The following is a 133,637-nucleotide window of genomic DNA, read 5'->3' on the forward strand; positions in this document are numbered from 1 at the left end:
AGGCAGTAGAATTATAACAGACTGAGTTCTGTCTTCTCCTGCCACCATTGTAGATTTTAAAAAATGCTTGCGATGCTTCTCAATGAAACAAAATGCAGCCGACTGTAAATGTGAAAAGCCCAAATTTGGGGGGAAAAGCAAGGCAATCTTTAACCAAAAGCCATCCCTCCATGACATGGGATAAAAGACAAATGCGCTGTTAAAAGTACATTGCGTGGATCAATATCGCCATCTAGTGGCCATTTTTGAGATTGCACCAGATTTCCCGTAACGTCAACGTTCTAGTCATACTGTTTCAATATTATGCTGCATCCCTCGCATATCATTGTTAGACGGTATCCTAGGTAACTAGATGACTCCAGATGCTTCAACAGAAATACATGAGTTGTTGTTTGTTTTGATGTGGTTTAAGTGTGTTTTCCACCTCGACAGCCATCGCCCTGACCCGTCCGCGATTCAGTGGGCGGGACAAGTTCGGGTACATGTCCTACATGGTGTATGCACCCATCCCATCCCCAGCATGTACCACTCCTACGAGTTCTGTCTGAAGTTGATGTTCACCGGTGACGCTTCCGCACTGAAGGACAAACTTATTCTCTTCTCTGGCCAGAAAGGTCAAGGTGAGATGAGATGGGAGTGAGACCACATTGAGTGGACCGGGGTGGGGAGGTTATTAAAGCGACCCAAGGGAAATATCTTGGTAACGTCAAAGGGCGTTTCGAAATCGCTTCCTGTCATGTATGTGATGTGCACGGGGACTGTTCCACATGATCCCATGCTGAAATTTAGACAAAGGGCAACATGACTGAAGATTTTTCTTTCAAAACTAATCGAGATTTTTTTTTTATCTTCTTTCTTTTTTCTTTTACGTAAAAATGACTTTCTCTGAGACCAACACCTGGCAAAGTCCACTGCAAGCCTTGCATCAATACGAAGCCCGCGCCTCCGTTTCCACTAATTAGGCCGGTCCACATTCGTGGGGATGCGACAGGGTCCGTCACGCAACCATCATTCCATTTCCTATGATTGCCCCCCCGGGGGGGGGGGGGGGGGTTGCTGAGTGACATGTCACCTCGCGGGGGCCATTTAATCAACGACAGACAGGCGCGTAAGAGCGCGAGGGGCTCGTGAATCTTGCGCAGTTCGGCAGGCCTCTCCTGGGATTACAGTTTAGGGTGATTCATCGAGGGAACAGGAGAGGAAGACAGGGGTATGAATAATGAAGCAATTGTCAGGGGAATGGCACACTACAGTAGAGGATGGAGGGGTGGAATCCCCAGAAGTGAGAGGTGGAGAGAGATCAGGGATGAGTATGCCATGGTTCACATGGTCTGATGAATTGACACATTTGATTTGTCACTTGCACACAATGTTTAGACTTGAAAGGGCTTTCTGATGTGTGAGAATTCATGAAAGAAGTGACTGTGTGTGTGTGTGTGTGTGTGTGAGTGTGTGTGTGTGTGTGTATGTGTGGTTGCGCGCGCATCTCTTGCATGTCCATAGGCACCGACAGAGATGACTTCTTTGCCTTGGGGGTGAGGAACGGACGGATCATCCATAAGTACAACCTCGGCTCCGGGGTTGCTACCATCATCAGCGAGCAGCTGAACCAAAGGATCAGAATACACACCGTGCACTTTGGACGGTACCTCAGGAATGGGTGGCTGAAGGTACAATCTGCCTCAAACCGGCAACGTGCTGCATGCCTCAGACCACGCCACTGTCCCACTGAGCCAGATCACAGCAATGCAGCCCTTGGTAATCATGCTATTGTTTCAAATCATCTCTGTCATTAAAATAGTCCAGCAAGTGTAGCACCAGAAGCTTTGCTTTTTAATAATTGATTCAGATTTAAAATTCTTTAGGGGTCCTCGCTTTTGCTGTATAGAATTTTAAAACACACACACACACACACACAAAGAGAACCTGTTTTCAAGGATCACCACCTGTTCCTGTCAGATTGGAAGTACTGTGCCGTAACACTGCACTGGAACCGGAGTCCATGCCATCTCTGCTTGACAGGCCTTTTTTGAGTTGCTCTCCATCTGCTTTAAGCCAGTGCAACTGAGCCCAGCGGCAGGCTTTAAATGTTTGAAGTCCATACGACTGATTCAACAAATGACTCAGCCCAGGAACACCTCTCACATAGCACTGTCTGGATAGTGGGGCTTTTGCCTCAAATGAAAATGGGTCATGGCTGGATTGGGTCTTCAAAACCGGCACAGGGTAGTTTCAAGTGAGCCAGACTGATGCACGCACGCACACACATACACAAACGCACCCTGCCACCATGGATATCGACATCCAATGTCACTGAAGCACCTGATAACCTATTAGCTGTCTCTGCTCACGTTGACAGCCAGAGGAACAAGACAGGCGTGAGCCCCGGCCGCCTGTCGGGCCTGAACGCCTTCAGCCAGCTCTACGTGGGTGGCTGTGGCCTCAAGGCTCCGCCCGCTGGCTCCGGGTTTGACGACGGCTTTTAAGGTGAGATAATAAGCTCAGTGGCCTCTGCCTTGTCTACCTAATTGAATTCCTGCCATCTGTTTGCTTAGCTTATGTGCGCGTGTCACGTCGTGACGCCGCCTTTAATGCTGTTTGCCGCCACGGCGAAGGATTCCATTTGGGGTTACACATAGCAGCTCAAGGGGCTGAATTCAATTCATGGCACCTAAATAAAATCGTTGTGGAAACCTAATGACATGGCATCATTAGCGGCTTTGCGTCTCTTTCTGTCTTTAATTGGAGCCCCCTTTCTTAATATATTCATCTAGGGAGACTTTGACACTTCTACCACATCAGGGATGAACTGTTGAAAGCAGATGAAATAAAAGTTATTTCTAGCTGTTATTATAAATAGTGCTCAACGTGTTAGATAAATAAGAGGCCTGTTCATGTTGTTCCAGTAATGATTGTGATGTCTTTTTTGCCCCAGTGCGAGGTTGTTGCAGCAATATCTACTGTTATCATTTATTGTCATAACCCCCCCCCACCCGTAACCATCAAACCTAATTTCTAGCAATCATTAGTTGTTTACTGTGACACACTGCTGCGTGTAAAGTCTGACCGTTCCTCCCCGTAAAATGGCTTTCATTTGCTTGCTTCTACATGTTTCACTACAGTGCCAGCCTGTGCATTCAGCTCTACTAGCTTAATGGTACATGGGTGGGTACGGAAGAGGGACATCTCAAGTTCTCCTCGACAACTAGTGCCCTGTCTCCAGACGAGGTAGCCTGCACCCGCCTGTCTCCCACACCTCTTAATTGCGATTGCTGGTGGTCAATACAAGGCTAATGTACTCTATGGGCTGTTACCAGTGAGCTGTGGTCTCAGAGGAGCCGTGTCAACAAACCCGACGCCACAGCGATTTCTCTGCACCGCGTCTCCGTCTGTTGCCTTGGCGCGTTTTGCCTCATCCTGGTTGGAATTCGCACACACAATTACCTGCTTTAGACCCGGCAACTGGTGAGCCGAACGCAGCAGGATCCGTAAGGAAGATGAAGTGAAAATGATCATCAGGGTCTCCTGCATTACGTGTCTGATCAGGAGGCTGTTTATGTGGACAGTACCGGTAACTACAGCAAACCTCTCTGTCAAAGTGGCACATAAACCAAATCACATCACTGGTAAATAAACCAAATTTTACAGTCAGTGTTTTTCTTAGTTGAGAGGGGAAAAAAGAATACTTTCAGGTTCCAAGCCTAGTGTGCTCTCTCTCTCTCTCTCTCTCTCTCTCTCTCTCCATATCCTATTCTATTGTCTCTCCCCAGCTGACACTAAAACAATCACCCACTTAAACCATCTGCCTCTCTTTGTCAACAGAAAATATATTTGCTGGTTTGCCACAGTCACTGGAGAGAGCTGAGCTCAGGGTGTAGACGGCATCCATCCATGAATATTCATGAATGAACCCGGCGTTTTCTCCACTTCCTGAGCAGGGGAATGACTAATTCAGCAGGCGGGGGAGGGGCTCTGACTGGAGGCACTTCTAATAAGCTTACTAATGACCAAGAGCTTCTGAGATCCCTGAGCATATATTCACTACTTTCCTAAATAGAACTTTTTTTTTTTTCCCTTCCAGAGAGCATATTTCCTGTCTCCAATTAATTTGGGCTTAGAATATCTTTTGGTCATAGAGTTGTAAAATCACAATAAGACAAGTGTAGAGTTGCAGAGTTAAAGTTTAAAAAGTTTGCTGTTGATGAATAGCGCTCAGGCTCCAATTTCACATGATGAAAGATGGACTTCTGAATTTTTTTTTTTTTTTTTTGACTTTACGTTCTGTTCGTATACTAAAAATGCAAATCAAATAACAGACCTGTAGTAAACATATAAACATATAAGTGCAATATTACTGCAAGGCAGTTCATGCACCATAATACACCTCTGTAGTGGAGAACCTTTCTGTGCCAAGTAGGCATTAATATAACAATATGATGCACTGTATGGATAATGGATGGATAGCCCAATCTTTGTAGTGTTAATTGTAGTCTTTATTCAATCTTTGTAGTGTTAATTGTAGTCTTTTTGGTCAGCAGCTTAACCAAAAAGATTGACCTATGTAGTTCTAGTGGTCTGTGTGGCGTAATAGTTTTATAATGGGGTTAACGTAATATTTGACGATGAACACAAATACAGTAAGTCATCTCGACAGGCATAGTGTAACTCAAGTGTAACCTTTTGCATCACAGTATCTTTCACCCAAGTGTGAAGAATACAGTGCCTGACATGCTTGGAAATCTCAGAAGGTAACTGAACCGAATTTGAGTGGTCTTCAGAGCGTTCTTCTGAGGAAAATGCCTCACTCCCAGGAGCACAGTCTTGACAGCTATCCCGTTGTGTGGAGTGTCAAATATTAGTCCATTTTACATGTCACAATTATCCCCACGGCTATCAGTTATGATTAAAAATCATTTCAGCAACAGGGAGCTCATATAACATCCGATGACATAAAAAGACCCTCACATTAAGCTTGAGAAAATAAGATGACTAATAGCTAATTATACCATAGGCTATAAGTTCAGATGCCTAACCACACCCATTGCTACCATGGCCAGTCTCCATGAACACTGGCAGAAGAACGGGTGTTACTGAAGAGCTTGGTAGTCAATAGTCTGCTTTTGTGGAGTCAGTTTTTTACAATTCTGCCCTGCTGGATCTACCCTGGTCAATTGTAAGTGCTTTTTTAAGCACTAGAAACAGAAGCATCTAGAAACAACAGCAGCTCAGACACAAAGTGGTAGACCATGCAGACTCACAGAGGGGGCAACTGGGTGGCACTGTGAAAAATTTGCCTGTGCTCTGTTGCCTCACTCAGTGAAGGGTTCCAAACTGCCTCTGGAAGAAACATCAGTACAAGAACAGTGTGTCACAAGCTTAATGGAATGAGTTTCATGATTGAGCAGCTGCAAACAAGCCTGAGGTCACCGTGCAACACCTGTTGTCCACTGGAGAAACGTAAAGCACACTGCTACTGGACTCTAGTGGAAACATTCTCTGGAGTGATGTATCACACATCACTATCTGGGAGTCTGATGGTATTCATGCCACTCCCAGAGTCGCCCAATAGTGACGTTTGGTAGGGGAGACATAATGGTATACAAATTATATGCTTCCAAATTTGATGTCAAAGTATGGGCCTTTCCTGAATTAGAATTGTAGATTACAAGACGAAGTGGAATCGTAAATTACGATCCAAATTGGAGTTGTTGATTACAAGACAGATTACGTCCAACATCAATGGACATATACGCCCCCAATGTTCTGGAAAGCCTTCTCAGAAGAGCGGAGGCTGTTGCCTCCGGAGCGTCAGGGGGTGAGGGAATATTAATGCACATGGTTATGGAATGGGCTGTCCAACAAGCTCATATAGCTGCTGTGGTCAAGTCTCCACATACATTTGGCCAAGTATATATATATATATATATATATATATATATATATATATATATATATATATATATATATATATATATAACTAAATGCAGAACACACATTTATGTGTTCACATTCAAGTAAACAACAAAAACCATCGAGGTAACTATGGCCAGTACAATTATTACAATAACGTTTCAAAATAAGGAAACACATTGCTTAACCTGCCTTTTGTCTCAGCATCTATTCCAAATTGAAGTGGAGGTGGGGAGGTTGGTCCGTCGGTGAAAATGCTTTTTCTAGTCTAGCGAGCAGTTCAGCACAAAGTGTTTGATTTCGCATATATCATCAATGCATAATAATTCAAATATTAATGCTTTGTGCATGTGTGTGTGGACGGACATGTGCATTCACGGGGGTGAAAAAAAAAAAAGGTTGCATCTTCGACGTGCAGTTCCAGACCACCCCCTATGGGAGGTTCTGCGTTCCGGGGGATCCAGAGGGTCCACCCCCTGACGGGCCGCAGCGTGGCCGGTGTAGAGTCAGCCCCTGCGCGCTGCTGCACTGCCAGAACGGAGGCACCTGTGTGGAATCGAGCTCCTCTGTCTAGTAAGTCCTCACTGACCCCACATCAAAGCACGTTCCCACAGAGCTTTGCCAAGGTGCGCTTGTTTGCGTGTGTGCGCCATTTGCCATGATGCATCACAGAGTGCAGGTCGTATCATGTCTTGTTTGTGGGAGTCTGAGTACGTTTGACTTGTATTGGATTCACTGCCTCTCAGGTTCTGTTGCATAACATGGGGATATGGGACTATCGAGTCAGTTACACCTGAAGCCTATAAAATGCACTCTCCCCTTCCACATGCTGTCCCCCCCCCCCCCGTCTGTCTAGCTGCCAGTGCGTATCCGGATGGAAAGGTACCCTCTGCTCTGAGAGGGTGTCTTTCTGCAATGAGGGGCATGTCCCTCCTCTCTCCTGCACCCGCGGTGCCACGTGTGTTCCACTCCCAGAAAGCTGCAGCTGCCAGTGCCCCCTGGGCACCTCTGGGCTGTTCTGCCAACAAGGTTAGACTGCTGCTAACCTCTATCCTGTGTTTAAAGTGCTTTGAGCAGCATTGTTGTGCATGAAAGGTGCTATATAAATAAATGTTGTTGTCGTTGTTATTGTTGTTATTAATCATAATACTGACCAAATACTGGTGGTTCTGCAAGAGCTTTAGCACTATTCTCCATACTATTTTTTGTTTGTGTCAATTATTATTATTATTATTATTATTATTATTATTATTGAATATTACTACATAAAAAGGTAAACTATGCTAAATATGACTGAAAGGACATTTGCAGTCCTGATAGTCCATTAGCCTCCATTCCCTGTTAGCTGCCTTCCAGTGAAAAAAATGTCCCTTGAATTTGTAATGATGCACTTTGGTGCTTTTGGTTTCAAATGTAACGCTGTTCAGGAAAGCAATGAGACACTAATGATAAATAACTTGAAATGATGCAGCCCTCTCCACCCACCCGCAGTTCTGTCCATCATCGACGTCGTCTTCAGCGCCAACCAGTCCTCCTGGACGGCCTGTCCCCCAATCTGCATGAGACACAGAACACATTTTCAGCTGCAGTTCCAGACGTTGTCACCAGAGGGAGACAACTAGCCGAGTGGCCATGTCGGTATGGCACATGGCGCCTGATCCAGCTCTTAATGTGTCCGATTTCTCTCTTCTCTTAAAATAAAAATTAATGCACTACATTCTGCTTATTTATTTTTGACGAATTTACAGTAGGGCTCTCCCACTCCAGTCCTACACTGTCACGCAGCCTACCCTTAAGAAACGTGGCCTCAATCGGGATCGTTTTAAACCTGCCTTTTATCTCAGAAATTCTTCAGAAAGTGGTTCCAAACAGCTCTTCCGCTCTGGTTTTGACAGAAACAGCACTTCTGAGAATGTTAATTGAGCAAACGAATGCTGATCCTGTTGAGGTGTGTATTTCGGTCATACTTGATATCAGTGCAGCTTTTGATACTAGTGATCATGGTGTTTTGTTGAATCAGGTGATTCAGTGGGTTGGCATATCGGGGACAACCTTAAAATGGTGTTCATCATATTTATCATAGTTTTTAGTGTCTGTTGGGGATGGGATGTCTCATGTCGTCCATGTTTTGTTTTCATTATACATGCTTCCTCTGGACAATTTGATTTGTTGTTTTAATATATCTTATCATTTTTATGCTGCTGATCCTCATCTTTGTCTCTGTCGAGCAAAATGATTTCAGTAGAAAATCTAACTGAAAGTATTGTAGTATGCGTGGATGTAATTTCCTTAATCTGAATGAAGAGAAAATAGATGTGCCTATTACTTCGAACTGAGAAACATAGCTAAAGTCAGACAACAACCTTAATTCCAAAAAAAGAGAGAATTATGCACATTTGTGTTATTTGACTATATAGGCATATTTATTTATGTGCCATAGTCAAAGAGCTTAATCCAAAATGCAGTGACTTGTATACTTACAAGGACCAGAAAAAGGGAACATATTACTCCACACTGCTTTTAAATTTTAAAATCTTGGCTCTGATGTATCAGGCATTGCATGATGCAGCACCAAAATGCATCTCGGATTTGTTAGTCCCAAACGCTAGGACTCCGAGGTCCTCTGGGGATGGACATCCGGGCAGTCCCAAGGACTAAGCAGAAGGTAGACTGCTTTTGCAGGGAGACTTTTCCTTTACGTGCTCCTACACTCCAGAACAGCCTGCCCTTGGAAACTAGACTCACTGAACCCAAAGATTTGTTCCAAAAAAGACTGAAAACTCTTGTTTGCCTTAGCCATTGAGGCTAGGAAATAGACAATGTTGTGTTATGATGTGTGTCTTTGGTATGGCTTTGTTTTATTGTGTTTTTTAATGTATTTTATTTATTTTTGTCAATTGTTTAGCGCCTTGTTGCTTCAGAAGCTTCTATTAAAATAAATGTTTACTTCCTTAATTACTTACACAGCATTGTTATACCCAGGAAATAGGCCAGAGAAAAAAAATATTCAAATGCACAGCGCTGTGACTCTCCAGCCCTGGAGGGAAAATATCCAGGAAAACATTTGCATGGAAGGTGCCTGTCCATAAAACCACTTATTTTAAAGAGAAAAATGGGACGATGAGGGAAGAAACGACAAATGTAAAATATTGTTCATTTTGTTTTTGAACATCAGTATGCAAAGATTTTATATTAAGTTACAAACACAAAAGTCTCTAATATGATTAGACATATAGAATAAATGGCCTCTGATATGTGTGTCTTACCTCAAGATGACTTCATCAGCTCTGTCTGGTGGATTCATGCAATTTCGTTACAGTCTTAGAACAGAGTGGACCAGACAGGTAGGACATGGTGCAGGCGGGCCGAGAGGGGAACCAAGGCTACCTGGTTCTGGACAGCCAGAGGGTGATGCAGAACGCTTCAGGGGGCATGACCGCTCTTGACACAGCTGCGGATATTTACGTCGGCGGGGTGTTACTCCTGGAGTAACAGGTGGGCTTCCGTGGCGGCATTCTCGAAGTCGTCGTCAATGGCCACGACCTAGAGCTCACGGAAGCAGGGGCGCTGGGTGGCGCCAACGTGGCCGACTGGGACGACACAACATGCGGGTACAAGGTGTGTAGGAACGGCGGATCGTGCCACCCTGTCAGCCTCATGTCCTTCACGTGCGTTTGCCGCACAGCCTGGACAGGCGCCCGCTGCGACCAGCCCGTTCAACCTGTGTCAACACGGTGCGGTCTGCATTCCTCACGTTGCAATGGCCACATACTCCTGTGCATGCTTCCTCGGGTGGGATGGGGTGTATTGTGACCTGCAGGTGTCCATCAAGATTGCTTGCTTTGTTGGGAACTATTATTTCAAGTATCAGGATTCCAAGTACAACTTGGGAAATCTGATGTACACACAAGTATCGTTCAATCTCTCTGCGAGCTCAGGAGATGGACTGATTCTGTGGATGGAGCCAATGGAGAGCAAGAATGATGATTATCTTGCTGTGGGGCTTCAGGGTGGCTATCTCAAAATTGTTATCAACCTTGGAGAAAAGATAGCGCTTCCTGTCATCTCCCGAAATGCAACCCTGTGCTGTGAAGTGGAATTACATATCCATCATCCACAACTGCACACTCATCCAGGCTTTTGTGAATGGCCAAAGAGTTCTTTTTGAAGATGTTGACCCTTTTGAGTGCTACATTGCCATTAATCATAGGGGTGTATATTATTTTGGAGGTTTTGAGTTGAACAGAGATGTGGCTTCTGTGACATCTGGCCTCTTCACGGCAGGGTTAGTAGGAAGTATCAAAGATATTCTTCTGGCTCAGGATGCAGGAACACTGCCGTTTCTTCCAGTGTATAAGGGCTTTAATGATTATCCAGGAGAGCATTAGTACATATGGATTTATTGGATAAACATCAGAAATAAATTTTATTGAAGATAGCCAGAAATGTCTGGCTCATTAGATGGGCTTAAGCATTTTTCCAGCTAGTATAATACCTTTTCTTGATATTTGTTTTAATATAAAGTAGAATCTACTTATTTGTTCTTCAATTACTTTTACTTCTTTAGTTCAGGCTATATGTGTGTATAATGGCTAGAACAGTCAGGAATGGTATCTTCCATATGAAATAGCGGTTATTTTTTGATCCATGCATGCCAAGCTTTGATAGGTTTGCTCTCTAAATCTAAACTGCTAAACATCTGTGCTCTGACCTCCCTGTACTTTGGACAGATTTCAAAACACTAGGCCATGAGTAAAGCTGAAGAACACCCCCATCCCCCTCAAACCATTCCACTCCACCAAACATCCAACACATGGCAAAGTGGTTCACTGAAGTTGGAGGCAGATCTAGGGAAAGCAAAATGTGATCTTCATGGGGCCCCTAGTCCTGGGGGAGAAACACACAGCTGTACTTACTGTGCCGTCAATACTGACTTGTCATTCAAATCTTTATATCCGGTTACCCCCATTATAAATGAAACTGCAATGTTTGTTTAACTTGGTCCTTTTGAGAATAATCTCACAGATGTCTCAACACCATGAAAACATATGAAGACAGAGTCACTTGAGTTTGCAATTTAATTTTAAACAATCAGAATTAGTGCAGAGTAACACTAACCAACAACCAGCAGTCCTGAAAGCGGTTTAGTGTCGGACATTACCAAATTTGTATCAACAAAAAAAGAAAGTAAAAAGGTCTCCTTACACCAGTCAGATCCCTTCATAAATTGTGAAAACATTACATTCTAAATACAGTGCCTACCTCTTGTAATAAAGCTATGTAAATGAAACTGCAAGGGGAAATTTTGCCAGCCTTTCTTTAACATTTGGATTGGCTGTGCTTAAAATCTCAGGATTTTGAGACATTGTTTACACAATGGTCATTTTAGTGAACGTTCTGCAGATGATCTGTCACTAAACAAATCATTGTAGCAGACTTTACAAATTAAATGCTTTGTCAATTCTGGATGCTACCGGCATGTTAAATTTATACATTCATTGGCTGTTCTTTTTTTTCCCCTTCTATAGTCCTACATTTGTAATACATAACCTATACATGTAAAAATAAAACAGATCCTCTTCATTTAACTCATGTCTGATTAATTTGTGCAGAATTCTTTTTGTCCCCATGCTTAGTTAATTAATATTGTACCACTGTCTTTCATTAACAAAGTTTATTATCTTTTTCTCAACAATAAAAAGATTTTATGAACTGTACATAAACAAATGTGCAGACCGCACACTTTCTCTCTAATGTATGACAAACAAAAATGTACAAAGACCATATCTGTCATTTCACACAAATAGAAAATATTTAAGAAGCTATTTAAAAACAGATGAGAAGGCAGAGGACAAGTATTTTCAAGACATACATTTCGCTGTTACTTTTGTCCTTTCAAAAAACAGTAGTTGAAAGTCAAAATGTCTTGTAATCAATAATAATATAGGAAAACCTGCTTCTGTCTATGACCTTGGGTTGCAATTTATTCTTTAACACAAGGAAAATGATCTTGCATTCTGAATTCAGAACAACCAACTAAAACCTAAAATTATTTAAAAAAAAAAAAAGCTGCTTTTGAATGTTATAAATAACGTTCTTCTACAATGTACTAAAATATTAAAAAAAAAAATTAAAAAAAGGCTGGACAGCGTTGAACAAATGTAGCCAGGCCAAGTACAGAGATCACGAGTGTCTGTCCCTTGAGTCTCTCCTGTGTTTCTCCTGATCTCGTGATCTGCGTTTGTCTTTGTGATGACTACTGTGATGCCGTTCTTTTCTCCTCTCGCTGTGCCTCTCCTCTCGCGAGTGTCTGCTCTTGTGGCTATGCCTGCTCCTGCTCCTGCTCCTGCTCCTGCTCCGGCTCCGGCTCCGGCTCCGGCTGTGGCTCTTGCTCCGGCTCTTGCTTCGGCTCCTGCTTTTGGTCCAGCTCCGGCTGCGGGCACGGTGCTTCTCCACCTCTTGGTGCCGACTCTTGTGCCGGTGTCTCCCGTAGTGGTCCCGCTCATCCTTCTTGAAGGGTTCCTCCGACCGTTTGGGCTGTCTATCCCACAGCTCCTCGTAGTTCAGCTCTGGGCCCTTCTCACCCTTGCTCGAGGGCGGCGGGGTCGGCAAAGTGGAATCTGGGAACCTCCGTGTCGTGTAGGACAGCGGAGGTCCAGCAACCACCTCTGGGACAGGTTGGGGAAAGCAACCCTGGGAAGGGGCTGGCTGAGTCCAAGGTGGAGCATGCAATTGATTTTGAGGGTCAGGCTGGGGGAAAATCATTGGAGGAGGTGGACCAGGATGGTAACTGAACGGTGGAGGAGCCAGGGGTCTAAAAGGTCCTGGGCCGGACTGGGGTGCGTAGGTGGGCAATGGTCCAGGTGAGTACACATGGTCAGGTGCCCCAGTATGATATGGAGGAATTGGGGATGGTGGAGGTCCATGGCCCCCAGTATTGAATGGAGTGGGGCTTACAAGACGTGGCCTTGACTGCTTTTGGCCTTCGTTTTTTCCAGTATAGGAGATTGTGCTGATGGTCTGAATATCTTCCACAGCCTTAAACTCTGATAGTGGCTTTGCAGGTGCTGACGGCGTCACTGGTGATGACGGTACAGGTGAACACAGTGCTAATGGCTGTGAAGTTGCTGGTTGGCTGACTTTTAGCTGGGGTACATCTGTCTCTGATGCCAGCTGCGTGCTGTCGCCAGCTTCTGATAAACTGGTCTTTTTCAAAATGCCAGATGCAAGTGGTTTTTGAGTCTTGGTAGGGCTTGCCATAGTTTCAATCTTAGCATCAGCCCTAGTGCTGCTATTAGCAGAGTCTTCTGATAAAGCTGAACTAGCTCCAGGAAGTACATTTGTTTCTTGACTGGGGTGCGCATTGGCGTCACCTTTTGTTTCGTCATTGATGGACTCGGTCTTTGGCTGAGTGGTGGAAAGACTGGAGAGGAACATCTCGGTTGAGACGTCTCCTGGCTTATTCTTCAGCGAGAACACAACTCCACTCTCTTTCTCCTTCCCTTGCAAGCCCGTTTCTTTACTTGAGCCGGTTGGCTCATGCTCCGTTTTGACAGGTTTGGACTCTTTCTTCTTGATGATGAAACGATCCAGTCTGGGGGCGGTGGGCGTTCTGGCGGTGACGCTTCCCAAGGTGGAACCGTCTGCAGTAGACGAATGACTGACTGCACTGCTGCTTGTGCTCTTTCCATCATCACCTGCAAGTGGATTTTTCCCAGCTGTGGGCTGTGTTAGTACGCCAGGGAGGAAACGCAGGGAGACATTTTCATCATCCTCCATCTCCAACAGAGTTTCATCAGTGGTCGACTTGATTACGGCCACGGCGTCCTTTTTGTGTATCCGTCCAAGAGTGCTGATAAAGTTTCTTTCTTCATCTCGACCCACCACAGTTTTCTGGGCAGGGTCTACCTGAGGTTTGTTCTCTGGCAAGAAACTTGGAGCTTCACTAACATCACTTGATAGGATGACCCCAAAGTCCCTTTTGGGTCTCTGGCGAATTATTAGTCCCAGGAGAAGGTTTGGACGGTTTGTCTCCAACCCTGTTTTCAGGTAAAATATTAAAAACTAGTTTACATTTATGGCATTTACTTACAAAAGTACTTTGTCATTTACTTATAGAATACAATCTAGCCAGTAGAGTAGGTTAGAGTCCAATATACCAATGAACTAGAATACTGTAGAAATACAGGGATCAATGCTGATGCAAAAACATAAAACAGTAATAAAGAGTTTTAGTCAACATCAGTGCAATAACCAATACCTCACAATAGGTATTAGTATCAGTTAGTCAACATAGGAGCAGGGTCAGTGGTCATTTAAATATTCCATGGATAGATGGGTTTCTGCTTTTGAACTCATAACTAACATAGAGGCCAAACACAAACATAGGTGCAATCCAAGCCAGACTTCCCTCTATAAAAACACCCATGTAGGCAATGTTTTACCATAATTTACATTAAAGAATATTAATTTGGTAACAAACAAAGCCAGGACTAGACTATCAAGCTTTTCTGACCTAGAGTCCCTCATACTACATGACCACAGAATGTTAATGCTTACTATAAAAGCAGATGAAAACATATCGGTATTCATGGAAGTTTGACACACCATTACAAAAACAATGACTCTTACCTGGACCATCAAATGGAACAATCTGGTGTGGGATTTTTTCAGTGGTGCTGAGGGGGATGAGATACATGTCTTTAACTTGTTTGCGGTTGTTGGCAACAACCCCGTATCGCCTGCGGCTACTAAAATAGGCATACAGCAAGGTGTATGATATTTCATCTTCTTCTGTGTCAGGGGTGAAGCGGACGACACATATTTCCTGAGAAATGAAAGGGACAATTGCTTTTTAAAAAAATGCAGAACATGGTGACACTTGGATGGAACATGGATTGACATGAGCAATAAATCAGTAATCAATCATCACCTTTGTACCAGAGGCACGTATTTTCTCTACGTAGTCCCAGACAATTTGGGGTGAGATTCTTCCACCAACCTGGATGCTATCTGGCAGATCCTGCAACACAGCCATGTAGAAAATTAAATGCTTTTCATTCAATGTCAAAGTAATACTAGGGATGGGTTAAAATGTTTGAAGTTTTTAAAGTCATTTTTTAACTGAATAGTAAATTAATTCTGAATAAGTACATTTTCATAAGAGAACTGTGCAACATACGAATATCGATGTGCTACCAGAAGGCAGTGTGGAGCCAGCACATTACATTTTAATCTAGTGAAAAAAAAAACAAACAAAAAAAAACACAGCCACCTTAAAATGGGTGGGAAAACTGAAAACAGCACAGTTTGGTGCTACAATGCACTAAAGAGACCAAGCAACGAAGTGATGAGTTATATCCAGTGTTTTTGAGCAGGAAAGTCACCAAACTGTGCAGGACTTCACCCCCAGAAATAGACTTCCCCCACTGCCAACTAAAGGTTACCTTACACTGGCTGAGAAGCCCCACTCCATGTAGCACAGCTGGGCTTTTGCACATGGCGTTGCAGAAACGTGGAGATAAAACATCAAGCTTGTTTTATACTCCAATCCATTTAATGAAACAAATGTGATCATTTCATCAAAATATCACGTTTGGTAACTAACTCTAAACTCACTAACATGCATTTAACCGTTTATCTTAAAGATTTTTGATTGACTCACCTCTCAGTGCAAATTTCACACAACCTACTCTAGATTGTTGTAGACTGTATCTCCATTTAATATAGCAATATTTTGAGTGATACTTTTTTGGATGTTGCAATTTGTCTTTTTGGAGGGATCCTTAGTGGTGATATGTAAGAAACTCACTGGGGGGGGGGGGGATATTTAAATACTGGCTTACAAATTCAAGTGTAACAAGTGAAACACCCATCCCTAAGTGACACCTTTAAGGAATCAGAGATACTTGCCTCAGTGAGATGATCCAGTATTCCAGAGACTGGGTAAGCCTTTGTAAGGAACCGGGCTACAGCTGGCATGACTACATATCCATTCCATAAGCTCTCTAAATTGGCTAGGAATGTAACAGTATCTTCTTTATTACTTGCACTTTCTGACCTGTAAGAAAATGGCACATTTTACATTTGCAAAATTCCTAACAGGGAAGATGATTACCCTAGTGTTCTGTGCCAATGATAAATGCTTCATCATACCTCAATAGACATTCCTTTGTGAAAAACAAGTTTGCTTGAACAAGATTAGCACAACTAGCAATAATTTTAATCTTCAACCCCAAATATCAACAAAACCTAGTCATTCAATTCAGTTCCTGTTTCAACTAGTCTTGGAGGTTGACAATTTACTTAATTGGTTAAGTCATTTGACTCCTATGTATGGTGGGAACAAAAGCTAGAACCTTTAGCTTACATATTTAGTTACAAGTACATTCATAAGATGAACTGGTTATACCAGAGCACTCTTCTGTTTTACCTTGACTCATAAGCTGGAAAAATGCTGGAGTTGAGAAGACCTTCTTCCATGGCTCTCAGAGACAAGTCATCCACCAATGCTGCTGAAGCTGCAGGTGAAGATATAGGTGTGGTCTGCTGGTTGTCTCCTTCTGTGGCCATGGACTGCCTCCTAAGTACTGTCGTTGCAACTTTCACAACTTTAGTAGTGGCCTCCTCCACTGGTGGAGCCATTCGACCTGGTTTAAAAAAAAAAAAAAAAAAGTAAGTTCAAATTAAAATATATAATCAACATGTTTTATGGTTAGGTCCAAGATCGGTAGTAAAAATTCATTTTGGAGACATGCGTTACCTGTGCATATCTTGCAGTGGAGGTCAAAGAGATGAGACTTGTGCAAACTTGTAGTATCTTTAACTTTCTTGGGGCTCTCTGCCTTCAAGTCTGGTGGTTTTTCTTCTGATACCTCAACAGTTTTAGGAACCGGATCAGACTGGGGATAGATCAGACAAGTCTAATTTAATTAGAGTTGCAAAGCTTTTTCTTGGGTTATTTGACACAGGACAAGAACCAAATGGCTTCCATCTTACCATGGCCTCTATGGCTTCAGGGGCTTTTGCAGGTTCCTCATTCTCAATTTCAATTTCCCCTTTGTGTGTGATTTTGGTAACTGGCCGTCTCTCAGCTTCTCTCTGTTCTTTCTCTATCATTTCAATTGTCTGAAAATAGAATGGTTAGTGAGCTGCATGACAGCAACATTCACTTTTAATGTCTTTGAAATATCAGGCCATGGTCCATATATCTGTGCGAGACCGAGCTTTTCAGCGAGTTTCTTACATGTCTGTTTTCCCTTTGCCTCCAAGCAGCCAGTTCTTTGGAGGCTAGTTCTTCTGCACTCATACGAACTAAATCTCTAGGTGAAATTTCACCCTTGAGAACACGCTTGAATAACACCTGAAAGATTTCATGCATTTTTGTTTATTTTTTGTGTAGCGTTTGGTAAAAAAGTTTCAATAATATTTAGTTCATACACAAGCAGGTAAAACTGTTTAAGTGCCTTCTAACTATTCTTTACTATTCCAATAAATTATTGCAGAATACTTACATTATTCTTTGTATCTTTGAGATTGAATGTTAAGCTTCGGTATTTGTTCTTGTACTTGCTATCGACACCTTGGAAGAGGGCAAAAAGCTCTTTTTCTGTCCTCTTTGCCAGCTCAGCTGGTTTCTCTGATGAAACCTTCATGTCTGATTCCTTCAGCCTTTAAGCAAGTGGTTAATGAAATGAGAGTCAACAATGAAATATACCTCAAGTACTTAGTAGCCAAAACAACCTTAACAGAAAATGTTTAAACTTTGATTAAAGCTACCGACCAATGTAATGTAAAGTTCTAATATTTCAGAGCAGTATTTGTAGGAGATAAACATTTCACCAATTACAATAACAGTGCTATATTTGCAACTAAGATCACAATTTCTCTTCATCTACTATGCAGCAGGTCCATAAACATTTGATATGACTCACCCATAGCCTAGTAGCACATTCAACATTAATGACGGTTTCGAAGCTGTCTGCACCATCAGCAATATTGCAGTTAGTGTCTATACAGATGGACATCTCCTACTTTTGCAAATCACTGTTCACCAAAGTGCCATTTGTCATTGCTTATTGTAGGGTTTCAAAAACATCTGATTTTATACAATTTTTCACCTACCCCAAAATTAATAGATCAATCCAGACATGTTTGATGTAGTGTTTTGGACTGGAGCTACAATATTAATGTAGCGAGCAAGTACAAGTATATTCCATCCAAACCTCTTAAATGCATGCCCAAAGCTTCTCTTACTTTGAATGACATCTTTAAGCTACATTTAAAGTTTTGGAAAATAAATTTGTACATTCAGACTACAGTTTAAAGTGGAACTGTTATCATCTGTATAACTTCTAAAATTCCAATATTTCAGTTTTGATTTTAAACCATGAAAATTTGTCCAGTTATGTAAGACAGCTTCCAGGATGGTAACATTGTGGGGGTGCTTATTTTTATAGAGGGCAGCAAGTCATACTGTGTAATAACCCACATCATGAAGTGTGTGACATTACATCTGAAGTGAATGAAAGTATAAGGCCAACATTAACATTTTGCCATGTATTTACAGAAGCCTCACACACCAACCATATCTTGGTATAACTGGAAGATTGGTTAAATTAGTTTTTTTTTTTTTTTTGTTTTTTTTTTTTGCTAAACCACTGCGTTAAGTTCACGTACATCAAAGCGTTTTCCTCTGATGTCAGTTTTTACTCCAACTCTCAATAGGCAGTCTGGACTACTACCACCACCTCCATTTGCACTTCAAAATCCTACAACAGTGAATAGCAAATGTGTTCCGCTTGCATTCCATACCGTTTCACAAGAATCTCCTCTAGCGAATCCCGAACGCTCCTTCTGATTTGTCCAGTGGACGGTTTCTTCAGGCTTGCAGGAGACACTTTTGCCTTTTTGACCTCTTGTTTTACATTTATGCCTGGGAAAAACATAATTGGCCAGTATTCAATGAACTTCAGAGCCCATAAGGCTTTATTATATGAAAACCAAATAAGATTCGTACCACTTTTCGTCACCGAATCCACTGATGGTCTTCTATCCCCCGAGTCCTGGATCAAATTGAGAGAACAATTACACTGTTGCCTGCCACAACACATAAAAGCTCATATTGCACTAACCAACAGAGTGAAAACCTGTGGCATGCATACAAATGTGGTCAATACAAAAACATTTTCTAATGAACAAGTGACCTTTAATGAACAAGAACACATGAATGCTTCAACACCCACATGGATCTGTGATGGAGATTTTGTGTTTGTACATGTGTACTTAGAAATATACAAGAAAACAGGTGGCTACCAGAAGCGGAGAGCAAAACTGGTAAAATTCAGTAAAAACAGATGCAGGCTAGATCTAGTTGGACCAAACTGGATGTCCCCATAATTTTATTTAATTTTTTTCTACTGAGGCTAGACAGCACCCATCAATGCCCTTTTCAAACAGTTGGCAAATCACTTTTACAGACAAGTATTCTGGGTGACAACCTGCAAGCAACGGGTTGTCAAGGGACACTAGAGACTTGCTTACTTTCCGAAAGGGACGTATTCCACCTGACGTGACGGACGGTTCAGCCCCATGTTTTGGTCGGGCAGGGGACTTGCTGTCTGAGTGGGCCGTAGTCTGCGCCTCCGCTTTCCCGCCTTCATTGGCGCAGCACTTCAGACATACATACTCTTGGTCATCCTTCTCCATCTGTTGCACTTTAGCAAGGTCCAGCCCCACACAGTCACCATGGAACCAGTCATCACAGCGTCCGCAGCCCACCATGAACCTGGAATGTACCCATCGTTATATTCAATCTGTTGTGTCCTTCTGGCGAATGATTCAACGTACATGGCACTGATGTTGACTAAATGGAAGCAGTATTAAAAGGGTAAAGGCCCTGATACGCAGTTCTTACTCCTTCCCAATAAAGGGTCACTGAATTAGAGGGTGCAATTTTCGGAGCAAAATTCAAAGAAATGACTTTTTAAAAATAGCCACAAAATGCTTTTCGAATCTTGGGGAGGGGGTGGTCATTATAACCTTTTAAAATTTTCATTACAAACCATAACTGAAACATAACATACCTATTACTATGAGGCTTCATGCATAATCCACATTGTTTGCTGGAATCCCATGCGGTCTCATTTTCGGGGGCTGGTGGGGGCTCCCCCTCTGCAGGTCCCTTCTTTGCCACAGGGGCATTGTCAGGGATGAACAGCTCGGGCTCGTCCAGAGAAACGCTCCTGGAGTTCCGGCTCTTCTGCCTCTGCAAGATCTTCTCTGGCTTCTTGATCTTGGCCTTCTCTGGCTCCTCCTGTGTTGGGCCATCCTTGGCGGATTGATTCGGTTTGAGCACTGCCGTAGGCAGATTTTGTGGCTTCTTCAGAGCATGAGCAGGTTTATTCAAGCCCGCCTTAGCACCAAGACTGGAGTCGGAAGACGCCTTTCTGCTGGTCGGGGCAGAGTGCCCGATGGAAGAGTTGGCATTTGATTTCTCAGGATGACCAACTTGCACCTGTGGTGATTTTGAGGCTGGTTTTGGTGTGAGCAACGCAGCATGTCGCTTCAGGCCCCCACCAACCAGTTTGCCTTTGACATGTTGGAGATTTTCTGCTGTAGCTTTACAGACCTTTTTGTCTTGCAGTTTGAGATGTTTGGACCCTTTCAACAGAACGCCCGGTCTGGTGAGGTGTGCACGCTTATTTTTGGTTATAGACAGTGGCTGCTTAGGTTTCAGTAGCTTTTTGGTGACGGGCTTTTCCACCGGGCCATTTTTGTTCTGCGACTTGTAGAGACCTACCTTAGTGGTGGCGTTTTGGTCACTGACTTTGGTGTCCGCAGTTGCCTCTGTCGTGCTGGCCTTGAGGGACAATGCACCGTTGGCATCTTGCACGTCGTTCGGATTCACATACGGTCCAAATTCCATAGGCACGTTGTTGGCTCCGTGCTGGCCGGCATTGAGCTCTCCCATAGCCCCCGGTGCTTGCTCCTCAGTGAAAGCCTGGTCAAACCTAATGCTGTCAGTGGTCACTGAATTGTTCTGAAAACTCAGAGCCTGGAGAGTTCCTGTATTAAATGATCCAGAGGTTTGAGAAGGCCCGGGCAACAGTTCGATTTTGTAACCCCCGACAGTGACGGTCAGTCGTCTCAATACAACCACAGGATTCATCGAAGGGTCAACCTCATGAACGTTAAAGCGACGGCTGAGCAAGGCCTCCCTTTTCTCTGCACAACTGTCAGCCAATGACTTGCTGCTCGACGGTAGCTCTTGACTAGGCTTTGCCACAATTCTCCTGCCAAGGGTTCTCCCAGGTGTCTCTGCAGATACTCCTCTCAACGGACCTGGACACCTGGTGTGTCCACCTCTCCCCCTGCCCCTACCTCTGCCCACTGAGAAAAGAAAATAGAAAAGACACTTCACCACTGAAGCCAAAATTTGGGGTGTATACAGTCAGTTTTACCAGATGCATGGTCTAGTCTCTGATGCTTCAGTGGTATACACTGGGAAGAGGGGATAATACACCCACCACACCCCAGTTTTGAGCTTATGCCAAACCCCCACTCCCAAAGAGCCTATATGTTACCATACAGCTAGTCAAACTTACACACAAGCTGTCATGCTCATGTACCTGTGGGTTTCTTCTGCAGTGGAGCGGCACCTTTCCTCCTACCCCGGGGAAACCTGGACTGACTCGCGTCCGCGGGAGCTGAAGTCTGGCTAATGCCTGGAGTGTTCATGTCATTGCCAGGAACTGAAAAACACAGAAAAAAAATTCAAGAAAGTCAGAAGATTTTGCTTATTTTCTTCCTGTGTTAAAGCCAGGCTTAATTCATGACTAATGAAACAAAGGGCAATAATTTAATGGAGAAGTGTACCAACAGTGATAATGCTAATTATGTGTTAACTGGTGTTGGGGGTGGAGGCATGGGGACCAGGCAAATCATGGTGGTGATAGTCTGTTACTTGTAACTGTGGTTAGATGAGAAATGTATAGTCCACATATTAACTGTTGTGCCTCAGTAAAATGTTTCTTCCCACCTGTTGAGTTGGGCATCTGATAATTTGCATCATCATTTTCCAAGAGATGAAACTGGGCGCTAGCAGATCCGAACATAGGATCCTTGTCGCTGAGCATGTTCTTGAGTGAGTCTTCTAGTATGTTGTGACCAGACGCAAACTCATCACTTGCTTCACACTCCAAGTTCTGTCCAAGGAGTAGGGAGTCTTCCAACTGGTCACTGGGAATCAAATGGTTAAAAGTGCCAACTATATCCATGAATGCTTCTGCTGTTATGGTTGCTCTGGAAGAAGAGATGTGGGAAAATATGCTTTAATTGAATTAATTTACATTAGCCAAAGTCTTGCCAGATAACCTGACCAACTTATCAAGCTTTCTACTATATAGGATTCTTCATTTTGTCATGCAGTGTAAGATAATTAGCAACATACGGGTCCTTCAAACGCTGTCATACTTAATTTGGGTCAGTTAGGACCTAAACAACACAAATGGCAAAGTATATACTCACTATAAGGGAAAATGCTGATACAAATCAACAATTATGCTGTTTATTACATTGATCACAATGCTGAAACTTGCAGGTTTTAATTTTTTCTTTGTTTTTAAACACTCATTGATTTGGCAGCTACCTGCGCTACTTAGAACCCTACTACTGGACTACCCATAACTCTTGCAACACTGGACAAATGTTTCTTCCAAAACATGCTAAATAAGAAACCAGAGTCATGATGAAGCAGCACATTATTCGACTGAGTTACACACCTGTGGAGGAATTCAAAAACACCCCAGGCAAATCCCCAAATGTTAAGATAAAACTAACTTATTGGGTCAGATTCTCAATTATTTACAGTGTATTTTAAAAGACTGGTAAACAGACACTTGTCAAACTACAACAGGAAACACTATCAATGCCACTGGCCTACATATGGTGTGTTTACAGTATGTATATCCTACTTTGCTCCACATGGTGATCTGCTTCACTCAGTCCCCTCTGGTTTCCTACAGCGATTTTCTTAACCGTTGCAAATCTATACAGGGATAAAGAACTGAAACAAAAGCCTCCCAAACCAAGTTACAGAACATTAAATCATTACACCAAATCAAAGCACTCCTGACTTCATATGGATTAAATCACTTTTAGACTGGAGAATTAAGGATAATTCACAGATGATAAGTTGAGTAGTATTAAAAGAAGCAGCAGCATACGCCGCACGGAACCTCATTTTAACTTGTTTGTAAACACAGCATAATCAATAAAGTTAATGCTAACTAGCGAGCTGAGTAGGAGGTTATAACGTTTATGGAAATCGTGTATTAACATGTTTGCCATTAGATCAGAGAGTTTACATACTCTACTCCTGTTATCTTGTCAACTCACAGCATCACATGTCGGTCGGTTTGAGTTAAAAGTGTAAAGTTAGCTAGTTACTTTTTAAGGCACGGTAGCTACCTAGCGTTAGCAGGCTCGCTAAGGTTTTAAAGAAAAATCAATATAGCTAGCTACCAAAGCAGATTAAAGCATTCTATAGACGTTAATGACCGTTATTACCTATGAAACAAGCATGTGGGTTTGGCGATAAATGCTATTTTGGCTAGGTTAACGAGGATGGCCGCCCTTACTAACTGGATCACAACACACCATTGACTACAGCTAGCATGTTATTGCAGGCCTGGCTAACCAAGTGGTAACTTAAAAAAACAAACACTCACATTACTTAGTAAAAACTACCTTGCTATGAAACCACTAAGTCTAGTTAAGTGTCAAAGTCCTGCAAGATAACAGGGACTTACTTAAAAGTTTATAAATACCTAGCTAGTTAACGAACCAGATATAGGCCATATTTGTAGCTAGCTAGTAATGTGCTCAGAAGTCAAGTCCGGTTTATAATCGCAACCGCTCGTTTTAACTGTTTAAATCAGTTGTGAGTATATAACCGATCAAATCAAACTCGCTTTAAGGACACGAGTCTGAATTCGTACGAGATGTGATGCTGTTGCCCATTACTTTGCAAACAGACAGTAAAACTACGTTGCTAGGCAGATAGCTAGCTTAGCTAGCGTTAACTAGGCCGTGTTTGCAGCTACAGCTCAAACTAAAGCAAACATTCACGCCCACCCTACGTCCCAGGCACATCGGTATAGGAACCTAACGGTTTTTTGGTTTTTGGTTTTTTTTGCGAAATGTTTAAGAATTACCTTATCGTCGAAAAGCCAGCACATAATTTGAAGGGTCTGTAATTTCAGTCAGTGGCTCAATTATGTCCCGTGAGAAATGCTGTCCACAGCCCTCCTCCTAGGATTAGCAGTAGGCAGACTGTACTTCCCTGACCCTGTCCATCAGCGAATCATCTGCAGTGCGTGTTTTCTGACGCTAGAGGGCGCTAACAATGGCGAACGCGTAATATTTTTTAGCGCCCTGTTTGCAAACGGAGACTGCCACCTAACGTAGTGGGGAAGAAAATAATCGTTTTCATTCGCTTATGTATTAACCAATACACCTCAAAAATGACAATATTCTATATTGTTAAATATTCAGTGAATGATTAGTCAGTTTTAATAATAAATAGGCAATTTTCTCATTGAACCTTTCTGTATCAACTAGTCACTGGATATTTTATAAAATATCAAATGGAGGAAATAAGTTTTCATTGACTGTCTCTAGTAGCATTTATTTTTTTAAACATGAATTTATTACCAAGTTCTAATCTACATTTACTTAATTTCTAAGTGTAACCTACCAAAATAAATTATCAGTTAAAATATAAATACCTGATTATTTAATTAACTAACTATTGTAATGTGTAATATTGAGCAGTTGCTCAAATCACCTTGATAAAATTGTAACATAAAATAATAACTAACATAAAATATATTTGTCTTTAGAATTTTGTATCTGAAAATACACTAGGCCAGCTTTACAAAATAAGTGTCTATAGTGTTCTTATAGCACAAGGCTGGTCTTGTTCATTTTAATAGGTTTAATATGCAGGCAACAAATAAGATCCATAATAAAGGAAATGACAGTACAGACTATAGGGTACTGCAACATCTTCAGTAGAAGTAGAAGTCAGTTAGTACATCTGAAAAGAGTGTTCATAACCTAGATGAGAAAAAAAAGTGGAAAAATGGTGTAAGAGTAACAACCTCCTAGCCTTACTGCCATTTGGAAAAGAATAACCTCCTTGCATGTTTTTATCTGGAGTGTGTTGTATACATGGGAAACACATTTTAAAAAAATAGTATAAGAGACATAATCTTAATTGTCATATAATTTTTTTTTACATGTGAAAATGCTAACTGGCTACCACGAGGTACCTATTAATGACATAAGCCATAGACCATGTCTGGAACTACTAAAAGTATTGTATTGTGGGATTAATATGCCATTAACTCCATTGTATGTAATTCATAAGGATAACAGGTTAGGAAAAATATGTACTGTGCTTAGTAATACAAATAATAGAGAAACCAGTTTATTTCATATTATTTGTTTGACTGATAAATATAGGAGGAAGTAATGTGCAATTTTAGATTATACAAGTAACTGAAAAATGACCGTTTTTGTTCTGGTTTTACACTTCAGAATATGAGATTCAAAATGTAATACTAATGATGTACAAACTGACAATTTTATTTTGAGGACATTTATTTTCATGTACCTTCAGGAGAGCTTAAGGTACAAAACGTAATTAGATACTTTGTTGCTCAGCTATCTGATTAGCTGTGTGTCACTAAATTATTAGTTCATGCACAAGAGTTATCAAAAGTTAGTCTAGATGTACATTTGTCCCTGGAGTCTGTCGCTGTGGTAAGGAGATCAGAGGTTTCAATGGAGACAAAAGCAGTAAATCATGTGGCTGCAAAATCAGAATAAAGCAATCAGAGATATAACCAAAATATCAGGGACGGTGAGATCAACTTGTGCAAGAAGGCACTCACTGAACACTTTGATACGCCCATTTTGTAGCTGCATTTTATACGTATACTATCAGTGTTGCATCGCACAATTTGTCAACCATCCTCCAGTCAACCGATACACAATTCTTGAACCCAACATAAATCCAGTGATTTTTTCGCAAAACCACAAAATAACTAGTTTAACTGATCGGCCATTGTGTAAAGACTCCATGTGGTAAATGCCAGTCCTCGGTGAGAAAGGACTGAGTATCGGGCTCATCACCAGTGATGAAGACTGCAGCTGACCGGACCTTCTGTGGGTGACTATCATTCTGAATACAGTAGGGGCATTAAGAGTGGGTGTTGCTCTGGGGTCAAGCATGTTTACCCATCTCAGTCTCACTGCTGGCTTGAGAGGGATCCGCTACCCTAAAATATCCAATCAGCAAAGGTCCCATGATCAGAAGCTGACCACTGATGATGAGTTGCAGGCCAAGAACAAATGTACATAGCAACAGATGCAATAACTACATATTTATAAATGATTGTTTTCTAATTAAGTCTCTGGAGAGGATGTGTCAGTCACCCAACCTGAGCCCCACGCATTTCTTTGACATAGCAGTAAAAAATGATCCGGAAACAAGCAACAGCTAAAAACTGCTGAATTATAGGTATGGTAGCGTTTGAGCAGAGAAGTTAGCCAAAATATGCTGGTGACCATGCTTCAGCTTGAACAACATCAAAAGATTTCCAAAAACTAGACTAATTCTGACCTAGTCCACTGATCTAGGCCTGATCCACTTGACATCCCAAAGATTCTCCAACTATTGACTACTGGCAGCTGGTATTTGCATCAGAAGGCAGAGGAGAATATGGTCTTGGTGCAATGCCTGTGGTAGTTCAGTGTCATGATGTTAAGGATCTGGACAAGCTCTTATCACCTTGGAGTGGCTGATGGACAGGTGTTTGCTGAAAGACTGTATCTGGATTACCTGCCAGTGCAGGCATCTGACTCAAAATGAGCCTTCGCAAAGTTGCATGAAATGTTCATTACAGCAAGATCCAGCCAAATGTGTGTTCTTCCGAGGCTAAGCAAGCTCCTGGCCAAAGTCCCAAGTGCAACTAATTTTTTATACACTAGGAGCCCCTGTTGTAGCCTATAGTATTTATGTGCCACACAGACTCCCACGCCATGCTGTTGAACTTAGCCATGCTGTTGAACTGGACCACAAAGCCAAAGGTGCATTGCAGGCCTACCAGATTGTCATCCAGCGTCTGGTCTGGTGCCTGCATGTCAATGCTGAACAGGCCTGCACATCCCGTGACCAGCTGGAGACAAGAGACCACGAATCAGAAAAATCTGGTGACACTAAGCAGTGAGCGAAACAGTGTACAGCAGATTCCTACACTACTGACACCACATATCTGCAGAGAACACAGGAAGCAAATCTGCAGCTAGCAGTGATGGTGTCCATAGTGTTTGTCTGCTGTAACCTAGCGACCAGTTATGAATGTGTGCCACTAGCTGTGCATGACAGAATCCTCAGCCAAGTGAGACGGCAGCGCTGGTCCTTTAGGGAGTGCGGCACAGCATTCCGACCTCTGTACATGTATACAGGCCATATAGACCTGCCTGGGCAGAGCATACCACAACATCTGAGATTCTGAGGTGGCAAAGGAAGCATGTCTACTAGGCTGGGTGTTATGTTCACTGATGTGATGCCTGCATCATCAGTAAAGGACCAACTGAACTCCCAGAAACTGCTTCAACCTCTCCCATGAGCATCTACAGTGTGAGAGAGTTGATCTGAACCGCTTCCCTGACACCAATGTCCAGTAAGTTTAGTGGCCTTGGATTTTTTTTTTTTCCCCCATCACGTGGTACAAGATCAGACCAGAGTGCTAATATAAGGCCTACAGGTGGTCTGTTGGTTTACGGCACCCGGGGAGCCGCATGGCAACCACTGGTGCAACTTTGCAAATCGTGTCTTGGATGTGTAATATAACTGTGCAACATTTGGTGTTAAGGGCATTGTGTATATTAGTGGTACATCCCCAGATTTAAACATTTTAAAATCTATCGTAGGCCCTGCAATGATTCTGAATACTTCACACTCTCAGGATCTCTTGTCCAGAGGCTAGCGGAGTAAAAGCTAGTCTCGGTCTCTTTGCTTGTAAATCGCAATCATCTGTAAGCATGGTGCATTCAAATATTCGATCAGAGCCTTTTCTTCGATAGCAAAGTACGAACGTATTTGCACTACATTAGAGACAGACGTATGTTAACAGGAAATAATTTAACATATTCAAACATGTGTCGAGCTGTGTCAAAACGATGAAAATTTAGCTACCTAGAGTTAAAGTTCCAAAAGTGTCCCACGACTGCAAACATTCGTACCTTCTCATTTCCGCCGAATCGGTTCTTTTTGGTGGACGTCACTTCCTTTAATCCGGAGCTAGAGAAGATGGCGGCTATCGTAGAGAGAGTTGAGGGAGCTGGTGGAGCCGTCGATACTGAATCGGTTTCCCCAAGATTGCCCTCTCCAGCGCCGGATCAGCCTCATCAAAACAACCCACTTTTAGGACTCCCCATTGTGGCGATCGAGACCATTCTCAATTTTTTGTCTTACGATGAAATCAGTCTGCTGCGCCTGGTGAGAGAGCTGAACAAAAACAAAGCCCTAGCAAGTGCGGCAGGACTAGCTGGCTAGGATACCAGGTTTAGCTCGGAGCCAAAAATACAAGGCTTACTGTATGCAGTATTTTATTTTGAAACTCCCTCAAACGTTTTTAAGGAGTTGAAATTATATGAACGTAATTTGTCTTCGCTGAAGACGTCTTGAACTTAGTGATGCTAGCTGTCTAGCTAGCTTGCTGGCACCAGTTAAGTGCTGCTTATGCAGCGAGCCCTCGGTGTCTTAGCTATAAACACTAGGTAACCAGGTATCTAGCTTGCAACTTGCCGTTTAAAATGCTGTAACGTATGATCCTGAGCATCTGCCTTCGTCCATATATTTGCACGAGCGCGTGGACTGTTCAGATTGTGAAAAACATTTGAAATCTCTGCGTGCATTTTAAGTTCCTCAGACGGAATTTCGAGACTAGCCTGTTTGCTAGCCGCCTAGCTGTCTATGTGGTTTGGTGCATGCTGCATCAGAGCGGTAGTCACTGGAAGTATCGTTGCTGTTGTCCGTAATGTAGAAGAAATAATGGAGAACCACGGTCACTAGCTAGCTTTTTGTCATTGTCTCGTACAACGTGTAGTTGGGATGTGGTTTAGTTGGCTCTAAATGGTTTATTTGTTATCAGATAAGTCATACGGCGTTTGCATTGGACCCTGTCTTAGTAAATGATGTGAAAAAAAAAATCCTAATGTATCTAGCGCAACCCAGTGTCTCCCAAGAAATGTACATTTTTTGCTTAGTTTAACGAGCATTTGTAGAGCTTGGGCTGTAGTACTTTTTCATGAATGTTGCATGCTAATATGGTCACTTAATATTTACCTGTGCATGTCAATTGCAGCAACAAACTTTAGTGCATTTTTTTCTCTAGGTGTGCAAGCGCATGGACATGATTTGCCAGCGCATGCTCAATCAGGGCTTCCTCAGAGTGGAGCGCTATCACAGCCTCTGTCAGAAACAGGTCAAAGCCCAGCTGCCAAGGTAAGGTGTTTTGCTAAAATGCAAGTAATACTTAATAAAACCTTTCCAGCAGTGTACACCAGTAGCTGGCAGGCAAGATTATAAACTGAAATTATTGTCTTATCTGTTTCTCGAGCACAAGTAGAACGATCTTTCTCACAGTACTAAGGTACTGGTTTTTAATGGGGCATTAAAAATGTATCGAATGTCATTCTAAACTTCTAAAAGATTTAATTAATGTTGTAGAGTGCCACAGTTATGTGTAACCGAATCAGCGGCTCAGCCTCACCGTGTGGTGTGAACTGCTCTCCTGTGTCCAGCCTCCGGGGAGTTGGCTCATTTCAGTGTGTGTAATTATTTGAGAGAGGGAATGTAGCAGTGGGCTGACATGTTAGAAAAGGCATGGCTGAATTTTTAAAGAAGAGGTTGTTGTCAATACATAAATTGGTGAGGCCAGCATAAATTAATCACTGTGTTTCGTAGTGACTTTCTTAATAGCTGACTGACACGGGTTTATTTCAAATGGACTGCGATTAACACTAAATCCTGACACTATTGCATGAAACACCCTATTTCTAAACACTGGTTCAGCATTGGGAATATACTGTAGTCAGTGCCTTTCTTATTTGAAAATATTTCAATATTTAATGCAATGCAAGGTGTGTTGGTGTGCACATAGAGAAATATATCAATAACATGGGTTTGATTGATTGTAATTTTGAATATTAACAAAGTAAACACTACTCTGCTTTACGAACAGTTTACTTGTATGATTTGCACAGTAATCACAAATATTTAAGAAGCATGTAGCTAAATTTGTGTCCATGTCTATTTTGTTGTGTCAGGCGGGAGTCAGAGAGGAGGAACCACTCTCTGGCCCGACACGCAGACATCCTGGCTGCAGTGGAAACGCGCCTCTCGCTGCTCAACATGACCTTCATGAAATACGTGGACTCCAATCTCTGCTGCTTCATACCTGGAAAGGTACCTTCTACCATTTGCTTTCTGACAGGAAAGACCTGATGAATGTCTTGGATAATTTATAATGTTTGATGTGGTGTGACATGGGTTTGTAGCTTTGACTTGGACAACAATCATTTCTGCTACCAAGGATGATGCAAATACAAAAATAAGGCAGCTATAGCTCAGTGGTTAAGGTATTGCACTAGTAATCAGGAGGTTGCTGGTTTGAGCCCCACCACCAAGTTGCCACTGTTGGGCCCCTAAGCAATTGCTGAGCCCTTTAAACCGCAATTGCTTGAACATATTCAGGATAAAAACATCAGCTAAGTGCGATAAATGTAAAAATGGGTAACTGACACAAAATGCTTCTTCTATAGTTATTCTATATAAAGATTAACCAATGATCTAATGTTTGTGTGAGTAGTTTGTGTCTGCCCAGTGTTTGCACTAGTTAAAGAAATGCTGTTTACTTTGTGGTCACTGGAGGGCAGGGTTGATTAATATAGCCTCTGTCTGCCATGTATGTACTTGGCCACTGGAGGGCATGTCTATTCCAGCACTGAATAATGTATTCGCTACATATGACAGCTAACAGCTTACTATATATTGTGGTAGAAAACAGTTATATTTTTCAGAATATTTGACAAAGGCTTTGGGTTCTGTTATGTGTGAAATGATCTTGAATTAGAAAATTACTTGATAACCATAGCTTTTGATAATTTAACTATACTTTTGTTTACTTCTCTCAGGTGATAGATGAAATATACAGAGTGCTACGCTACGTAAACTCTACCCGTGCACCACAGCGGGCTCATGAGGTCCTGCAGGAGCTCAGAGACATCTCGTCCATGGCAATGGAATACTTTGACGAGAAGATTGTCCCCATTCTTAAGAAGAAGCTTCCTGGCGCTGACCTCTCTGGGCGTCTCATAGGATCTGCCCCTGGTAAGACCCATAAACTTTGCTGTTGGTTGTTAACAACTGCTGGTGCTGTTGGTTGTTAATATTCACATAAGGTGTGTGTTTGTTCTTATGATCATAGAGAAAATATTTACATAAAATTCAGTTCTGTTTTAAGAGGTCATTGTTACAGCCCTGCACACCTTTGTGATGACAAATGAATCATAAATATATAGTGTTCCCCTGTTATACCTATGATGCACATTAGGGCATACAGACCTACACCTGTTTTCTCTGTATCTGCATGGCACTGTATTTGTAGTACAGTGGGAGATATTCAAACTTTTTAAGTATTCATGAGCATTATCATGTAGTCTGCTGCTTTTCTGAAAACCCCTCGTCCCCGTCCTTACAGTGGCTGGGCCGTCGACATCGCTGACCACCATGACCCTGTTAGCCAAGAACACGCCGTCGCGCTCAGAGATGACCAAGGTGCAGCAGCAAGTGAAGGTGAATGGCGCGTCCATGACGGCGCTGCGGCGTGAGATGCAGGAGGTGCGCGTGAAGCAGCTGGAACAGCAGAAGCAGCTGCAGGACCAGGAGCAGAAGCTTCTGGAGCAGACGCAAGTGATTGGCGAGCAGAACGCCCGCCTGGCCGAGCTCGAGCACAAGCTGCGCGAGCTGATGGACCGTGCGGTGGGCGCCGCTGCCGCCCCTGCCCGAGCTGGCCCCACCTCTGCTGAGCCTGCCCCACCCACTTCCTCAACTGCCGCCATGCCGATGGCATCCACCTCGGCGGCGGCTGGGAGCTCGGCGGGTCCAGCGACGATGGCTTCGGCAGGCGAGAACAGCCTGTCTCTCAAACGGCCCCGCAAGTGTCTGGACCTGCCACGTCAGTCCAAGCGTCTGCGGAGCAAGAAGTAGAGGAACATCTTTGTCTCTCCTCCCTTTTTACTGGGCTACTCCTTTTTTTCCCCTATTTCCTTTTCTTTTGGAGGGTTACTTTTGCTTTTTCCAGTCAGTTTTTTTTTTTTTTTTGTCTGTTTGGTTTTGGTTTCCTCCTTTGCACCCATGTTCGACGATGGCTCAGGACATGGACAATACAGAAAGTGACGGGTATCTGTTGTTCGTTTTTAAAGGTTTTAGCAACCACTACGTTACCCTTCATGTCACACTAAGATGCCCCGAGGATCCTGACACATGGTTTCGGGGAGCAGCCACCTTTGGCGTTGATGTCGTTAGGTGTTGAACTTGAGGAAAGGACCTGAAGGCCGTGCTGATGGCATGAATGGAGAAGGTAGTTAAACACCCACTGTACAACCAAGTACAAGTGCATGAGCTTCCCTTCCCTACAGCCAGAGGTGGAGCACAGCACGCATACATGTGTGTCTGTGTGTGTGTGTGTGTGTGTGTGTGTGTGTGTGTGTGTGTTTATATTATATAATGACTGCAACATTAACATGTAGCTTGTTGCTCCAATAACAGCTTTGGCCATATTAAGGCTAAATCATGTTTAGCATGTGTTCGTGAATATTTCTAATAGATGGTGTGCTTAAAATGGAGAATGCCAAGAAGTTTGGTCTCCTGCCGAACAATTTATTTTGTCATATGATATGATCATAAATATCAACTTCAGTAAAGATCTTGACTTCAATGTTAATGTTTTGAATTTGGAAAGCACATCAAAACTAAAATGGAAAGAATGATCCCAGCTACTGCCACTGTGACTCTGATTATAGTGTTTGTCCAGTGATATTTACCCAGTCATGGGTGGCTGAAGGTTGTGTATTGTGCAGTAAGTTGCAGTGCCACATTGTAGCTGCCACTGGTTGTACAATTGCTTGCTAAATAGAACTGTCAGTGCAATAAGAGTTGTCTGAGATGTCAAAAGCCTCGTTATTAGAGAAGTAAATTATTAATGTTCAGTTTTCACTTTTGCTTGTGAAGAACAACTCTACCACTGAACACCTGTCTTGCTACCTTTTTGTGCATTTGCCAATCTTTCTGCTTTCATTTAGCCAAAGCAGACAAGGCACTATTTCTGTCAGTCGAGTTCTCTTAAAGGACCAGTTCAGCTAAACAGTGGTAGCAGTGAAGGGAACCAGTGTTGCCAGTTTGCGTGATGAGTGAACTGGCAACATTCGGCTCGTTCACTTCTCGCTTGGTAGTGCTGAACTGGTCCCTTTGTCCTCGTTTACACAGTTGCAGATGCTCGCACCACAATAGATAATGCAGGAAAATCTTGCTTTCACTTGCAAGATGTATTGCAAGTGTTAGATTTATCAAATTGAAGAAGACACATCAGGGGGAAAATGTTTTTAAAAATTTTAAAATCTGGGTTGAACCTAGTCTTGGTCATGTGACCCATTCACTGTGACCTGAGGCCTGGAGACAGCTTGTACAGTGCTGTGTATAACGCTAATCACATTCCCCCTCAGGTGAAAGCAGTAATGCATTACAGGGAAATGCTTGCCCTAAATGTTAATGGACGTCGCATGACTGGCTGCCTTTCAAAGGACGTAATGCAGCTAAGAGCATCTCTGGAATTTCTTCTTCAAAATTTAACTGGTAATGGTGCAAAACCTGATTGACATGCTAGCCCATACTGCTTTCACCGTGTGAAACCACCAAGGTGTTTCAGAATAAGGAAGACAGAACTATTTGAAGTCGGGCAGCCAGGGGTGTGCCTGCGTAGTTGCTACACATCTTCCTGTCATAAGATGCCAGAGAAGCCTGGCAAGAGAGCCTGATTGTGCTTTCATCAAACAGATCCCCCCCTTTGCTAAGTGTTGTTTAAATCAGGACAATGGGGTTACCGATAAATGAAAACGAGTCTTGCCTGTTCATGCATTAACTTGTTTTTTGTTTTGTTTTTTTTGTTGTTTTTTTTTCTTTACCTTTTTAAGTCAACTAACGTCCACCTTTGTGCAGACATTTCTGTGATTCCCTTTGAAACCCTGTTCTATGGTATGTGGCATTTGTTCGGGATCAGTTTTCAACAAGCTTCCCCATCTTTCCTGAAAGCTGTCATCGTAGTGCTGGCGGTGAACCTGAACTGCCGCGGGGGCCCTGGCTCAGGCTAACCCACACACGGCATGTCTGTGACGCTGCGGCCTGAATCCATTAAGAATTCATTCATGTAGCACTGGTGTTAGGATCCGATTTCCTGTCCCCTTTAGCTGATCTTAACCCTAAAACCAAGTCCTGCAGTAGCAGTCATCACCAAGCTTCTTTTGAGGGCTTGCTTCGGAATCGCATGTGCGTTGAACTTTTCAAGTAGGTCACACACAAATTTGTTAAAACTTGTGGCTTAATGCGAGACTGTGTCTCAGTTTAGAAAAGACTGTACTGTAAACATTATGTACTGAGTCAAGACTGTGGATTATTTCATGTATGTAATAGGAAAAAAGTAATCTTGTAAATTGCCCTGTATTGGGCATAGAAAAAAAAAATGGTTTGTTGCACATATTATTGTTACAAATATACAAATGAATCATATTAAACAACATTAAGGCATAGCCATGTGGTTTGTATATTTACATAGTTTAAGAGGATTTTTTTTTTTCCTCTTAAGTGCGCCTTGGTTACTACAAAGGTTTAGTAGGTGCACTGAAGCAGGGAACTCGCCACACTGCTAGATCCTGGTCCTCCAGGGCACCCTTGTGCACATGCATCACCCCAAATGGTTGCTACTTGCAGTGAAATAAAACAGTGGTAGGCCACTAGCTTTATAGCTATTTTGGAAGACATGCTTTTAAGATCATTACTAAGCTAGACTCTTGAGTTGCTCATTTCCCTTTGTCATTTCACTCACTGTCCAAATTGTACCCATTGTCACCCGTGACAAGTGTATGTTTGTTTCATAAGGCTGGTACCCTTTTCGTACAACTGAAAAGGTTTGATTGCATTGCATCAGCCACACCACTGGGATAACAAAGTGAATGCTTTGTCATCATTTTTAACATCTGTGGTGTAGCACAGGTGTTAGGTTTCACACATGCATGAAATAGAAGCATGTTGCAGAAATTACTGGTGAAAAAATAGTTATTCATATTGGAATATTTCAATTATTTGTTTCTTCACATGTATATTCTACGAGCTAACTGATGATATTTATGGAAAGTGGAAAGAAGAAAAGGATTACTGCTCCAAACATAACATAAATCACACCATTCATTATGATACTCCTTCCTGCAGGACGTTCCAATCGATAAAATGTGTTTGTTTACATCAATGGTGAGAACAATAGTGAAGGTTAATTCAGTTCTCTCATCTCCCTCTCAGAATGTCCTTAACCGTTCGAGAGGAGTTGCAGGGGTTTTGTTGATTTGTTTATTTGTTTGTGGGTAGCAAAGTTGATATCACATCTTCCACTCTCAACATTACATCTGTAACCAGAGAAGTAGGCTTGTAAAACCATTCCTTACTTGCCAATGTGCATATCTATCTCTCCATATTCGTAGTTGGTCCCCCAGTAATTCCTGCTCACACTACCCATGATGTGTTAGGTTGGGTCATGTGTGCATCTCTCATTAAGGCAGAGCAGACATCATTCATTTCACTTAATTTAAAACACCAATCCAAGGTGAGTAGGGGTGAATCTCCCTACTGGAGAACAGTTGATGGAGCGAGCAGGGAATAAAAACACTTTTACTATTATTGTTTTACATATTTTACTCGTGCTTAAGTTACTCGTGACTTGAGCGTCTTGAGTTTCACAGGAGTGTAAGACGCGAGTAGTGTGTACACTTGTACATCATTAATAACAGTCACAGGCGATAAATGAGATTTTGAGATTTCAGAGATTTTGAAAGTCGTGTAGTGCCCACTTGACATAACGCTCACTGTCATGTTCGACAAGCAAGTCTTTAGATTACACATAGATGTGTTTAAATTTCGCCTGTGTCAAGTAACTAATTTACAGGAAATTACTAATCTCTGCTGTTACATTCCCTTAGATTGTACGGTGTGTGATTTTCATAGTTCTGCGGCAGCCCTGCTGTGTACAATCTTCTGTAAAGTTATATCTTATATCTGGAGCTAGAGTTGATGCATTAAAAAACCTAGGTGCCAACTTGATCTCTTTTGGACGGATTAGATAAATAGATCTACATAAAATTTGCACATACGATGTTCTGTGAATCTCAGGTTCCTTGTTATAAATACAAAGTTGACTTATATGAGAGCGTCCTGTTTCGTGGCCCGTGGCTCCTCCCGCATCGACGTCAGCGCTGGCTTTCAGGACAAATTGATGGGGAACAGCAAGTTAACTGTTCTCACTCAAGACTGTGAGGCGGTGTTAGCTGACCTGACGAGCTAGATGAGCCGAACTATTCAGAGTCGCCTGCACTAGACGACACAGCTCTCTTCTTCTGTCGAAGAAACGGTTAAAGTCGTGTTAAGGAAACCATTACGAACAAAGTCGCGTAAAATGGGGAACAGAGTTGCCCGAGAGGATTACGAATGGGTTTATACAGACCAGCCACATGCAGACCGGAGGAAACAAATTTTGGGTGAGCGGTTTTTCCCCTGACCTGTCTTGAGGGACAAATTGTTTTTAGCCGAATGAATCTGAGACATTTCCGTTACAAAACGGTCACATTATGCAGTTAAAGCTAAACCGTGTTATTTACAGCGAAATGTTACTAGTTAGCTATAGCTATCTTAACTGCATGCTGATGACGTGCCGGCCTTTTTCTTGTACGAAAACGTTGATGGCTAGCTATCTTAGTTTACCAGCTAGTGCTAATACGCAAATTAATTTCAACAATTGAGCGTTATATAACTTATAGTGCTTATGATTTTATTAAGATAGCTAGCTAACTTTGTTGCCACTTGCACAATAAAGTGTCCGTCAGTAGTTACGAGTTTTCATTCGGTTTAGCTGAAGTCACAGCGTGATGTAATGAAACGTTACGTTTCATGACAGTTATGGCAAGATGGCTATCTAGTTAGCTAGCGAGGCTAACTCGCGTCCTGGTGTTGGCAGAAGCGCCACTCCCTGTAAATTGCGTTCACCACAGACTGACATATTTTACTCTGACTTGTCAGATGTTGGCTATTTTAGCTGTTACTGCTATAGCAATTTGTTGGCTAGTTGGCTAGCTAGCTTCCTGCTTGACGGATAGATAGCCACCCCAGTTAGTTAGCTAAGTTAGTTAATTGAATCTTCTACTGTTAGTTGTGTACCACCAATGTTGGCGAATAGCTGGCTTGAGTTGTGAGGCGTTTTTGTGCCGTATCCTTTTTTGTCACACTAAAGGTTTGAATATCTCCTTGCTTGAGACACTGATAAAACGAGCAAAGGGTATAGACTTACTGTGGCACATCTACTAGTGACACTCTGGCAAGCTGATATTGCAGTGATGCAAACGTTGAAAGATAATATGGAGGTTTTTGAGAGCAAGTAGCCGATGTGTGTAACTCGGTTTATGGGCGTGGAGGGAAGGTATCAGGAGACCAGCTGTTTAAACTTCAGATGAACACGTTCAGTGCAAGATAGCATGGATCTTCCTTGGATGGCCACCCTCTGAGTAGTGATTTTGAATAAAATCTCGTCTTGCTTCGTAAATCTCTTGTATTTGTTTAGTTTGTTTTTTTTGTTTGTTTTTTTTTTTGCTTGGTCTTTGTAACGTGTACACAGTGCTCCCAGAAGCAAAATCCAGCCCCAACTTCACTGTTTGCCGTAGTTTTGGTACGACAAACGTTTGCGTTTCGCATGATCAGCAACTCACATAGGCGTGTCTTCATAGTTTGATTAAACTTTTTGCCTCGTCTTGCATAAATGTCTCCACTAAAGTCATATTATAGCTATCAAATAGGCTAAAGGTTGGTGCAATATAACACACGGTGCACTAAGTTGGCTAGATGCACCTGATTGCCAACAGTCGTTCTGTGGAAGTAATTTGGCAAAGTTTCTCAAGCCCAGAACCTTTGCGTGAGAGAAGGGCTTACTGCACGATAACCTTCTGATGGATTAATATAGCTATATCGATAGATTTAGGACTTTAGGACCGATCAATGTTTTATGTTGTGAACTTGCACTGGATGATTCGGTTTCGATTGTGTTTATGTGAATTTATGAAAACCCCTTTATCTTGCACTAAATTATGCCAAGGTGGCGTGTCTGGGCAAATCTTTGCCCGTTCAGCAATTCTTGAAGCAGCACATTTAAGAACAGTCGACTAATCGTTTGCATGTGATGGAAAGGTCGTCTACTGACAATTGTAATCGTTTTATGACATGTTTATTGCTCTCGTATTTACTTTGGGGACTGACAAAGGAGAGAAACATCATGTCACACATTTTAGACGAAATATGATTGCTTAGTAATTTCCACTGAAAGTAATTAATTCTTGCGATAAAATATTAGTTTCAGGAGGGGGTCTGAAGTCCAGCATGGTTGGGGCAAAGCTTAAACAACAGAGAGACAGACATCTGGGTTATTTAAACTGAGTGCTGTAGCAAGCACCAGAAAAATGCATGTGCTTCATGTTCTCATTGCTACTGAATGTTTAATGCTTTGTTGGGTTTAATCAAAATCCAATATCATCAGATCCCAAGTATCATGGTATTAATTGCATAATTTCCTAAAAGAACTTGTCTGGTTGGGAACTAAAATGTCATGCTTTAATAATGTGCACTTAAGGTAATTTACGCTTAGGGGTGTGAACCTAGTTTTTCACAATGTTAAATATGGAATTGTTGTATTATTAAATCAGAAATGGATAAATCACTAGTTGTTACTATTATACAGTGATGTAATTTATACAGCTATAAAAAATGTAAATCCATTTTGTAAATGTAAACACCACCACACTCAAAATATTGCTTCTGAGTCATTCAGCAAGACATTTTAATGACTTTTGTGATGAGCAATTTGCAGACACCAAGAATGTGATTTGAAAATTTTGGTGCATTTCAAGAAAATAAGGCCCAATAGATTGAAAATGCAAAAAAATACCTTGTGGCTCAAGCTTGTGTATTTGCCTGGGCACGTGGCGACATTATGCATAGTGGGTTTTCAGTTTAAATTTGGCCCATGTCAAGCAACTAATTTACAGGAAATTACTAATCTCTGCTGCGACATGCCCTTAGATTATACAGTGTGTGCTTTTCATAGTTCTGTGGCTGGCCTGCAGTGTAAAGTCTTTTGTAAAGTCATATCTTATATCTGTAGAGTGATGTATTAAAACCTAGGTGCCAACTTGATCTTTTAGGTGGATAAAATCAATAAATCTGCATAAATTTACACATGCGCTGTTGTTTACTCTTTAAAGCCTTTTATTAGAGTATATAATACAGAAAGGACCTAGAACTTGTTTTACTTCTCCTTGACAGTTTATGTAGGCTACAGTGTATTTCTATCAACACTTACAAATGTTTAACATTCTAATATGTTGACACTGGTACTTTTAAGGTGAAAGCAGTTTCATAGGGGTAATATCAAACACCACACGCTTTCCTTTCTGAGGTATTGTATACAATTTGTTGCATAAATGTTCATGTTTACTGAAAACTCAGTTTGTATTTAATGCCCTACTAGTCCGATCAGTACTGCGTTTTATGTGGCTTGTTTCTGCTCAAATTATAACCCCTATGAAGTCATGTCTGTATCTTTACATGGCCAGCTATGCATTATAATTCAAAAACATTTGAAAAACAAACTGACCTTGAATCAGTGGAAAATGCCAATAACCACTAAAATCTTCCTGCTACCAGTGTATACAGAGGAAGGTCCAGGCTGGTATGGTCAAGAGCTTCTTGAATAGCAGCTACAGGGTTTTTTGTTTTGTTTTTTTCACTCTCTCAAATTCGTTTTTGAGATCATAGCTGAACTGAACACAGGCCAAGCCTCAGCTTGAGGCTTGGCCTGTGTTTTTGCTATCTGCAAATACAAAAGACTAATAGTATGAAGTATGTAATAAGTTTAATCTGTGTGGCTGTTTTATATTTACATACTATTTGAAACCAATAAGCCCCAAGGCCTTAAAAAGAGTAAGCTGAGAACAAGTGTTCTCAGTCCTCAGAATTTATTTATTTAATTTTTCTTCTTTAATTTAAACCGTTATCTAGTGTCCTATATTTTAAAGTTAAAAATGTGACTAATCTAATGTTCTGTTTGTCTTGTTAGCAAAATATCCAGAGATAAAGGAATTGATGGGACCAGATCCCAGGCTGAAGTGGATTGTCTGTATGATGGTCACCATCCAGATTCTGGCCTTCTACCTAGTTAAGGACATGGAATGGAAATGGCTGTTGTTTTGGACATACGTGTTTGGAAGTTGCCTAAATCACTCAATGACGCTAGCCATTCATGAGATTTCCCACAACACGGCATTTGGAAACAACCATGCCAAATTAAACCGTTGGTTCGCCATCTTTGCCAACCTTCCAGTTGGCTTGCCGTACTCTGCCTCTTTTAAGCGCTACCATCTCGACCACCACCGTTACCTGGGTGGTGATGGCGTGGACGTGGACATCCCTACCAACTTTGAGGGCTGGTTCTTCTGTACCCGCTTCCGTAAGTTCATCTGGATCATACTGCAGCCATTATTCTATGCCATACGACCTCTCTGCATCAACCCAAAACCCATCAGCCAGCTGGAGCTGGCCAACGTGGTCATCCAGTTCACATTCAACGCTCTCCTCTATTGGTTGTGGGGGGTGAAGCCTGTTGTCTACATGCTGGCAGGTTCAATGTTAGGTATGGGACTTCATCCCATCTCGGGACATTTCATAGCTGAGCATTACATGTTCCTGAAGGGCCATGAGACCTATTCATACTATGGGTCTCTTAACCTGCTCACATTCAATGTGGGCTACCACAACGAGCACCATGATTTCCCCAGCATCCCAGGAAGAAGGCTGCCTTTGGTAAGACATTTGGCCAGGAGGGTGGGTTGGGGTGATTTTTGTTTAAATGTAAAAAATTACATTTGCCCCTGTTTAATATTCAGTGCCTCTTCTGAACCTACATTTAATTTTAATTTATATATAACCTCAAATATGACATTTGCATCTAAATTTTTACCAAAACTGAACCCATCACCATAGGAAAACAGTAAACATTCTGAATAGGTGGCTTTGAAATGTTGTGTGTGGGGGGGGGGGGGGGGGGGGGGGGGTTTTAGTTTTTTTAAGTAATTATTTTTCCTTTCAGAAAACAAAAAACTTGAATGGGTTTATATAATCATAACATATAACTTTGGGGCGGATGTATATTTAATTATATAATGGAAATTTGGGGACAACATTTGAAATTAAAAATGAGTCAACCCTTCTATTAGAAATGTTGTAATGACTTACTGTAAACGTTAGACTTGGGTGTCTTTTTAAACAGTATTTTAGATTAGGTAGCAGTGAATCAAACAGTCTTAACCATTTCACTTTTAACATGAACTATTATGGCAGTGACAGTGGAGGAATGTCTTTCTCAGGTAGAGAGCAGATTAATTGAAACTGTTTAGAAAACCAAGTCACGATGACAAGGCCCCTGTCAAAGAAGTGTTTTTAAGTCAGCTCCATACTGAACTCACTTATATTTACAAACAGGTGAAAAAGATAGCTGCGGAGTACTACGACGACTTGCCCTGCTACATGTCGTGGGTGAGGGTCTTGTATGATTTTATCATGGACGATGAGCTGAGCCCTTACTCGCGCGTGAAGAGGAAGCTGAAGGGAGATGTCAAGCTGGAGTGAGCCGAGCTGCTGTCATCACAAACAGCTACGTCGACCAACACTGGAGACTGGCCCCTACACGCCCCCAGATGCCACATCGTTAACCGCTTGAGAATAGTTGTGTTGCTGCGCACCTACTTGTGTAAATGAAGCGTGCACGTGCGTGTGCGTATGAATGAGAGAGACAGAATTTTAGTCAAGAGCCAATTCATTTATTGTTTGCAGAAAGAAAATGAAATTACTAGTCCTTATACATTTGCCGGTTGAATCCTTGGCATCAGTAATATAATCCACAATTCCATTTACCTTTTTGAATTTTTAGAAAATTTTCTAAGGTATTTCAGTATTTTAATGGACATTTTAATTCTGAATTTTGAAACGGGCACCTTTTTTGTATGGTCTATTCACCTAAATAATTTTCAAGTTTTCTTAAATGGAAAAAGCCCATATAATTCTATAGAATTGCTACATGGATAAGCACCTAGCCCTGAAACACCTGTTTAATATAGCTTGTATATAGCTGCTCTAACTTGACTCATCCATCCTGAACTATCTGACTGACTTCTACCCAGCAAGTGTTATGTTCCACATACAAGTGCTCAGCAGTAGATATGTGTATTTTAGGGTGCTTTTGTTTTGTTTTTTTTTGTTTGGTCTAACACATGGTATGTATGCACAGGAGGGCTGTACACTTCAAGTTCATCGTTCTTGTTGAATAGTGTTACTCTGTTATTTTAGGCAACACATTTTGGGCCACCATTTTGCTTCAATATCAACACAGTTAATTAGTAAATGTGTAGGCATGCCTGGGAGAGCAGCCTGTAAGTTAAGACAAGTCTGTGCTTGTGTGGAAAGGCAGGGAGGGGGTTGCACCATAACACTTTGGGCCAGTTTGTTAGATTCAGATTAAGCCTAAGATGAGGCTAAATAGAGTCTACTAGGTGATTCACAATTAATTGGTAGTACAGTCTGGTAAAGTTTGGACCGGTTTTATCCATGTCTAGAAACCCATTTAAGATGTTCACTTGAAAATAGACAAGAGGCATTCCTACTTTTGTTCATCCTCCTTAGTTTGTCATGAGTAAAGTGATTGGACAAATGTTACTGCTCATGTCATGCTAGCTTGTTCCCTGGTTTAAAACTCTTGCTTATTTAAAACTTAATTCTACCAATAAATTAGATTATACATTTGCTATTGCCTGGATATAACATTTATTGCATGTTGAATTTGTGGGAGTTTTAATTCTATACCAACATGGCATGTGGATTCAGACATGTTTAGGCTTTAATGATTACAAGAAGCCATTGTTGCACAGCCAGTGGATATGACTGTTTGGTGGCAGCATATTAAATATTGTAGCATATTGTGCTACAAAATAATTTGCTGACTGGATGCAGTTTTAAGCACCTTAACATTAAGATCAGTAGCATAATCCTGTTCTGCTGTAGCAAATACAATTGTTTAGTTTTGACCAAAAGTAGCATTGAATGTCAGGTGGTCTGCATTTAAGATGGTGTCTAGAACAAGAGAAACTGATGTTTTGTATTAATATCCCCTGTAGATCTTCAGTTTGTAAACAAATATGGTTTATTAAGTTACCATATGCTATGTCCAAGCTTCCAGCTCCTGTTCCAAAAAGAAAACTTAAATGCCAAATTACCCTCCTGTTCTGTGTAACTATTGTTGATAATGGCTCGGGTTCTGAAATTTTGTCTCTTGATACGATGTGTATAAATTCCTAAGCACTGGAACTTTGTGTCCTTACCATTTGCAAAATGACCAAAACTAATCCTGATTTACCTCTAGTAACCCTTCAAAACATCAGATTAAGGTAATATCTGAAATGCATCTGACAAAAGGCTAATTGACCCAAAAAGTAAACTGTATGTAAATTCACCATCCCTGGAGTGTGAATAGGTTGTGGAACCTTTCCTTTATCAGTATTAGACCTTCAGTCCTTTTAAGCATCCTAATATTTGGCTGTTGGATTAATGTTTTGGCTATATTTAAACAGTTCCATTCCTGTTCTGTCTTTATGCATTTTATTAAACCACTTCCAACTACACTAAATGTCATTCGTGCCATCAAATGATTTAAAGGGAAGTAATATTGGTTTGGATAAAACTGAACTAATGGTGGTAGACTATTCAGTCTACAGTCTAATTGGCTGTGATGATTCCAGGATCTTGTATGTGCAGCAGAAGAAAGATGTAACATTCAAAAGGTATTTATTAAAAGTATCAGGAACTACAAAAGGCACTTCACCCCCATTTGTTATTTCAACATGGCCTCATGCCCTGAGGTCAATATATTACATCACTTGTTGCATTAAAGTACAAATAATTGAGAAAAGTTGGTATCCAAGGTCTTGCTGCAAGCAGTGAGTTTAATGTCTATCTGGTGAGCGATTCCCGCAGTTTCTCATACATTAGCTGGTCCTGCATGGAACAAAGCAAAATACAAAGAATGTCAGCTCTTCACCTTTATGTTCGACTGCCCTGAAGGCTACTAAAAACAAATGAAAGAATGGCCAGCTCTTCTCCGTCATCTGACGCACCAGAGGGCCAGGCTTAGTGGCTCTACTTTTCCAACAGAGACTCGGGAACAAAACACGATTCCTAAGAACATCACCTTAGCTCGCCGTGGAGATAAAAAGCAGAGAGAACAATAAAAATAGAAACAAAGCAGCGGTTTAAGAGAATAGCCCGAGCGGACGAGACTACGCCTTGATAAAGCAACGAATACAAAAAGCTGTTAGACATATTAACCTCTGGAGATAACTCCTCTAGGACCTAAATCAGTGTGGCAACTATGACTGAGGGGAAACTCCTAGCAACCCAAGCTCCCCAGGACTAGACAGACTGGATCACGGAACATTTAACAAGCATCAGGTTTTGCAAAACAGGTCCAAGGGTGCACCTTTGATGGCTGGTTCTCTCTCACAGGAACCTTTGGCTTTAGGGATGAGTTCTCATGATGGTATGGGAGCACAGCTAAGCAAATATAAACTTGTGCACGTAACAAAAATGCACGACCTGCCTCCACTCTAAACCTCCCCACAAATCTGAGACCTGTTTCAAAGTTCTTCTAGTTCTTTTGGACTAGTCAGTGATGACACTTCTAAACAGATGTTTTTTTGTTTTTTTTTCTTAAGCAGGACAATAGATATCATTAAGCATCCTTCAATATATTTATCCACGTGCCTCAAAATCAGCTACTTCAAAGTGAACTTTTTTCCATTATACTGTTTAAATTCCTCAATCATGTGAATGGCTCTCACCTTTTTAGACACAGATGGCCGGACCTTTTTAAATGCTTCTTCAAAGTTCTGCTTGCTAACCCTTAACTCTTCAGCAGGGCCACAGGAGAAGGTGTGCTCTATGTTAGAGATTAAAAAAAATCAAAAGTTAACCACAGTTACCCTCGTCATAATCTGACATTTGTATGGCATAAAATATTACAAAAAAAAAAAAAAAAGTTAGCGTTACCTGGATTTGCAAGAGAAGTTCGAGCACAGAGGTGGGCTCTTAAAGCATTAACGGAGGCCTCTCTTACCAGTGCAGACAGGTCAGCCCCACTACACACACATATCATGTTTATATACCTTTGTGTGCAAGTATACTGAGGTCCACTGCTCAAACAGGAATGTTAAATCAGTAAATAACCACAAAACCATAAATGCGGTCATCTTTAGCAATAAAACTTTAGTGCTTTAAAAAAAATAAATAAAAATTTTAAAATGCCACCAATATCTCTTAAGATGACAAATAAAAGTTGTACCTTACATGGTTTCAACCCAATATAGAAAGTTTTATTTATAGCAATGCATCAATTTACCATGATTCGGTCAAGCATGCTCATAGAAGTAGAGCAATTAGGTATCAAAATACTCACGTAAAATAGTCACAGCGTTCATCACTGGCAATTTCCTCCAAACTGACGTCAGATTCCAGATGAGGTTTGGTACCTCCCTGTGGCAATTCCACAATTCATTGACCATTTGCTCACCTTGCAATCAACATCAGTCAAATACCACCACGTTTCTGTATTTCCAAGGGTCTTGTTAAATGAAACATTCACCTTGGTGATTGTGAGCAGGATGGCATGTCTGTCCACTGATGGAGGCAAGCCCACATACAGGGTCTTGTCCAGGCGGCCTGGCCTGAGTACAGCAGGGTCGATAATGTCTGCGTGCAATCAAATGGGCTTTTAGTCACCCATGAGAACAAGAGAAATGCAACGTCATTAAAACATGCTCCTAAATTTCTTACCTGGCCGATTCGTGGCGGCCATGATGAAGACCTGGCGCCTGGCCTCCAGGCCGTCCATCTCCGTAAGCAGCTGGTTGACAACCCGGACGCTGGACCCGGACTGACCAGAACACAACAGTGCATGGGGTTACATGTTTACTAACTAAAGCATTTTAGCTGAGATCTTAAACCCTGACCTACTGAGTTATCACTGCACAGCCTAAGCCCACACTAAGAAAGGAATTGGCACTGGAGGTTCGATTTATTACAAGACTAGCATTGTGGGTCAGCTATGCTCTCCAAATGTTTTTATTCCTTTAAAATAAAAATAAAAAGATAATCCTAAAGCTATCTTCACGACAGGAACATTGCGATTATTCAATATCATTACACAAAACCAAACCTTGCTTAAACTAATATGTAGTAAAGGAAAGTTCTCCCACATTCACAGGTGTCCAACTCCAGTGCAGGCTGCTTGAACACCCATGTTAACTGGATGCAGTGGGATGGATAATGTTGTGAACTAAACTGCATCTGCAAGACTGGAGCACTTGAATGACAGCTTTATTTCAAAGGCAAGTGGATGAAGCACCGACTTTGCATGTTGGCAATCTGATCCCTTGTATTTGTTTAATATTTTAACACTCCCTTTACACTTGTTTTTGTAATACTCGATGTAGTTATTTAAAATGGAGACAGACCTTTAGTTATACGCTAAAGTTTAGTGCAAGATAAATTATTCCAGGAATTCAAATATTTGTTACTATTGGCATGGATGAATGCAGCAACAAGCATTTGAACAGACCACCTTCTGATACCGATCATGACGTCACTGCCAGCTCTTTTGATCTGGTTCACATGTGCTCATGTCTTGCAGCTTCAGTATCAGCTTTACAACAGCAAGTATTATCCACAAAAAACTGCAGGTGTCAATATACCCAAGACACATTTATATTTGATCATGGTTATAGAAGAAGTGTAACTGCTGTCAAGTGCAATCTGTCTACCCAAGTCACTTTTCACAACCAAAACCACCCGATGCATCGCATCGCATCACACAATATAACCATCCAGGATCTAACTTAAATGAGAATTGGTCTCATTAGGCATCTTCCTCTAAATCTTCCACACTGCAGATCTAACCTGTATATTGGGGGATGTGTTTGGGGACAGTAGAATCTTTTATCCCACACCCACTTTCTGACTCATGTATTGAACACTCCCTTTTGTTTTAATGGCTGCCAGAGGATGTTGCGATTCTGAATTGTCACCTCATGGCCAGAACGTCGTGGGCAAAGTGCGTCGATCTCGTCAAAGAAGATGACACACGGGGCTGAGTTGCGTCCTCTCTGGAAGACCTGGCGGACGGCCCGCTCGCTCTCACCGACGTACTGCGGAACAGCGGTTTATTTTGAAAATCCGGCTTGACAGCAATCGCAGACGATCAGTCCCCTCAGGCTGCTCGTTTCAATAAAGGCCTGCTAGGAAACCACACTGCATACCCACCGTAATACGGTGATGCACAATCAAAAGGTAAACAGGTCCAGATGCATTGCCAAGAGTTTGAAGCGCTTTGCAAAGGCACTAGTGCTGACATTGGATGAATTGGTGTGTACTGTGATCTGCCCTTAAAGCAGGATACTGAAATATTCCTCACAGTGTGGTAACCGAATCGCCAGGGCGCTCCACACACCAACAACAAAGTAGGATAAGGCTCGTCTTACTGCAGGCTTGCTGCCTTAGGCGGCATCTTGGAGGCATAAATGTATTTATTTGTGGAAATATACTACCTTCATCCTTCAACCATGCTTCTAAAGTTCTATTGAGATAAACTTTTTTCCAGGTCAGATGCCATAGATCTGAGACCATTAATGCCATTTCTTCCCCTAATCTCAGCATGAAACAAAAGTAGCATGTGGCAGGGAAGTTACTCACCATGTTCAGTAACTCCGGGCCCTTGACTGATATAAAGTTTAAGCCAGACTCATTCGCAACTGCCTGTAATAGCACAGAATCTTAGTAAACATATGAATGCTGCGAAACCATTCACACAACTCCACACTACCGCATATTAAAAAACAAATCCTCATTAGCATAACTAATATACACTTATTGGCTTCAACCGACTGGGGGAAAAATTTTTTGTAAAAATTAAAAAATAAATAAATAAAAAAAATCAGCAATGAAAATCTATTTAAATACACAGAGATGTTGACAGGACTAGAGAGAGCAGAGAAGATGCTAATGAATGGAGGTATACCTTAGCCAGCAGGGTCTTCCCACAGCCTGGAGGCCCAGCAAGCAGTACCCCAGCAGGCGCGCTAAGCCCCAGAGCCCTGAACTGCTCCGGGTTACGGACAGGGGCCTGAGTACACCGCATGCACAAGCGTGCACGCACACACACACAGATCATTATATTGCAGCAATATCAGTTACTAGCCAATCATGTATTGACTTATAATCTTTCAGTTTTAATTATTTGTTTGTTTTAGAACCATGTCAACGCCCAGGATGCAACAGGGCCAACAGTATGGAAATCCTACCAGGATGGCCATTGTGAGCTCCTCACGAATATCCTGCAGAGCACCTACGTCATCCCAGGTGACGTCGGGCACCGTGGCGAAACCCTCACGCTTGGCCGATGGCTGGACGCTGGTCAGCGAGGCCCTGAAGTCGTCCATGATGATGCAGAGGCTGGCCAGCTGCTCCTCGCTCAGCGACTCGCTGTTCTTCAGCAGAGCCAGCAGCTGCGGCAGCTCCCCCTGCAGGTGAGAGGAACAATCGCATCAGCGAGGGGGGGGAATACGGAGGGGAATACTGAAGCCAGCACGTTTGCTTTGATCTGTTCGATAAAGTGAACAATTCAACTGAAATCTACCAGTAATTACAATGAACCATTTAATTTTCTCCATTTGTTTTCCTCTAGAAAAATATCATTTGTGAAATCAAATCAAAATCATTTGGGCAAAAAACTGACCTAATTTTATACATCTTGACTATAAGAATTATTATCTGTATAGGGATTATTCATATAAAAATGCACCCAAGACATTTAAAATGTAATTTATTTTAGTAGTTGGTCTGAGACACTTTAGCCAGAAGTTATACTCTAAGCCACATTTGATAAAACTCCTCCCAATAGACCATCCAGAGTCCATTACAAAGCAGAACATAAGCAGATTTGTCTACAGGAAAATGAAAAACATCAAATAAACTCAATTTTCCAAGCAGCCGTCATTCCCACATAACATACATCACGAGGATACAATCCACACACAAGTTACATGAAACCTGCATTTGAATTGTGTCTGATAGGATACTATCCTATTGTATGACAATTTAAGAACACTACCGTTTCCAGGTAATAACTGGAGATCCCCCCCCCCCCCCATTTCAGAGGCCTTCCTATAATACAACGCATCACAGGATCCAGTTGCCTTTTAATGCACTGACACAAGTGCACTTACTTCTGTTGCCATGACCTCAGAAGCTGGCGCACTCGATCCCTCCTGTGCATCACTAGCGATGCCCGTGTCCTGGCAGTCCGCAGCCTGGTTCGATTCCTCCTTAGCCCCTTGTTCGGTCTCAGGCACAGGAGGACGGGTGGAGGGGCAGGCACCGGCCGCCAGCCGCAGCACCCGGTTGACAGCACTCATGGCCGCCTCACGGCACAGGGCCATCAGGTCCGCCCCCACGTAACCAGGAGTGAGCCGTGCCAGCCTGCGGAAGTCGAAGTCCGCCGGCAGCTTGAGCTTCCGGCAAAGAGTTTTAAGAATCCTGGAGAGAGAGAGAGAGAGAGAGCGAGCGCAATATAGGGCAAAGTTGGAGATGAATGAAGGATTCTAGGAAAAGATACGGGTCTGGTTTTCCTGAAAGCACTGTACTTTCGCGCAACGGAAAACCTCCCCCACTGAACTGGGCAAAAGGTCATCAATATAACCAAGCTCATAATGTGGCCAAGAGAACAGAAAAGAGAAAACTGAAGGATTTACTGAATTATCCATTTATGAGATTACTGTAACAAGGACAAATTCCGACAGCAACAAAGCAACAAACAATCCACCTGAATTCCACATATGTTCAAGTTCTGATAACTTTGTTCCATGTTAGATGACAGCCCACCAATTACATCTTCCCACAGGCCATTCGGGCCCTGAATCAGGGAAACTGATAAACTGTGGGGACCACCACCACCATGTAACATAACTGTATATCTGTACATCTGTATATATAGATTTATACTCAATTACCTTGTTACACAACAACTGTAGATAGGTTATTATACAAAATGGATCTGTACATTCTGTAGATTGTGTACATATATACCCAACCATATACATTGTGTATATAATCATAATATACATATATTGTACATACATTGTTAATATATTTCGTACATACATAAAATATATATATATGCAAGATAAATATATATATTCTTTCTCTATGCACCCGTTTTCTTTTCCTCAGTTTGGACAGAGCACTCTCCACCATTTCACTGCGAGTTATACTGTGTATGACTATGTATGTGACGAATAAACCAAACTTGAACTTGAACTACTTGAGAGGTAACCAGTGGGCAGTGTAGATGCTGGTGTGGGAGAGGCACTCACGTTAGGCGCGTGTCTTCATCAGGGATTCCCAGGCAGATCTCTCGGTCGAAGCGGCCCGCCCTTCGCAGAGCCGGATCGAGAGAGTCTGGCCGGTTGGTGGCCCCGATAACCAAGACCTGTGCTGGCACGGATAAGGAATTCAGGTCTAGAGCGAGAGCAAGTGAGCGCCAAGGGAAGAGAGCAAGAGAGAACACACGCGAGTCAGGGAGCAACCCATGAGCCAACTATTTCTTTCAGTAAGGAGGTATCTTAGAAAGCCACTCACCATCCATGCAGGTGAGCAGCTGAGCGACGATCCTTCTCTCCATGTCCTTGGACGCTACCTCCCTCTTCGGGGTGATGGCATCAATCTCGTCGATGAATAGGATGCAGGGAGCATTGCTCTGCGGTGGGACCGTGGCACAGAAAAACAAACATATGTTCCAATTATATACCAGAGATTTATAGGTACATTCTTTTGAGCTCAGTCACGTGTCTCTTCCTTGGAAGCGCTCTTACCACGGCATGCTCAAACAGCTCACGTAGCTTCTGTTCAGACTCCCCCGAGACGCCTGACACCAGCTCAGGAGCAGAGACCTTTAACATGGGTAACTCCATTTCCTACAATAACCCAGAATTCACCCCTCTGATCACAAAACAGTGGCGGCAAACTAGTCCAAACACTTAAAATGATCATATGTATTCCTGTAGTGGAATACAGATGGCATCAGTATTACTAGACAACAAATAGAGGTTCCTTTGCAAGCCAAAGAACTTTTTTCAGGAACACTGACCAAATGCATTGTCACATTAGCATACTTGGCAGAAGTGTTCCTTTAATCCTAATCCACACTATTAATCCGCTTGGGCAAAACACCAAAGCCCCCTCACCCCAGCAACCGCCTGGGCAAGAAGGGTCTTCCCACAGCCTGGCGGCCCATGGAGGAGGAACCCGCGTGGGGGCACCACCCCCAGCTGCTGGTACACTTCCGGGTGGCGCATATGGATCAGCAGTTTACACAGCTCCTAAAAAACAGAGACGCACGCCATCTGGATTTACCGCCATGACACCGACTAGCGTGCACTGTAATGCATTCGCGTGGTCGTGTGAGAGCACACAGTCGCTCATATCATACCGTCAGAGTTTCTTCGTTCCCACCAATGTCATCGAACTTCACTGTAGAGTGCTGAAGGTCAGGTCCCTTGGTCCGTGCTTAAAAGAATGCAAGCAATTGTGCATCACACCCAAGCCACTTGTTCACGATTCACTTTCTGATAACTAGAGAAACGGCCTTAATATGTATATCACATATAAGCAGTCACCCACCTTTTTTTGCCATTATGCTTGCCTCAATGTCCACATCAACATTTCTGACTTCTCGTTTCGCTTTACTTTTTCCTTTCTTCACACTCTTCTTTGGTTTATCATTCTATAACAGCATAAATGTGGTAACTCAGAGGTTCAAGTACATGACTAGTAATTGGAAGGTTACTGGTTCAAGCCCCTCCACTGCTAAGCTGCCAATGTTGGGCCCCTGAGCAAGGTTCTTAACTCTCAATTACATGATTTGTATTCAGTCATAGTTCTAAGACACTTTGGATAAAAGCATCATGCAAATAATTGTTTTGCATCGGACTAGTGCTGAAGTCAAACCTCACACAAATAAACTATGCACTCCTGTTGCAGTCTTGCACATTATCCTACTTGCTGCTAGAGTACTGTACTAAACCAGCACTGTACTCTGAACTGTTCTGGCTGCTACCAGTGACTGCTATGTTCAGGGTAGCATGTCACTGATTGCTATGCACAACTCGCTTTACATATGCCCAGTACTATGTACTGTACTAAATTGGACTGTCTACTCATTTTGTTTTTGTCCTGTCCTGTATTTATTATTGTTTATTTAATGACATTTTGCACTATATTGGACTGTTTGCACTTGTGTAGCATGTCTGTTGCACTGTTGTTTTTATGTTGCACCATGGTCCTGGAGGAACATTGTCTCGCTTTTGTTGTGTACTTGTAAATAGCTGAAATGACAATAAAATCTCTTGAACTTGAAACATAAACGCAGCATCCACAGCAGACACCATTATACTGACTACAGTATAAATTAGTTTACTGAAAACAGTAAAGTTTCATTTACAAATGCTAATTTTACAAACCGCTCTCCTCAATGTTAAACCAGTTATTTTCATTAGTGCCTCTCTGTAATGACCCCTATAAATACCCATTCAAAAATTACATTCTGGTATTGTGTGTTTAGCTCATCACTGCGATTTTGGTACGGTGCAGTTTGGTGACCCACAGGAGAGGCACGATCCAAAGCCACATTTATCGCAGGCCGGCCCGACTCCTCCTCGCACAAATCAATGAGGATGCTTTCCTCATCTCTGCTTCCAGCCTTGTCGATGAACCAGCCGCCCGCAGACACCGCGGTAGCGGGCCGACGACGGGCGGAGCCGGCTTCTGCGTGCTCGGCCATCGCAGAGCCCATCTGTGAGGCTGGATGGGGTCTGCTTGTTGACCCCTCCCTGGATGGAGTCTCATCCTCCGGGTTCCCCTTGCGGTACAGGGACATCAAGGAGTTGTTCATGTGATTGGAGTTCTGTCGAGGAGGACAAAGATCATCCATGCCGGTGTTACTCAGCAGGCTGGGAAAAGTCCCGTGCTTTGCTTTATTTGGCTCGGTTCCACCTGGTTATCTGTGCTCCAGTTAGAAAGAATTCTGCTTAATCTCCATTTAGCAGTACTTCTGAATAACCGAAATGGCTTAAAACAGATGAGGGGACGTTTGAAACTGAGTGATAAGATGTTCAGCAATTTATATATGATAATACAAGGCAGTAAATTAAATTGGGCTGAACTGGACAATAGTACGTGGCATGAACAATATGTCGTAGAGAGAGTAACAAAAAACTCAACCTCTCACCTCGGGCTCTGAGATGTCTCCGTCACTGTCTGTGGTGTTCTCTAGGATACTGCTGCCCTCACTAAAGTGTGTCACCCTGACCGGGAACAAACATCTCTTGAACATAATAACTACGCAATGGAAAATCAGTTTCAAGTGCTGCATTTAGCAAGAGTGCACTGTAAATGGCCAGACACAACTAGCAATGTCAGTTGTAAATTTATATATGTAGTCATGGAACGGAACCTAGGTGTAGAGCACAGCTTTAAGGTGCATATTATGATCTGCTCTTACCAATCATCCTCCTGGCTGTGTCTTGCTCTTTTGGCCAAATGTTTTTCTTCCAAAGCAGACAGACCAGACTCGCTGCATATTACTCCGTGCACTATAGGTAAACCACATGTATAATGCCTTGTAAACAATGGAATATGGGAAATTTGAATTGTGACTACTTTGTTAAAGGGCACCCCACCAAAAAAAAAAAGTTGTTCTGTTATCCCCAATTGCTACGCAATAGTCCTGTGATTAACTCAAAGGCTGGAGAAGTTTCACCTTTCTCTACTTGAATCCTGAAGGCGGTTCGGTTCCGTCGCCCATAATCCATCCTGTGTAATTAAACATTCACATCATAACTCGACCCCATGTAATAGGGCAAACTCACTCGGATGGGGGAAAGGATCACAGCCCACCTGTACTGCTGCTGCAACTCTGCGGCCATTCCAGCAACATCCACATACTGGCTGCGCCTGGACTTCAGGTACTAAAGTTACAACAGTTAGTACATACAATTGTCCTCATGTGTGCTCGTTAGAGAGCTGATTTGGCTGTGAAAAACACGGCGTCTCGTAAAATAAAGTGTTAACCTTTTAACCTGGATAAAATAAGTTTAACCTTATTTACACATCTTATTCCCGGAGTAGGTGTGAACAAGCTTCAGCTGACCTGTTCGACTCTCTGTCTGAGGCGTTGATCTATGTAGCCTCCACTTCGTTTCTTCATTTTTAACCGCGGCGGAAATCCCTCATTACATTCCGTCTATTTTTTTCAGCCGAACCCAGAGAAGTTAACTAAAGTGAAATAATATCTGTCAAGACGTTACGCTCCTGAGTAAATTAGCTGGTAAGCTATCTAATAAAAAAAATGTCACGACTTCATACAGATAGCAGTCAGAGAGTTAACCGAAAGAAATGAGTGGAATTAAGCCCTTTGTCACAATTATACGAAAAGCTTTGTAGTTTAAAGAGAAAGATTTAAGATCAGAGCGTAACAGATATTGACCCATGTGAGGATACCCTGCTTTACGTGTTGAAAAGCTGAGGGAAATTAATTAGACTGCCGCCTGCTGTATTGGAGCGCTAAAATGTGGCTGCGGTCAATTTGCTACTGCCACCTAGTGGCTAATACGTTGTGGAACGTCAAACAATTTTGTACAGCCACTTTTTATAATCTGATTCACATTATAAAATTCATTATTCTATATATATCAATTAAATCAAGCCGGCGACGACATGGACTTAATTCTTTCAGTTTACAAAAGTTATTAATTAATCTGCATAACAGGGTTTATGCCGTCAGAGAAAACAAAACAAAAGGGAATACTGTTTCAGAATTAGTATCGTTATTTTGATATACAAGTATCACATGCACCATGAATTTCTCTTGGTGCAGGTGTCAAACATCAAGAGACACCTTCTACATTTCTAAATTATAGTATTATAGCAGACTAAAATAGAGAATAGAATATATGAAGAGACATACAATCACGAGTATTATAATGCAGTACAAGTCAAGTCTAATTAGAATCAGATGCTATTATAGGACACAGTGTATCTGGCTTAAGTACACCCATTTAATAGTATGTTGGACCTACTTTGGCCTCCAGAACTGCAGCAATTCTTTCTGGCATAGTTTCCACTATGTGCTGAAAATACTCTGCAGGAATCTTGGTCCAATCTTGATAGGATAGCATCTCTCAACTTACATGGAGGGACTGACATGTTCTAAACTGCCTGTTATACCTTTACCCAGGGATGTTCTATAGGATTAATATCTGGGGACTGTGAAGGCCAGGGAAACATTGAAAATTTGCTGCCTTGATACTGGAACAAATCCGTGATTATACAACCCTTGCGGCAGGGTTTTTTGTCTTGCTTAAAGTGTCCTTCTGCCAGAGTTTAAGCAGCTGCCATGAAGGGATGCACTTGGTGACAATACATAGGTAAGCCCTACTGTTCAAACATCTACTGATTTCAGAGGACCCAGGGTGTGCCATGAAAACATTCCTCACTCCTTTATGCCACCTCTACCAGCTTGAACTGTTGACACCTGACAGGAAGGACTCGTTAATTCATGCTGCTTGTGCCAAATTCTTACCCTCCCGTCATCATAGTGCAACAGAATTTTGGGTTAATCTGACAAGATGATGTTCCACTGTTTAGTTTTCTGCTCTTCTGCCCACTGGAGCTTTTCCGTTCTGTTTGCCTCAGACAGCAACGACACTCGAACAGACCACTTGACTTTCCCATTCTAATGTGGATTCACACTGAAACCGACCCACAGAAAACACGATCACCTGAAATTATTCTGTTCTCCGGGGTCACGTTTTAATTTCGGTCATTAATAACTTTGAAACAATTTTATGGAGTTAACAAGTTGCTTCTTAAGAATTGTTTTTGATAATATTCATTTGTGACATGTTTATAATGGTTGTTTTGTCCTGTTATTTTCTCTTGTGTTGCTGTTGCACAGATTATGGAATGATTATGGAATTATTTATTTAGATTTTCATACAGCCTCAGTGGGATTATGCATAATCATGACTTGGATGATTTTGGACTCTTGTTTTCTGGCTTTGGATAGTGATCTTGCTATATGAACTCTACGCTTGCATCCACAACTTTGTCTCCTGGTAGTTACATTGATGAGAGAGAGTTTAAATGGCGTTTTTTTCAATTAGTCAAAACTGACCTTTCATGACCTTCATTATAAACTTTTCTAAGCAGTCATGACCTCACCCTGTCATAATATTTACTATCAGATCTTCCCTGTGTCCAAAGTGATCTCATGGCAGGAATTTTCTAGCCAACCATTTCTCAGTCAAGCCAATTCAAGCAGAAATGCCACTGAGAGCGTTTCTGATGAACTCCTGTCATTGTACTAAGTCGGTAAGAAAGGGTTAACTACATAAAAATAAAAGTGAATGACTTAAAAGTTTGATCATTTTAACTGAATCTATATTTTATGGAATTGTGTAATTAACCTTCATTATAAACTTTCCTAAGCCGTCATGGCCTGTCCCTGCCAGAATATTTACTATCAGATCTTCCCTATGTCCAAATTTGGCGTTCCGTGACAAATACAAGGTGTCCTTTAGCATCGTCCTTTCTAACGACATGGTGAAAAGGAAGCAGGATGTGAGTGCAAGCAAGTCATATATATATACATGTATATATATATAGAGAGAGCAAATTCCAGTGTTATCAAAGTTTATAATCTGGCGTTAGATATGACCAGGACATTAATGGTAAGAATGAATTTTCATCACATTTTTATCACATTTGATTCATATCCTGGAGTATCTAAAACACAACTACTGTCAAGGTATGGCCCCTCCTCCCACACCTGTGTGTGTGTGTGTGTGTGTGTGTGTTCATCTGTATGGCCACGCCCTCCCCATGTTGCACACCTGCTCCTCGTTTTGTATTGTTATTGTGCGTGTATATAAGTTTCTTGTTTAATTGGGAATGTTGTCAGTGTTTAACCTTACGTTTGCCTGAGTGCTACATTCTCTGCTTTTTTTTTTTACGCAAATAAACGTATCATTCTGTTTCCTGCGACTTGTCCCCGCATCCTGCTTAGCCTCCTCTCATCAAAACTACATAAGTGATATCTTGTAATCACTTATCAAGATGACAATTATCACTGTCTAACACAAGCTCCAAGTTAGACTAGACAATTTATTATTAGATGTACACATTTGCATATATTTGTCAGTGGCATTTAGATGAAATAACACCCTAAGATGGGAAGTAGCTAATAAAATGCCGGCCTGTACAGATTTTTTTCTAGCTAGCTGTTTAGGCACTTAATAGCACAGCCAGATAGTAAGGGATTACAGTAGTCCAATATTGAAATAATAAATGCATGGACTATCTTTTCTGCATCATGTGAAGAGAGCATGTTCCTAATCTTTGAAATGTTTCTAAGGTGGAGAAAGACGGTCCTAAAAACATTATTTATTTACGTGAGCTTCGAACGAGAGACTGGGATCCATAACTCCAAGATCTTTAACTGTTAGAGAAGATGTGATTGGGAGACCATTGAGTTTCATTGAGTAATTAGAGAGTGGGGACCTAGCTGATTCTGGGTCTAATAGAAGCACCCCGAATACCTCTGAATGTTAGAAATTAATTAAAAATACCAATGTCAATGTATTTAGGACGCATGCATTTAGGACATGTAATTTTTTCAATCACAGCAATATGTTGTTGCATTTTTTGCATTATGCTTACTACAGAATTAACAGTCAAAAGTTCAGTGACTTTGCATGCAGAGTTGTAACTCTGCATATTACTAGAACTGTGGCTAGAATCAAAATCAACACTAGTGTCGTTCCTAAATCCCCAATCAGCTAGTCGTAAAGTTAACATTCAAATAGAAAATAAAAATGCAGACTTCAGAATTAGTTAAAGAGAATAGCTGAGAGAATAGAATAAATTATCCGTTACTACCCCTGTTTTTTATCATCCCTCCATCCCATGCCATCTTCCTCTATTATTTGCTTTTCTATTTTGTTCTGGTATCTCCTTCTTTTTAAAAAAACATTGGCCAAAAGACTAACTAAAACACTGACATACTTAAGACCTTTAATATTTTTAAAAATATAACATTAGGAGAATGTTACTTATTTCACCTTGACTGTCCACTTATATATCTGTTTTGAGTATGATTTTCCTTGTTCAAGTGACAACAATAACAAATGTAGCATGTCACAAATATATACATGACTATGTATGAAAAATCAAAGACATCAACATGAAACACTGGAGCTGATTTCAGTTAAGCACCTAGTGATGGAAACCATAAAGACTAACATTGTCATAAAAATGTTGAGAAAGTTAATGGTTAGTAGATTACAAGTGGTTAAGACATACATTGTTATAGACTGTGCTTACTGTTGTACACCAGATGGACATAGTGCCAAAGCAGAGGGTCTGATGGAGCAGGTGGAACATCAACATTTAAAACAAAAATGAACTGCTTGTATTTAGTGAACTAAATAAAGCAAAAGGGTCCTATGCATGGCATACAGATCCATATAAAATCCATCCTCACGTAAAAGATATATTGTCCCAATCATAATAAGTGACAACTATGACATAAAAAACCTTCCTTACATAATACAAGCAAGCAATTATCTTTTAATTTGACCTACCCCAGTAAATCATGGTACCTAAGTTGATGAATAACAGGGTGGAATTACTTGTCAATAAACAAAGTACAGAATAGGAAAGCAAAACTATTCTGTTGCATCTTCTTTGAAATGACTCTGCAAGAAAAATGTTGATATGAATAAAAGCTTGTATCCCTTTCTGATACAAGTCAAAAAATATCTTTAAAGTGGCTCAAACATGAGAACTATGTGTATTCCTTCACAAACATTTACAAACCAATGAAAAAAATCTCCCCTAATATGTTTATATAGACAAGTGTCTGTGGGAGCCCCAAAGCTATAATGTACATTCAAATCACAAAATATATATCACAGTTCCTACAAAAAAAAAAAAAAGTAAAAAAGCAAACAAACAACAAAAAGGGGAAAATCATAAATGAAAATATCCCAAATATAATTTATTAATGTCATGTTTGTAAGCAGCCTTGCTTTCCTTCTTCCTAAAATAGTGACACATATTTTAGGTACTCAGGCCACTGGAAACAAAAATATACACAGCAGTTCTTCCACACATTTAGTGGAACCTGATTTTTTTGTTAGATAAATATGTGTCGGTTATGACAGTTAAAAAGACCCGAACGAAAAAAAAATGTTTGGATTTTTATTCGCTGTCACCCATCATCACGTATCATCAAATTCACACTACTGCAATATCGCTAACATGTTGACATTAGAACTAGCTAGATAGCTCATATTAAGACACTTCTTTGGAGAACACGTGCTAAAGTGTTTTCCACACAATCTATATGCATAATTTATTTGCCAACTGTGACCAGAGAGAGAACATAGCTAGCTACCTTACTCACAGCCTAGAATATGAATAAATTTTGATGAGGACTGCATATGCCTGGGATCAATTCAAACACGTCATGGCGATGATATAAAACCTGATGAAACAAGCTTGACAAGCAGCAGTTCCGTTTTTCCGTGAAAGTATCAAGCACAGATGAAAACGTTTCTATGGTTATCTCGATTTTATAAATATTAGCCTATAGAGTTTGGCCTAGTACGTGAATAAAAGATGGAATTAGACCTGCATAAATTACGGTGTCCTGGAACAAATCCTTACATCTGTAACTGTCCCTACTTGATAACAGAAGAGATCGTTTGGGTAAAACATAAATGTGATCTGTTGACTAAAAATGGTTCACAGAAATTGCTCATTTGAAAAATCTGTTCTTTGACTACATCATAATCGCATAATTGATGCGGCTGCATTATGACATCACACGTCACGTCTGCAATAGTTTTACATTTACACCAACTTTAAAGAGAAAAATGATTAGCAAATGTAGTTGCTAGTAATTGTCTAGTGATTGCAAGCAACGAAAACCAAGTGAAAAGCAAGTTTTTCGGTTACCACAGTTTTATCACGGGTAGATATGTGATACAGAATGAAAGCGTGAACTGTTCGTGCTCTGCATTCTTGCGTATTTATTTATGCTAGGCTGTACATAACGCAGCCTTAAAACATTGGATAAAAATCCCCATGTAGCACAATTCAGGCTCTGTCTAAATACTGGCTAGCTAGCTAGTTATTTTACAATCCCATTTAGCACATGTATCGCCGCAAATGTCCTGAACAAAACACGCTGTACCTAATCCCCATAAATGACATATCTCTCACTGAATAAAAACTTGTATGCTTCAGCAGTGTACAGTGGGAGAAATGGCGATCACCTTTAAAAGTAGTTCTTACTGTAGGCCTATTATAAACAACATGGAGGAAATTAAAATAAAAATAGACAGTGGACACAGGTTGCTAATAAATCAAGTAAATGTAACTGCATGAAATACTTATTTATGTAGAAACACAACATTTACGGCGACGAGGATGTTTCACACATATACAATCTTAAGTGGTGCTAACCTCAATATCCATATTTCACATTGTTACTGTAACACTATATATGAACCCAAACCTCACATTCTCGTCACGTTGATAAGCTTTTTGAAAGTTCCGCTCTGCACGTCTCTGAAAGGCAGGTGAGTTAATCTCCTGGAAACATAAAAGCATGACACTAAATCTTTCAGTTTGTTCTTATATGCGAGTTGTCAATAATTCAAAATTCTTGTTAAAACTCTGGAACTCTGTTGCAGCTGAATCTGTTTTGCATTGGTAGATCGCTGGACAGGAGTGTGTCCGGCATTGACACACGTCCCCTGCGCTGACCAGTACCGCCAGCAACCACAACACATGTGGAGACGTAATCCTCTTTAACTTCTTGGCCTTCCTCCACGCATATACACTAGTAACATGTAACAGGAAAAAATGCACCAAGAACAGAAGTATTTGCCACAGTCTACCCTAGCTCAATGTCAGGAAAATTTGCCAAGGCCTATCTCAGCTATAATAATAATAATAATAATAATAATAATAATAATAATAATAATAATAATAATAATAATAAATACTCTACTACTAATACTGTTAATGTCCATTAAAGAAATAACACTTAAGAAGTTTTAATTAGATTTAGTTTGGCAGCTGTGTGTCAAAGTCAAAAATGCACATATGTATGTCAGTCGTTCAATAAATAGGTGAATGGATTGTTTACTGAGGACAAAAAAGCACAGACCTCTCAACACATAAACTAGCAAGCATCTCACTGCAGTCAGAAGTAAATTACTTTTGCCTTAAAAATTTAAAATAATAAAAACATGGTTCATTGCACCTGCAAATCATATTGGGCCTAGAACTTGTTCTGTCCTAAGCAGAACTATCCTAGTTCATTATACAAATTTTCATCAAAAGATAACTTACTGTTGCCTGACTCTGTGCTTTCTATTCTGTTGCAGCCTACAGAACAGAGAAAAGCCACACTGATCAACCGCAAATGTATAAACCTCTAAGACAAAAAAGAGAAAGACATAGACATAGGGAGCACCACTTCAGCAAGGCAGTGATGGACATCTACACAAACCTTCATGTAACAGATGTTCTCGCTTCACATTTGTAAGGACAGATAAGACATGTAGATACTGAGAAGAGAAACTGTGGATAGAAGGAAACTAAGAATGTATTGCATGTTTGAATAAGTTTGCTTTCTGTGTATATATATATAAAATATTTATTTATTAAGCAGTATCAGGAACAAGGAACAGGAAAAATACTTGAGCAGTACCAAGGCCTGAAAGTAGAGCTAAGAAAAGATGTGTTAGGTGAAGGTTCTTGTGGTAATTGGAGCACTAAGTGTAGGGTCTTGTTCATTGCGTCAAATGACCAATGCAGACTCAAAATGAACCGTTGACTTAATTTAATTAACAGTCTTGAGAAATGAGTAAGTATAACCATTCTCATCTTAGCAATTCCTCTTATAACTGGACTCTTATAACTGCACTCTGATTGGTTTAGGCACAGAACACTTTCAGCTATGGTAGCGCATAGCAGACAAACGAGACAATCATTTATTGAAATGATCTACACTAGGGGCTGTGATCTCCAAACTGGGAGAGTGGCTCCAGCATCTCATTCCAGTGCAGTCCTGGGAACAGCTAAGATCCTACGCAAAAGCCTCAAGTACCCAGGTCTCTGGGAGAGGACACAAGCTTAATGGAAAAAGTCTGCCTAAATGGCGAGTGCGGGATTTTTTTTAAATATATAGTGTTTATATTTTGGTGTTAAACAATACATATAGTGAGCCCTGGCACAATACAGTTGAGTGTATTTCCAATTCTAACACACCAGGATTCACTCATGAAAGACTGAACTAAGGAGCTAAATCTAGGAACATATTCAACTTTTTGCTTTTGGCTGACAAACCTTCCACTTTTGCTGAAAAATCCTTTACTTCATTGAATAAAGTGTTATAAGATAAAAATATATTATTCATATAGATGGATAATTATTTATATTTACAGTATTTGGCAGACAGTCTTTTCCAGAGTGACATACAAACGTGCTTTGTCATTTACTCATAGAATGTATTCTAGACAGTACAGTAGGACAAAGTTCCAGATACCATTAACTTAGAATGCCGTTGAAATACAGGGATCAATGCCGATGCCTAGAAGTGCAAAACATATAAGCGCACCCACAGACAATGAAAAGTGCAATAAAAACTAATCTATGAGTAAATGACAAAGCACTTTTGTAAGTCTCTCTGGATAAGAGCGTCTGCTAAATGCCGTAAATTTAAATGTAAATGTAAACAATACCCTTCAATAAGTACTAGAGTTACTCGGCATACTTTACTCGACATAAGTGCAGGATCAGTGGTCATTTAAATATTCCACAAATAGATGGGTCTTCAGTCTGCATTTAAAGACTGCAAGGGACTCTGCTGTCCATCTGTACATCTTTTTTCTAATGTTACAATTGGAGTCTAAAGTTATATCTCTTATCAGTGGAGGATGTACTTGCTCACACCTTTCCTTTAGATTCCTTTTGTACACACTACAGACTGTGACCTTGAGATGCTTGAATGAACAGGTTAGGTGGTGTTGGCATGATAACTTCAGAATTTCAAAAGGGTGGGGATGGCATTCCATTATACATACAGACACACACACACACACACACACACACACACACACACACACACACACACACACACACACATTTATATATATATATATATATATGGCTGGATGTAACACAACAGCCTGCTGCCAATGTGATATTTTAGAAATGTTTTAGCATCTCCCACTTGTCCTGATCAGGCAGACCACCAGATAAAGTGTGCCTTTGTAATAGGATGTTGCCATCAGAGCTTAAGAGGAGAGGAAGAACATTCATTATATGCAAATTGACTGGATCTCACATGATACTTAGCATGCTTAAACACTACACTGCCAAAGGAGTTAGCTGATAAATGTGTCATCATTCCCCGTTCACTGAAGGAGTTCACTGTTGGAAAGCTCTTAACATGTCATGTCAGTTACGATGTCCTGGATTGGGGAGGATGACCAAACCAGACCATTTGGGCCTTTGTGTCGCTTGAGAAGACAGGCACACAGATACCATATCAAAACTTGAGACATATTTTTCGTGTCCTGAATCCTTCCTGAAGTAGCTAGGAAACTTTGCTTTTATCCTGAATAGCTCAGTCAGTAGATCATCAGGCTGTACCTCATGACATCTATGGAGTGCATAATTGAACACTAAGTAAAAGGATTCCCTTAAGATCTGAATACCTTTGCTTGTTGTCTGGTACATCGTCTCTGTCTCTCTCTGTGTTAAATGCAGTCTGCTCAGGTGATGGTGTTGACAGCTTCTAGGATTTTCACTAGATCCAAAGCAGTGTCAAACCTGTTTTTACATTTAAATGTTTTAACCTGGTTTTACATTTTAATGTTATCAAAATAAGAAACAATACACATTATAACTCTTAGGTAGCTACACTAAGAAAATAATAGAACACTAATTTAGTTGTGTGACATATTGACACCTGAGCAAGACATGAGTGAGGGATAAAAAGGCAGGATATTAGTCACACAAAGCACTGCCAAAAAGTTTCAAAAACACAGATGCAGGGAAGCCCATGAAGACAGGCTCAGCTTTAGTCCACAGTATGCTAAATGGGAAACACTGGAGGATGGTACGTGAGGGGTTTAAATAGGGAGAGAGTTCATTAGAAGCAGGTGATCGTGATGGTTGATAAGTGTGTGATTGTGAACCGAGCAGTGGTCGTGGTAGGTGATTTGTGCGGATATGTGTGTACGTGTCTGTGTGCGCGTTCCTGGTTGGGTGCGGACCAGAACCTGACAACTTGTTTCCACAGAGTTCTCAGTACAGGTGCTTAGCTCCAGACTGGACCACACTTACAGCTGCACCTCCAAGTCCCTGAAAACTCCTCAGATGAAGGTCGGCCCTGAGCCTGTCTCTAAGAGGCTTGTCTGGCTGCTTCAGCGGGCAGCTAAGCAAGGACGACCTCCTGGTGATCCACGGTCACAGAGAGCAGGACTACCAGAAAATTTACAACTCTGTGGTAGATCCTATACTCAGGAGTCCCTCCGGCCAGGCCAAGCCCTACAGCCTGGAACTGGGCCGCAGGATCAAGCAGCGCCTGTGGGAGGCGCTCTACTGTCCAACTCTGCGAGAGGAAGTGAAGCCTGATGGACAGTTCCACGTGACTGAGAGCTTCTCTACTCCAGTTTTCAACAGCTTTGTGCTGCACTTTGAAGTGGACATGAGTGGAGAACCCATGCCTGAACAGCCTAAGAAGAAAAGCCGAAGACACTGACTTTATTATTATTATTGTGATTGTTATTGTCATCCTTGTTTGTATTATTACTATTATTCTTGTTCTATAAATATCTATATTATTGTTGTTGTGATTATTATTATTATTGTGATTGTTGTTATTAACTTTTTTTATTCTATATGTAAAGTTTCTGTGTTGTTTTAAATTTGTTTATGCTTTTCTTAATTTTAAATTTAGTCATTCAGTCTGTCCCTTGTAAAATAATTGTGTAATAGATCATGAGGTCATTGTAATAACATTTTTAAATTATTTTGCATTATAATAAATTTATTGTAAATAACAATAACTTTAAATGTTTAAGGTGTGGCATCTTAAATAAATTGTTAGAACTGTACATCTTTTTTCTAATGTTACAATTGGAGTCTAAAGTTATATCTCTTATCAGTGGAGGATGTACTTGCTCACACCTTTCCTTTAGATTCCTTTTGTACACACTACAGACTGTGACCTTGAGATGCTTGAATGAAAGTTGAACATTCACACTTGTGTATGAGTGCCAACTGTTAGCTAATGCATCATGATGAGCCTATCATTTTTGAGTTACTTACTGAGATCATTCTCATAGCAAGTTCATTACACCTTGTGTACTCGTTGTAGTGTGGTGAGCAGTTTCAATCTTAGTTACAATCTTAGTTATCAAAGACTCACTCCACCGACCAAAGCCTGTTCTCGTAGACAACATGACAAAACCATCGCAGCTTGAGAGCAAAAATTGAGCCTCTTAAGAGGTGTTATGTTCCACAGGCAGATTGACATCTTAATGCGGTACACATGAACTCAATTTTCTTTGCATACATGTACATTGCACTTGTAATGTTTCTGATATTGCTTCTATCCTCAATAACTCAGTCAGTAGAGCATCAGACTTTTAATCTGAGGTCCCTGTTCAAGTGAAAATATTGTTCTTTGCCACTAAATTGTGCTTGAGAAGTTTCTTGAAATATCTCTAGATCAACCTAAGTCAAGGGACAGGACCCTGTGGCCTTGAGCCTTTCCGATTAAACTGACATTTCACATCCGTTTCCCTCAGCTGTGATGCTGTGCATGGGCTGTTATCCCAGGTTAGGCTAGCTAGTTCTCCTGGCAAGGTTGAAATATCAAAATCCTTCCTACTTTAAAAAAAAATCAACACTTCTGAGCCTATCCTTTTTGAGTTACTGAGATCATTCTCACAGCAAGTTCATTACACCTTGTTCACTTATTGTAGTTCGTTGAGCAGTTTCTATATTGGATGAGAGAAGGAGCAGACTTGTTCAAGTCACAGAATCCATTTACACTTAAACAACAGGAGCTTGTCAGTGGAGGGTGTACTTGCTCACACCTTTTTTGATTCCTGTTGCATAAGGGAATAAGGGATAAGGGAAGTCATTTTGGAACAAACCTGTGAGGCAACTGTCTTTCAGGCAAAGTGTCTGTATCCAGGTAAGAACATGTGCATGTTCAAGTGCTTGCCCTGTACTTCAATCTCTGCAGTTTACTGAGAAAGACCTGACAGCAGTTGAACACCTTTGGTTGTTGTCTGCTACCTTGTTTCTGTCTCTGTGTTCACATGATAGGCACCACTGCATGCCATGCACCAGGCCTCCTTTCTTGCGAGGCTGTCCCTCATGACATCTATGAAGTGCATAATTGAACACTAAGTAAAAGGATTCCCTTAAGATCTGAATACCTTTGGTTGTTGTCTGGTACATCGTATCTGTCTCTCTCTGTGTTAAATGCAGTCTGCTCAGGTGATGGTGTTGACAGCTTCTAGGATTTTCACTAGATCCAAAGCAGTGTCAAACCTGTTTTTACATTTAAATGTTTTAACCTGGTTTTACATTTTAATGTTAACAAAATAAGAAACAATACACATTATAAATCTTAGGTAGCTACATATTTGTACTTCTTGTACAAACTAAGAAAATAATAGATCACTAATTTAGTTGTGTGACATGTTGATACCTGAGCAAGACATGAGTGAGGGATAAAAAGGCAGGATATTAGTCACACAAAGCACTGCCAAAAAGTTTCAAAAACACAGATGCAGGGAAGCCCATGAAGACAGGCTCAGCTTTAGTCCACAGTATGCGAAATGGGAAACAATGGAGGATGGTACGTGAGGGGTTTTAAAAAGGGAGAGAGTTCATTAGAAGTAGGTGATCGTGATGGTTGATAAGTGTGTGATTGTGAACCGAGCAGTGGTCGTGGTAGGTGATTTGTGCGGATATGTGTGTACGTGTCTGTGTGCTCGTTCCTGGTTGGGTGCGGACCAGAATCTAACAACTTGTTTCCACTATGTGTCTTTGCTGTTATTGAAAAAGGCCAGTTGAAATAAGACCAGACAGTTATGGACTGTAATTAAAATGAAACTACATGATGATATTGGAGCTATATAACATCCTTCTTTAATATAGTATTCTCTAAAATAATGTAAATACATTGAATATATGAATAAAAGTGTAGTAAAATTATCTAGTGTTGTACTTTATTATTTTCAAAGCAGGACCTTAGTTATTTAAAGCCAATGAACTGTGTCAAATCAATTTCCCCTATTACGATTGAACGTTTACTATTACTATTACTACTAGTCTGCACAACACGTTTTCAAGCGTTCAATGCTAAGATTTAGCATTATCTAATTCAAATCTACAGCTTAGGAAGAGTGCTATATTACACACAGTGATCATTGTGAGTTTACTCTGTAGTGGATCTGATGCTTCTTTATAGTGAAGTGCCTGGTGCTTCTATGTAGAACCTGAATAAAGGAAAACATAGACAAAGACTTTATTAAGACTAAAACAATGAAACAACAGCACATTGGCCATCCAGTGCAATTCTCACTAGGCTGGACTTCTTGACATAGATGTAAAATCTAATAATACTAAGGAGAACTTAAAGGATTCATTTACATTTAAATTAAAAACTTAAAAAATTACATGCTAGTACACCTGCTTCATTATGACTAGTAGAGTTGAGAAAAGGAAAAGCACAGTTCATGCTGGGGTTAGTAAAGTTCCTGTGCCTAAAACAAAATAAATCAAAAGAAGCAGTGCAATTACTTACACAGATCTTCAGGAAAAAGAAGATTTGTAAGGGTATTTTTATGCTCATACTGCAACAACCGGCATTCAGCTTGCTGATTTTTTGATGATCTCATCTGTTTTTATGAAGGAAAACATAGGAAAATGGAGTAATCAGCAACAGAAAAACATCTGCCTAAGTGAGTTTATATCTATTCTTATAACTTCATGACAGACTGCATTTAATATTTAAATACAAATGAAAGCTACAAAGCATTGCAACCTTAAGTCTGCTTTGCTGAGAACTTACCCATCTATGGTGTCTGCTTTATAAAAACTGACCAGAACCATTTCTTGGTCTCAACATGCAAATGCAGTGATTTCCATGAAGCGTACTGCCCTGGCAAGGTCTGGTGAAGTCTTCCAGTCAATAAAGGAATATTGTAAAAGGATATTGATGAAACATGTAAATGTATTTATTTATTTGATATTTATTTTTATTAGTGAAAGACAGAAGATGCACTAACCAGTGGAGGCTGCTAAAAAATGTACTAGGTACGACTATTGTCATTTTCTGCAATCATTCCAATACAACTTAACACATACTATTAGGGGTCTGTGAAGTAGCCAGTCATTATTTAATTTGCATTAAAAATCAACAGAATAATAAATGACAATTATCTCTAGTTGCAGCTCTAATTTGTTCTGATAGAAGGAACAGTATGCATAATTACAAAAATATTTGAATCTTTCGTTTACTGTAAAAGAAGGCTTGCATTTTAAAAGTTAATGCAGTGGCCTTTTATTATCTAGCTATACATTGGGTATCAAAAATGACACATTACAACTGCTTAAACTTCATAACTGGAAAGCGAGCTCAACATAGTTCAGTTCGCCAGAACCACCACTAAAACACACAGCTAGTTAGCTAGCTAGCTAACGTTCAAAAGCTACTAGCTAAACAAGATAGCGAGCTAACAGTTAGCGAATGCTCGCCAGTTCAATTCACTAGAACCACTAAACTAAACCACCAAGTTAGCCAGAGAACCAAGTTAACGTTAGCTAAAAGTTAACTAGCACTAGCGAAACCTAGGTTTCACTATCTTAACTAATTCATTGGTACTATAAATGAAAAACTAACACAAAATACACAGTACACAACTTGACTAGCTAGCTACGCGGCCACCTCAGGAAGCTCCCCAGTAACGTGCAGTTCACCAAAGTTCTCTTGGGTATATAAATGAAGCGCCATTAGGCTTCAGATTCGAGGACGCTGATTGGCTACATTTATGTTGCTGTGTGCGTGTCTGGTGTCAGCAACTGTCAGGAAGTGAGCAATTGTAAGTAGCAAGTGAAATTGCAGTTTCACACAATGTTTAGCATGACTAACGCCTAAACATTAAAAAAATAAAATAAAATTAAAATTATATATTAGGGGTGGGACTCGATTAAAAAAATTAATCTAATTATTAGAAGCTTTGTAATTAATTAATCGAATTAATTAATCTTCACAATAACCTGTTTTACTTCCCTTTCCTCATCATACAGCTGCTGGAGCTTTTTCGACATTGCCTTTCTGGACGGCAGTTCTTAACTTGCATCAGATGACGCAATTTGCAGCGTCTCTTGTAACCCTTTATCTTCGACCAGAGAGCGGTCTACAGTCCACAGCAATCCATCTCGCCCGTGAATTGGTCAATTTGTCTGACGTGGACTTTGACATTTTGTTTCTGAATGTGAACCCCGACATGTGGTCGAGTGTTGACTGGCGACACTGTTTGTTCGTACTAGGAATACTATCACATTTAGCAGCTAAGTTAACATTACTGACCTGCGCGCTATATCCAACATGTTTTGCGTTGAGGGGGTAACGAAGTGTGGAAGTGCTCCTGTGATAAGCAAACTCCTTCCTGCCTAAAGTGCAAATAACAACATTTTTGTTTGTACTTCCATCTGGAAGTTTCTTGTATTTAAATTTCCCATCCACCAGCGTAACCTCTTCCGTCACATCCATCATGCTCATCACATTGTGCGTCAATATAATCTGTATGCCTGGAACTGGCACTGAGAAACGTTCCACGGTGCAAAAGTGTGATTAATTAATCGAAATTAACGCGTTAAAGTCCCACCCCTAATATATATATATATATATATATATATATATATATATATATATATATATATATATATATATATATATATATTAGCTGTATACGATCAATATTCAATTTTTATGTTAACTGTGTGTGTTAATATTAGGCTAGTAATATCCTGTGATTTACTCTACTATCTAGCAGGCTTTCGAATCTTCTTAAATGATCATTTAAGATGTCTGTGTACTAACAAAAACTAAAAGAAGACGTGAGCATGTATTTTGCATTTTAATTAGACAGCATCCACCAGTTATCACAGACCCCATTAAAGATTAATTTCAGTGGCTTGTGTAAAACATCATACCACCAATTATGAATATCTAATCTGCATAACCACTAAACAAAAGCTTGTAATGTGTCAGGACAGTGATCATATATATTAGTCAACATGATGATACACATTGCTGGCTTTGCCTCGGTGTAAAATGGTCATTCTTTAATTGTCATTTTCAGGTTCATGCCTCTGTGAAACACTTGTCTGAGACCATTGAGGCATACCAGTGGACTAAGTGCAGCAACTTTTATTGCCCTCTGTGTCTGTTTGTTTGTTTGTTTGTTTGTTTGTTTGTTTTCGGTGACCACGGTTTTATCACGGATAGGTATGTGATACAGAATGGAAGACCGACCTATTCATGCTCTGCATTCTTGCATATTTATTTATACATAACGCAGCCTTAAAATCGTGGGATGAAAACCCCATTTAACTTAATTTGGGCTGTTTTACAGCCAGAGTAAAATAAATAACATTCTCCTTTTAATGTTACATTTCTTTAAATGATAAAAATCTAAACTATGTTAGTGTTTTAGTTAGCTGCAAAAATGCTCCCATTTTGAAATTTGTATTTCAAATGTCACAAGAAAACTTTATTTACATATCTCTACCTATTCAGCCTATAGAAGTTTAGCACACCCACTTAAGTTGCCTTTCTCAGGCATCTCAGCTGAGTACCTTTTGATTGAAGCGCAATACAGGGCAACCAATCATAAAGGAGCTCATTTATCTTACATCCGTCTTAAAGGTGCAGTAGCAACAGGTGCCTGTTGAATTCCAAGCGATATCTATAGAGGTTGGAAATTGGTTGTGTAAAAATGAATTGTGATTGTTAAGTCACATAGATGTAAGTGGACATGAAGGGAAAAAATAGTGTGGGTGCCAAGTATGGTGATTGTATCTTAAAAGTTGTAGGAAATGTTACATTCAGAATGTTTGTGAGACAAAAAAATAAGATATAATTACTATCCATGGTTTAATTGACTGTGTTGCAGACAACATAGGCAGGGATTAGACTGAAAAATGTCAGAGTATTCTTAATGCTGTTTATTGCTGTTGTCAGAGGTTATGAAGCCATATCCTCCCTAGCAAGTACGGCTTCTGCTTCTAACAGTTTGGCTACCTGCAAACACAAGTACCGTGTTGAGCAATATTTAATTACATCTACTTGAAATGCATATTTCATTGCATTGTTATTATTTATGGAAAACAAGTTTTAGGATTGCTCTGCTCCACTGCAGACTTTCACACTCTAGCAAACATGGCTTCCACCTCCTCAATACAGTTATCCCACTCCAGTTCCACTTGTAGTTATGAGTAGAAATATTGTTGAACAGTATTTAAATACATTTAATTGAAATATGACTTTAATTACATTTTGATACATTTGTAATTTATAGTTTGTATTGGACTGGAATGGAAACAAATACAATTTTTATCGCATAGCTGTTATCACATAGCCTGCAGGCCTAATGATGTAAAAATGTGCCCCCAAACATCAAATGTTCAACAGAAATAACAGGACCTGACACACTAAGGTACCGTAGACCCATTCAAATTGTGCTATTGGAATAATAAATTCCAATGCATTCAGTCATTTTAGCTAGTGTTGATTTTGATTCTAGCCACAATTATAGTAATAATCTGTTACAACTCAGCATGCAATGTCACTGAACAGTCGACTGTTAATTCTATAGTAATGAGAATGTAAAAAAAACCAAAAAAACACCAACATTATTTTTTTCCTGTAACTGACAAAGATTGCATATGCTAAATGTATGTGTCCTAAATATTTTCTAAATACACTTACATTAGTGTTTTTAATTAATTTCTCGAACATTTGTTGAAATGCATTTATAATTTATATTCAGAGACCTTTCAGTGTACTTAAGTACAAGCATTAAATTAGCATCACTGTTCACCATAGCTGTTTTTCCCCTTTTTGTGGCTTTTGTCCCTTGCCTCAGTATGGCTTTAAATCTTTTGTCTTGGTTCTACTTTACATACTATGGCTGATTCAGTTCTCTCAGAAGTCACGTCATTCTTCATTAAATACTTTGTTCTAGTATCTGTTTAAAAAGTAACAGAAAATGTCTTATTAGCGTGGTGCGTGCGCACGCGCACACACACACACATACACACACACACACACACACACACACACATACACACACACACACACACACACACACACATACACATACACACACATACACACACATACACACACACACACACACACACACACACACACACACACACGGAGAGACAGACAGACAGACAGAGACAGTTCATCCAAGTGGTGGCTGTGGTCAGAATTTACCCTTAAAGAAGTCATCATCTGAGGTGGTGTTCCTTCTCTTAACACCCTTCTGACAACAGCAAGTGAACAATAGCACAAGCTGCGTGAATATTCTGGCAGGGATCTGGGCTCGTGTCTTTTCCGTCTTCTTTTTCCTATATTTACCAAATATCCCGTGCTTTTCCTTTTCATATTTCTCAGAAGGAACCGGTTCCTTGCGTCTTGGTTTACAACAGTAACTACTGGACTGACCCATAATAAATTTTGTTTGAAAATCCAAGTGTAACTGTCCCTACTTGATAACAGAAGAGATTGTTTGTCTAAAACAGAAATGTGATCTGTAGACTAAAAATGGTTTACAGAAATTGCTCATTTGAAGAATCTGTTGGTTGGCTACATCATAATCGCATAATTGATGTGGATGCATTATGAGGTCTCACCAACTTTAAAGAGAAAATGATTAGCAAATGTAGTTGCTAGTGATTGTCTAGTGATTGCAAGGCACAACAACCAAGTGACAAGCAAGTTTTTAGGTTATAGTTTTATCACAGGTACCTACCTGTGTGATACAGAATGAAAGACTGAACTATTCGTGCTCTGCATTCTTGCGTATTTATTTATGCTAGGCTGTATATAATGCAGCCTTAAAAACATGGAACAAAAATCCCCATGTAACACAGTTCAGTTTCTGTCTAAATACCTGGCTAGCTAGCTAGTTATTTTACAATCCCATTTAACACATGTATCGCTGCGAATGTCCTGAACACAACACGCTGTACCTAATCCCCATAAATGACCTTTAAAAGTCGTTCTTACTGTAGGCCTGTTATAAACAACATGGCGGAAATTAAAATAAAGATACTTGAGTTAGACAGTGGACACAGATTGTTAATAAATGAAGTAAATGAAACTGGATGGACTGCTTATTTATGTAACAACACAACATGTATAGTGACGAGGATGTTTCACACATATACACTCTTAAGTGATGCTAACCTCAATATCCATATTTCACATTGTTACTGTAACACTATAGATGGACAGGATTATGTCCGGCATTGACACACGTCCCCTGCGCTGACCAGTACCACCAGAAACCACAACACATGTGGAGACGTAATCCTCTTTAACTTCTTGTCCTTCCTCCACGCATACACACTCAAAACTCCAGTTTAGAGTGGTTAATGCCACTTACGCCAGCACACTACCGGTTTGTCCACCTGTAGTCGGAGATGCACAGACCTGTTGGCGCGTATGCGTAACTCGGAGCAGGTACTGCTGCTGGTTATACTGCTGCTTATTGTCACTCTCTCATGAGCACAAGCCCTCATCTACTTTAACAAGGCTAAGTCACTGATAATGTAATAACAAACATGTTTGACAAAATACTAGGTCATGGATTGCAGTCTGAAGTACTTCTGACCTGCTGAGAGTTAGCCTGATTTGATTTAGTCTGTTCCTAACCTTTTTTTTAGTATGTTATGTAAAAGCTCATGGAAATATTTCAGATGTAACATACATGTAACTGATCATTTTCACTGAGAGAGACTGGTAGCTACAGGATTACATGAAGCTACAATCAGAAATCATTTCTAGTCACTGAGCATTATTGTTGTGAATAATTAGAATTTTAATTAATTCATGTTTTTTTAATTATGTAAATAAGTTGTAATCTTGGAAGACAGTTTGTATTCTGTTTCTATATGACAGTTATATATTTGTTTGTTTGTTTTCTTAATGTAAATAACAATCGTGATCTTATAGTTTGTTTTCTAACTGTGTTTCCAAATTTCCGTTGACTGCTGTATGCCTAATTGTAGCATTTAGCCCCTCATTTCGTCTCTAATTTTTGACATGTACTCTTGACATGAGTCTTGCATAAGTGGAAAGTTGATCAGCCCCCGTTTAAAAATGGTGAGCTTTTACTGTCACGTTAATAACATCATGCACATGCACACATAATGCTTCAACTGTTCTGCACTTTAAATATCTTCTGCACATTATGGAGGGTGTACATAGTTACTAGTTCACCTTCATGCAAAAGGGTTGTCTTAGGTTTCTGCATGCTAATGCAGTAAAGACTAATGCACATTTGGAATCCTTTCTTTTGCTGAGATGTTACCAGCTCACATGATACTCAAAAATGAACACAATCATTGAAATGCGGATATCATTGGGTACAGGGGTGCCTAGCCATGTCATGAATAACTGAATATAAAAGGCTGAACAATCGACTATAAGCAATTGCATATTTCATTAGGTTTTTTTTTTTAAGAGGCTGTAGAAATTTCAGGATCTCAGGCAGGGGCACATTAATATATATGAGTGGCTATGCCACACCCACTGAAATAAAAGCTGAGGATGTCATTGCAGAGGAAGGAGGAGCCAGAGCAGAATATTACAGAATATTACATTGCTTGAATAGTGGTTCTGTCTGCCCTGGGGGTATTATTCAAACCCAAAAGCTGAAAGGATGGGGAGAGAGAGAGAGAGCGCGAGCATGTGTGAACATAGTCTTGTCACGGTATGGCCCCTTCCCCCAAACGTCTCCCCGTGTGTGTTTGTGTGTGTTCATCCGTGTGGCCACGCCCCCACGTGTTTCACACCTGCTGCTTATTGTGTTGTTAATGTGTGCATATATAAATCCTTTATGTAAACATTAACGTTGCCAGTGTTTGATCCCATGATAGCCTTAGTGCTATGTTGTCTTCCGTGTCTCTAAATAAACATCCTTGTATGTATCACAGCTCCTCTTCTGCATCTTGCCAAGCCTCCCTGCGTTACAGAAACACTGACCGCGGAAGGATGCCAGGGAAGAGGAGCAAGAAGAAGAAGAAGAAAGGGAAGAAGGCGTGTAATCGTTCCTCTCCAGCCCTAGTGGGGAAACCCCCCAAGTTCTTGAGAACTCTTCACACCGGTACAACAGCGAAGAGTGCTCCTGGAAAATTTTGGGGAGGCCCTGAGTGTAGTATGGGGTTGGACTCGGCAGAATACTACAGACCCTCGACGAAGTACCGGAACGGGTATGATGGTGACCGGTTTTCGGGGTCAGACTCCGTGGGGTCCTACTATCTGTACTGGGACTACCGGGAGGACTAGGGCGGGTATGAGTAGAGTGAGGAGTGTCAGGACATCAGCCTCCGGTCAGACTTGGAGGTCGACCGTTTGGAGAATCCCGTGAAGGAGATAGAGGATGCCCTCCAAGAGGATTCCCCTTCTGTGATGGGCATGTGGTCAGCAGATTCGGAGAGCGACAAACCTCCAGCGCCCAAGGCTCCACCCAAGGCACGTCGCACTAGAATCAACAAGCTGCCCCACGTGTCTCACAGAGAGGTGGCCCCGTCATCTTCTGAGGACACTCCCTCACCTGCTGCACACAGCTGCAGGGCTCGTGTGCCTGTGCGCAATCCTCAAAGAGGAAAAAGGAGGTGACACCAGTGCCCGTCCTAGAGGCAGGCAAAACCTCTGGTGCGCTTCCTAAGGTGGGTGCCCCAAAGCCAGAGAAGCCACCTCCACCCAACTCGGTGAAGGGTGATCCCCACAGCAGAGTCGGACTCCGACCCAGCCGACGACTGGGAGACAGGCTGGTGCTCCTGCCAGCTTCCCTGGATTTAATCATAACCCATTGTTTAATTATGTGCATGTACCTATCCCGGTCACTGTGCTGGTCCCAGTCACATTTAATGAGTGCGTCACTTTGTCTCCCTTTGTGTCTGTGCCTGTGCCTGTGTGAGTATATAAGTCCTTTGTGCAAACTTTAACGTTGTCATTGTTTGATCCCACGATAGCCTTAGTGCAACGTTGTCTTCCACTTCTCTAAATAAACTGCCAAGCCTCCCCGCATTACAATTCTGAACACGGCACCGTTTTGTCTGTGCATCAGTGTCAATGATGTCTGAACTCTCGCATCCACAAAAGTGTTAGAAGCCAAAATAAAAAAGGGCATTCTGACCCAATCTAGCTCTGACGCAGAAACAGTCTTGTCGAATTATTAGTCATTAAAGCCACATGAAAACAAGTGATGACCCAGCCTGAGCATGGCAAGCGTCTGAGCCCATTATCCTTGCCATAAGCAGCACAACATAGCTTGCTTGGAACGGGAGATGGTCACCGTCTAAATAATACAGTCCAACGCAACGGCTGTAGGGAGTGTGTAGCGAGACTTGATGGACATTCAATCGGTCAGGCTGCATTGTAGGAGTGACTTAGCAATTAGCAATATTTTCCTATGTGGCTATCAAAGTTTTCAGGTAACAATTTTGCCAAGAGTACTCTGTGAGATTTTAGGTTCAGATTTAATTTGATCTTATTACATACTTTTGCAAGGTATGCCATTTTTAGGTACTCATTGCTGCTTCCTGGGACTAAGAAGTTTTAACAGTATTTGGATGAGTAACGAGCAGTAGAAGAGCTTATTTACACACACACACACACACACACACACACACACACACACACACACACACACACACACACACACACACACACACAGGTGTGGGAGGAGGGGCTGTACCTTGACAGTAGTTTTTTTTCTTTTTCTTACACACATCACATTTTTATTACATAAAAGCCAAACATAATGCTTAATAATTATGAATAAGTGAGAGCATATTCTTAGAAAGCCCATGTGTATTCATATTTACTCCACTGTAGGATATGACATTGCAGTGGATCCATATCCATATCCAGACTTAATAGCTGTGTTTTAGATACTCCAGGATATGAATCAAATGTGATAAAAATGTGATGAAAATTCATTCTTACCATTAATGTCCTGGTCATATCTAACGCCAGATTATAAACTTTGATAACACTGGAATTTGCTATATATATATATATATATATATATATATATATGACTTGCTTGCACTCACATCCTGCTTCCTTTTCACCATGTCGTTAGAAAGGACGATGCTGAAGGACACCTTGTATTTGTCACGGAACGCCAAATTTGGACACAGGGAAGATCTGATAGTAAATATTCTGGCAGGGAGAGGCCATGACGGCTTAGGAAAGTTTATAATGAAGGTTAATTACACAATTCCATAAAATATAGATTCAGTTAAAATGATCAAACTTTTAAGTCATTCACTTTTATTTTTATGTAGTTAACCCTTTCTTACCGACTTAGTACAATGACAGGAGTTCATCAGAAACGCTCTCAGTGGCATTTCTGCTTGAATTGGCTTGACTTAGAAATGGTTGGCTAGAAAATTCCTACCATGAGATCACTTTGGACATAGGGAAGATCTGATAGTAAATATTATGACAGGGTGAGGTCATGACTGCTTAGAAAAGTTTATAATGAAGGTCATGAAAGGTCAGTTTTGACTAATAGAAAAAAACGCCATTTAAACTTTCTCTCTTATCAATGTAACTACCAGGGGACAAAGTTGTGGATGCAAGCATAGAATTCATATAGCAAGATCACTATCCAAAGCCACAAAACAAAAGAGTCCAAAATCATCCAAGTCATGATTATGCATAATCCCACTGAGGCTGTATGAAAATCTAAAAAAATAATTCCATAATCATTCCATAATCTGTGCAACAGCAACACAAGAGAAAATAACAGGACAAAACAACCATTATAAACATGACACAAATGAATATTATCAAAAACAATTCTTAAGAAGCAACTTGTTAACTCCATAAAATTGTTTCAAAGTTATTAATGACCGAAATTAAAACGTGACCCCGGAGAACAGAATAATTTCAGGTGATCATGTTTTCTGTGGGTCGGTTTCAGTGTGAATCCACATTAGAATGGGAAAGTCAAGTGGTCTGTTCGAGTGTCATTGCTGTCTGAGGCAAACAGAATGGAAAAGCTCCAGTGGGCAGAAGAGCAGAAAACTAAACAGTGGAACATCATCTTGTCAGATTAATCCAAAATTCTGTTGCACTATGATGACGGGAGGGTAAGAATTTGGCACAAGCAGCATGAATTAACGAGTCCTTCCTGTCAGGTGTCAACAGTTCAAGCTGGTAGAGGTGGCATAAAGGTGTGAGGAATGTTTTCATGGCACACCCTGGGTCCTCTGAAATCAGTAGATGTTTGAACAGTAGGGCTGTTACATGTGCAGGTTTGCAGTTAAATTCAGTGAAGTAAAACACTTTAGGTTATTGCAAACAACAAGCGGATCAACAAACTCAAATATCAGAACTAGGGCAATGTCTCGGAGAACTCACCTCCCGGCTGCACATGACTCCTCCTTCACAGTCCATTCCCACGCCGGCACCTAGTACCGCTGCGACCAGTATTCAACCGACCTTCCCCGTGAGTAAACTTGGAAAAATATGATGGCTCCCCAGACAAATGTTGAGGTTTCCTGCTATAATGTTCATTATACTTCAATAGCCTTACATCCCTTACCTCTCGTCTCTCAGACAAAGCTCTGGATTGGGTGATTGCAATCTGAGATAATGTACAAACAGCATCGTATGACGATTTTATCGCTCAGTTCGCTCAGGCAGTATTCCCCAATCCACATGAGGGAAGAACCTGCGGGAAGATATTCATCAAGTTACGCCAAGGCAATCGTTCTGTGTCCGACTACTCAAGAGAGTTCCGTACTGTCGCTGCGGGTAGTGGATGGAATGAGGCGGCATCGATTGTCACTTTCCGGACCGGCCTCAATTCAAAGGTCCTACATGAGCTAACTTTCTGAGACGATAAGCTAGATTTGAATCAGCTGATAGCCCTACCCATTCGTCTGGATCGTTTCATTCAAGAACGAAACTTCATAGAGCTAGCAGTTCTCGCCCTGCCTGTCCCTCTCCCAGTGATGGACGAGAGAATACAGTGGAATGTATGCAATTCATCATGCTTAACCGAAGAGGAGAGGTCTGTGCCTTTACTGCGGATCCTCAGGACATGTTGTCTGGGATTGTCGACTTAAACTCAATCGAGCCTCATTGATAAGCCATAGAAGGAACATGCAGCCCATGTCAGCATAAAACAAGGTATAGATCTTGCCCCCAAGTAAGATGATAACTAAGTCATTATTAACTTTTATTAATGTCTTTCAGGCCTTCATCAACGATATCCTGCGTGAATACATTGGAAAATTCATCATTGCTTATATTGATGACATCCTCATCTATTCCCCCCGATAGTAAAATCCACGTACAGCACATACGAGCGGTATTGCAGACTCTTCTGGAGAACGGGTTATATGTTATGGGGGAGAAATGTGAGTTCCACCTTCCAACTACAACTGTTCTGGGATATGTGATCAGCCACGGTGGAATCACTATGGATGATAAGAAGATCGAAGCAACCATCCAGTGGCCCGTTCCTGTTATCATTAAAAAACTACAGAGCTTCTTGGGATTTGCAAACTTTTACCGACGCTTCATAAGGAATTTTAGCAGCATTGCAGCTCTTCTCACAACCCTCCTAAAGGGAGCAACAACTAAGCTACTTTGGACTCGGGAGGCAGATCAAGCATTCAGGAGATTGAAAGAAGCTTTTACCATGGCTCCTGTACTTCAAAATCCCAATCATTCCATTCTGTTTGCCATGGAAGTTGATGTTTCTAACATTGGGGTTAGAGCGGTACTTTCAAAACAGTACGATAAGACCAAATTACACCTAGTGGCTTATTTCTCCGGTAAACTGTCCCTGGCAGAACAAAAGTATGGGATAGGTGAGCATGAACTTTTGGCCTTTAAACTGGTCTTAGAGCAGTGGAGGCATTGGTTAGAGGGGGCTAATCATCCTTTCTTAGTCATCACGGACCAAGGGAATCTGTAGTACATACATACAGCTAAACAACTAAACCCACGTCAAGCCCGCTGGTCTCTGTTCTTTTTGAGGTTTGATTTAAGATCATGTATCATCCTGGGACCTGCAATACTAAAGTCAATGCCTTGTCCTGCATTTTTTGGAGACAGAAAAGGAATTTTGTAAAAAGGAAACTATCCTTCCTAGCTGGATACACCTGTCTTCTATATGATAGGAGATAGACAATAAAATAGAGCAAGCCATGCAAGACACAGTCATCCCAACAGAATGTCCGTCAGGAAAACAATGTGTACACACCTTCTGCTGTGACCATCTATTTATGTGGGCTCATTCCTCCAGGTTTCAGGGCATCCTGGGGAAACACGTACTTGACACCTTCTAGCTAACCGGTAATGGTGGGAAACTATGACAACCTGGTGACAGAGTGTGGCTCTTCCGCAAGCCGGGGTAGTGTTGCAAGTTAGGTACCAAATATATTGGTCCATATGAAATCACAAAGCGCATTACCTGCTCACTTTCAAGTTTCAAGGTCTTTCCATGTGTCCCTTCTTAAGCCTGTAGTTCCAAGGCCTTTGGATGAGGTGTCTCCTGAAGTTACTCCTCCTTAACCGATTGACTATGACGGCACTCCGATTTATGCAGTACGCATATTTTGGATTATCTTTCTGTGTACCAAATCCTCACTTTGTATATCTCGTTTCTGATTTTTGTGTACCCCTATTGGATTCTTCTGCCTGGATTTTGGATGGTCTTTCTGTTTCTACATTCAAGTTACTCCATTCCTTGTTAGTTTTGTGACCTGCTACGTGTTACCACAATAAAGCCATATCGTTTATCCGCAAGCATCTGATTTTTGCCTGGCCCATTACACATAATGGAAAAAAACACTGTTCTTAAAACCCTTTTCTCTGTTTTGTTGTTGAGTTAGAGAAGTAATGTTGTACTTTTATTTTGTTTTTCTTTTTTATTTAGGGTTTTGATAAACCACCAGTGTGCCACCACTTGTTTTAACACATCTGAAGCTAATTCATCAGTTGTGCTCAAATAACTACTCATTTCAATGTTGTATGACAGTTTCCTGAACCTGAAGTAATATATAATTTGCGTTGGTCAAATCAACACTCGATGCCCAATGACCAAACTGCTGAGGACAAAGCCTCATTAGATAGGTGGGGCAAATTTCCTTTTTTGGGGGGTTCAATTACTAGAAATACTGAAGGTTTAAAAATCAGAGAGTTTCTAAAGCTAGTGGTGAGTTCATGTGCTTGTTTTTCTTTTTTGAATGTGTAAATTAAGTGGAACAAGGATCTCCAGCTCCACTTGTTAATTAGCTGACTCCGGCATGTTAGATTGTGTTGGAACTGAACCCTGCAGGAAGGAGTAGGGAAGAGCAGGAATCCTAGGTTCAGATTATCCACATCTCTCATGCCTCCACTAACAGCCATGTTAAACTCATTGCATTACCAAACCTATAGTGCAATGCAAAATTCACACATTTCCAATTAAGTATGGATGTTTTAACAATGTTTAAAACTTCATTACATGCCAGCTGTGCAAGTTTGTGCTTTGTATTAGTTGCTTTCATTGTTGCAGGTAAACCAATGAAAGGCCTTGTGTGCAGAAGTGGGGGTGGGACTTCTGCTTTAAAAGTGGACCTCCTGCAGAAGTGGAGCAGAGCTGATCTGGGGCATGCTGGAGTGTTGTATAGTTAAGGCATCTTGCAAATGTGTGTGAATGCTACTGTTGTTGAGTATTACTTATGGGATTGCTGTTAGGTTTTTCCTATCTATCGATGTGGACAAGTAAGGTAACATGGTCACAGGCAATTTCAACGTATAGATGTGGTAGATCGGGGTGGGTGCCACTTTGTAGCATGGTTAATCAGGAAAGGTATATGGTAGGCAAGGGATGCTGTTTTATTATCTTCATTTCTTTGGCATCGTCCACAATGTCCACCCGTACTTCTTAACCACTCACAAAATTTGTTCTTATTCCTTGAACCATGCACTCTCATCATTGATGTTTTTATTGTTACAAGTAAATCAATATAAATGCAGATGTTACTGGTGTCAGTCTCATCCTAGGCTACTTTACATCCACACACTCCTCTTAAGACTGTTACATCCCTGTTGTCTTGCCATCAAATGGGAGCATGTAACATTCATATAGGCTTTTGGTTACTCTGCTTAACATTCTACCTCTCTTTATAACCAACCATCTGTCCACCTGTTGTCCATCTGTCTACCTGTCATCCACCAGACATTCACAAGAATCTGAAATTTAATAGTTAGTAAAAAATCTGGAAATTGCAATGCTTTGTTTCCTGATGCCACTCAAAAACAGAGGTGGAGCTTCCTCTACAAATACCACAAATATGCAGCTCCAACTCATGAACACATGGGCAGAATGACAGCAAACTTTATACACATGTACCTCAAGGGGGTCTGGGATAGGGCAAAACATTTGTTGCACCTGCATTACTTGGCGCTGCTATAGTATAAGAAAGTGACCCACACATCAAAATACATAATCTGGCACATTGCCTATAAGTGTAACATCTGAAAAATAGCCAATGTCATCAGCCAATCAGCTTTAAGCGCACTTTTGACAAACTTAGCATTGATTGGCCAATCGACATGAAACTTGAATGGTTTGTGCAGGTACATACTCTACTCTAATGTATTAAAGTTTTATATGAATTTGCCACTGGGAGGCACTACTTATATTTTCAAACATGTAAATTGGTCTGTGTCATTTATTTACAAACATGTCTGCCTGATCTTGGCAAATAATGTGGCTCAATAAATCTGGCAACTCTGCCTTTTCAATAGTTGTTCTAAACATTACAGTTTTTGCACATTTCACCATTATTTAAAACCATTGCTTTTTGAACTAGTCCTAGGCATTTTGCTCAGTTGCCTCAAAACTGGTCTCATTGTAATCTTTGGACACTCAAAGTAAATAATTTTTTTTTTAAAGTCAGTTTTAGTACAGTGGGGATGCTGCATGTGAGTCTATCAATGTGGCTGGAGGTATTGTATTGCATTAAACTGTTCTAGGCATCATAGGATTTTGACTAAACTTGGCAGATCATTATAGTTTGACAACCTGAGGAGGCATACTAAGTTTGGGGCAAATCAGCCTCTGGCACTAACTACAATGGTCAATTAGTTGAAAACAAGGCAAAACTAATATCTCTTGTTTTTTTACAATAGAAAAAAAAATCACAAAACAATGAAAAACACATAAGGGTAGCAAACATTTATATATGTCAATTTCTAAATTATACAAGTAATCAGATACATCAATTAAGTTCTATTTACACCACACCATAAAAAATCACAACACTTAGTTCAGCCATCAGTCAACTTCACATATGTGTCAACATCTTGTTAGAACCTGACAGAAATCTGACTGGTATGAGTCAGTCTCATTCAATCATTTACTGGAATTTAATGCCATACACTAACTGTAGTTGCATTGGATGCCCATCTTGTGGTCATATTATATAATAAGGGCAGGCTATTATAGCAGAAGGTTTAAACCTAATGTAATAGTATGGAATTCATTTCCAGTAAGTGTTCCACTGAGTCATATTGATATTCATATTCATATTGATAGTCATATCAATCAGACTTAGTTGAGGGCTTCAAATTAATTTTATGGACATTGTTATACAGTCCTGAGTTTTTTATACTATCCCTAGCTTTTTATATTAGATGCAAAATTCAGGATGCGCATTTTAAACACACTGACTTCTCTTTAAAATTGATAAAATGGAATTATTTTTATCGACTCAACACATTCCATATAGGAGGAAGAACATTTTATTCAGGTGGGCAGCCTACATACTTATGGTTTCCTGTCTTGCACTTTTCTGTCTGGATACCATAGCAACTATGTTGCAAGATCTGATCTTGTGGCCAGCTGAGGCTCTAACTTTGGGTGCAAGTGTGCATGTACTTAGTGCAGGATGATACATGAAAAAAAAAAAACTGCATAAAGTTCACCAGATGGACTGGATTGCGGACAACATTAATTTCAGAACTTAAACCTTTTTGCAACTGTAACATGGACCGATCACGCGGTGGACGCATTCTGAGATTTATTATGGGTAAATCCAAAATCAGGGTTGATAGTATGGTTCAAGGTCATAGAGCCAACTCAGAGAGTATGTGCGTACATGACACAACAATTCACACAATACACACAAAGACAAAAAGGAAAGTAGGAAAAAAAAAAAAGGAAACACAAATTACACAATCAACGGAATGAACAAAAACAAGGATGACTAGCGAAAACTACGGCTAGGCCTCCGAGTTGCTCTCACTGCTCTCACTTCCTGGTTTCCAGATCATGTAAGACTAGAGTATAAGGAGCTGCAGTGGATGCAGGAAGAGTAGTTGCTTGGCACGATACCCATGGTCACATCCTCGGAGCTCAACGTCAACGCCGCTCATGGCGCCGACTCATGATTCAGATGTTCAAAATGAACGTGTTTAGTACCAGAATAATAATAAGAGAGGACCCAGACTCCCCCAACCTCATACAGGAGTGGCTCACCACGCTCACTAGGAGCAACTCGATGGGAGCAACACCAACACACGAAAAGGATGCTGATGTGTTTTTCATTTTTTTAGGAGTGCTCAGGCAGGCTACGGGATGTCTTGGTCTGATGTGTATTCTTCAAGCGAATCTCAACGTTTTCCTGAGGCTATACTGTAGGTTATTTTTCATTTTTGGGATTACTTTCTGTTCTTTTTTGTGTTTATTTTTGAAATTGGTTTCTAGTTGTTTATATGTATCAGTATGTCCTTTACTTTCCAGTTTCTTTTCAGGACGACACACATCTGTTACTTACCGGCTGCAACAATCACTCTATAAAGACAGACCAGTTACAGACCTGTTACAACAACCTGAAAACAGAAAGGGACCAGTTACAGACCTGGTATAACAGCCTGACTACAGAGAGAGACCATTTACAGACCCGTTCCAACGACCTGTTTAAGGAGAAATATCAACCCCAGAAAAGGCTTTCTGAACTGTGTGAGTACTTTTAGTTTTTAAAACAAATTTTATGTTCATAAACAACCTTGTGTCAGCTGTTGGAATTTACAGATTTGTTGTTATGCTTTTGTGGCATTCATGCATGGATGATCAGAGAAAAAAAACTTAAAGACCCTGACAGGGGCATTTAAATTTGTTGCCAAATCAAAGATTTGCAAGGTTGATATTTCAGTTACTTTCCAAATGTTATTCACAAATATGGTCTTGAAAGAAGAATTTTGCCTTTTTTGCCACCTGTTTCCATTCTGCTTTGTGGAGCCAAATGAGAAAAGCAGCAAAATGGCAACAAACCTGGATAACCTGAACATGGAGCACATAATTCATATCCAAATCATTTTCACTGAAAAATAAACTATTTACTGTTTTGTAAAAATGCATTAGTCCAAAGCATGTGAGTGCATTCCAAACACATTAGATGTCTATGACTTTGTTTCCTATTACATTTATTGTGTATTTAGCTACTTGGAAGAGGGGCGATGGGTATATAAGATAATTTGTCTATTGTCTGACTCATGTTGAAGCATTGTGAGCAGTTACAGCAGATCAGATAGCTTGGAAGATAATAATCAATGTCACTTACAATAACTGGTTTGTTATAATACAAGGATTCAAATGAATTATCTTTGTTCAGCAGTTAAATATTCAACTTGCAACTTTTCCCCAGATAAAAGCTTGCTTTTATTTGAAATCTAATTTTATTTAAAGTTAACTGCCATTTTTAAGTTACTTCTCTTTTTTAAAATAGTTATCTGTTTTTGGCTGATTTTATTTAAGTGACTTTTTTAAAATAGGCTTTAATTTTGCCTTTTTATGTTTCATTTACTTACATATGGGTATTAGCATAAATAAATTAAAGACGCAGCCTCTACCAGAAAACATCAGACATTTGGCTTCACTTTGCAATTGTCGCCATGCATTTTTGCATGCACAGTTAGAGCTCTTACCCTATGGGTAGCTGTAGTCTCTTTGCTGTCTGGAGCTCAGCGAGCTGTGGTATAACTTATAGGTCACGAATATGAAATGTTAGGCAGACCGTCTTTCCTCGGTTGCCAACTGTGTTAAATTCATGTTGTAGGTATCGACAATTATGTAATTCACAAAATATTATATTTTTATGTAGCTTTGACAGATAATTGTTACAGTGTACTAGGTTAACATTTTTTGATAAAGAAGGAAAAGTACTATGTAGTACCTTTTAATATATTCTAATGGACAGGTGAAAATCCAAGATGGAAATACTTCAGCTGCAGTGTTTATTACCTCTCTACTGAAGAGAAGAGCTGGAATGTGAGCAGAGAGGACTGTAGAGAGACCACCGAAATAAAATTTTTAACATTTTAAATATCCATTTGAGAGGGTTTTGTGTGTTATATGTCTCTTATTTGATCTTTTCAGTAAGGGAAAAATTAACCTGTCACAACCCAGCCAGGAACAATGACTTTTTTCCAAATATTCAAATTCATATATTCATATATGTTGAAATAAGAGGCCTTCACTAAATGCATATTGACAAAACTAGTAAGTACAGTGAAAGAGCTTTACAATCATTTAGCTTAAATATCAATTGTGTTCTTTGTTTGGTGCCAAATGGAGTGTGACATCTCTTTATATGCAAAGAGAAATTGGAATTAAATAAGTTCAGAGGGTTTCTGAAGTATTGAGTTATGCTGCTGCTGATGATGATGATAAGAAGAACAAGAACAAGATTTAGAAAGTTACTTGGTTTTGCATTAACAACTGTCCTAACTTGAAAAAAGGCCTTTGACTGACTACAAAAATGGTGCCTGTATCCACTCCTGAATACCAATGGCCATGCCTATTTTTTCAAACAGTTTCAGTGATAGATATTTCAGCTTCCTGATGTTAGCTGACATTTGGTACCGGATCTGCAAAACTCAGCTTCATCCACATGAATAACTGGCCAAATAAATCACGACTCAGTGTGCCATAATATTTTCTGCCTGCCTGCTCGGTCCTGCCCATTGGATTGAATTACCCAATATTAAAGGTGGTGTATACCTTTGTAGGGGTTTCACCTACTAATCCTTTAATCAACCAATGTCATTAGATCCATCTCAAGTTATCAGTCTAATATATTCAAACCAATCAGAATCACAATCTTTAATTTTTAACTAAAGAAAGTAACACTAATGATTTGATTCCTAATCACCATTACTATGATTAATTAATTAAATTAAGAAATATGATTGCTGTTAAATGTCCAGAGAGAGAGAGAGAGAGAGAGAGAGAGAGAGAGAGAGAGAGAGAGAGAGAGAGAGAGAGAGGTATTTAAAACACCTGAATTCACCATGGTCACATTCTCAGAGCTCAACATCAAAGCCACTTATGGCTCCGACTCATGATTCAGATGTTTAAAATGAACGTGTTTAGTACCAGAATAGTAATAAGAGAGGCCCAGAATCTTTGCTGATGGAGATGCCACATATTGGATTGCCATGGTAGCTACACTTTTTCCACAAGTTAATAGAGTTTCATTGGATCTTAATGAAATGTCTGTGAGATGCTTTGGTAAAAATACCACAAGGACCAAGCACCACTGCATCCTCCCCATCTTGTTGAAACAGATCTGTTCTGAATGCTCGACTTAAGTACCTTGTTCCTTTAAATGATAATGAGACACTGCTCCATGGCAACTAATGTGTGAAACTTGAGAGAAACATGCCTGCTGGTGGTGCAACCACATATATTTAAATGAGTCAGACCCTGAGACAGACACTGAGCAAGTAGAAGCTCCTGAACAAGTTTCAAAATCAAGGATACAACAGAATGTTTCTGAATGCTTAGTTATTAACTTTATTCACCTTCCATTTCTTTTTGTATATTTGTATGTTGGCTCACGTCTTATGGTCTTGCTGAAAATTGTGACTGTGTGTTGCAGACAGCCCACTCCTAGTGATTTAACTATGTGTAATATAGTGTGTTGATGTACTCACATTATTCATGTGTGGATAAGATAAAATTTATCTTGCAGACATTGTGTGAACAAACTAATGGTGAAGATATTCAGTGAATGAAATCTCTGGTGGTAGGTATCTGAAGTGTTCCCATACTGAGTATCCCTGTATTACATACAGAAGAGTCTACATGGGTCTGTGCAGGAGCCCATGTGAGACAGTAAAATTCATTTAGATTGTCTAGAAACCTGGACTCATCACACAGAACAAAAAAAAAAAGTGTGACAGAGTTAATAATCTTCTTTAGGCCTTGTTTTCTTCCTCATGGAATTTGCACTCAAGCTTGTAAGTGAAATCTGCCTTGGCCTGTTTCACAGCTCACTCATACTTGGATTGGGCATCTCTGTAGGCATCTGTGTCCCCTTTTGTAAAGGCTGTTTCTCTCTTTGCAGAGTTTTTTAACCTCCCTGATCTACCATGGCTTTTTGTTATTAAAAGTAGCTGTTCAGTTCTCAGGAAAACATATTTTAAATAGATATAGTGTCACGGACTGCTCCTCTTTCCACTGGTCATGTGGTTCGGCCTGCCGCGTGTAGTGGGAATTCATTGTAATTGTTCTTGTTTGTAGCCACGCCTCTTGTGTCTCTTGTGTAGGGAACTGCACCCCTTGGGGAGGGGTTGTCTCATGGATTGCTTCTCTTTCCACTGGTCACATGGTTCAGCCTGCCGCATGCAGTGGGAATTTATTGTAATTGTTCTTGTAATTGTTCTTCTTTATTGTAATTGTTTGTAGCCACACCTCTGGTGTGTGCGCATACCTGAAGATGGTTTAGTGTGTACTGTTTGTGTGTATTTAAACCAACGTTGTTCTGTGCTGTTTTATCAGTCCTTGAACATATAGAGTGGTATAAGTACATTTGTCATTGCTCGTTAGTGTTTGTGTTGACAATGTTTTATGTGCTTCGTTCTCATGTGAGTGATTGTCTTCCATGTTTCTCAATAAATGTCTATTACCGTCGAGGGAGTCTGAACGTCTTGCTCCTTGCCCTGCTGCACTTGGGCCGATACATAGAAAGTGACTATGTTCACATACACATCAATATTAGGGCAAATGTGTTTAAAAACAGCCAACTCTTGTCTTGTTCTTTTGGTCTCTATAAGATATATAAAAAAAAAAACTTTGTTTGACTCTGAACCCTTGGCTTGTCAGATTTCAGTCTCTGACAATATTTGGGCATTAAGGGTCAGAGAGTCCAAAGAAAGTCCAAGCAACAACATGCAAGGCCTCGGTAATGACCCAGTAGCAGGGGTCAAGGACTTTGTTATACCTTGTGGTGACATGAATGTGTTGTTAAAATCTGGGAAGGTTTCTCCTTATGTCAGGGTGATTCAAAGATTAAAATCCCCATGAATTACCACCTTGGAGTCATGAAAATCATTCTCAACATCTGAAATCCGATGAGTCTACTTACTGGAGAAGAGCAGCTGCCACAGGGACTTGAGGTGTCTGAGTACATTAAAAAGTCATTTTCAACCTAGTGCACACACACACACACACACACACACACACACACACACACACACACACACACACACACACACACACACACACACACACACACACACACACACACACACACACACATATATATATGAATTAAACATTAAAGGAAACCAGATTATCCTGTTCACATCACACATTCATTAACTCTATTACTATATGTTTAGTTCCTTTCCTGCTGCTCCTGTTCCTCTTGCTTCAAGTCTGTGTGCAGCTCCTCTCCAGCTCCACTGTCCCCATTCTGCTGCTCTGTAGCACTGAGCTGCAGGGACACCAGCTCTGTGTTCTCACACTGCACTGCTGCTGCCCCTTCTGGCCTGTAGGCACCACAGGAAACACAGTAATTATCCATACTCTCTTAATTAGGGATCTTCTTTCCTACTAGAGTACTAGAGTACAGCAGCACTGTACAGGTTAGTATTTCCCTTTTTCTAACACACCTGATTTAACACTGCACATTGTAGTGATTAGCTGCATCCCAGCCACTGAATGTGTATCCTCATCTGAAATTTCAGAAGATTAATCACCAGGGCATTTTTGTGTATTTAAAAAACAACAACTGCTTTGCTTACTGCCATTCTTTCGAGTAGTCAATTATTGAGTTTCCTGTGAAGAAATGTCTGTACTTTCTGGAGGTCAGAGAAATGAATGAGCGTTTTTCCACCATCAGATACGACAAGCACAATTATAGTGATGGCTGCAGACAACAGAGAATCTGAATCATACATATAAACAAGAATCAACATGAGTGACATCAAAAGACCAAGTCAAATGTATTTATATATCGCTTTTTACAACAGTCATTGTCACAAAGCAGCTTTATACAAGTCTGAGACCAAGTCCCCAGTGAGCAAGCCAAGGGCAGCAGTAGCAAGGAAAAACTGCCTAGAACATGAGGAAGAAACCTTGAGAGGAACCAAGATTCAAAGGGAGGGCCCAGCTTCCTCTGGCTGACAAGATGAATATTGGGATACTGTTAATAAATGATGTTAATAAATCATTAATAAATTATGGCTATAACAAATAAATTGTGCTATAATATGGTCTATGGCATGAGAATAAGATAATTATAATACTAATATATTATCTAGGGTTACATTCACACAGCAGGTAAAAGTGGTCCAAATCCGAATTTCTGACCAGATGTGATTTTGTTAGGCTGTTCACAATACATTTTTTAATTTGACCTATAACCGACAATAGTCAGATCAGGCTCCTATCAATAAACAATGCTTCACATGACATGCTCATCCAGAGATAAACAATCCAAAAAGTCAACAGTAATTGCCAGTAGCCTAAAGTTAAAGTTAAAGTCTTACACTCAATAATAACTGTAAACATTTACAGAATTTTTTTTAAACCTAAAGTGAGTGTAAATGGGTATAAACTGAGTTAAAAACAGTGTGGCAAATACATATTTAAACTGTTTTAATTGTCTGTTGGAGACACTCATCCTCCACCAGGAAGCTGTGTTCACACATAAATGCAAGGGTTACGAGTGACAGTAGGCAAAAAATATTTTTTCTCAAGTAATGTTAACATAAGGACAAATTGCCTGAATTTTCCTTAGCCTGTTCTCTCTGGTCCCACCATCTGCCACACCTGAATCAGTTTTTTTCTTTACACATTAGAATACATAGATAGAAAAGCAGAACTACCAGTCATAGAATATTCCAGTAGTACAGAAATATGTGTCTAGAAGTAAAGACTAGCATAAACTGGTTTGTTTGTATGACATTGCGTATTAAAATAATAAAGAGTGTATAGAAGGTGTACTGTATACAAAATAATTCTCCTTGTAGGAAATTCTAACAATGTTTCAAAAAAATCAAAAACAAATGTTATCAATAGTGTTACCAATGATGGCAATGAAAAAAAATGTAATACAGTTTGCATTCATTAGAATTGCTTCACATGATGTGCTTTACAGTAAAAAAAAAAGAAAAAGAAACAATGACATCACTAATTTTATATGAGGGCCATTACCTCATTATCTTCAGCCTATGTGAGGGCTGTTAGCTCATTATCTTCAGTCTATACAAGGGCTGTTAGCTCATTATCATCAGTCTATACGAGGGCTGTTACCTCATTATCTTCAGTCTATATGAGGTCTGTTACCTCTTTATCCCACCACTGAAATCCTCGCTCACTGCTGTTGTCCAGCTTTCCTTCCCAGTGCAAAATTATGAAAAATGTTGCATTGGATTGATGTAAAAATCACATGAATTCTGATCTGCTGGTTCAGGCTGTGTTCTACATAGCCTACTACATACTACTCACATACTGATTGGGCCCCAAATTAGTATGACCTATCCAGGATGCGACCAAAATGATTTTTTTTCCAGTATGTGAAAGATAACCAGATGACAGACTACTCCGGCCAAATATTTCAGTACGTGACCAGAGCGATCTTTGTGGTGTACCACATCCCATTGTGCAAAGATGGCAGAAAGTCTTTGACAAGTGGGCGGAACCTTCATATAATTGTGTAACCCTGTAGTATGGTTTGCGTTTGTTGCATACTGGATACTGTACTGCATACTACTCTGGGGACCATTATGTAGTGTACAGTATATGCTGAGGTATACAGTATGTAGAAGGCTATTTTAAACATAGCCTCCGACTCAGTCACACTGTCACATACATGATCCATGTTGAATTTCAGTACCACATATGAAAGTGACCCAAATTGGATTTGAAAATATCAGATTCAGTGTTTTCTGCTGTTCACACTGCTACTTATACTTGCTTTATGAACATAGCATATATCTACAACGGGAAAAAATTCACACTCATAAAACACATGAAGACCTGAGCTTAAGTATTCATCTTATTTTTTATACTATATATCTCACCTGAACAGTTAACTCCAGCATGATAGCTGGTTGGCAAAATATTTCTATATTTCTAGATCCAATACACCACAGTGTACCTGAAGAGCCCATTCAGTTTTATCTGGTTTTCTCTTTGTAGCTGCAACAGCAGATCCATATTTCAGCTGTGTGCACACCACAGCAGCCTCTGTCATGGTCCACTCATCTTCCTTCACTCTCCTCCACTCTCTGCTATGAAACATCTCCACAGTCCCAACACAGCGACTGCTCCCATCCAATCTCAGATAATTATTTCCTGATAAGAGACAAAGTAAAATGTCATTTATACTCACCAAACTATCTCATAATTTACCAGAAATGTATAAAATCTAGCTCCCTACCAACTACCTCTGCATCCTGGCAGAATCCAGCTCCACCCTCAAGAAAGCACAGGAAAAGAAAAGTTTAAACTCTCACCTGAGCAGCGTGCAGCTGTGCGGATGTTTAGGAAATTGGAATGGGTGTGAATGTTGGGATGGTACTGCGGAAAAGTCTCTCTCTCCGTTGCCCCCTTTTCCTCTACACCTTTATTTCCAGGAGCAACACTGACTGCATCCTCACAGTCCAGCTCTCTGCACAACACCACAGCAGGGAAAGAAATTACTCTGCTCTCCTCCACTCTCTCTCATAAAAGAACCTCTAGTCTCCTAGAGAAGCGACCATCACCATCCACCAGTCTGACCCCAGTCATCTCTAACCAGAGAGGAATAGAGAAAATCAACCACTTTAACTACACGGATTTTAATTACAGTAGTTAAATTAATCACAATAAGTCTAAAACGTACAGAGGAATTTATTTACAAAAATGAGATGAATGTGAAATGAATCACAGTAAGAGTAAAACAGGAGAGATTAAATAGGATTGCCATGGTTAGAAACAGGTGAAATTAATAATCCAGTTACGAGGATCTGGTGAGGTTGGGCTGTGGAAGCCGGGAGTTGTAGCTATGAACGGGGCAACAGCCTGACAATATGAAATTAATATGATGCCACATATTATTAATCTGTAATGATAAAATACAGACAAGCCAAACCCTGCCTAAAATCCAGCACAATCTACAAAGACTCATGCAAGTGATCTACAAACTCGTTACTTTTCACAGGAACATAACACATGGACTTTATTGACTTATATTATTATTTCATGCACCAAAACCCTCCTATTAAACTTTAACATGTTGTCTTCAGACAAAAAAAAAAGTGTTTAACCCTTTGAAAGATTAACTGTTAATATACACAGGTAGTTTCTGATTTTTATAAATCACTTATTTGTACTCAAGTTGATAACATAACACTAAAGTGGCACAATACTGCTGTTTTTAAGTTTTCTATATCATTTTTTCTTTGCTGTTCCACATTTTTTGAGTGTGGTGTGAAAGCAGTTGGGAAACACTACCAGGACCAGACACTGTCACTAGTTCACAACAGCGAGGGGCACAGACGTTCATTCAACTATATAACAACTTAAATGGTCTACAGTAGGATTTTTATTATGTTAGCAACCATATGAGTCAGAATAAAGTATTCTGCTCAGTCAGTTTATTTGTCATGTACTTGACAAAGACAGGGTTCCCACTGTTTTCTAGCAATCTTTTTTGTGAACTTTTCCAAGACATTTTCATGATGATCTAGCTAGCTGGTATGGCAAACAGGAATCATGCCATACAGTAACGTGTTCCTCGCTGAAGCCTACAGTTTTGCCTACAGACAAATCTAGACTGTATTTACATACCTAAATGTATGATTCAAAGTTTGATGTAACATAAGGTTTTCTTAGTGGTACTGTAACGCGGAGGCTTTAAGGAGGATGCAGGGACAAGTAGTGTGACAGACCGACACACGTTTATTTGACATTCAGACGCACACTAACAGAGGCAAAAACCGACAACACAAACATGTAAATGACAGACCTTTATACATATGATAACGACACAATAAGGAGCAGGTGTGCGACGCAAGGAGGGCGTGGCCACACTGACGAACACGCATACACACGCACGGAGACGTTTGGGGGCAGAGGGGCCATACCATGACAGGTACAAACAAACTCAGGTCACTTTGTATGGGAGACTTGTAGAAAAGGACCTAAGCGCTCAACAGTTCACAGAGTTACAAAAAGCTAAAATTTAAAAAATATTAATAAAATTTAAAAACTGATCTCGACTGTGCCAGAATGGCTTCACTATGTGAGTGGAGTCAAAACAGAATACTCAGAAATAATAGATACTCATTATCATCACTAGTGGGCATTCAAAAATAATTTATTGTTTTCCTGCCAAATGAGTTCTCTGGAAAAGTCTTTGCATGTATGAAAGAATGGGTCTACAACCCCAATTTTCCCACTTAATCTTTGCTTTGTCTCCAGATCCATTTCCCCTTGTCACAGTATCAAGCTGCCCTTGATCTCAGCGGTTCATACTGAGTTCAGTTTTAAACAAGCTTTGAATCTTTTCAGAATTTTATATACTAAAAAGTATTTGATGTTTTTGTAGGATGGTAGCTAGCAGTCAGGTACTTGAGGGCAGCACAGTGAAGTTAGCAAAACAATGCTGAAATTATTCATAAAATGATTTGCTTAGAAATGTTATTGCTCTATAGTTATAACCTAAGCTGCACATAATATTGGAACTAAGGTTTTGTTTGTCAGTACGTACTATAGACTGTAACAGAAAAATCGTGTCACTATCTCAGATAAGTAAAGGATGAAAGAGATGATAAACTGGTCTCCCCTTGGGATCAGGTCAGGTAGCTAGTTCTAGGCCCATTTTTGGTTGGTTGGCTGGCTGGTTAGCTTGCTAATGCTACTTTTGCAGTAGTACAGACCAAAGATTGTTTATTTATTTATATTTATCACCAGTAAGAGTAGCACACATAGAGAAACAATGTTCATTCATCTTATGTGTAGCCTTTGTTATTGAAAGTGAGCACATAATGTCCTGGTTAATGTGTCTATTTTGAGGTTTGATAAATTAAATACAGCAGGTTTTTGAACATTTCAAGGTCTGTTACTTTGGCTCATTAAGACATATAGAATTACAATTCATGTGTTTTAAGCAGTAGGCTACTGTAGAAAATGAAGATGTTCTTGTAAGTCAAATATACAGAAGATGATAGACCAGCCTGCTCTGGTGATCTGGACAGGTGTGTTTATATGTTGTTATTATTATATATTATGATGTTTAAAATGTTTATATACTGAGATGTGAAAATAGCTAAAAATTTAATTGAGAAAAGTAAATTATTCTGTTGTCAAATGTCCCTTTGTCTTTAAAATTTGGTCATCGAGATTATTAAACATAAAAGCATCTACAGCGTATTTGATTGTACCAATGAGCATTGTATTCTTTGTATTTAAGTAACATATTTAGAATTTAAGTCATGTAAGGTCTGTGCCCAATACAAATTTTGAAGAGAGATGCCTGATATAAGCCAATTTCTCCAAACAGTCATATTTTGATATCATGCCTGTTTCGTAATGGAGACCTTTAGGTGTCATCTCTGTCATCATCAATAACTCCTTATCTTCTGGACATGTGCCAAGTGCATTCAAAACTGCCAGGGTGGTCCCAATCCTCAAGAAGGCCACACTCGATGGCTTTCAAAAGCCCTTGAATGAGCAGTTTAGAATCAATTATCTCTATTCCTCACCCAGAACCAGCTGCATGATCCCAATCATTCTGGCTACAAACCATCACATTCAACAGAAATGCAGTGACAAAGAATTTTCATTCTGCTAAAGCTACCAAACTGTCATCTGTTTTGATTCTTCTAGACCTTTCGGCAGCCTTTGACACAGTAAAGCACAGCATTCTCCTCTCTGTTCTTTCCATCCTTGGTGTGACTGGCTCTGCATGGAAATGGTTTCAGTGCTATCTAGAGGGACGGTACTATCAGATAACATGGAGAGGATCCACATCGAAACCATGTAGACCCTCCACCGGTGTTCCAGAGGGCTCAGTATCATAACCTCTTCTCTTTGTATACTCGTTGTCTTGGTGATGTAATATCTTCTCATGGTTTCTCCTACCACTGCTTTGCTGATGACACTGAATTATTTCTTTCTTTTCCACCCTCTGACATGTAGGTTTCCAGATGTATCTCAGCATGCCTGACTGACATTGCATCATGGATGACAGCCCACCACTTGAAGCTCAACCCCAGTAAAACTGAGCTTCTGTACATCCCAGGAACTCCCAACCCTTACCATGACATTACAGTTTCCTTTGAAAACTCCCTGGTATCATCATCGGAAGCTGCCCATAGCCTGGACATAACTTTGGACAATTAGTTGTCGTTCTCATCTCATATTGCAAATCTAACCCAGTCTGGCAGGCTTCTCCTTTGTAATATGTCTATTGAGTATATAGACAGAGTTGCCAGTTTATTAGGCATTCTTTTTCTGTGACTATGCACCACCAATCCCTTTTGGTCAATTTTAGCTTTTTAGACACAAATTTTGGTTTTCACAAAGTTTACTGCCTCTGTGTTTTTTCCAGATGTTTATATGGTATAGTGAAGTACACTTATAAGCATTTCATAAGTTTTTAAAAACCTTTTATTGACATACATCCAGTTTAAGCAAAGAATTAATATTAACAGTGTTGACCCTTCTTTTTAAAGACTTCTGCCATTCGCCTTGGAATGCTGGATAACAGCTTCTGGGCAAAATCTTGACTGATGGCAACCCATTCTAGCGTAATCAGTGCTTGAAGTTGATCACAGTTTCTGTGTTTTTGTTTGTCCATCCTCCTTTTGAGGATTGACCATGGGTTCTCAATGAGATTTAGATCTGAGGAGTTTCATGGCCATGGACCCAAAATTTCAATGTTTTGTTCACTGAGCCACTTGGTTTTCACTTTTTCCTTGTGACGTGATACTCCAACATGCTGGAAAAAGCATTGTACATCACCAAATCGCTCTTGGAGGATGTTTTGATACCATTCCTTATGCATGGCAGTGTTCTTAGGCAAACCTTTGAGCAAACTTTGTGAAAACAAAAATTTGTCAGTCTCAACTTTTGGCCACGACTGTATTCAAATTCTATACTCCTGGCTTTCTGAACAGTTTTTGGTCCCATTATAATTTCTTATTATGACTTGTTCTCTTGAGCACTATTTAGTTTCCCCCTTTTATATGTACAATACACTCCCAATACATTTTTCTCTCTCTGCAATGCAGCCCTCTGCCTTTTATGGACAGTTTACCTGTATATGTATATTGGCCACTGTATTAGGCACACTGACACAGCTGTACCGGTTCTCATTTTGTCGGCACTATTGTAATAAGTTATTTGTTAGCAATTAGTAACTTTGCAGTCTAGTAACTTGACTTGTGCTGTGCTATATGTGGCTTTTCTCACGAGTGACATATTCTGGTAACAGGGCACATGTGATCTGGATATTTGCGTATGCATATACATATATATGATTTATCATCCTACAAATAGAACACTGTCTATTATTATACTTACAATATAACACTGCAGAATCCTCCATGATAATGCAGAGACAGCATTCTTTTTCAAGGATCCTCCACTAATCTCCTTCAGACAAAACAAAAACATCAAAGATATGCTCATCAAGATTGAGTTAAATGATCATTCAGATAATAACTGTAGTACTGTAGCCTGCAACCGCTCTAGATTTGCTACATGTAAATTTATTAACACAGTCACCAAAATAACTGGCACAAACGTATTGTTGTCTCCCATTCCTCATACATTACGAGTGAGTTGTCTTCTATATTACTTGCAAGAGATGTAATCAGCTTTACATTGGAAAAATCCAAGAGAAGGCTTGCTGATCAGTTTGTTGAACTCCTTTTGACCATCAGAATTAAAGTTGTAACATTTCCCGTGGCAAGGCATTTTAATACAAATGGACACTGTGTTAATGACACATCTGTTTGCATTGCCAGATGTTGCTATGGAAGCAATGAAATTGAAAAAAAAACAACAACTTTAGAACCACATGGAATAAATGTTATGATTTAAACATCTACATTTTCATATATATCCTGGATTGCCCTACTATTAATTCAGAAGCACTTTGCTTGCACAGCTGGTGAAGGACCTCTGTCCGAAACGGCCTGTTTGTGTACACTATACTATACTATACGATACTGCGGAGCGTATAATACAGGCTATATGCCAGTCCTCTTTCACAAACAGACCAATGTGTTATCAGTGATGTGTAGTGATGTGCCTAAAATACATAAATACTATGCAACCAGTCCTAGATCATAGGCAAAAATAAGCAACTTGGATAATCAGAAAATGTATCTTGACGGGTTTCAATATCGAGTTAGCCAAGACAGGATATAGAACTGTAATTTCATTAATTTATGTTTCAGATTATAAAATATTGAATAAACCTTTGATTTAGTGGTAGATATTTCCATGTTTCAGCTTGATTAAATCATTTGAGATAGTCTCTGGGTTGCGTGCATCGTGACGTGTACTCCTTTTCCGCACGATTCAACGTGCGCGTACTTGAGGGTAGAAAATGGCGAGTTTGTGCAAAAAGCAGATTTGCACAAATGCGAAGCACGGTATTCGTCAGGACTCGGATTCGTGGCGGTGTACACTTATTCGCTGTGTGGGTAAGCTGATTATACGTGGCTTGTTTGACTAAAGATACTGTTAGTGGTTTACTGATTATGTTCTGCATGTGCGATAAAAACGGACTGTCTGAACCTGGTAGCTAGTTAAGTTAGCCAGCTAGCGTGCTAGCTAACATCGCTTAAAGCAGTTCTGCGACTTATTGTGTTTTTTGCACGACTCTTTCAGTGACTGTCACGCATTCAGCAACAAACCGTTGGGTTGCCTGGCATATTCCGTTGTTCATCACCAAATAATGAGTTATTATTTGTTTTATTTTATTTACTTTGCCATAAATTGGGTGAAGTTCCTGTGTCGGAAACTAGCTAGCGGTTGTAGCCACAGAGGGAGTGTTCACGGCAAGATGCGGGAACGAGCAGTCGCGTGAAGGTAGATGCGCGTTCTCATGAGTGCGCGCGCTTGACAAATTTAGAGGTGTACTGTGTTTTGTTTTGGGGGGAGGTGACGTGCTGCTATTTAAACTCGTGGTCGTCGCCTTACTGAAAATGTTTTTAAATGCTCGGAAATATGCTTTGCAATTTGTTGTGTCGGCAACTGCCATTTCCAAAAACTAACAGCTATAATAGAGACAAGATCTTGTCTCTATTATAGCTGTTAGTTTTTGGAAATGGCAGTTGGAAATGGCATATTTCTGAACTGAAAAGGGCTTTGGGTTTCTATCTTTTACACTTCCCACTTTTGCCCAGTTGTTCGTTGGGTAATATCTAGTCAGTTTTTACATGTAAAAATCCATTAACTTAAACAGATCTGTACTGTTGTTGTATTAGATAGAAATGAGATTTTGTTACACTTATTGTTAAAATCCATTGAATATTTAGGCTTCTTCCACTACACTAAAACCATAGTAAGTGTGCCTGTTTGGGAATGTTCTATGTGCTGTGGTCTCCAGCGAAACAATGCACCGTTCAACTTATCATTTTCATTACTATATCACCATTTTAGAGGTATGTAGCCAGCATTCCCTAGGCCATCACATGTTTTGTTGACTTTGGGATAGGGAAATGAAAGTTGCTTCTATTAAACAGGATGAGCCTTTGGTGGTTTGGAGCAAAAATGCAAGCTTCTTGAAAATGTTTGCCTCATTTTCGATAGTCAAATGCATTTTCTATCCTCTGTTTGCTGTCTGTCTGCTCATTTTCTGTCTGTTTTCAGTTGGCCTACATACTTTTCAGATCTTAGTAGACTGCTAGTTGTAGTCAACCAGCTTGCTTGGAAGAAGGGGAGAAAAATGGCTTCTCCTGCTTACCATAAACTGGTTTGTGCATTAGCTGGTGGATGAGCTGGAGGCCTGGGAAGGCTTTGAACGACTAGTTTGTAAGATGTCTGTTTACAAACTTTAAGTAACAATAGCTAGCAATGTAGCCTAACCAGCAGTGCTGGATAGCTTTTCTAGAGCTCCTTAGTAATGCACCCCTTCCCCCCCATTTTTCCTCTTCCTGACCTTACTTGGAAAATGATAAGTGGCTCCTTTTATATATCAAAAATGGCAGGCCTTGTTTCCTCCATGCAAAGCAGTATTATCTAGCTGGCCAAGTTAAATGGCTCTTTAAGGGGTGGAGACTTGTCTACAGTGGTGTTTCTTTTTCAAGAACTGCTGTCCACTGTCTTAGTACATGAATGTTTTGTTGTGATATGAATTGGGTGGTGTGATGCTGTATTCACAGATAATGGTAGTTTGAATGTTTTGCTCATGTAAACCTAACTCAGTTTTCTTGGCTAAACAAGCACTTGTGCACAGCCTAACTGTGCCCAACTAGAGACTGATTTGCTTCCAACATCACAGAATGATGAAAACGAGTATCAGGTTTTGATGATTGGCCTACAGATTAAATAATTGAATTTACTGTGCCTAAGCACAAACTGGCTTTCAAATTTAGTGATTTATCATTTAGGTAGCTAAATTAGTCTAATTATAACTTTGATCCAATGGTCATTACTCTTTATGCTGCTGTTCAGATAACACAGCTGTTTGGTCCCAAGTTGTGTTGTACCATACTATGAAACCCATTTCTGTTTGTTCTTGAGTTATTTGGTCTTATTTTGAGCAAAGTCATCATGTCATTAGTAGGCTTCCTATGTTGAAAGGACAGTTATTGTCATATCTTTTGAAATCTGTCATGTTACTCTTACACACTGTGAGCCCTGATATATATTTAAAACAAATGTTATGTCATTACACTGCTTCTGCGAATGTAGTGTTAACATACAAATGAGGCAGACAAAACCACACAACTTGCTACCTATGTCAACAATGCCACCACAGGATGTTGGTATGTAGATTGCCTGTCAGGTGCCTCAAAATGCTGAAGTTCAGGAGGAAGGGGTTTGAGGTTGCAGTCATGGCAAAAAAGTAGGCCCAATGACTTCTCTGTATTCTCAAAATCTAGTATTCTAGAAATGCCTCTGTCTACAGAGATACTTACTATTGTGGAGAAGCAAAGACTTTTAGAGCCCACTTCATTTGACAGCTTGTTTTGCCACTACTTGATCTTAACTACAAGTTTCTTGAGCATGTATCCCTTCATGATGACCTTTTTTTTTTTTTTTTTTTTTTTTTTTTTTTTTTTTTTTTTTTTATTTATTTTATTTGTTTGAGTTTGCATAGTCTTGTGAATCTTGATTGCATGTGTGCCTTTTTCTGTCAGATCAAGGTTTTTGTAAGCACTGTTGCAAGCAAACAAACAAAAATGAAAAATTACAGAAATCTTGAACACCTGTGATGCTGACTGGGAGATGTATTGAAAAAACCTTTATTAAGTATGACACCTACTAGGCTAGTCTGATTTCTTTATTCTTGTTAGTGTGCACCCTTCTGTCTGATCCTAAGATGAACCTGTCAAACTAGGAATGACTACCTTATGCCTTTAAAACTTCAAAGGTTCTGAAACTAGAGGCTGAGGCATCTTGTTAGATATGTTTGGGATTTTGGCGTTATGCATGACACCAGAATAGTTAACAAGAACTCACAATAGTTCCCACTCTGCATAGGTCTTGAGAAGATCTTGGACGTGTTGCATGGGACAAGAGTTTTAGAGGACTTGAGGCTTTTTAAAGGTATGTATGTTTGTACAAAAATGCATTTTCTGAAATGAGTGTGCTATGACAACACAGACTTGCAAAAGATTTTGCTGCATTTCATTCTAAATTGCATTTCTATTTTTTTTAAGTCATTGTTGAGAGACAATAATAACAATAAAAAAACACAAACCTTATATGAGGCCACTTAAGCAGCAGCAGATCTTTGGTGATCTGCATTCCTACAGAATTCAGTTCCAACATAAAATGAGAACCATGATTCAGTTAATCAAGGTGTTCTTCAGCTTGGCCATATTTGTGGTGCAAGTAAACTAAGTATGAAGCTTTGTTGGTGACCACTGTTTTTAAGGTTGTTTCTTAAATATAGGTCAAAGTTTAGACACACCAACACAGTTATCTGTCTTACGATTTTAATATTAGATGCCTTTTAGGTTAGTAGTCAAGACCTCAAAGCTATGAAAGCGTATGTGGACTTGTACAGTAACCAAAAATGTGCAAGGTTCATTAGAATAGCCACCCTTCTCACACTCATGACTCTCAGCCTACATGAAGCCACATAGGATGCTTTTCCAAAATCCTATGGGTGAAAGAATTTCCAAAATTCAAGATGAAAATCCACTTATTCAACCGGTATCAGCTTCAATATGTATATTCATCTTGGAATCAAATTTACACCTTTTAGATCAGCATCATCAAGATGATGGAAAAACTTGCGGATTATCAAGGTGTGTCCAACCTTTTGTCTGGAACTGTATGCAGACATTGCTGCACTACGTTCTGTGCTTCTTTGCATGCCCTTTAAATTCTTGTGGAACAAACAGCAGTATTTTCAGAGTCTGCACAGAAAAGGGCACATCTGATTGTTAATTACTTTTTAAAATAATATGTAATGTATAGTTTTGTTTACCATAGTCATGGACACAGAAAATTTGTATTTGATGCTCTTCTTGGTTCTACTGAGATCATCCCCACATTGTGGCTTGATGTACATATTAGAGGGAGGATAGCAAGTTTTGTTTTATCTGTAACTGAAAAGACCCTGGAAACATTAGCCTGTTTACACTCATTAAAGCGGCTATAATCGATTTTACAGTTCTTGCTAATTTCCTAAAGACTTGGCCACTGAAGGAGACTGCTTACCTTTTAAGTCTCGCATTATCCTTATAAAGCCTCCCCATCCAAAGATATACTGAGAGCTTGGTGTGCCCTTATATGCACTTGCAGGAAGTAACCCTTCTGGCAGAGAATTTCCTCAGTGATTTATATTGTCACACTAATTTTTATTTATTTATATATATATATATATATATATATATATATATATATATATATATATATATATATATATATATATATATATAAAATAAAATGCTGCTGATTACACAATCTGCAGACCACCAAGATCTATAAAGGATTCAAGATCTATAAAGAATTTAGCATTCAGGATGCAAAGCCAACTGTTTTTGAAATTAAATGGCTTACAACAGTTTTAACTTGTGGGTTATTCATACTCGTAGGTCTGCTGCTGTTCCCGGAGTTAACAGGGACATACAAACATACAGAGAGTGCAATCTCACTAATATTTCAATGTAAAAGGTATACAACTCAGCCTGCTAGGCAGTCCGATGAGCTCTCTGCCAGGTACTGATGGAAAGGTGAACAGGTTTTGTGTGCTTAAGAAGTTATGATCTTGTGCAAACTTTCATAATCTCCAATCAGATATACAGTGAGATTTCTTGTGGGATGACATTGAAATTTAATTGACAAGATGATATGAAATGTTTCTTGGTGGCTTAAGCCTGGAACCAGTGGTGAAGACTCTATCAAGGTTGAGCTATAATAAAGGGTACAACCATAATGTTTCAATTTTTTTCTTTAACAAGTTGTGAGAGCACAACAATGGTCACACTAAGGGTACACAATATTTCCCCTTCCTAGCATCTATAGTTTAATTTTTACTTTTCTTTTGGATCCACAGATTATAAGCCTCCAAGTGTGTCAAATTGGTTTGATGAAAATTGTCTTTTCTGCTGCTTAAGACGAGAGAAAGTGAAGGTAGTTTCTTTTTGTTTCTTTGTTTTCCTCTCTTGATTAAGCTGTTCTGAAATTGAGAGCAGCATTTTGTCTTTCAAATTTGCATATTCAGTAAAATCTGTATGCAGGGCTAAGGCTGTTTGCCTTAGCCCCTCCCCTTAACACATTTAAGTTTTATGTTTTGAAAGATGCAAACCTATGGTTTAGGGAAAATTGGGATGGGAAATTATTTTTTTTTATACTATCTTGATCTGTCTTACTTGCTCATTTGTCTTAGTTTTTGTGTCCTTTTCAACCCACAGGAACATGTAGTTGCACTTAATAACAAAATTGTGGAAAGTGGAGGCAAGCCTTTACTTGGCAAGGATCATTCTAATATCAGACTTGAATGGCAAGTAGAAGAATTTCTCAATGCAGTCTTGCACAGGAAAGGTGAGTATTCTTTGTATGGGTCCTGATGTAAAATCTAAGGCACCATTTAATTACCAAATACAGTTAACAAACATTATAGAAATGTTTATTAGAAATACCGTGTAGGCGTGAATTTAGACATTATAGTCTGGCTGCTGCTAAGAACAGTGTATGTTGGCCCTCCAACTCAAATGGTCAGTTTTCTTAACGAAATTGACTGGATATTTATGGGTGGTAGACAATCCCTAATTTAGCAGTGACACTGACCTGCTGTAAAGTATACTCTAGCAGTGCTGCTGGATCTGATCTACATTCATGAATGAGGTAGAGTGAAACTGACACATTGTAGGCAACGGATGGGCTACTGTTTGTAATTGTATACCTATAAAATGACTAGGTGTCAAGTGAATGTATGTTTACAGTGGACATTTAACAAGTGCCATGCATAAATTTGTGCATGTTACACAGTATATTACATTTTTGGTGTTTTGTCCCTTTCTAATTATTTGGCAGGTGTGTGCGTGCGCGTGGGCTTTTTTTGTTTGTTTTTATATGTATGTGTGTATGTATGTATGTGTGTGTGTATAATGTGTGTGTGTGTGTGTGTGTGTGTGTGTGTGTATCTGTGTGTGTGTTTCTTTGTTAGTTTATTTTCTTGTATTTTCAGTACCTTGTTTACAATCCTACAGAATACACACCGAGGATTCCGGATCCTCACATACCTGTGGTGGCGTGTGATGCCATGCAGCAAATGATTGGTCAGTTAGTGGTGCATTATACCTCAAACAACTCTCAGGGCTCACCTTGGCACAATGGGAACACAGACCAAAGCTTGTTGAAAGCGCGCTCAATCACGACACCCACCATTGCTGCTACGGCTGTCGCCTCTGTGCAGAATCCTGTCCTCAGTAAGCTCCTCATGGCAGACCAAGACGCTCCCCTGGACCTTTCAGTCAAGAAGGTCAAACCAGAAATTGCTGAACTAGGTATGATGTTGATGCCATCTTTTCAGAGGATGTTAATTCAATTATAATCTTGGGGCCGGTTTCTTGTTTATGGAATAAGACAATTCCTGGATTAAATTGTAGGGCTAATGGTTGAATCACCATAGGAAATTCTGATTAGCCTAGGTTTTTGTTGGTTTTAAACTGGTTCTGGGTAACTGGGCCTTTTAGTATTTTTCTTGGCATTAATGATGTTAATTTTCAGATGGTGTTCTGGATCTTTCAATTAAGAAGAATCGTAATCAAGATTGCATGTCTCCTAAAAACCCTCATATGGATTTCAGCACAGCATTTGGTACAAGGTTAGTGCATCACGATTATAGAGTTGTGAGAAATTTTGTAAGCCCTTTGGAATTCCCTGGACTTTAACATGAATGGCACCTAAAATGTCATCTTTTCACTCATGTTCTAATGATTATGCCTCATGATCACATGATGGCATCAGGACATTTTGATGGTACATCTTTTTATTTACAATGTGTCGAAATGCAATACAATGTGCATTTAAAAGAAACCAACTTTTTTTTCCCTCACCTATCCACAACTCCAGTGGCAGCTGCACCTAGTGGAACATTATGGGTAGTCTCTAGTAAACTTAAGATGTGCAGCAATATGGTGTGGGTTTTTTTCCCCCCCCCCCCCATTTTTTTGTGTGTGGGGTCTGATTGTGTTTTTGTAAAGAATCAGTTTGTTCTTCGCCATGGTAACCTCCCAAATACCACTCTTGGTCAGTGTTTTTCTTAGGGTTAACACGTGAACAAAGTGCAAAGCATGCCTGCCGATCCTTTCTCATGTTTGAGGTTTTTGTGGCATGCACATGCACTCATCTTTGCAGGAAGCTCAATCTTTGGCACTGGTGCTAAATGTTTTCCATTTTGGCCTGACTGGAGTGATGGGGAGACTTTAGAGTTGTCTGAATCACTTTCATATAACTTCAACAAAATTTTCTTGTAAGGTTCTCTTTAAATCTCATTTTATTATGACACATTGTAATATATATTGCTCCATTAACACTGTAAAGAGGTTATTTTCTTAGGTTCATGTACTTGTTTAAGCCATATATTCACAAATATTAACATATGTTTGTCAAAGAAGCCTTTATTATTTAGACAGATTTTATCACCTTTTAGGGGCCATTTGTGTAGAAATCCTAATTCAAAAGTATTCAAAACTTTGACTTGTAGCCATCTTATTAATCATGATCAACAATGGCACATACAATGAATTGCAAACGATGACAGATACTGCAGTTTGTAAATGCATTCTGCCCATAGATATGTCCTAGGATAAAATCTACAAAAGTGAGGAACAAAAACATGGTGGTGGCAGTATCATACTTTGTGATTGTTTCACTGCAGCAGTGACTAGCAGTTAAGATTGAAGAACAAAAATATCCAGTTTTAGATGGCAGGGCAGAAGATAATCTGGTGTGGTGTTAGAAATTGAAAGTTTGTGTTCAAGTTGACCAGTTAAAGCCCTGAACTGAATTGTTTAAAAAAAAAAAAAAAGCACCAAACAAGTGTGCAACACTAGTATAGCTGAAGAGAAGATTCCACTTAGTCATATTTTAATTTTCTTGCTGTTAGGTGTACCTTATTTTACCCAGGGCTTTAGGCCCAGGTTTTGTGTAAAATGTAAAAAAATAAATACAAAATACCCATGTCTCTTTTAGTTTAACAAAATTGGACATGGGTAAATTCTGGGTACTTTAGCAGATTTGCAGTTCAGTGTTTCTGTGAACTTGTCAGCCTGTGCAATATAAGTCACTTCAGCAGTGAAAATGCCACAGTGGGAATGTTATTTATCTATTTATTTATTTTTGTGCCCCAAGGGACTCTCTGGATCCGGGTCCTGCTAAAGTAAAAGATCTGCAGTCAGCTTCCACATTGGAACACTTCATGGCTAAGCTTTGTTTGCATCACCAGCGGCAAATTATTGATGCATTTGGGTTCTTACAAACTGAAGTCAAGGCTGTGGCTTCTTCTAGTAACTGTCAGGTGTCGTCTTCAGTTGTCCAGGAAAAAGCCCAAAGCTCAGGCTACAGTGAAGCAACTTTTGAAGAACAACCTGAAATCCAGGCATCTGGGGAGACGCACACTTTGTCTGTAGCAATAAGCAAGCCTGAAGTCCATGAATCTGCTTTTGGCACAAGTAATGAATTTTCACCTGCAGAGCAGCCCTTGAACCCTGATGGGTCTTTTATTCCAGCAGTCAATATCGGACCTCCTATGGATCTTAGTAAGACGGGTATTGGAGATGACGCGTTGTCGCCCTCTAACACTGTAGGTGTTGAACACAGAAGTGCAAATTTTCAACTTAAATGTCCAACTCTCCTTATTGTAAAAAACAGAAGCTCTGGCAGTCTTGAAGCCAAAAATGTATCTGAGGTGGGCTCAAGAATTCGGCATAATGCTGGCACTTTAGAGCACGACCTGTGCACTTCTGACACACAATTACAAGCAACTAGCAGTGAGCCTGACATTATCGAGATGTCTTCATTGTCTTTAGGACATGAACACTCTGAGCCCAAATATTGCACCATACAAAGAAGCCTTCCTGCACATGGCAAAGATTCTACTGTTAGACCCTGTCCAGATCAAAGGATCTCACATGTAATATCTCCTATTTTCCCAAGAACAGCTAGGAAAAGTAGGAGAGCATCTCGCCTTCGACAAAGGGGTAACCTAATATGCCCTCTTATAAATGATCCTGATATTAATTGTGACATTGTTTATGTTGGCAAACCAATTACTGAATGTGAGCGTCAATCACATAACAGTATGCTTCCACGAAAAAATGCTCGAAAAAGCACAAGAGGACATGTGTATATTGGGGAATGCTGGGAACTAAAAACTGTGCGAACTTTGGCACGCAAGTCTGCTGAGAATGGTAGTGGGAATTGTCATGTTCCTATACCGGAGATGACCACATCAGTCACCCCAAAGCAGGCTCTTTCTAAGCCTGATGGTGTTCCTCCAATGGACATTCCATTTACAGGGGAATGTATGGAAACCGTGATGAACAAAAAATCCTCAGATCAGCCAGTGGAGACAGAAATGCCTGGTGATGTTGTTGAAGTACAAAATGACCATTTGATTGTTGAAACCAGTCAGACGGGTCAAACCCAGAGTAAAGAACACATTTCCTCTCTACTTCCAAGTGAGCAAATTGGTGCATCTGTACAACAGAACTCCAATGCAAGGATACATGGCAGTGTTGCGGACAATGTTGAACTTGAAGATGAGCAAGGAAACCCTATGGATACTAATATAACAAATATTAATGGATCCACTGAAAAGGTGGAGCCTGCAAAGGAATCTGTAGAGGCTCCAATATCCAATATCCAAGATGGCTTAGAAAATGAGATTCAGAGTCAAAAGGTAGCCACAGAGTCATTGTTGGGCATAGTATCTACAGATATAGCCCAAGATGACAGATCAGATACAGAAAGTACAGGAGTAAGGATTGATTTGAAAGAGCAGAATGCTGCAGTGGATGATCTACAAACAGAGACCCTACAACAGGTGGAATGTCTAGAAATGCCTGTTGGGACCTACACTGATAAAAATGCAGAGTTGCAAATTACTGGCATGACTAAAACAAATCTCCAAACAGAAGATGGTATCAGTGTAACCCAAGATAAAATTGGGGAATCGAGGATGCCAGATTTAAGTGTTGATGAAATTTCTCTAAAAGAAATGCCTAAAGAGGGGCTGGTGCTGAATACTCTTGGAGGTTTTACTCCAAAAAAGGTTGTTCCAAAACATGCGTTCTCAGACAGATGTTTGCGTAGCAGAACCAATCAAAAAATAGTTACTGAAACTTCAGGTCAGAAGGAACTGGGAGATTTGCAGTCAGATGACCAAGATCCCAATACTCTAGAATCTAAAAGACATTTGAAATCTTTTAAATTGAAACCAATTGAAGAAAATGTGCCCTGTATGGATAGTCAGAACAGTGCAAATGCTACAGAGAATGTTGAGGAAACACAAAGGTCTACCCTTGTCACAAGCAGTGATGTTTTGGGAAAAGTGGATATGGTATGCACGAGACAGAAGCAAAGGTTAAAAATGACTGTGAAAGAAGCAGATATTGACAAAGGGCAGAAGGTCATTGAGTTCCCAACTCCAAAAAGTGAGCCCAAACTAGAATCACATGATATTGCAGATAATGTGGGGGTTGCTCCACCTGAGACTGATAAGTCACCTGAAAATAAAATCCCTGGCAAGTCATTAAGGGTTTTTGAAAGAATGCCTCTTAGAAACAGGACTGGTCAAATTGAACAACCTAGTAGCAAGGCATCTTGTTCAGCTGTCAAAAATGGTGCACAAGCCAGTGAACGAATGCCTTTGAGAAACAGGAACAGCAGTGCTGTTGATCAGCTGATTGGTGGAGATTCTGGCGGTTCCCCCACTGGAGGCCATTCGGAGCGGTTGGAACGGATGCCTTTAAGAAGCAGGAATGGCTGTATCGCTGAACAGACTGTCTGCAAAGATTCTAGTATTTCTCCCAATAGAAGCAGTTCAGAGGGTGTGACGCGTCTGTCCCTGAGGAGCAAAAATAGTAGCACAACTGGTCAGCAGATCACTGAAGAATCCCCTGATATAATCGGAGATGCGTCAGGTTCTCTTGTTGAACAACCAATTAGTGAGGACCTTGGCCTTACCAGTAGAAAAATGGAGAGCACTGGATGTATGCCTCTAAGGAGTGCAAATGTTTCAGTAGCAGAACAGTCATCCAGTAGTAATTCATGTCCTTTATCAGTTGCTTCAGAAAGTCCAGGTCGTATGTCATTAAGAAGGAGCAATACTTCTATTGCTGAAAAGCCGGATCACTTGGCAACTCCACCCAAGATCAAAAAAAGTTCTCAGAGACCTCAGAGATTGTCTAAAACATCTGTACCTCCCTCGCACTTGGAGGCAGAACAAAGTCCTAACATTGCTAAATGCAAAACTGATAAGCTTTTTAAGGGTGGAATGAAAGACTCTTCTTTGCCAGAAAATTCATTAATTTCTGTTAACCTACCGCCTGTGGTTCCTAGTCAATCCAAGTTTTTGGAGGCATTAAACAGAGAAGAGAACCAACATTTGATTTCAGAGTTAAATACCAAATTTGAAAAGATGCAGAAAGGGTGGGTTCAGATGGATAAAGAGGTACAGCCTGCACCACGACCAAAAAACAGGGCTGACAGGCTAAAAGAAATCTGGAAAAGCAAACGTAGAATTAGAAAACCAAGGTCATTAGAGCAGCAAAAATTCTCTCCTGTGCAAACATTATTTATGAAGTCTTTTGACCTTCCCAGTATTTGTCGGTGGTTCTTGCAGACAACTGAAACAAAATCTCTAGTCATTGTAAAGAAGGTAAATACTAGGCTTCCATCTGAAACACAATTGTGTTTTCACACCTCTGCATCTGTGCCTGGGACCTCCAATGGAGTCTTTCCAAGTCTTCAGGCTGAACGCTTAAAAAAGCATCTGAAAAAGTTTGCTATTGTGTCTCCTGTGAAGAGCAACCCCAAAACCAAAAGGCTAATTGCTAAAGCTTTAGCCCATGAGGCCTTGATATCACAGGGTAAAATAAAAACGGAGTCGATCGCTGCCACCCGGATCTCTTCGAAGCCTCACAGCTATACAGGTCTGATACAAACGCAGCTCCCTGAGAGCCATAGCAAGGGCACAGTCGTGAAAAATCCAGCAAGTGCCAGAATTCTGAGGAAATATTCCAACATGCGTGAGAAAATGCAAGTTCAACAAAACACATTAAAACACCTGGGGCGTTCACGGGAAGAGACAAAGCAAGTGCATATAATGCCAAAGAATGTCTCTAAAGAGAAGCTGTCCACAGGTAGAAGACAAAAGTCAGCCATTGTCACAAAGGTAAAAGCCTTGGCTAAAAAAGTCAAAGAAAAGTCTGCTGTAAAAGTGAGGATCCCAAAGAGGAGTGTCAGTAGAGCACTAAGAGATTTAAATGACAAAGATGGTGTCCCACCAAAGGGGACGCTCCTAAAAGTGGCAAAATTCAATCCTATAACTGCTACTAAAACTTTGAGTAAAAAAGAGATGCTGATGAAAACTGACAAGTCTCCACAAGCTAAACCAGACATCAAGAAGTCACCTCTTTCTAAAGCTTCTGATTTGTCTCCATCTCAGAATGCCAGCATGAAACCTTTATCAGAAGACCAAGTATTGACTAGGTCTCAAAGAAAGATTGAAGCCACTCAAACTGGATCCCCAAAAACAACCACCAAAAGAGGCACTGAACCCTTGGTCACTTCAGCAAAACGTACAAGGACTTCAAAATGATTGTGAAAGATGAGCAGATACGGACTGCAGTTGCAAATGAATACTGGTTATCTGTTTCAGCAAGTGAGATTTATTCTTTTCTGTATAGACATGCTTGAAAGGAAACTTTTGAAGGGATATCCTTTTACATGCATCTTCTATACATTTTTTTTTCCCTCTCCTCTCTCTTTCAGTGCTGGAACTGTGCAAGTTGTTTTGTGAGGTCCCACAAAAACAGTGCACAGTGCAAAGGTTTGCTACTATTTTCACAACCAAATGTAAATTGTGCTTATAGTACTATTTTTTTTTTTTTTTTTTTTTTTTTTTTTTTGCTGGGTTAGTTTTTTCATGGATATTAGAACTGTTTTATTCTGAGTAACCAGTGGTATGCACTTGTTATTACAGACCTACAGTGCAACACGCTAATGTCCAGATTTGAAGTGGTTGTCCGTTGGTCTTCATTACAAATAATTGTGGTTGAGTATATGGTGTTTGGCGGAAAATATTATTATATTTATAATTCATCATTCCTGTTAGCAATTAGTAATGCTTGTGCAACTTTGATAATGTGCCTTATTAAGTAACAGACTGTTTCTTAAGCCTCAACATCTTTATTGCACATAGATGTCATTTTGTTTCAACATGGGCCTTATATCCAAGGTCCACCTGTGAGCTCTGTTTCATGCAAACACCACACATATTGAATTATTTCTTCTAAACTTGTTTTTGAGTTCTTGGTAAATTCTTTATTCTTTTACACCTATAGGTGATACTCAGAGCATTAAATATAAAAAAAAAACTTCAACACTCTGTAACGTCCTTGTGGTTGTGTTGTGGTGATGTTTACTGGTGTCATTGTTATTGCGTCTTACATGTTTGTTCTTTGCTTTCATTGCCTCTGTTCCATTAGATCATTTTTCTCACTGATTCCAATAATTAGCTAAGTGAAGCTAAATGTTTTATGTAGTATTACTAACATGAAACATAAAATGGCTAACTATAAATGATGATCTGAAATGACTTGTCAGAGTAGTATTACTTTATTTTGTATGTTAAAATGTCAGCCATCTTTCAGTCTTCATTCTACTGAATATCTTGACTAATTTTTGGATCATTGTACAGGTTGTTTTTGTTTTGCTATGAGGCTTACAGCAGGGTGGAGGCAGAGGGTTTTTATTATTTATTTAAAAGCTGTGTATACAGTGGATGCTTGAGCTGGATTTCCTAGCCTATGTTTGACTCAAGATGGAAAGAGAGAACTTCACTTTTGTGTTCCTTAGGATTTGAAGTCTATGCATGCACAATAATGTGCCTCTGAATATTGTACAGAGAACTGACTTTTTGGTTTGAAAAATCCTTTTTTTCAATGTTATGTCTACTAAATGGGTCACCATTCAATACAGGTAGATTTGACCAGAATGAAAATGTGATTGCTTGGAGTGTATTGTCCACCAGCTAACAATGCAGGTTTCGGTGCAGATACTTCCTGTCATAGATAATGTCAATTTAATTGTGGTCAAACTTTTGTTTCAGTGCTGAGTCTAGTTATTACAGAGTTTGAGTGAATATGGTATCAATTAGCCTAATTTTTAAGTCTTTCAGTTGACTTAAACCTGTTTTCCAAAATTTGATTTGCTACCATTAGAAGAATTATTTACTCCCATTACAGGAGTAAACCTGTGAAAAATTGTTGTTCTTTTAGGGTGCTATTTGGTGGCGTTGACTTGTCATCTCAGTCTTTTAATATTTTACTTTAGCACAACTGTCTTTGTTTTTCTTGCTTTAAAAGTAATATCTTGTAAATGCAAAGCTATTAATCTTTAGATTTTTATTGATATTTAATGTTACCATGGGTATCATTGTCACAAATTGATTCACCCACCAAATACCAGACTTGAACATTTTACTCTTTACTATTGATATTTATAGTTTTGGGGTTTGTATATTTGAAAAGAGAACACAGATTTATTTGTGTATTGTTTTTAAGTTTGCATTTTCTTGCTATAACTGAGATAAAGTGTTTGAATTGAAGTGTTTCCTTGGTTGATTTTCTACATGTGCTGTGATTCAAGATATAAACGATTGTTGGAGCAAAGGTTCATCAGAGTAAGATATGAATCTGATGATGATGATGATGATGATGATAATAAATGTAATCGAGAGATTGACAATGCTAGTGTGGGTTACATGGTAATGTACAGGTAATTTGTCATAAAACAATGGTCGTTTTGGAAACAGTATTGCTAACTGAAATTTCAAATGCATGGTTTATTTTGTCAAAGATAAAACATGATCCTTTGGTAACAATTTATTTACTCAAATATTTTACTTTTAAACAAATACACATCCCTCAGTAATTAATGGGTTCTTAATTGTTATAAAGGTTAAAAATTCACTGTTGCAATTTTTCCTTGTTTTTTTTTTCTTTTTTTTTTATTATGAGTACAGTCATTCCCGTATTTCCTGGCCACATCCCAATAGGATGAAATGTTGATTTATATTGATCGGGGGAGTATGATGACCTCTGGGATCAGTAAAAAGTAGGATGTGATACAGTTGAAATCATAAATTTATGTACACCAGGCCAATTTATATACAGCCACATTCATTAAAACTCAGTCCTAGTACACATTCCCTCTCTTGGGTCAGTTAGGATACCTCCTGTATTGTAAGAATGGGAAATGTCAGAATAATGCTACAGACAATAATTTATTTCAGCTTTTATATATTTAGCACATTCCCAGTAGCTCAGGTTTACATACACACATGGTTAGTTTTGCTTGCATGGCCTTTAATTTGTCCAACTTGAGTCAAACATTTCTGATGGACTTCCACAGGCTTCTCACAATAAGTTCCTGGAATTTTGGTCCATTCCTCCTGGCAGAAAGGGTGTAACTGAGTAAGGTTTGTAGGCCTCCTTGGTCATGCACGCCTTTTCAGTTCTGCTCCATTTTCTATTGGATTGAAGTCAGGGTTTTATGATGGCCACTCTGCTACCTTCACCTTGTTGTCCTTAAGTCATTTTGCAACAACTTTGGAAGTATGCTTGGGGTCATCGTTCATTTGGAAGACCCATTTGCACTCAAGTTTCGTGGCTAATGTCTTGAGATGTTGCTTCAATATCTCCACCTATTTTTCCTTATTCATAATGCCATCTTTTTTTTGTGAAATGCCTCCGTCCCATCATGGTTGAGATGGAATTCTTTTGGCTTGCAAGTGCCGCGCTTGCATATTGTCTTTTGAACATATGAATCTGGTCCCTTTCGACATCTTGAAATTGTACCCAAGGATATACTAGAATCTGGAGTTCCACAATTCTTGGCATATTTCTTTTGATTTTTCCCATGATGTCAAGCAAAGAGGCAAGTAGGCCTTGAAGGTGGGCCACAGGTATACCCCCAGTTAATACAAATGATGTCAATTAGCTTTTCCAAAGCTTCTAAAGCCATGACACAATTTTCTGCAATTGTCCAAGCTATTTAAAGGCAGTCTTTAAAAAAAAATAAAAACTAAAATAAATTATATATATATATATATATATATATATATATATATATATATATATATATATATATATATATATATATATATATATATATATATATAAATTTTTTTTTTTTTTTTTTGTATGTGAACATCTGACCCATTGCAAATTTTATATAATCATGTGAAATTTGAAAATTGGTTGGAAATGTAGACATCCTAAACAACTTGCTAAAACTATAGTTTGACATGGAATCTGTGGAAGGGATGTTAATGACATCTTTGAGTTTTCTGTACAGATGAGGGTTTTTTTGCGGGGGGGGGGGGGGGGGGTTGGTTGAAATCTCATATCTTGACATGAGATGAGCTTATGAATCTCTTGGTTTTGGTTTTCTCTAAACTTCTTTAAGACCTAAAATGAGTTATGCTTTCATACTTTTATAAATATTTAATACTTGGGCAGTTAACAAAGTGGGCATACCTTCAGTAGATATAAAGAGTTCAAATGAAGCTTTCAGGTAATCTTGGCTTAAGTGTTTATTAAATACTAGCCATACATCCATGCAATATCTATTGCAACACACACCTATAGCCAACCTTCAGCTTGCAGTGTTCAATTTTTTGATGACTCGTTGGCCCACTTCTGGGCTGGATATTTTTGTATGAGGACCACTCCTAGCGGTGGCAATGATGCATGAAAAAACAACACTTTTTGAGACTAGTAAACCTGTCAGCGCAGCAACACCATTCATGCCGCTAGTTAAAACTAATATCCAATCGGTAGTGCACCTTTTAGTTGGAAACTTGTCAGTTGCCTTGGGATGGATGATGAACTGCATGGCAGCAAATGGGCTGTAATTGATATGACTTTAACTTCAGCAACTCTACACCTGCAGCACTGCTGTGTTGATCTTTGGTAGTGATTGTAGCGTGGAACATAGTTTGGTAACCAAGTGGGTTTCTTGGCCATTACTTGGTCACCACTGATCTTCCAAAGATTCTCTTCAGGGTTTAGATGAGGATTATCTATCTGTTTATTTGAGTTCTCAGCTTCCCAGAAGTGCTTTGCCGGTTTTGCTGTGTGACAATGGGCACTGTCTTGCACTAGCTGATTGGGTGTTGTTGAAGGTGGTTTTAAACATTAGCATTCACTGTCATGTAGCTATAGAACACAAACTGTGACACTTCCTTCAACAAACGGAATTGGCTTCACACACTTTGGGTTCAATCCTTCAACACCAAATATGTTTCCCATCTGAACCTAACTAAATTTGCTAAAGTGAACCTTGGACCAGTTCTCAACTGTCTACATATGCTCCTCAGCAAAGGTTAGTTTAGTCTTTTGGATGCTGAAACGCTGTATGCTGAGACATAACCATTTCCCATTCATCATTTAATTGGCAAGCAATTCCAGTTGCAGTGTTGAACCGATTTCCCAGTAAGAGTTTGTATCATCCTGTTGTCTCTGGCCAACCAGCATTTTGTGGAGACTTGAATGAATTATTGTTATTGTAAAGCTTCTATATTCAGACTCTTGGAACAAACAACTTCTCTTCAATTGCTGAAAGGGTCATCCCTTTAGCCTTCATCTGAACAACCTACAGGCATAGGGTTTATCACCTGAGAGAATCTCAATATCATGCAAAAGGTTGCCAGATAAATAGAATTTGTCAGATAATTAATAGGAAATTAGAACCAGGTGCCAGATTATCAAACTAAAGTACCCAAAGTGTTCTCCTATTTTGATCACAGCTCTCTTTCAAATTTCAAATCTCTTTCAAAGCTGTCTTTGTCAGTGCACTGAGGGCATTAAGAGGCATCATTCAAACAACCTTCATTCCTCCAGAATCAACCATGAGCACCACAATCTCAAGAGGTGCTAGGGCGATGCCATTTGCTGTAAATGTACTCTTACAAATCCAGTATTATAGCAAAAGATTAGGCTTGTTCTGTCTGATATTCACCTTTTAGGTTCTCTATATAGTTATATGTACTATAGATTAACTGAGCTGAAAGAACACACCACCCATATGTGCCCTACTGTGACATTTATTTTAAGGCACGCACTATTAGTCTCTTTATTACTTCTATTTGGTGTTCATGAGGAGTCAATTAAATTTAAATAGCAAAAATCTGTGATCAACATCTTTTCATTTATCTCACAGTTTTCTGATAATTGGAGAATGCTGAAGCCTGCATCCCAAGTGCACACTCTGGAAGTTTGCAAAAAGTGTGCATTACCACCCTGATGATGTAGATGATTGGCAGATTTTGAAAGCCCTTTGGCCCTCTCGATTTTGCCAGGAACAGGCAAGTTAAATCCACAAGTCTACAAGTAATGAGAAAATTGCATCTTCCGACTGGACGCGAGAATCCAGGTCTAGATCCCTAGTGGGCAAGCCTATTGGACTGTGGCAAAGAAAAGCTCTCTGGGAGCAAGAGGAAGAAAGCTTTATCCAATTGATCTAGTCAGAGTCCACCCAGGAAGCAGCTGAACAAAGTCTAGCAGGAGAACGAATGCAGGTGGTTATGGTCTGTTCACAAAAGACTAGAACATTCAGCAGGCATTTCAGTAATCTTGTAATAAAAAAGCATTTCTTAGTTTTGCAATATTTCGATGATTAAATAGGACTCTCAGAAGAATTACCTTTACACTGCATAATTATTAGGCTAGTTGTATTTCTGAGGATTCATTGCATTATTGAACAACTACAGTGCTCTCGGTCAATCCAAAGTATTAATATACCTCAAACCTGAATATTTAGGAAAGTAAAAATGAGGTTTTGGCTTTTTTCAGAGACTGTGCAAAATTATTATGCAACTAAATGAAAAATTTAAATTTTCCCATCTCACTTTACCTGTTAAAGTGAAAAAAATAAACAACTCAAAATTTGCATTTCTGACTTTTTTTTTTTTTTTTTAATCAGTGACCAATATAGCTATCTTTTCAATAACAGTCATAAGCCTTCCATTCATTCATCTGTCAGTTTCTTAATCTGTTGGCGATCAACTTTTTCTGCAACAGCAGCCACAGCCTCCCAGACCCTGTTCAGAGAGCTGTACTGTTTCCCTTTAATTTATATCTTCTATTTAATAAGGCCCCACAAATTCTCAATCGGGTTTAGTTCAGGTGAGGAAGGGGGACATGCCATTATTCTTTCATCTTTAAGGCCTTGTGAGGAACATTGTCCTGAATAAAAATCATGATCTTCTGGAAAGATGCAGACTTTTTCCTGTACCACTGCTTGAAGAAAGTGTCTTCTAAAAACTAGCAGTAGGTTTGGGAGTTGATTTTAAGTACGTGTTCAAGCCGAAAAGGTCCAACTAGCTCATCTTTAATAATACCAGCACATAGCAGTACCCCACCTCCACCTTGCTGGAGTCTGAGTCAAAGTGGAGTTCTGTACTCATTACTGATCCATGGGCCCGTCCATCTGGTCCGTCAAAAGTCACTCTCGTCTCATCAGTTCATAAAACCTATTTTAATAATCTGTATTCGGATATTTCTTGGCCCAGTCTTGATGTTTCACCTTATGCATCTTGTTCAGTGGTTGTCAGGTTTCAGCCTCCCTTACCTTGGCCATGTCTCTGAGTACTGGACACCTTGTACTTTTGGGCACTCCAAGTAGGTTGCAATTCTGGAATATGGCAGAACTGGAGGATAATGGGTTCCTGGTTGCTTCAGGTTTGATTCTCCTCAAATCTTTTGCAGTTAATTTGTCTTTTGTTCTCAACAATTTTCTTGTGACCCTGTTGACTATATTTGCAACAAAGCGTTTGATGATTCTGTGATCACACCCCAATATCTTAGCAGTTTTAGGAGTGCTGCATCTCTGTGAAAGACTTTTTACAATTTTTGACTTTTCAAGGTTAGTTAAATCTCTTTTTTGGCCCACTTTGCCTGCCGAAAAGAAGCTGCTTAATAATTATGCACACCTTGATTTAGGGTGTTGATCTCCTTAGGCCACACCCTCCCTCATTACACAAATACACATCACCTGGTGTGTTTAAATCCAATAAGCAGTGAAATTTATACAGCTTGGAGTTGTAAAATATGCATAAAAATGATGTGGTCAAAGTACTCTCTTGCCTAATAATTGTGCACACAGTGTATGGGAATCATTGGGTGGGTCAGCATAGTTTGACACCAAGGTTTCTCACAGCTCTCAGTACAACAAAAAGACTACCAAAATTTAGCATCAATTCAGACAGTTTGGTTCTAGCAGCCTTAGGACTAGAAAGGAGGACATCTTTTTTTCTGGGTTTAGTACGAGGTTATCAGGCATCCAGGCTTTTATGTCTAGATGTTATGTCTAGATAGATGTTTCACCGTTGACATTTACAAATTCATAGCAAACAGTTTGGTAGAATATAAATGAAAAAAAATAAATGGATTTTTGTTATCCCAATAAGCTTAGCCTGCGTAATACGATAGTGATGCAGTCATATTAAGCAAAACCAGCAAACTTTGGTCAGAATACAGTAAAAGATTGCTTGTAATCTTCACTAAAGCTGTGTCTGTATTGTTATATGGCATATATCCCAAGTGATGTTCATGGTGAATGCGAGTTATCTGGTGTTTTATTTAGGTTAGTCCCCAACTCTGAAGCACACACGAGAAATAAAGATGCTGACATTTATTTCCTTGTTCCTGCAATTTTCCTGCATGTTGTGCACATCACCCATCATCTGATGGTGCCATAGAATGTCTGAATCAGATAATTGAAACAGAAGTTGGCAAGTCGGTGTACAGCCCTAATTTGAGAGTAGGGACTTCCTTTTGTTCAAATAGAACAAAAGTAATGATCCGGATATCTGAATATATTAATGAGTTATGCAAAACTCTCCAGTCTGTGTAATTACAGGTACAAGTAGCCTTGTCAGCACCCACTGTGAGATGGTTACATAAGCTAGAGTTTGGAGATGGTGGTGGTCAAAGAGGTGAGGGTGACCGATCCAGTGTAATTATAGTCATTTCAATACTGTGTAACACAAAGATTTGAAAGCTTCACTCTTTCCCAAGGTCCTGCATAAACCATTGAATTCACCTGTTGTTGTGTACTTTGTAACTCAACATTGCAGTCAAGCCTTAGCAAATTGTTCATTTTGTTCTGGGCAAGGGGCAGCAAAGAACATTTTGAGTATTTTTCTTCTGAGGCTTACTAGTCAGCTACTGTTCTAAAACCTGACTGCCCAGTTCTTTTCCCCACCACCCTTCATGCATTATACCCTGCAGCCTACTTCACTCTATTCTAGAGCCCTGCTTGGGATTTGAGCAAGCAACCTCCAAGCCAAGGAGGCAGTGCTCATACCACTGAGCCACAGGTACTCATGCTCCTGGTGTAAATTTGAGAATATTTAACTTTCAGCCTAAAGCAAGAACTGTATTATACTCAATACAAAAAGACACAACTTCAACGACCACGTCCATAACCACCACACCACATACAGGCAGCTGTAATTTATAATTAAAAACAAACAAACAAACAAAAAAAACCTTGCCGCCAAAACGACTGTTTTGGCGTTCTAGTCCTTACTGGTCTCTGGCTGTTTATCAGTTTTTTCCTTGGACATTCTCCCTGGAAACCGGCAACTTTGACTAGACATCGAAAACTACTTCTTCATAAAAAAACTGCATCCAAAGAACATTTTTCTTTTTCTATCATGGCCGCTTAGGTCTCTGTCATTGTGCATAGTGCAACATGTTTAGCTATTCTTGGTCCATTGTTAGTGATAGTTTTATCTGTGAGAAGTGTAGATTAATTGCTACTCTTATGGAGAAATTCTAGCATTAGAGGTGCACATCCAGACTTAGAAAGTTTTAGACCTATTGAGGAACTAGAACTACAAGCTCTGAATGACTTAGGTGAGGTTAGCAAGCCCTCAACTCGGGTACTACAGCAGGGTGACGTTACGGCGAAATAGCTGATCTTGGGCTTGCCCACAGGAGCGCCACACATCTCCAATTCGCGTGTCCAACAGCTTTGCCCCACTCAACGAGGCACCCACTGAGAAGCCTGGTGAAAGAGCTCTAAGCAGAAATACAGAAAAAGAAAAACATTAATACCCTAATTAGTATTAAAGTAACTGATTTTACAGAACACTGCCTGCACCTTTCATCTAAAGCCGGGTTTACTAAATGTTAGATCACTAACCTCCAAAACGCTCATGATAAGTGAAATCCTAACAGATCATAGATTTAATGTACTTTGTTTAACAGAAACCTGGATCAAGCCAGATGAGTACATAGCTTTAAACGACAGGTGTCCTTCTGGCTACAGCTAGGTATATCACCTGTTTCTATTCTCTGAGTACACTCACTGCTGGGCTTTTCTCCTGTGTTCCACTGTTGTCAATATGACAGTTGTGAAAGAGGTTATGTTATGGTTATTGACTGTATTTTCTGTATTCTGTAAAATTCTGTATTTTCTGTACATTTCACTTCATTTCAAAAGGATGGTGGAGTTATTGTTAGCTCCAACAACACTTTGAGCTACCTGCGTGTCTGCTTGATGGGGAGGGTATTTCAAAAGGCCTCAATTTGAGAGTGTGCTGCACATATCCAACAATCTATGAATTATACATGTAATGCACTTCCAGAAAATAGTGATTTTGAATATTAGAAACCAATCTCTCCCAAAAATAGATTAATAGATTAATATTTAATTAATAGATTCATGTAATTAATGTAACTAATGTAACAACATAGAAATAAATACACACATCTCTCATCTTTTTGTTTTGCTGTCAGTAGCAGAACAAGAAAAGAAAGTGTGCCTGTATTAGTATAGGTGATGTTAACATGAACTAGCTGTTTAACACTTTATTTGTCCTTGATGATAAATCAAGAAGAGTAAAGCAGCAACGTTAAAATCGTTAAAAAAAAAAAAAAAATCCCGAGAATTAGCTAGCTAGCAAACACAGGTTAAAATGGTATTCAAAGAAATTTTTAATTTCTGATTAGTTGTAATGGAGAGACAAATCACATGATCCGTAATGACTCTCTCTGGCTGTGTTCAAAATAGCCTATTGCATACTATTTGCATACTGACTGGGCCCCTGATCAGTAAGCCGTATGCAACCAAAATAAATTTGACCAGGAAGCAAAAGATACCCAGATGATATACCACTTCCACCATATAATTCCAGTATGTGACCAGAGCTGTCTTTCTGGTGTACTGCATCCTGTTGTGCAACGGTACCGTAAGTGGGCTGCAACCTTCATACGTTCACATGACCTTGCAGTATGGATTACATGTGTCACATACCTATTGCCCAAACCACTATATGACATGTGCCATATGTCACATACCATACTGTATACTACTACGCAGACCAGTATACAGTATATACTGAGCACACTATTCAGTGTACAGTATGTAGTAGGCTGAGAGTAATTCATGTACTTATTTTTTCCAGGGCAAGCGGCAATCTTGATCTATCAGATCAGGTTTACAGAAGAAAACAACATATTGAACAATTCCCAAATAAACAAGCAAGTTGGAAGAGAGAAGCTGAGTATTTGGTTACCAGCATAGCAAAGAAATATTGTATAATGTAAAACAAAAATGCTTTATTTGCTAAAACAAAATAATAAAAAACACTGCCAAAGATATAAAACTTCTGTCTATGCATTTCTGTTTAGTACGAGCAACAATCATTTACAGTGTAAAGGTGGCTGGAGATGGAATCCTGATCCTACTATTTCTCCCCAACATTATCATACATTTGTAAATAAATACTTCTCCTAGAAGAGAAACATTGGCATTATTCTTATGTCTTCACAGGAGGGAAACTTAGAGGTGTGGTTATAAAAGTTTATTAATATTGATTTTGAAATACAATTTAAAGATCAATTCCATTCTGTAAATTAGGTACATATGCTTTTGCTTGACATGGTACACATGACACAGTTTTGTTTCTAGAAACTACATACTAATATGAAAGTGTGTAATAACAAATAAAGGTAAATGACAAATAAAGCATGCAAGGACAAATAAACCATTTATATTATGGGAAAAGTTCCAATTTCAGTCTAGTCTCATTATAGTATATATTCTATGTTCACCTTATAAATCAAAAATGCCAAAAAAAAAAGAAAAAAGATCAGAAATAAAAAACACTCTCCAGAATGATAGAAAACTTGATTATGTTCTATGCACAGTAAATCTAGTTTTTTGCCTCTTGTTGGGAGCTTAAATCAAAGACATTCTACTCCTTCAGCCCCTGTATCAATAGTAAATCCTTTTCATTCATTGGTACATGCAGTTTTCATGCGTATGTTATAAGCCACGGGTCCCTTGATGCTGAAGCCAAGGTAGAAGGAGACCGGTCCGTTGCCACAAACCCTGGCTGGATGGTTGGAAGAAATCCTGATCCGTTTCTGTCCTCTTAGAACAAACACATTATAATTCCTCACCTCTCCTTCCACACGTAAAAGATCTTTGATTTCATGTCCGTCATCTCCTTTAGTTAGATGATCAATCATTGTTCTGTCAAGTTGTAATGTGTGAATGAATCTCTGTAGTCCCTCTCCTTCTTTGAGTAAAAAAAGGGGCACTAGATAGCGTGAGTGAAGGTAATTTTTGTATGTATTCTCAAATGCATTATGCATATATGTGAGACATTCTGATATGTCTATTAAATTATCTTCTGGCTTTCTCCCATCTGGCCAAAACAGCAAAAGGACCAGGAGGTAAAACTCTGGGCTTCTTTTTTCTTTTTGCTCTTCCCAAAGGCCTTTTAGCAGGGACTGGAGTTCTCCCAGTGGTCGCAGAACTGCAGATGTGGGATCTTTTTGACTCAAGATGATGTTTGCTAGAATGTAGTTTTGTACTACATCAGCATCATTTGGTGAATGTGAATGCATTTCACGCCATTGTTCTGTAGTCAAATTAAAATCCCCTGAAGTGTGTTGGCAAGTCTGGTACAGCCCTGCAAATGTGCTGACCTTTGATTCTTTGAGCATCTGCAGCACTGTTTTTTCCTGCTGTTTTTGGATGACATAATTGCTGTAACAGTCATTACAATCTTGCCAGATATATTCTGGGTCATCTTTGTAAATGCTTGGCTTTGAGTAAGTGAGATACCATTCAAAAAATTTAAATTTATTCTCAACTTCATCTCTGAGACTAGTAAGGAGAGACTTATACTCCTCATATCTACTTTCGTTTATTAAACTGGACAAAATTTGGGGGCTTTCCTTTGTTAGAACCTCTGACCATCTCATGTCAAGTTTTGTAATCTGGATAAAAATGATATTTGCCACCTGAATGTAGCCAAAAAGTCCCCTATTGTTGAAGTAGTTGGATGGCATTTCTGGTCCATTCTCATTTTCAGCAACGTTTGCCTCATCTTCAAAAGCTTTAGTTGCCAGTTTCCCAATGTGCAGGATTTCTGAAGCACTTTGTGGGGCTTCCTTTTTAAGCTTATTTTTATACACTTGTCCAAGTGTGTCTCTAATGAAAGAGTTGCTCTTTTCCCTGTTTATCGCAACTTCAGCCCAATATTCAGCACTTTCAAAATAAGACTTCTCAATGTAATAGAAACGGGCTAGAACTTGCGGGAGAAATGGATCTGTTCCAAATATGTCTGAGGCCTGTTCTAACACTGAAACACACATCTTTTTTCCTTCTTCTTTTGAAATATCTTCAATCAGGTTGGAAAATTTTTTCTGTCCCTTCTGACCCATTTGACGCTTTGTGAGTATTTCTTTGAAAGTTTTCATCAAATACCTTGTCACTGGGTGACTGAGCTCTGCCAGAAGATTCTTTGTAGTATTACTTCTGGTTACACCTTCCAAGGTTAGCAATTGTAGACACTTATCAGCAATCATAGGGTGTGCCATTCGTACATGTGTCTCTCCTTCCTGTGTTTGGAATATGACCAGAATGTCATTAAAGGGATGCCTTTTCTCCACCAATGAGAATGTGTCATCAGCTTCAAGCCTATTCCTCTTTTCAACAAACCTCTGACAAAAATCATGTGTGAGATAAGAGCCAGGGACATATGAATTAACCAGAGCCAAAATGGCCAGAAGCTGGTCTTCGTGGGGACTCCTCTTTTTCTTGGTTGGTTTGATCATTTCGCATATGCTTGAAACAACAGATGAACAGAAATTGTTCTTCATAATATTATAGGCATGAAATTGAGAATGCCTGTCTCTATGTCTTTCAGTGACCTCAATATGCTTTTCCTGAAATCTAGTTTTCTCCTCTTCTGAAAGACTTCTGTGCAGGATCAAAGCTTCTCTTTCTGGCAAGTTTATCTGGTGGAGACAGTTTAAAATTATGACCACAGGGATAGTGGCAGTGACTGTATGTGACATCATCTTGATAATATTGTCTTCAATTTCTTTCCTAAACTCTCTTGTTTCCTTGTTGTCCAGAAGGAGAAGAACAGTGTTTTGGTTTTGTGGACCTCCTACATTAAATAAATCCACCACTTGTGTGGCAATAGCCATTGTGTCTGTTGTGGACTGTGTTACTTTGGCACACCTGAGTTCTCTTCTCAGGTTCCATAATACTTGCATGGCCAGCGTGGACCCTCCACTACCTGGTGAGTGGAATAGTTTAATATTAGCAATGCTCCCACTTTTACATTTACTCTCATTTATCTTCCTTAGTATATCATCATATAAATCTCTTTTGACAAAAGGGGTATTCTCTCTTTCAGCCCAATAGAAGTTCAGCCATTGGGGTGGAGCTCCTCTGTAGAACTCAGATTCCTGCTCCTTGGCATTTTCAACGCTGATATTTTCACTTTCAAACTTATCAGCCCACACAACATCAAGCGCTGATAGTCGGTCCCTAGTATTTGTTTCTATGGGTATTAGTTTTCCTTTTTGTGAAGGGACAGTGCAAAGTTCCATCGGAGCTGTGTTAAGAGGTAACACCTTGATTTTTGTGCTTGTACAAAACTGGGTTTCTAAATGTCTGTTGGAAAAAGAGAGCGAGAGAGAGAGAGAGAGAGAGAGAGAGAGAGAGAGAGAGAGAGAGAGAGAAATTAGAACTGATTGTGGACTCATTTTTATTTCAGCTTTAATTCAAGATGTTTAAAACTATAGCAATTGCAATCATTATTTCCAGGACCTAACATTTTGAAAAGAAAATGCTGTGCTTTCCAAGGATATTGGAAGAGTGAAGTTACATAATGCATTTCTGTGCTTAGACTAGTGCACTGGTATCTCAGTGGTTAAGATACTGTACTAGTAAGTAGAAGGGTGTTGGTTCAAGCCCCCCTAAACACTCATGATAATTAGGGGCCCACACCACTAAAAACTCAGTTGGCACAGCAGGAAACTAGCACTTTCATGGCTTTAACTTCTAGCAGTGGTAGCTCAGTGGTTAAGGTACTTGACTTGTAATAAGAAGTTTGCTAATTCAAGCCCCACCACTTCCAAGTTGCCATTGCTGGGTCCCTGAGCATTAACCCTCAATTGCTCAAGTTGCTTCGGATAAAAGTGTCTGCTAAATGCCACATATGCAAACCTTTGAAGGATTTAAAATCCTTTAACCCTTCAGTGAATTACTGCATTTTTGATATCTGTATTTTTTAATTTAATTTTATTAGTTATTTTTATAAGCAGTTATAGTCATTTTATATTATGAGTAGAATGTATTCTTCTAATTATGTCAGCGATCATACCTCAAAAAAACCCTCTTTCCCTAGGGTTTTTTCCAAAAGTTGCAGGATGATATCGGTTCGCAAAAGCACACGGCACACTGTGTACTTCGGTGCTGAACAGTTCATGAACGGTGTGCTGCTGAAGCATCAATCCCTTTACACAAACATGTGAAAATGAAATGCAGTTAGTTAAAAACTATTTGAGAAATATAGGCATAGTTTGCTTTGCAAGACAATTGCTTTGCAAGCTGGCTAGTACCAGCTAAAGTAAGTACACATCACTTGGTTTAGCAAAATTTTGGCTTGCTTGATGCTGCTTTCTCCAGGGCCTTTACAGTAAATCTCCTTTCTGAATACTTAACATTTCAAAAAGGAAATGCTACGCTTTCCTATGGTACTGGAATAGGTAAGTCACTCAATGGCACTGGATGATCTATTCAAAGAGATTATTTGCCGGCTGGGCCTTGTGATGCTCCACTCAGCTCGTTAACCTGCGATGTTTGAAATGTGTGAGGAAGTATGTGAGGCATATGCATATGAAATATAATCAGCAAGCATACAAGTACCTATAAGTGTTTAAAGGTGGATTTTTAATATAAATGCTGATTTATGGATCACACTTTCCTAAGATGTGCATAACAGAGTTGGTTCTCATGACTTGTCAACTGTCAGCCTGTAGGGCTGTCAGCTGGTATTAGAAAATAGAAAAATGTATATTAAATAAAAAATTAAATAATTGAATATTATTCAAATTTTAAAGCCATTTTGAACTATTTTTCACAATACAAAAAAGGGTTATATGCCAGATATAGATGCCAAATTTTTAATGTCATGTTTAATGTTATGTCTTTTTGAAACACAAGAGGGTGCTCAATATCTCAGTTTCAATATGCACACAAGCACAGAGAATAGCCATACCATTTATTGCAACAAACAAAACCCATTTAAACAAAAGTGCTTTCCTGTAAAATTAAAAGTTTATTGTTTGATGATAAAAAGCTGACTGCTCCATTAACTCATTGATAGACATAAGATCAAAATTGAAATGCGTATTCTTTAGATACAGAAATAAAGCTCAGTATATAAACATTACAGTGTATATTCAAATATATTTTTTCTGCCACCCTAATGACTTGTTATTCTCACCCCAATTGTCTTTTATGTAGTTTTCTGTGCTTCCAAAATGATTTTGTATCTTTCTGTTCATTATCTAATTTTTCCACCAGCAGTTCATTGAATAGTAGTATGCACGCTAGGTCCAGTGAAGGTTTATCTGAACATTTATTCCATATATGTTTTACTGAGAGAACAGTATCTAATCTGATTAAAGGAAGAAAAGTTTAATACCTACTCATCATTGTATTGGTGACTAGCATTTTATTATTATATCATTTATATGCACAGATAGTTGTTCACTTACCTGTCTGTTGGGACATGCTGTGTTTAAATGTAATTTGAATGTGGTCTGGTTGTATGAATAGTAGAGAAGGTCTGTATTTTATCTGATGACTCTGATCACATGTTATCTTGCCCCACCCCACAGAGGAATATTCACAAGCTTTAATCAGCGAACTTGTCCAACAAGAAAAATATTTAATAATGATTAAATGGAAAAGAGATTAAAGAAAAGATGGAACACTGCTTTTCATGTCATGTTGATCTGTAGGTTCAGATTTATGATCAGAAACAGATTTTTTGCTTTGGGGAGGTTGGGGGAAGCTGTAATTACTGAAAAAAATGGTCTTGATTAGTCTTTGATTAGAGACGGGAAACTTTGTATGTCTTGACTGAAATATATTCTTTAAAATACCTCTACTGTTGCAGCAGCTGGTTTTAACTGAATTTTTGCAATCATGAGCAGTTTGAATGACATCAGTATTTTGAACAAGCTGGAATCTTTACTGAATTTTTGACTTTGTAAATATGTCTGCAAGAGTTTCATTTTCCTTTAAAAGCAACTCCTCGTAACTCATTATGCTGCTATGGAGACTTTGCTCAGCCGCATGTTTGTGGCTAATCAGATAGAGTGTATTTCTGAAGTAATGAAACTGAAACTGAACAAACCAGTAGCCCATAAGCACAATTCTCTTCCTCCCATTAAGCCAACCACAGACACATGTAGACAGACACACCTGCCAAACCCCTTATAAATGGGGCGTAAAATAAAAGGCTTATACAAGGCAGTACACTTCAGTAACACTAGTTATTGTCTTAATCGGGGAAAACTGAAAAACAGTAATCAATGGAAACAATAGCAGTGCGTAACAAGCGCCAGCCAGTGCCTCACCCTTGGCTTCTTGCTCGTCCACATCAACGGTGGTGAGTGTTGCCATTGTAAATTCTCAAAACCCACACAATTAACCACACAATTAGTCCAATCAAAAACCTACACACCTGCCTGGGTGAGTAGACAAACATTAAACTACAGCAACATTACCAGTTTGGATGACATCAGTATTGAAATATTACTGCAAGAATTTCATTTTCCTGTAAAAGGATACACTCCTTGTAACTCATTATGCTGTTTTAGAGACCTTGCTCAGTCACATGGTTGGGGTTGATCAGACAGAATCATTGTAACAGCATGTCTATTAAAATATATGCAGTGGCACAGTGTCTGATGAAGTGAAACAGGTCAAACTAAACAAGTCACTAAAACTATTCACCTGCCAAACTTTCTATCTTTAACTCACAAGCTTTTCAGTCCATTTTAAATGTATGCCTACTGTAAACAAAACAAAACCAGCAAAACCAATCCTTCCATTTATAGTGTGAGGAAATGATGACATTAATTTCCATTAACCTTTCAGTCTTGCAATAGAAACAGTGCTCTACCTGGAATACTAATTTAGACCATTTCATTGTTCAAACTGAAGCAAAAGTGGAACCTCTGCTGGTAAAGGTGAAACTTTCAGTTGAGTAAAAGAAAGAAAAGCTTAATGTAAAATCACTCTGTTAAAAATCAAAGGCAAAGCAAATTAATAAAAATGTGATGTGATAATTATATGTGGGCCATGCCACTGAATGTGTGCCATTTCTGTTCCAAGGACATTATATGTAAAAATATGCATGAACATTAACTGTACAGTACATTTTATTATGATAGTGACCTACAGTGACATTGTTGTAATAGCAAGTTTAAGATATATATTTAAAAAAAATAATAAAAACTACATACATCACTGAAAAAATAACATTTGTTACCTGCCCCTGCTCCATAACTAGACACTTTACCATCGAGTATAATCACCATCGAGTATAATCACTTCAGAAAAAAAAAGAAAGTTATAACTTTTTTAGAGTCTTTTTTGTCACAAGAAATCCATAATAATATGCACAGTTTATTCATATCCCCAGGTTTTCACTTAGTCCTGTTAGCCCAGCACAATCCCTCTTCTTAAAGATTTGAAAAATTCCAAAAGTCACATGATAATCATGAAATTACATAATCTGGATCTACTCAAGGCCATGGGAAGAACAAAAATACATTTTTTTTCATATTTATCTTCTGTATATTTGATGATATTTTAACTATGACTGAGAAGGTTAATCTCAGCATATTTCCCTCTTACCAAAATTATTTCTTAGTTGTTACTTATTTTTTGTACAAACATACATTTTGGGTACATTGTTAAAATGTGCTCAGAGACCTCATGCTATTAGCATGGATGCCATGCGGGTACATTGAATGTATTTGCTAATTATGTGCTGAAAATTCAGTGCTGTTACATTTAGCCCTATTACTTTTAATCCTTTTACACATGTAAAGAGTAACAGGACTGAGTAACAGGAATGAGTAGTGTTGAAGTTGTTTAAGATTAGTTTTACAATGTGACTACAGGGAGGCAATCAACTAAGTGCTGCAGAGAAGCAACTATAGCGCTCAACGTGATGCTGACCCAGAGAGGAGAGAGAAATATTTAGAGAAGGAACAGGAGAAATACAAGAAGGACCTAGAGTCAGGCAGAAAGAAAAGTACAAACACACACACACACACACACACACACACACACACACACATTGACACACATTCCTGTTACTCAGTGTTCATAAAGTGTTATTCTAAAAATAAAGGTAGACCACTTATTTTTAAAATTATATTTGGTCCATGATTTATCCAGTTGTTTTTATAAATGACATTTTTTATACATTTGAGGTTTAGTTCTTATTTAAAGGGAACTATGGTTTTGCATATTTAGAAAAATGTATAGTGACTTTTAGTCACAAATGTCAATTATTTGAACATGTAACCAACCATTTCTTTAAAATACACACTTTCTTGAGGTCAAAACAAAGGAATTAGTTGACATGATTTTAAATGACACATGAGTTTGGTAACAGGACTGAGAAAAATGTAGCCATCTTCTTAAAAACAAAACAACTGCCTAAAAAAAAAAAAAAAAAAAAATCAGACGTATAATTTGAAATGAAAGCTGTCTGAGCCGTTCACTTACATGGGAATGGGCAAGGTTAAAAATTGTACTGCAGCCAGCCACTAGAGAGCATCAGACACACAGTGTCTTCACTTTTCACCCTCTGTCGTCTGGTCCACTTCTATATACAGTCTATGACGAAAAACCTCTCAGGGCAAATGCTCTTTTGTTGAGTTTGACGTACAGAGGAACCACTTTCTTAGTCTACTCAACATCCACACATCTCATTAGCGGATATTGCATATGTGTATGCCAATTGTTTTCACTGTCTTACTCCTAAGTGCAGAGGCACCACATGCCACAAAACATGGCATGCAATTGCTTAATGCCCTGGGCCAGTGAAGGGCCCCCCGAGGGCTGACAAACGTTAAACTACAACTGTGGCGATGCGCAAAGTTTGCAATGACAGTATGAGACCTGATGTTTGTATTGCACCTTTTACAACAGGCGTTGTCACAAACCAACTTTACATATGTCCAGGTCCCATTGATCAATCCAAGTGATCAAGTCAAAGGCACAAGTGTTAAAGGAAACCTCCCTAAGAGCATGCTTAAGAAACCTCACAGGAATAAAAGCTCAAAAGGGGAACACTCTGGACAACAAGAACAAAATATCTTTGTCAATAGGAAAGGAATGATTAGGAACAAATAATGATTAGGAACAGGAGACAAAATTATCCTAATGAGTAGACAGATTACACAAGGGCAAGTAAGGGACTGAAAATAAGGGCAGATGGGTGTTCTCTGGAAGGAGTAGGAACACGGATTAGTTCCTGTTTATGAGGGGTTTTGAGGTATGGTATAGGAACACAGCATGCATTGTATAGAATTGAATATCATCTCTTCCAGACGTCGAGTAGGTAAGAAGATAACTGAGGGGTTTTGTTTTCAAGCTCTGTGCATGCAGGACACATTAAAAGTAAATAGTTTTCTTAGAGAACTAGTTCATCACCCTACAAGTGGTCTGTATATGTGATGGAAAAGCATCATAGGTGGTGCCTCATGAAGCTGGTTAAGAGAACACCAAGAGCTTGCAAAGCTGTTATCAAAGTATAGGATTGTTACTTCAAAGAATCTAAAATCTAAATCACCACTTGACTGGAATTTAGTTCCAATCCAATTTAGTTCCACAGGAGAAGCTAATACTTTAACAGGACAGATAAGACCTGATGGAAGTCTGATGGATAGATTAGTTCACACTAGACCTTTTAGTCCCCCTGCATCCTGCTCTTTAATCATTTGTCTTTAAGCGATACATGCATGTGCTGAATGTGTTCATGATTCTGCTTGTATACCCTCTTTGTAAACACAGTCTGATTGTTATCTTTTATATGTGAGTCTTTTATACAGGTGAGTACAACAGGGGAGGCAGAGGTGAGAACACAGAGCCTGTTTTGT

At 39.7% G+C, this 133,637-nt stretch overlaps 5 protein-coding genes and 1 long non-coding RNA gene across 15 annotated transcripts; 3 read left to right on the forward strand and 3 right to left on the reverse strand.

Annotated features, from left to right (window-relative positions):
* Positions 1–10,970: 10,970 nt before the first annotated feature.
* phf3 (PHD finger protein 3) lies at positions 10,971–28,233 on the reverse strand. 7 transcript variants are annotated; one of them, XM_027022991.2, is made up of 17 exons: positions 28,178–28,233; positions 27,084–27,155; positions 21,950–22,149; positions 21,540–21,662; positions 19,995–21,300; positions 19,453–19,696; positions 18,929–18,974; positions 18,724–18,844; positions 17,424–17,580; positions 17,156–17,272; positions 16,909–17,037; positions 16,673–16,811; positions 16,343–16,559; positions 15,823–15,970; positions 14,843–14,932; positions 14,542–14,737; positions 10,971–13,949 (listed from the first exon to the last, which is right to left on the reverse strand). In XM_027022991.2, the coding sequence occupies exons 1-17, from the start codon at positions 28,216–28,218 to the stop codon at positions 12,094–12,096; spliced, it is 5,202 nt and encodes a 1,733-aa protein (XP_026878792.2). In that variant the 5' UTR covers positions 28,219–28,233; the 3' UTR covers positions 10,971–12,093. The 7 variants fall into 7 exon arrangements, with proteins under 7 accessions (XP_026878792.2, XP_026878796.2, XP_026878798.2 ...); XM_027022995.2 differs by lacking the exon at positions 28,178–28,233 and adding an exon at positions 22,884–22,957 and having other exon boundaries at positions 21,950–22,212; positions 27,084–27,142; XM_027022997.2 differs by lacking the exons at positions 27,084–27,155; positions 28,178–28,233 and adding exons at positions 22,884–22,957; positions 24,126–24,262.
* Positions 28,234–28,280: 47 nt separating this feature from the next.
* On the forward strand, positions 28,281–34,848 carry fbxo28 (F-box protein 28). Its single transcript, XM_027023000.2, has 5 exons — positions 28,281–28,480; positions 29,379–29,488; positions 30,313–30,451; positions 31,180–31,375; positions 31,746–34,848. The coding sequence occupies exons 1-5, from the start codon at positions 28,292–28,294 to the stop codon at positions 32,252–32,254; spliced, it is 1,143 nt and encodes a 380-aa protein (XP_026878801.2). The 5' UTR covers positions 28,281–28,291; the 3' UTR covers positions 32,255–34,848.
* Positions 34,849–36,581: 1,733 nt separating this feature from the next.
* On the forward strand, positions 36,582–44,081 carry degs1 (delta(4)-desaturase, sphingolipid 1). Its single transcript, XM_027022990.2, has 3 exons — positions 36,582–36,843; positions 40,464–41,206; positions 41,885–44,081. The coding sequence occupies exons 1-3, from the start codon at positions 36,762–36,764 to the stop codon at positions 42,029–42,031; spliced, it is 972 nt and encodes a 323-aa protein (XP_026878791.1). The 5' UTR covers positions 36,582–36,761; the 3' UTR covers positions 42,032–44,081.
* A 141-nt stretch (positions 44,082–44,222) lies between these two features.
* Positions 44,223–55,072, reverse strand: nvl (nuclear VCP like). 2 transcript variants are annotated; one of them, XM_027022989.2, is made up of 23 exons: positions 54,708–55,072; positions 54,455–54,525; positions 54,318–54,370; positions 54,060–54,150; positions 53,787–53,862; positions 53,163–53,462; positions 52,181–52,283; positions 51,990–52,066; positions 51,745–51,879; positions 51,373–51,474; positions 51,140–51,257; positions 50,875–51,019; positions 49,729–50,038; positions 48,805–49,023; positions 48,522–48,626; positions 48,197–48,259; positions 47,533–47,652; positions 46,283–46,382; positions 46,092–46,198; positions 45,906–45,982; positions 45,500–45,588; positions 45,292–45,389; positions 44,223–44,449 (listed from the first exon to the last, which is right to left on the reverse strand). In XM_027022989.2, exons 1-23 carry the CDS (start codon positions 54,762–54,764, stop codon positions 44,405–44,407), a joined length of 2,661 nt encoding a protein of 886 aa, XP_026878790.2. In that variant the 5' UTR covers positions 54,765–55,072; the 3' UTR covers positions 44,223–44,404. The 2 variants fall into 2 exon arrangements, with proteins under 2 accessions (XP_026878790.2, XP_026878789.2); XM_027022988.2 differs by having other exon boundaries at positions 53,100–53,462.
* A 12,715-nt stretch (positions 55,073–67,787) lies between these two features.
* On the reverse strand, positions 67,788–70,377 carry LOC113585488. 2 transcript variants are annotated; one of them, XR_004776492.1, is made up of 4 exons: positions 70,257–70,377; positions 68,736–68,845; positions 68,469–68,562; positions 67,788–68,160 (listed from the first exon to the last, which is right to left on the reverse strand). It is a non-coding gene; the product is annotated as an uncharacterized LOC113585488 (long non-coding RNA). The 2 variants fall into 2 exon arrangements; XR_004776491.1 differs by lacking the exon at positions 70,257–70,377 and adding an exon at positions 68,953–69,649.
* Positions 70,378–99,817: 29,440 nt separating this feature from the next.
* On the forward strand, positions 99,818–114,730 carry wu:fc17b08. Of its 2 annotated transcripts, XM_027020465.2 has the most exons (7): positions 99,818–99,914; positions 102,922–102,987; positions 104,948–105,024; positions 105,306–105,435; positions 106,104–106,400; positions 106,624–106,720; positions 108,250–114,730. In XM_027020465.2, exons 1-7 carry the CDS (start codon positions 99,818–99,820, stop codon positions 112,718–112,720), a joined length of 5,235 nt encoding a protein of 1,744 aa, XP_026876266.2. In that variant the 3' UTR covers positions 112,721–114,730. The 2 variants fall into 2 exon arrangements, with proteins under 2 accessions (XP_026876266.2, XP_026876267.2); XM_027020466.2 differs by lacking the exons at positions 99,818–99,914; positions 102,922–102,987; positions 104,948–105,024; positions 105,306–105,435 and having other exon boundaries at positions 106,108–106,172; positions 106,310–106,400.
* Positions 114,731–133,637: the final 18,907 nt, after the last annotated feature.

This window comes from Electrophorus electricus, chromosome 9, assembly GCF_013358815.1.
Source record: "Electrophorus electricus isolate fEleEle1 chromosome 9, fEleEle1.pri, whole genome shotgun sequence".
NCBI lineage: Eukaryota > Metazoa > Chordata > Actinopteri > Gymnotiformes > Gymnotidae > Electrophorus > Electrophorus electricus.

What these genes read in the sequence shown, in the direction of transcription:
- phf3 (XM_027022991.2), bottom strand. Translation starts at nt 28,218, where the DNA reads ATGTTTGCAGTCGTGGGACACTTTTGGAACTTTAACTCTAG. An exon ending in ACTGCAGAAGAAACCCACAG is followed by an intron (nt 21,301 to 21,539) that starts GTACATGAGCAT and finishes TTCTTTTCTCAG; the next exon opens with TGGGCAGAGGTAGGGGCAGG. An exon ending in TACTGGATCATCTCACTGAG is followed by an intron (nt 14,933 to 15,822) that starts GCAAGTATCTCT and finishes GCTGTGTTGCAG; the next exon opens with GATCTGCCAGATAGCATCCA.
- fbxo28 (XM_027023000.2), top strand. Translation starts at nt 28,292, where the DNA reads ATGGCGGCTATCGTAGAGAGAGTTGAGGGAGCTGGTGGAGCCGTCGAT. An exon ending in GTCAAAGCCCAGCTGCCAAG is followed by an intron (nt 29,489 to 30,312) that starts GTAAGGTGTTTT and finishes TTGTTGTGTCAG; the next exon opens with GCGGGAGTCAGAGAGGAGGA. An exon ending in GCTGCTTCATACCTGGAAAG is followed by an intron (nt 30,452 to 31,179) that starts GTACCTTCTACC and finishes TACTTCTCTCAG; the next exon opens with GTGATAGATGAAATATACAG.
- degs1 (XM_027022990.2), top strand. Translation starts at nt 36,762, where the DNA reads ATGGGGAACAGAGTTGCCCGAGAGGATTACGAATGGGTTTATACAGAC. An exon ending in CCGGAGGAAACAAATTTTGG is followed by an intron (nt 36,844 to 40,463) that starts GTGAGCGGTTTT and finishes TTGTCTTGTTAG; the next exon opens with CAAAATATCCAGAGATAAAG. An exon ending in CAGGAAGAAGGCTGCCTTTG is followed by an intron (nt 41,207 to 41,884) that starts GTAAGACATTTG and finishes ATTTACAAACAG; the next exon opens with GTGAAAAAGATAGCTGCGGA.
- nvl (XM_027022988.2), bottom strand. Translation starts at nt 54,764, where the DNA reads ATGAAGAAACGAAGTGGAGGCTACATAGATCAACGCCTCAGACAGAGA. An exon ending in GGAACGAAGAAACTCTGACG is followed by an intron (nt 51,880 to 51,989) that starts GTATGATATGAG and finishes TCTGTTTTTTAG; the next exon opens with GAGCTGTGTAAACTGCTGAT. An exon ending in AGCTGTTTGAGCATGCCGTG is followed by an intron (nt 51,258 to 51,372) that starts GTAAGAGCGCTT and finishes GTCCCACCGCAG; the next exon opens with AGCAATGCTCCCTGCATCCT.
- wu:fc17b08 (XM_027020465.2), top strand. Translation starts at nt 99,818, where the DNA reads ATGGCGAGTTTGTGCAAAAAGCAGATTTGCACAAATGCGAAGCACGGT. An exon ending in TACACTTATTCGCTGTGTGG is followed by an intron (nt 99,915 to 102,921) that starts GTAAGCTGATTA and finishes CACTCTGCATAG; the next exon opens with GTCTTGAGAAGATCTTGGAC. An exon ending in TAAGACGAGAGAAAGTGAAG is followed by an intron (nt 105,025 to 105,305) that starts GTAGTTTCTTTT and finishes TTCAACCCACAG; the next exon opens with GAACATGTAGTTGCACTTAA.